General features: G+C 41.7%; 1 protein-coding gene across 4 annotated transcripts; it reads left to right on the top strand.

Moving 5' to 3' along the window:
* Positions 1-47581: 47581 nt before the first annotated feature.
* Positions 47582-128968, top strand: ADGRL4 (adhesion G protein-coupled receptor L4). Of its 4 annotated transcripts, none has more exons than XM_083743363.1 (16): positions 47584-48282; positions 49895-50059; positions 85877-86029; positions 91826-91981; positions 93608-93678; positions 94475-94654; positions 94763-94946; positions 96859-96975; positions 98114-98307; positions 102016-102192; positions 104845-105048; positions 106132-106352; positions 107733-107799; positions 124916-125007; positions 127481-127649; positions 128467-128968. In XM_083743363.1, the coding sequence occupies exons 1-16, from the start codon at positions 48162-48164 to the stop codon at positions 128527-128529; spliced, it is 2334 nt and encodes a 777-aa protein (XP_083599489.1). In that variant the 5' UTR covers positions 47584-48161; the 3' UTR covers positions 128530-128968. The 4 variants fall into 4 exon arrangements, 2 of the variants coding, with proteins under 2 accessions (XP_083599489.1, XP_083599488.1); XM_083743362.1 differs by having other exon boundaries at positions 47586-48282; positions 93605-93678; XR_014565398.1 differs by lacking the exons at positions 107733-107799; positions 124916-125007; positions 127481-127649; positions 128467-128968 and adding an exon at positions 115290-115327 and having other exon boundaries at positions 47582-48282; positions 106132-107437.
* The last annotated feature ends 15211 nt before the right edge of the window (positions 128969-144179 follow it).

The raw sequence follows: 144179 nt of genomic DNA, 5'->3' as shown, positions 1-144179 counted from the left end.
CCCCAACGGCAGATGACCCCATGACAGGCATAGCAAGGTCAATGCAACAACCCCTTACTCAAGGGCGGGTGGGCGGGTGATCTGTTGCACGCAGCAAAGAGAAAGCTCCAGGCTCCGTGCAGAGTATTTAAACATTTTACCCCTCCCACCAAAATTGCAACATAACCTTTACCTCCAGCAACCCAGTGAACCAATTTAGAGACCCTGCCTGGTAACAGAGGGGTGGCTCAGCAGACTCCACCGCAACACGTGCTCTCCATGAAGGAGAACATGCTTTGTAACCCACCCTGGAACCTTAGGGTGAAGGGTGGGTAATAAATTGTAAGCATCAGCATCTCTGTTGTATTGTTGACGGCAAGAGTTCAGAGGTAAATAGGCCTTTTATTTGATTCTGCAAGGCAGTTCTCGTCACCTTGTTCCAAACTACTCAATGGACAAAGATTGCAAAGGAGATTAGGGTATAAAGGGTAGGAAAAGACATTGAAATGGCCAAAGACTAGGGGGAAACCCCAACATTGAGTACCGTTATATAGGAAGGCTGATAGGTGGAATTCCTGCAAATTATTAAATTGTGGGCTGTTAGTGGTCTCTTTTAAATGTGCACTTCCATAGCTTGGAATCTAGGATCATTGTGTATCGTGTCATTAGCAAGAAAGTTGCACAACACATTCTATCATATACATTTCCCATCTATATAAGTTGACTCCCAAGGGCTATCACATGTGCAAGATGTTATATCAGAATTACTCCCGCTTGGTTTGAGGGTATGAGGTTACTTTCCAAAAGTCAGTGCAGTTCAACAGCATTCCTGCACAATAACACCAGCACCGATTTGGGAATTCTGTAACTGTGGTTTAAGTACAGCAATCAAAAGTCCCCTCGATAACTTTTGGGGTGCTAGAAAATGGAGTTATTTTACATTCACAGTGGGGACAGGAGGGGTAACCCAACATACTTTTGAGCTCCCAGCATTTTAAAATACCATGAAAGCCTTGTAGGGTATAAAACGAGAGGACAAAATGAGGAGCCTTCTGCTTTTCTTCCTGAATGTGTATCTGCAGTAGAACTATTTTAAACCACATGTGTTATATTCATTGATATATAAAGTGTAGGAGATATATTATTTTTATGTGGCCAGAATATAAGAGATCATCATTTCAGATACCTCACAAAGTTTAATGATGCTGTCCAAACGTGTCATTACATGCATCAGTTAAACAGGGTCTCCTGGCAATGGAACTGTAGTTTCATTTATTCAAGACAGCACACACTGTGCACGGATCCTCAGCATTCATGACTACGTACAGGCATTCTGCATGGCGGAGGCTTGTTACAGTTGTCTTTGCAACATAAAGGCATCTTACCATTTGGCAGGGCTTTCTAATTGGTGATGGGGTGGATATATTATCAAAGAGAAAGGAGCAATGTTTAATTCAGCACATGCAATTCCCTGAAGTTGTAATGAAACAAAGAAGCAACACAATAGTTCCTAATAGTCTTATAAACTTCCATGACCAAAGGCTTAAACCCATTTTTTTCTTGAATCAAATCCTGGTTCTAAATAAATCCATATACTTTCTCCCTTTATTTCCCAGAATACTGGGTATAGAATCATCAGTGGGAATATTAGAAATACCACCACAAGAAAAAAATAAGGGAATGTTCCAAAGTATACATTCCCTTATACAGAAGGAATAATTCATATACATACCAATGTCTGACTTGAGGCAGTTCCATGGTTTTTATTGGTCTTCTTTCTTCTCCTCTTCTTTTTCCAGTGGATAAAGATGAGAAGAGGAAGCAGAGGTGGGAGGAGGCAAGGAGGTCATGATGAAGAAGAGGGAAGGAGGAATAGAACTGAGAGTCACAAGTTGGTGGTAGCTCTCCCCCCCCCCCCCCACTTCTAAGCCCTTGGCAGCTGCTCAAATATAGTTGAATAGTTGTTGAACAGTTTGATGGCTATCTCGAATTCTTCAGTCATTGTTTGGTTTCTTGTTGGCCAGTATAATCCAAGGCATTTTAAGAAATAAACATTTTGTTATTTGATTCCTATAACAAATAATTGAAGTTTGTTTATTTTTTAGTAATTCTCTTACTGGGTGTTTGCTTTGGTTTTTCAAACGAACAGGTCAATCATGAGTGCAATCAACAGGGAAAACACCATGGATTCTCAGCAAAACGGAAGCTTGAACCCAGGGCTCTGAACTACCTGCTGCCTATGATCTAGTGGAATTCAGAGGTCAGAAAAACGAGTCCGGTGGGCTTTGAGTCAGACTTTTAATGCATATAGCATTTAAAATGCCTTTGCAACCTTTGACTAAGCCATCTTGAGGTGTTGTTTTTCCCCCATTTCAGTCATCACAAGCTAACATGCTAGGTTTTGATAACAGAGCACTTAAATGGGAAGAAAGATTGCTAATCAGTAGGCAATGCAACACTTACTCATCCATCAATTTGTGCCACTGGAACTATTTGAGAAAATTGTTCTGCTGAAGATAACATCTTCTAAGTAGCACCTAAAATTGAGGTCATGACAACTGCCTGTAACTTTAGCTCCATTAGCTCATTATGTAGGAGCAGATGTGTTAATTCCACTATTTTGGCCAGTGCTACCATCCTTTTCTTTAAGACATAGCTTCTGCAGTCAGGCAGAATCAAAAGAATAATGTCAAAATTCTCTCTCTCCTTCTTCTTCTTCTTCTTCTTTAAAAAAAAACCTCTTTAGACCAAGCTGACTTGAATAACTACGAGTTCGTGTCAGATTTGCTGCCTACATGATTTGCATTTTGGGGGCTAGGTAATTGGCTGGGCAGCAATGAAGCAGCTCAGGAATTTTTATATGGGGTAGATTTTCTCAACCCATCCCAGGCAGTGTTTGGGGTCAAAATTGTCCTAGTCAACAGTCTTCATCTAGAATTCCACAGAGGGAGTGCTCATCTTTTTTGCCTTAACAACCCTTGATGCCAGTGTCTTCTCCTGCCTAATGATTGATATAAGATAGAAGTGCTTAATGTTAGTGTATACATCCATCCTGGTGCTTTAATGGCTAACCCCACATTGTGGGAGTAAGAAGGAGGCAAGGAATTGTGCAATAGAGGGTCTCCTTTGTTTTGCTTTTTAAATAAAAAGGCAAGGGAACACAATATTGTAAACAAGTAGAACACATTAAGGATACGATAAAGTAAAAGGAAAGACAGCATGCTTCAGTTTCTTCACTGAAGCAGCAACTTATCATTATCTAGCCTGAAGCATTGTTAAACCTCCATTCCTGACTCTGCTGAAGAACGGGAGAAGCATTTGGTGTCACTGTGCTACTTCTGAATGTGGGGACCCAACACTGATATTTAACTCATGGGGGATAAAGGCACCAGGAGAGATTTGGCTGCCCCCAAACTCTCTCACACTGTTGTCTCAAGATCACCCTGCAACCCACTTTCTCTCACACACAAAAATATACAAATACCCGACTACCCACACACATACAAGAATGCTCCCAGGCATGCAAGTATCACTTGCAGCTTATAGAACTTAGCAGGACTTACTTCCAAGGAGACATGAGTAGAAAAAGTAGTTCACCATGTGGGCCAGAGTCAGCATGGTAGCTTATCGGTAAATTGGTTACTGTTGCTTACCAGGAAGAAGAGGGGGTGGGAGGGCAGCACGGTGCACACTCATACTGGCAAACAGGTCCAGATTGGCTCCTCTGGTGCATTTACACTACACTGACCTCTCCACTGTTTCCTCCCTCCCACAACAAACCCCTGCTGGGAAGCTAGCATAGCAACACCACTCCATTTGATGAACTGCTTCTAAAAGGGTGGTTCATTAAAAGCTTTTTTTTAAAAAAAAATGCCTGCTCCAAAGGTCTTATCTTACTACACTAGGGATTATATAGCTATATATGGAATTTCATGCATATCAGTTAATATCTTGACCTTGCTTCACTGAAATTTCAGCCTTCACGACATAGGAAAATGGCCAAGTAAACAGCTATTTTCATGGAGGAGGGTCAAGATATTAACTGATATGCATGAAATTTCAGATATAGCTATATAACCCCTAGTGTCGTAAGATAAGACCTTTGGAGCAGGCATTTTTTTAAAAAAAAGTTTTTTATGAACCACCCTAGATTGGGAGAATAACTAGGAAGTGTTATTGATGACATCAACAGTGTCAGAGAGAGCTTCAGATACAGTGCAAAGAGAAAAATAAGCAGAACTGTTTTTTAAGACTTTTGAGTCACTCTTAATTGTTAACAGGATCTATTGAAACAGAGTTCACTAAATAACATTATATTTGGCATCTCCCTTCTGTGTGGCTTATTTTCTCACACATGCTGTCATCTCAGCGACCACCATATTCCATCTCACCCTGACTTTATACAATTTATGGCGTCAACAGTCAATATGAAATAATGATTTCAGTGGCAGGTTGTTGCTATTGATTTGAATATTTTCTATCTTATGCCACATTCTAATTTATAGTACTGCCTTGGGGAGAAATATTATATTATTTACATTAATATTTCTGCCTGCTTGTACAATATTCAGGCACAAAACATCCAGGGATGCTTGATGTCTGCCCTCTAATTTCTTTTTTGTCCATGGAAATGGGCTGATCAGAATCACAACATATGAAAAGCCTATAAAAGATCAACAAGGAACATTAAATGGATGTGTTTACAATTTATCATTTATTGCTGGAAGATGTCAATGGGGTCCATGACTAAAGCTGTTACATACGTTTGCAGCAAATGTTAGTTGAGGGTGATTTAGGACAATGACTAAAGTACGGGAAACAGATTACTGAAATTATACTTCACAGCAATATTAATCCAGCTAGATTATTGCTCAAGTAATCTTTCTTGAAGAAACAGGACTTTATTTTGCTGGAACGTGGAAATCTGTTTTTGATGGAGTCATAACAATTTATATATTGCTCGAACTGTATACTGGCTGTTTATTTATTTATTTGCTGACTATAGGATTGCTGTTGGGTAGAGTAAGGAAATATGTGCCCAAGGAACTGGAGTGTTGTCATTGGCAGGACTATTGGTTGTGGAAGGCATAGCATGGAGAGCTGTCCATGCCAGCTAGCTGAAAGGGCAGCAAACATTATTCCCTTCCTTGGTCCATCCCCCAGTCAGGAAATCATGGATTATCATGAGCTGATGAGCTGATGCTTCTGTTGATGTAAGAATAAAACAACTCTCTTCCACAATTGGGAATGAGATGGCTCACTTGGTGGGCATTACCAAGACCCAGTGAGTGAGCTGGGTGGACCAGAATTGACACAGAGGGTTGTAGAGAATTATACTCCTACTCAGAGTACACCCATTGAGAGTAATGGACATGGCTAACTTAGGTGACGAAGTCACTAAGGGTAAAACCAATTAAGAGTGAGGACAATACTTTTCTATCAGGGTTATCTCACATCACCAGGAATCATAAAGTTAAAAGGATGGCATACCATTGTCACGTAGCCTATCAGATTTGATTATATTTTGCTATTAATGAAGCCAAATAAAATCAAATCAGAGGAAGGGTGAGCTTTCGTCCCTAAAAAGTTTTGGTTGCTTTTGAAGTAATCATGTAAATGGGATATTTTTGGATACTTTTGGGAATGTTATCAGAAAGCCGTGACTGTTTTTAGCTTCACTCTAACACACATGTTGTGTGATACCAGTATGTTCTAAAAGTCTCTCATTACATTAATAGGAAAAGTGATAGAGGGTACCAAAATGCCTTTTCCAAGCTCCTCAGCATTGCGAATGCTATACCCACAGCAGAAGCAAATGTATCTTCCCTTTGGGAATGTATGGCGTGGCTATTGCTCAATATACACTAAATGTTAATTTCCCCAAATGTATTTTTGGAATATCCCAGTCCATTAGCACTTGAAGCTGCTGTACTAGATTTGATCTGAAGGAACCTATATTCACATTTCTTCCTTTTGGCTAAATATTCTGTTTGCAATGAATCTCCACATCCTGTGACCAAAATCCAACATTAATATTTTCTGAATGTCTGCACATCTGAAGAGCCAGACAAGAGAATAAAAATCCGTAGGCTGGGTGCAATGATCTGCTGAAGATAGCTCTCTAACAGTCAGGACGGAGGAGCAGTGAACGAGATGATCATCATCATGTGGAAGCTGTTCATAAAAGCAAAAGTGCAGTGGCATTTCAAGCCTTATTTGGCAATAACTGCTTCTATTCATGAATGCTCAGTTCTAATGAGACAACCCAAGATATTCATGAAATAAGAAAGGATGGCATATCAGATGGGGGAGAAGGATGGGAATTCTAGGGAAATTGACACCAAGGCTATTTATATATTCATTTATTGATATTCATTTACTTCAAAAGGAGAGGTAAGCACGTGCTTCTGGAAACCAATGGGTTAGAAAAGGACTTAACTTTGGGAGGGTTGTGTCCATAACTCATACATTCTTCTATTACGTCTTCAAAGAAAAGTGCAAGGACAACTCACCATAGGTTTATAGAAATCAAGGAAATTCAAATAATCAAGGAAATATATTCACTGCACACTACACAAATGAAGTTCCCCAACATTAACGTGCTCATAAAAGAGAATTAATTTTGTATAGTGATGTGTCGAAACTTGTCTTCTGATTTTCTCCACTGCAATCGTGGTTACCATCTGTCTGTGTCATTCCAGGGCACAGATTTTCAAGGGTTTTCGATTACCTTACCCTAACGACATGCTCAGTTTTGTGGGGTGCACGTGTCTTTCTGTCCAATAAAAATTTCTGAAGCCTCCCCAACTGCCTGTACTTCCTGATGTTGAAATAGATTCATGAGAGGAACTCCTGCATTATGTCTTAGATTAGATTAGATTAGATAAATTTATTGTCATTGTCCGTATATACACAGTATACACAACAACGAAAATCAAGCACCCAAGACCGGATTCACATACACATTCGCACGTATCTCCAACACTCTCATCCTATTCAGACATAATCTATTAAAACATAACATAATCCAAAATATAACATAACCTATTAGAAGCATAGCATAACCTAAAACCTATCTCATTCCTTACTACTCACTGCTTGCTATTTCTTACAACTGGCCCTGAGATCATTATTTAGTGCAATCAGAGCTCTTGGATAGAAACTATTCAGAAGGCGTGTGGTTCGTGTTTTCATTGTCCTGTATCTTCTGCCCAAAGGCAACAGTTCAAAGAGGTTGTGAGCAGGATGGGTGGGATCTCTCAGGATATTGTGTGACTTCTTCAAGCTGCGAGACGTGAAGATCTCATCCAGGGTTGGTAGTTGGAGCCCAATAACATTCTGGGCAATTTTAATTATTCTCTGTAAAGCTTTTTTATCCATTTCAGAGCTGCTCCCATACCACGATAATATACTATAGGTTAAGACACTCTCAATGGTACTGTGATAATAGGACAGAAGTAGGTGCTGAGATAGATTCAATCCCCTGAGCATTCTCAGGAAATACAACCTCCCCTGCACCTTCCTCACAACCATATTAATATTTGCAGTCCATGAGAGGTCCTCAGAGATGTAAATGCCCAGGTATTTAAAACTACCAACCCTCTCCACCTCCTCCCCATTTATGTGCAATGGTAAAAATACACTTTTCTTTCTCCTAAAATCAATTATGAGTTCTTTGGTTTTTTTGGTGTTAAGCATAAGATTATTTTCTTTACACCATTGAATTAACCCCTGTACTTCTTTCCTATAAGCAGCCTCATCATTCTCACTAATGAGCCCCACCACTGTTGTATCATCCGCAAATTTGATGATTGTGTTGGACTTATACAGTGGGGTGCAATCAAATGTGTACAGGGAATAGAGAAAGGGGCTTAACACACACCCCTGAGGGGCTCCTGTGCTTAATACTAGAGTAGAGGAATAGTAAGGTCCCATTCTCACTGTCTGCGGCCTATCGGTCAGGAAATTCCTTACCCACAAACAGATCTTCTGATGTATACCCAAATTGGTCATTTTAAGGAATAACCTGTCTGGTAGAATTGTATTAAAGGCAGAACTGTAGTCCACAAACAACAGCCTTGCGTAGGTCCCCTGTCGTTCTAGATGACTCAGTACAGTATGGACAGCGATGGAAATAGCATCATCAGTAGATCTATTTCTTCTGTATGCAAACTGGAACGGGTCTAGAGTGGATGGAAGACCAGCCTTAATATAATCTAGCACCAATCTCTCAAAGCATTTCATAACGACAGATGTTAGGGCTATTGGTCTGTAGTCATTGAGAGATACCACCACTGACTGTTTAGGGACTGGCACTATAATCGATGTCTTCAGGCAGGTAGGGACAGAACCCTGCAACAGGGATAGATTAAAAATGTCCGTAAATACACCAGCTAATTCTGCAGCACACATTCTCTATCGGAGAATAATAGAATTTCAGAGTTGGAAAGCACCCAAAGGGTCAACTAGTCCAACCCCCTGCAATATTCCCGTGACGCACCTGGAACCACTGACAGAAAAGAAGGTGCAGTCATGCCTATTAAAGTGGTGCCAGCATCAATGCCTCACAAACATCAGGACACCACCATACCCCCTCCACTTGTGATCTCCATTCTGGAATCGCAGGACGGCAAATCTGTTCCATACTGAATGTAGCTGAGTCCCAGTCACAGACTACCAAGATAGAGTTTGTATTGATGTCAGAGGGATATTTCTAATGTATCATTTGAACTGTATTATATCATTTCCATTATTACACACACACAAAAAGATAAGTAAGGGCATCATGTAACCCATGATAAGTGATGTTAAGTCGTATTGATTTCAACAGCACCTGCGCAGAGAGGGGATGTCTTGGGACTCACTGGAGATGAGAAGAAAGTTTGTCAGCTTCACTCTGCTTTTTCCAATTAGTGCTGAGCTTTCTATAGCCAGCAGCTGGAGATGCAAACTGTTGCACAAGCAAATAAGGAAGAGAAAATACAGCTTTTCTGGCAGACACACAGACACATCAAGTTGTTTGAGAATTTTACAGGTGTCTGAGGTGCCCCTCAGGGTATCTGTCAATATCTGATAACATGGAATGGAATAGCACAAAACTGCACAGAATAAAGGGATAGATTTGACTCTTCAATAAACTTATGAGAATCGAAATAGCTTCTATATATTTCTTATCTACACCTTCTGTTGTCACTGAAGATGGTTAATATATTATAGAAAGAGTGAAGAGGTTTTTTGGGGGCGGGAATCACACAGATAATGCAACTACTGAGCATGAATCACCTCATCCCAGCTGAAGAATCTCCTCTACAGCTACACATACACACCCTTAATAACATAGCTTCTGGAATCCCAATACTACCAAGATTAGGTTTTTAAAAAAACAAAAACACCAGTATGTCTTATAAATTTAACATTCCAGTTATAAGTTATCCAAAAGCAAGCATGTAGATAAGATATAAACTAGCTCCCTTGGATTGTAATTTTGACCCAGCTCCACATGAGATTTGTCATGAGGGTGCTGCAGAATGACATCTTCATGGCAAGTTGTCCCCATCTCTCTGTAACATTTAGGAACAATAACCCCATGATTTATATTGTTTCCTTCCTTGCACTCCATATCAGATAGGGTAAATGTTACTAGGGGAAAGGAGAGAGCTCACAATGGGAATGCTATTTTTGACAACATTTGGTCATCCAGAGAGGAGAAGGGAGTGAACAGTTCATCACTGCTCTTTGAAACTTTTGTGTGTAGACTAGATAATCCACTATTAGTGATGGAGACATCAGAAGAGAGAGAGGATGAGAGTGAGGCAGATGGGTGAAATTAGGAATGGGTCTCGGTACACCTCTCCACTGATCTGCTGTCAATAGAGAGATGGATGTGTGCAGTCTTCCCCACCAAAGGCTCATGGTCACAAGAACACCTCCCAAGTGCAATATACACCAGATATATGAAATCAGTGTTGTTATTATTTAAAATTCTATCTCATCCTTTCCAGAGGAGCTTCATGAATCTATTTCAAGCAGTGTAACTTAGTGATCAATAATAATTCCTTATCTGCTTGATTGAGACATTTCAGGGAAAGTTCTGATTTTAAAAACCAACCAACCAACCAACAAACAAACAAACAAACCACATATATCTAGATACATGTGCACGAGAGTGGGTGGGGGTCCTGTTTAGGTTAAAACACTTAACATACTTAATATATAGGATGAAAATATTTATCATTGGCTTAGAGATCATTTTCTCCACGACATGAAAACAAACTGAGAAGCAGAATGAAATCAAAACCATCAATGCAGTTTTGTTTTGTTTTAGGCCCTGGTGGATTTGCTTCTTCTGTTATTTGAGTGACATTTATTTGTTAGGTTGAAGGGCAAGGAAGAAAGTTGAGCACTGACCTGAAGAAATGGAGGATGTCATCAGAAGCACAAGAAACATAAAAGAACCCTTCTGACTTGGGAGGAATCAGAATAGATAATGGAAGTTTGAAGGAGAATGTGTCATAGAATCCAGTGACATGTTGAACAAAGGGAGGAAAAGAAATGAAAGACAAGAGACTCGATTTATTGTTGCTGGGTGTTCACATTTTTAGTTTCTAACAAAGAAAAGGTCATTGTTCAGGGTTCCCAACTACCTAACCAGATCTTTTATCTTCTCTATGCTTTCCTATAACTAGGGGGGGGGGGGAGTAGCCTTCTTCAACTGAGAGAGGTTGCAAATGACCAGAAAGTGGATGGGAAACACACAGGGACATCCCTCTGCATTATTCACTGAATGGAGTTGGTTTGCTGCTAGTGCTCAGTCTCAAATGTCTCTGTCCTGCCGGGAATTCTATGATTTATTGTGGAAAACAAAGTCATGATGGAGAACAAAAGTATAATTTTAGGTCACTAAACATGGAAAGGAATGGTATTTAACTGAGATACTTAGAGACTGGATATTGTGAATCCTTCCTTTTTTAAAAAAATGCTAAATAACACTGAGATCCATTTTGCGTGTTCAGACCCAGAGACCTCCCCCTAAATAAAGACACATTTAACTCAAATTTTAGTTTTGGGTTTTTGGCAGAATTTAGGCCACAACTTTATTGATTACAGAAAGTGAGTGGTTGCATAGGCTCTGGTTTGACTAGCCCCCTGCACCCTTGCAGGTAGCGCTGACCCAGAGTTCTATCAAAGGTCAGCCAAGGGTGAACACCTGAGGTAGGCGGAAAGCCCGGGAATGGACTATGTCCACTCCCCAGATGCTCGCCTGGACTCAGGCACAGGCACAACCCCCTCTTGGGGGTTGACCAAACCAAGTTGAGTCCCTAGATTCCTTTAATTGACTACCCTTCACATAGGGATGGCGAGACCGTTCCCCCATCCCTATCACCTGAACCAGTGCCTATCCGCAACCTTACATGTTGTGACGATTTGCTATGCGGCAGGCAAAACCCAAATGACAACAGCCAATCAGCCAAGTGGGGGAAATTCCTGCCATGCCCCTGTCCCAATGACAGACACACAACGGCATAGCAAGGTCAATCGCAAAATGCCCTAAATATAGGGAGAGGTGGGCGGGTGTTCCGATGCACAAGCTGAAAGAGGAAGCTCTGGGTCATGTGCATAGATATTTATAGGTGCCTCGATCCATTTAGACAGCACCCCATTGGCCAGATTAAACCCGGCAATGAAGGACCTACTAATCGGGTGTTGTGGTTTGTCCAGTATTCCCACCCACAACACAGGTCAGTCTCTAGGTCTCACTGCAACACGTGCCCTCTTTTAGGGAGGACACACTTTATGTTATGACATTATTGTAACAGGTAAATGACCACCTTGCAGCATGTGTACTATATTTCTGGCGAGTTTAAATATAACAGCTCCATTTTTTTCACCATCATGGACGCGCTGACCATTGGATTACGAATTATCCAGAATAAAACCCTCTTCCTCCCATGTTTACATTCTCATTGAAATTAGCTGCAGTAAAGGCTAGCCAGTTTTCCTGCTTAAGGGCTCGTCCACACTTGCATAGACAGCATAGGCCTGACAGTTCAGTGAGATTTACTTCCTTTACAGTGTTTAGGACTACAGCCTTATAGTAAAGGTATACTATACTGACCATTAGGTCCAGTCGTGACCGACTCTGGGATTGCGGCGCTCATCTCGCTTTGTTGGCCGAGGGAGCCGGTGTACAGCTTCTGGGTCATGTGGCCAACATGACTAAGTCACTTCTGGCGAACCAGAGAAGCGCACGGAAATGCCGTTTACCTTCCCGTCGGAGCGGTACCTATTTATCTACTTGCACTTTGACGTGCTTTCGAACTGCTAGGTTGGCAGGAGCAGGGACCAAGCAACGGGAACTCACCCCATCACAGGGATTCGAACCGCCGACCTTCTGATCGGCAAGTCCTAGGCTCTGTGGTTTAACCCACAGCGCCTACACAAATTGGAACAAACCTGTTTCTGCTGCAGTAAGTAGTAGACTTCAGTAAGTCTCAGCCTTTCCTGACTTCCACACCAGCACTGCTCCTTGTAAACAGAAGGAACTGGAAATTTGGACATAATGCCTTTCCTCTTCTTTCATTAAAGGCTATTTCTGGGAGATTTATATTAGGTTGGGAGACTTGCATTAGCTAGCCTGGAAAATTGGGCTCCCAGTTCTTACAGTCATGCATGAGAACAGAAAGCTACTATTTACATATCTAATTTGAATTATATTGGAGGATCAATACTCCTACCGAAGCCCCTAGATTTAAATAAATCATATCACCACTATAAAATTTCCTCAGCTTGTGAGGTGAAATACACTAAGAAGTAGGAATATTTAAGGACGGCAGGTTCAAAGAGTCACAGTAACATGCAATATTGCTTTTAATAAAATGAAATGTAAGCCTGGAAAATCTAACATGGCATAATACCAATAATATTTTTGATTAAATTTGACTTCTAATTGAAGATGAGACTAAGAGAGAGCTGGAAATACCAACTGAGCAAGATTCTCAATGTGTTTTTGATCATCTCTTCACTTTATAGACGAGCGGACGACTCCTGTTTTACTGCCATTTCTTCCTTTAAAAAATAATAAATAAAAAGATAAAGGAGTTTTGTTTTGTCTCTGTTAACCAAACTGTAATTCCATACTTGTGTCATGTGGGGAAAGGCTTGTATATAATTCCACTTCAGAAGGAAATATTATCAAGCTATCTGTACATTTCAACCATGGCACAGCAAAGACAAGAGTATTAGTGACTTGGCCAGAAAACTTTAAGAAACCTTTATTAGCCCATTTCTTAGTTTGTACATGGAAGCAGTTCAACCTGGCAGCATTTTATCTTAAATGCTTTTGCCTGCTGCCAGATTTTTCTAAGACCGATGGAATTCCACAAAACCATTATGTCATATGAATTGAGTGAAGTTTTACTATGCTGCGTTGCTTGTTTCAGTATATGCATTAATCCCTATTTTACACCACATGATCCTGTTGAAAGATGCCAAAAGCAGTGGCTGCCAGGGATGTGCTTCACTGGTAGGAAGACTTCCTGTGTAATTGGGGTGTCCATATGGAGAGCCATTTCCAAGTTTTACAGCCCCACAAGGAGTATCACAGAAGCATTTTTCTGCAGTCACGATGTGCAGGCAACCATATTTGACATAGCCTTGGGGCAAATGATTCTTCAGTCCAATTAACACATTGCAAAGAACACAACTTGGCACTCGAAAGGGCACCCAATGAATATCTTAGTGGATAGGTAACAAATAAGGAACATCCATCCCTTTCCTTTCTGTTCACATTTTACTGGATTTGGAAATCTCCCCAAGCTCTGACATTTTGAAGGCAGACATTACATAATCATCTAGTCCAGAAAACTCCTGAACGTGGCAAGTGTATGCCATTAATTTGGCATTTGCTTTTAATATCTTATTCAGAACGAGTTTGGGGGGGGGATTGGTTTCTCTAACCGACATTGTTCTTCTTGTTAAAGTGCTGAGGTGAAACTATTATAGGGTAAGTGCTTATGTTATCCAACCCAATATGTTTCAGTTCTTAGGGCAATTGGCATAGGACACTCAGACTGTTATTTGTGATTCACAGCTGGAAAAGCAATAGATTTATTTGTAATACAGCCATGAACCTCACCACAGGCCTTTCGAGCAAAGCTGAAGCATCTGTGAATCAAACTGTTCCCCAGCTGTTCATTCACTACCTGCAGATTCTTCTAGAATAAAGTTCCTATTAATACTGATGGCTACACTGCACCCCTGTTGAGCTCATACCACATTCTTCCTCTCCCACTACAGTTAAATGCATTAATTCAAAACTAGAACAACAGTGTTGATTCTTCCATATAAATGTTCTTGCCAGCTTTTGATGGTGTTCCTGTGGCAGCTCTCCATATTTCAGACGAAGCCCTTTTCTCTTGCATATGTATTTCCCCCTGAACACACATAGCACACAGAGAGCACAATCATCCTTCCAGACAGAAACACCCATGGTGCTTTTCTACACAAAGCATAGGAGGGGAAATTTCCATTGTAAAGGGAAAGAAAAGATTCCAGAGCTATAAAGAATTAATATAAGTGCCAGACTAATGTTGTTTTAGTGCTTATCTTCAAAAGCACCATTGCTTCAGGAGCCCTTAACAAACAGCCTTATTAATAAAACCGTAAAAATGTTAATTTTTTTTTTTACAGTGGCATACATATTTTAGGTTTTAATTAAAAGCTCTTAGTGATACTAATTTGAATCATTGTGGCAAATTTTTTCCCTCCAAGAAACAAATTGCATTTACAAATCATTTGATATTATATATATATGAGAGAATGAGCTGGGAGTGATGAAAGAAATGTATAGGCATATTTAAAAGCAAACAATACTTCAATACTGTGTTCACACATACAGCAATAAACTTTTTAAAATTATGTGTTAATTTTCATTTGGAGGGATCAGAAAACAATTTTGCTTTAATGGCTGGCTGCAGATATTATTTTGACTCTTCACGAACCACTATCAAAACATTTGGGAGCTTGTGAGTCAAGGCCCTGCTCCCCGCTTGGTGATCAAATAGGAACATGGACAAAAGTATTTAGGTTAATGGGCTAAAAAAAGGCCACAACTCTCTTGGTTACAGAATGTGAGTGGTATTGGCTTAGGCAGTGCCAATCTGCCAAGTGGAAAAAATTCCTACCAGGCCCCTTGGACAACCAAGGCGACCAACCGAGGTCCATAGCAAGGTCAGGAGCTGAAGCAAAACCTAGAGGGAGGAAGGGCAGGTAATTCATGGAAGCTGGAAAAGCAATCACTTCCATTGCTTTCCTGGTTCAGGGTGCTGCAAGCAGATTTTTTTTTCTTGCATCAAATAACGTGGAAATGAGTGATAAACATGTGCTATATTCTATTAGTTTTCTGGAAGTTGCTTTTACTTCATGGGAAAGCTCAGATATAATGAGGACATTAACTGTCATGAATACACCAGCTCCAAGCAAAAGTTTTCTCCAAGCGGCTTTTATGCCGGCAGAGGAGAGCCCTCAGCTGCGCATATCTGATTTTGGGTGGGTGGCTGATAAGGGAGGAAAGGAGAGCATGCTGGAACACAGCCCAAACAGCCTAAACAGGCATGAAAAACCACAGAGATAGCTTTTCGGAACAGGTAGCTGACCAAATAAGCCCGAGGCATAGGCAAATAGGACAGCTGCTAGACAGGAAGCAAAATAAGAGATGTAAGGGTCGAAGGTTCAATATCTTCTGTCATCACAGGAAGGACTCCTCAGAAGGATCAACTGAGTGATGATGCTGGAGGCTTGGATAGAGCTGTCCGGAGTTAATTGCTTGTTTTTGCAAAGTGTGTTCTCCCTCATGGAGAGCACAGGTTGCGGGCGGTGCTGACGAGACACCTCACTGTTGCTAGGCAAATGGTTTGGCCATCCTTTAAGCAGGGGCGAGCTGTTACTGGGGAAATCTAGATGTTGCCATTTGTTGATTGACAGCCCTATTTGTTAAATACAATGCTCGCAGCGACGAACTTCCTCTTTTCACTGCTTACTTCGGATCACCTGCCCTCCCTTCCCTAATGTTAGGCTGTTTGCTTGACCTTGCTATGCCTGTCATGGGGTCGTCTGCTTTGGGGCAGGGGCCCGGTAGGAATTTTGTCCATTTGGCTGATTAGTGTGTGCCACTTGGTTTTTTGCCTACTGTGTAGCAAATCGTCACAACTTGTAAGGTTTGCGGTTAGGCATTGGTCTTGGAATTGGTTGGTGGAGGGGTATGAATTTGGCTGTGCCTGGCCCTCCAAAATGCTGCTGCTGCTGCTGCTGCTGCTTCAAGGGTTTTCCGTTAAAAGAACCCAGGGGCTCCCCATGCTTTTGTCCGAAACCCCCTGGCAAGGGGCTAGGGCCACGCAAGCCCCTGGGAGCATGCTGGGGAGAGGTGAGGCATGGTTCCCAGTCCTGTCTCTCTCCCCGGGTGACTTACCCTTGCTGACTTTGCGGGGGGTGCAAATGTCAGAGCTGTCCCCATGCGGGGGCAGTTAGTGCTACCAATGCCTAAGCAACCACCCCCATTGCTGTAATTTGAATAAAGTTGTGGCCAAAATTATGCCAAAAACCTTAAATAAAAATTAAGTGCCAATTGTGCTTTTCTTTGGGGGGGAGTCTTGGGGACCTCAACATGCAATAAATCCTCCTTTTAAATTACGTATGTTTACTGTGTTTTCAAGCCAGGAACCTGGACTCCTAACATTAACAGTTAGGGAAACGTCAGGGAAATAGAATAAGCTGGAATAATAGCTGTTTCTACCATTCCTGGTTATAAATTAATACCAGGTATCTTTTGGTTGAAAATATACCTTTTAATTTTTTTTTACTAACATCACTTTATGTCTATGAAACATTTGTCCATTAGATGATTTGGATACATATACTTCTTATTCGTAACATACATTATATTTGCATAAGTAATCTCTGTTAGATTGTGTTTCTTTTCCCTATTCCCCTGTCCTCGTCTGTCTTCCTGCTGGTAACTTCAAACTATTTCTAACTTCAAAGAACCCCTTTTGAACAGTAGTGATTACGTACACGTGAGGCAGTAATTCACATGTAATCATTTTCTTCTTTCCAGTAATGATATTTTGCATGTTACCGTTCATTTCTTCTATCACTTATGCTACTCTTTGAAGTATTTTTTTAAGGTATGCTGATTGAAACTGAACATTTGGCATTTTTTGTGCTTACTGCTAAGCATCCTGTTTCATTTCTCTCCTCAATCCCCCAACTTTCTATCTTGTCATGATTTAGCATTGGTCAAGAGGCATTAGGGGCATGGAACATGGAAGTCTCCAGCCACTAAGGATACTTCTGCAGCTGCCACTAGTAACTAAAATAAAACAAACAAAATTTGCTTCTACCAAAGATAAGCTACTGTTTGCTTTGCTTTCTTGAGACATGCAACTCTATGCTGCTTTTACATGCTCTTGGAATAAAGCACAATAGACTGCTGTTATATACTGTTAGAGGACAGGCTGCTTTGGTCCTGTAGAGTCAGCCCAGGATGACACATTTACAAAATACACCAGAGCATAGCATGCATGACATCAGGAAATTTAGTTTAGGGCCATATTCACACCATCCATTTAAAGCCCTGTGATTCCGCTTCAAGGAACCATGGTTTCCCAGAGTGGTTTAACAATCAATACCATTCATAGCAGGATCACCACCTTTGGTCGGGCAAAATACAGGACAGTTCAGAGGGTGTGAATTGGGGAATAAAAATTACTTTACTTGGTGCAAAAATGATTTCAAAGCAATCCATTACCATGGCACATGGGGGCTACAGTGGTTTATTCACCAGGACTCTACCAGGGCTGTGCAAACCCCCTCTCTTGCTCTCTGAGTTTGAGCTGCTCCTGACCCCTCTGCTCAAGCTAAAACTCTCTCCTTCACTTGACCAGGCCCCTGCAACCCCCCTCTCTCACTCTTTGACCCATCTGCTGCACGCTCTGCCCATGCAAAACCCGAGACTCCACTGTAGCAGCCCTCCTCTCTCAATCTCCGTGGTCCACGCTCTGCCCGCACACACACAAAAATTCAAACTCCTCCTCCTGGTCCCACCTAACCATCTGCCCACATCCTCAAATAACTCTCACTGTCATTCTCAGCTCTCTTCCTCGTGGACCCACCCTCTCCCCACACAAGCTCCCACTCAGGCTCTTGCTCTCCTCCTCCCACTGGACCCACCCTCTGGACACACAGTTTTGAGGAGGAGGAGGAGGAGGAGGAGCTTGAATATGTGAAAAAAGGTGTCCTGTTTGAAGTCCAAACAGAACAGGGAACCCTTTTCTCCAAGGGGGAAAAAAAGGATTGTCATGTTTTTTCTAGGGATGGGTGGAGCAGTCCATTTGTACCACCAGGCATGTTTTTAGCCTTAAACTACCATTACCCATCATCTAAATTCAACAATTGCCGAGTGATTCGTCCCCTCCCTGGGCTCAGCCATTTTTAATGTGTGGCTTTTCTGGCTCACCCTCTATGGTTTTTCTGTGTACCTTCTGAGTATCTCTTCCATAAAAAGGACCAACTCCGTTTATCTCCCTAAGCATATTTGCATGGGAGACAACCACTGTATTAACAGGAGATGCGTATGTTCCTCAAGTGGGCATTATAATTTCAGAACATTATGTCTGGTATGTTACTGTCTGTCCCTCCCTCCATCCCTAATCACCTTTATAATTATGAAAACTCCAAGAATAACATCTCTTAAACAACATAACAGTTTGAAATATTCATAACTAAGAGTGCAATTGCTAATGCTCATAAACAAAGTTGTTTGGAGACCCCTTTATTAATTTTTAATTTATTTTTTCCGTCAATTTCTTATTGCTTCCAAATTCCTGGAGGGGATTGTGTTAATTAGTCATGTGTAAAATATTCATTAAAATAGCTTCTTAATTTTTTTTCCTTTTATTGAAATTTTACATTTCTAATCTCCTAACTGAAATAAATGCCACTGGGTAGAGGGACTATATTAATTTTGATCAACTCCTCATAAAAAAAGGAAGCTGGCACAATAAAGGATCAGGTAATGAAATGTTTGGGTGCTGCGTAGAGAGTGATGGGAACACAAGTAGCACACTGTTTCATTGTCAAGGAAATGAAAAGGAATAAAGATCAATTTGCATTATGGAAAACACATTAGGAAGGCCTGATCTGTGCGCCTTTTTTCTATTGTGTTGAATACAGCGGTTAAAGAGGAACGCATGGATAGTTTATGAATTAGAGATGATCTAAGCTGCTGGCTGAATTGCAGTACTACAAACAGTTTTTCATCAAATCCGTGGATAAAGTAGACCTTTTCTCATATGCTCAAGATCTGGATCACCTGTCACTGTTGACCAACACCTAAATGCCACTTTCCATCTTTCTGATGGGGGCAGCTGTCAGAATGGGGCTGGCGCTGGTCTATAGACCTACCCCAAGGAATTTCCTTTTTCTTCTCTTCAGCATCCCACCAGCCCACCGTGGGGCATGGAGTATAAACAGCCACCATCAACACAATGTTGGAGGAGCAGCATTGTTTTCCCAGCTTCAGAATACCACATATTGCTGTCAGTTACCAGGAAGGGGAAAGGAAAATCAGCAGGGAGCATGGCAAGTTCAGGCGGGGTGGTGAAGCTAATCCCATGCTCCTACTGCCATGCCCACACCACGCCAAGCTTTCCACTTCCCATCCTCCCCAAGGGGGAGGCGCCCACCCATGCAAGTGTCGTCCCAATGCGGCGGTGCCCGCCCAATTAAGCCTCCCAAGGGGGAGGCACCTGCCCATGCCAGAGTCGTCCCAATGGGTGGGCGCCCACCGGATCAAGAATCCCAAGGGAGAGATGCCCGCCTGTGCGAGCCATCATCCCAATTGGGTAGGCGCCCGCCCGTCCAAGCACCGTCCCAATGAGGTGGCACCCGCCTGCCCAAGCGTTCCAAGGGGGAGGCACCCGCCCATGGCAATGTCACCCCCAGGCTAGCACCCAGGGCAGACCGCCCCTGCCCCCTTCCTCCGCCACTGCCTCCTGGAGAGAGGATTAGCACACATCCTTTTTCTTTGGTGCTTCCAAACAAAGAGCTCACTCGTACAAAATGGGTGCCTACAGATTAACATATGCCTAGAGCTGTAATACAACCCTTTTCACATGATGTAAGTTAAACATGTGACAGATCTAACATAGACACCTTCCCACTAATCATTGCTAGACTCTGCAGCTCTGCCTTAGCACAATGGAAGTTTCCATGCTATGCTTTTAGCAGTGTACAGACGGGGTTACTGTATTTCCCATTTCATCGTACAACTAAACAATAATACTTAACAGGGTATTTTTCTGTTTCTGTCCCATGCTGGTTTGTATGTGCACAAAAACACCGCTCCTGTGCATCCTGTTTGTGGGCGGATATTTTCGGAAAAATCCTAAAGATTCACCCTTTTTAAAAAGTTCTTATCATATGATCTGAGGGCTGCCTTTAACATTTTACAGCTGTTGAGCAAGTCTCCATGACCATTCAATAAAGTACTTTTTTTAATGTCCCCAGAAGGTGACCGTACATCACAAGGTGCAAACCCTTCCTGAGGAATTGTACTTATGGGGGCGGCCCTCTTTTCTTTTTACCATACTTATAAGGCTAACCAGGGCAGGGTAAACACAACAACAACAGTAATAATTTATTATTTATACACCGCCCAACTGACTGGGTTTCCACAGACACTCTGGGCGGCTCCCAACTGAATATTAAAAACATGATAAAACACCAAACTTCCCAAAACAGGGCTGCCTTCAGATGTCTTCCAAAAATCATAAAGTTGTTTATTTCCTCGAAATCTGATGGGAGGGTGTTCCACAGGATGGGCACCACTACTGAAAAGGCCCTCTGCCTGGTTCCCTGTAACCTCACATCTTGCAGTGAGAGAACCGCCAGAAGGCCCTTGGAGTTGGACCTCAGTGTCCGGGCCTGAACGATGGGGGTGGAGATGCTCCTTCAGGTATACTGGGCTGAGGCCGTTTAGTGTATGGTAAAGTACTATACATATCTACTTTCTAATGCACACTTTGGGACCATAGGTGGCATGGGGGGGGGGGGTAGATCCATTCCAAGATGAGGAGCACTCTGGAGTTCTCCCCATCGCTACTGTGCTTGAAGAAAACAATAACAAATTTACTGATCTTCACTCTGTGCATGAAAAACGCATACAAAGTACCAAAGGAATTTCATGGATATTGGCAGAGCACATGCAGGAGGCAGGTACAAGGGAAAGGTTAGTGCTATAGTAGTCATCCTGTGTTGTCTGTATTTCAGTGCGGAAATGACTCCATTAAAACAACTGAATTCAAAGATGAATGCATATCCACATCAAAGTACATCATGCAGTGCCAACACCTTGGGGATACCTCTGAATCAACTCCAAAATCTTTTACAGAGCGTTTTACAAATGTAATGTAGGTTTGAATGAAGTTGTGTGTTAAACAAGGATAGGGTACTGAGTGTTCTAAAATGCATAATCTGGAGGGAAGGTGTCCTCCAAAAGCCCTTAGCAGTTTGGAAACTGGCCAGATTATCCGTCACAGTCACATTCTCCTAGTTTGCTCCTTAAGACAATTGAACCCAGACTGCATTTTTTCCTCTTTCACAGCAGCCTAGCTTCCAAAATGTGTCAAATATTACTGCTAATGGTTCTGCTAGTTCGTCAAGCAATTCTTTCAACTCCCTAGGTAGGAGACATGCTGAACCTAGAGTCTTCTTTTGTTGACTTCTTTGAAGAATTTACTGACACTTCCCTTACTATAAATTAGTTCTATTCTGCCCTGCTTTGGTTTCCTGAGTTTTCCTCCCAATGCATGTCTGCTTCCATTTTTTTTTCAATTAAACATATACCAGAAGTATTTATCTGAGCTTTCTGTGTCAGAATTCTTGCTATTTGTTCCACCTTTTATTATGTGGAGATTGTATTTTATCCTTTGGGTTTTCTTTTTTCCTCTGTCCTTTGATATAGTTGAAAACTTTCCTTTCTTTACAACAGTTAACATGAATTGATTTCATTTTAAAGTTTTCCTTTTCTTTCTTTTTTCTTACAGTGCTTGACCGCTATCATATAATTTGTTTTTTTCTTTGTTTCCCTTGAACAATATTTTATGTAAATCTTCCTAGCATTCCTTAAACTGCTTATTTCCCCCTCAGTAGGGGACATTTCATGTTTGGATTAAAATTATTCTGATGCAAAAACTAGAGAAAGTAACATGGTGTATAATAAAAGTAGCAGCTTCGCTATTAATCAGAACTGGGGTTTCAAGAGAAGAGGAAGGGATGAATGTCAAGTTTATTTTATTTTACTACTACTACTACTATTAAATTTGTATACCACCATATACCCACAGGCCTCAGGGTACTTCACAGTTATCGCAGTTGTCCAATCTTCAGTTCGGTTCCTCGCGCTTGCAAATCAGTTTGTGATTTTTTAATTTGTCATGATAATTTGCCAGCATTTTAGTGTTTGTTTCTTCTAATATACATTTCTGTGCAAAATCCCATAATATACACATTTTGCAAGCAATTACCCCAATAAACAATAACCCAAACTACTCTAGAGGTCTATTTGAAATTTATAATGGTATGAAACACTGTTGTAGGGATGCGTGTGGCTCTGTGGTCTAAACCACTGAGCCTAGGGCTTGCCAATCGGAAAGTCGGCGGTTCGAATCCCCGCGACGGGGTGAGCACCCGTTGCTCAGTCCCAGCTCCTGCCAACCTAGCAGCTCGAAAGCATGTCAAAGTGCAAGTAGATAAATAGGTACCGCTCCAGCAGGAAGATAAACGACGTTTCCATGTGCTTCTGTGGTTCGCCAGAAGTGGCTTAGTCATGCTGGCCACATGACCCGAAAAACTGTCTGCAGACAAGCGTTGGCTTCTTCGGTCAGTAAAGCGAGATGAGTGCCGCAACCCCAGAGTCGTCTGTGACTGGACTTAACTGTCAGGGGTCCTTTACCTTTACCTTTTACACTGTTATGAGACACACAGAGAGACTGACTCCATAGCTCTGTCACCACAATCAGGTTTCACTGCTTCTGGCCTATGTAATGACTGCTTGCAATGCAAAACCAGCCAAGCCTCAGAGACAGTTTAGTATACATTGCAGAAAGTGTGATTCACTGCTAACTATAAGCAGTGCCACCCCATCCAATATGTTGTGACCCCCGTCTCTATCTCTCTCCATATGTAGCACACTTCCTTTTTCTCTACCCCTGTTGTTCAGCTCGGACACTAAGGTCCAGCGCCAAGGGCCTTCTGGCAGTTCCCTCATTGCGAGAAGTGAATTTACAAGGAATCAGGCAGAGGGCCTTCTCAGTAGTGGTGCCCGCCCTGTGGAATGCCCTCCCACCAGATGTCAAAGAAATACAGTAAACAACTATCTGACTTTTAGAAGACATCTGAAGGCAGCCTTGTTTACGGAAGCAGGTTTCCCGACTCCTTTCCCATGGCTTTGCACACTACCACCAATCACCCTGGCAAGCTAATCTTATGAATTTAAGGATACAGGCCCATTGATAGGAACTAGCTGTTAGATAGCTAGAAGCAGCAAAGAAATGCAGTTTGATGGGAGAGCACTAGACAACTCTTTGCAAGCAGATGTCATACCTAAAATAAATGAACACAACAGCTATTCAAGAGCTGAGGGAGAGGAAATGTGAATTAACTATAAAATCCATGGATTTAAGTGAGATAAAACATCCGTAAAATTGACAAAGGACCTGGGATGCTTGATCATCTGTATCATTCAGCCAGGGTTTACAAAGGGTATCGGCCCACATGAGGTATGTAAGATATATGACAGTTTTTAAGCACAATTATGTGTGAGATTAAGGAAAGTGGTTTGGTAAACCCACCCTTAATCTCATGCATAATTGTGCTCAAAAGCTGTGTCATATATCTAGCTCACTGTCATTCTCAAAACAGACCTCTGACAATCATGAAGGTGGTGTTTGTTCTCTAAATGGGGAAGCAAGAAAATAAGTCTGGTCTCTGTGCCCTTCCCTTAAGTAGCCCAACAGCCTTAGGATTCCCAGAAAAGATCACTGAGGCACAAACAAACAAACAAACAAACAAACAAGCCACCCTGAAGCTATACAGACTGCATGCCATATAATAATCAACAACAGAGACTCAATCCCAAGACTTCCAATTAGATTAAATAACAAAGAAAGAGTGTCATAACCTTTGTTCTGCCTGATGCAATTTCAGTTGCGGTCCCCAGGATTAGGCATGGTTTGTACGGCATGGTGTTTAATGTCTCACGCATTAGCTCTTTAAACACTACCTTTCATCCTGAGCCTATCGATTTCAGCAAGTACAAACACACAGTTTCTGAGTCGTCTGCCTACTAGTTCCTGATGAAAAGAGGATGCTGGAATACTCAACAAGAGTGGAGCCGACACAGTATGAAAATAATGCCTCCAGCTTACTGGGTCTCATGTTTTCTCCTACTGCCTTTCAGACCTGCCCCTTTCCTTTTCTTTGAGTATGCAAGTGAGGCTTTGACTGCCAAAGGGAATTCTTATTACAGAAGCCTGTATTTCAGAACTGATTAAAAATAAATTCTCCATGCCCTTCTAAAACTTATTCAACAGAGGGCCTTGTTTTGTGTCCATGCAAGTAAGAGGATCTGGTACCCGGTAGTTAATTTGATTCACCTATGTCTTACCTCAGCAGAGTTAAAACAAATCATAGTAAGGTTTTCATTATATTGCATGCTTTAGCCATTTTTGTAAGTTTCATTGGGAACAAACTACAAGGAGCACAGCTTTGAAGACTTCCAACATCCCAACCCCTTCCCTCCTTCTTAAGTAAATCAGAAAGATCTTGGAACAGTTATGGGGAAGCTTATCTTTTTAACTGCTTTGTAACATTAAGTGTTTTGTCTCATTCTCCAATGGAAAAATGCTGAGGAGTGCTACAGAGTTTTCAAATTCTAGCTGTCCATGTGGGAATAGATTCTAGGAACCTGGGGGGGGGGGGGAATGAAAGTTGGCAGAATTTCCATGTGGAAATTCATTTCATCTGTTTTCGTTTTAAGACATCTGTCATGTTGTCTTATCAGTAAATGAAAAAGAAAAGTGAAATTCTGCCATATGCATTCTATAAATTTCGATTTTGCTCTCAGGTGTCACACTTGCCATAACTACGCTATTTGCTGCATTTCAGACAACAGGCATAATCATTCGCTTGTGGCTCTGCATTGTTGCCTAGTGGGACATCATTTATGGAAGCATTTGCGATTAAGCTCACTAGCTTCTATATACATAATACGCCTTGCGCTTGAAATATAGACAGTGGCATCAACCTCTCTATGGGAAACATATTGTATCAAGTTAATTAATTGGCAAAATTTATACCCTCTGCGCTTCAGCTGACATGTTTTGTGCCTTTAAAATTGACTGCTAAGACGTTTCATAAGAACCCCCACAATACAGTTTATTGTCATTTTACTTTACATTCCATTGTGCACATGAATGCTAGACTCTATACTTCATGGTCTTATGAGGACCTCTCTTGATAGTTAAGCACATTGTTTTAATCAAGGGCATTGTAAATGAGTGGCTTGCAGAGGGGAAGGCAATGCCAAAGCATTTTGCTGTGAGACCCAAATCACTTCTACCTCCCACCGCCTTTTAGACTTAAAAAAGGAAAAGGAAAACACTTTGCTTGTGGCAGTGGTAGGGAACCTGAGGGCACATTTCCTTCTGAGCACCTTCACATGGGCCACATACATAGTGGTGGATGTGGCCAGAGGCAAAGGTAGGTGGAGCAATAGGTACAATAAGCTATAATCCAGCCATGCAACAGTCAGTGGTTTCTAGAATCCTGTTCTCATCTCCATCCATGCAAGCCAGAGACACTGTAACTGTTCAAAGCTATTTTCCATATATATATTCTGTTTTACAATTTAAAATACTCATTTAAACATCCTTAAAATGTCATTGATTTCCCTTCTTCTCTTTCCATGGTTCATTTTGCATATCATAAATCCCTGCATATTTTACAAAAACTAAACCATTCAGTATTCCATTATTACATCCATCAAAACTTATTTATTTATTTACTTACACTGTTGAATTTATCTTAGTGCTGCCAACATTTTCAAGTGTACATAATTTTTCCCCATATATTCAATAAACATTTTCCAATCTTCTCTAAACATATGTTCTTCTTGTTCTCTTATTCTATATGTTAAGTTTGCAAGCTGCACATATTCTGTCAGCTTAAGTTGCCATTCTTCTTTAGTTGGGACCTCGCTCGTTTTCCATTTGGGGCTAATGAAACACGGGCTGCAGTAGTAGCTTAAATAAATAACCTTTTATTTCTTTTCCAGCCAGGCAAAGCGTGTTCTCCCTAACAGAGAGCACGTGTTGTGGTTGGGGGATACAAGCCACCCTGTTGTTGCTGGGCAGATTTGGATAACCCAAGCCATAAGTGGTTAAATTGGGTTGCTGGGGAGTTTTGATTGTTGCCAATTCGGAGGAGGGGTCAGAGTCTTTAAATACAGCGTTGGGCGTCCTCTTGGCTGTTTTGCACCAGATCGGAGCAGTGGAAGCCTGGAGTCGGTTGTATTTTGAGCCTTGCCTATTTCAAAAATCCTCTCTCTGCCGCTTAGGCCCTCTTTCTTTCGGATTTCCCCCTCCTTTAAATTCCTTCCTTTAAATTCCTTCCCCTTCTCCTCTCCCCTCTTTTCTATCTGGAGGTTCCCTAGCCTTGGTATTATTTTCTTTTGACTTGCCCCTTTAATTAAAAGGAAAAAGGAAGGGCTTGAGGGGGGTTTTCCCCCCCCACCAGCCCTGGGAGGCTTCGCCTTCCTGGCGGTGGTCGGGCCCGGCTCTGCTTAGACCAGAGGCCACGCTTTTAATTTAGGCGGGAGAGGCTTGCGGCCGGCCTTTTCAGGCCGCGGGAGCGCCCCGCAGCCCCCCTTTCTTCTGTTATTCACAGCGCCAGACTCCGCAGCCGCGGAGCACTACCGGACCCTTCCCCCCCACCACCCCAACGGCCGCGAGCTCACCTGGGCCTCCCTGTTGCTGCGGACGCAGTTTTCCGGTGCCCCTGGGGCCGTTGCTGCGGCTGTCATCTCTGGCGCATTTGGGAGAATTAATTTTGAGCGCGCGGGGGTGCGGTGGGCATTCGCCTTCTCAGCCTAGCGAGCTTATACAGGGGTTTCGGCGCTGGCCGCCAATAGCAGCAGCACATTTGAAGCCTTCACAGACCTCTGAGGCCCTGCAGTGTGACCTGTGTACCTTCCCTTCGGGGAGTTGTGCCACACAGTCATTTTGGGGCCCTCCATTTTGTATGTGTGTGTGTGACCCGATTGAGGGAGAGTTGCCTGCGATTTAATTTACAGGCCTGTCGGCCCTCAAGTGGCCACCTGGAGCTATTGTAGCTTGGCTGTGTGTGAGCTCCCCCAGTGGCTCAGGGTGGTACTGCAGCTCCCTTGTTGCTGAGCCTGGGCCAACTAGGGACCCCTGCTGGCCACTCTAGGGAAGTGCATCTTCTCTAAATTAGTTTATATAGTTCTATATATTTAACTAGTGCCAGCTGTGTGTTAGTTTGGTTTACATTTATTTTATTTTAAGTTGAATTTAATCACATTTAACTCAAAAAATATTTTCAGAGAATTTCAATTTAATTAATATAATTTGAAAAATTGTTTATTTAATTTCATCAATTTAATTTTGTTGCAACTTAACCAGCACTTTAATTAGGAGGCTGTGGTGCTTCCATCCTTATTGTTTATTGCCCGGTGGTGTTTTTAAACACAAGTCCTGGTAATTGTTTATTGATATCACCGCCCCCATGGCTTTTGGTATAACTGTCCATTTTATTCCCAATTAGTAGGTATGGCACCAAAGAAAGCACCCGCCCGTCCTGGTCCATCCACCGCCTCAAAACGGCCTATTAGAGGCCCATCCCAGGCACTTCGCTCACCCACCCCAAGTCAACCTGTGGGGCGGGTGCAATCTTTCGTGGCAAGCATGGCCAGTGATCCTGCAGCTTTGTCTCGCATTGCGGCTGAAATGGACGGTTTCCTTCAGCAATGTTCCACCCATCCTTCCACGTCTGCAAGGCCACTTCGTCCAGTAGAGGTGTTGTCTCCGGTTTCCCCATCATCTAGTGAAGATGGGAGAGAAGGGTCATCATCTGGGGGTTTGATAGTGGATCCCCAAGAGTCCCAATCCACTGACTTACCTGTTAAGAGGGGCCGTTCACGGAGGACAGGCCGTCCTTCAAGGAGAGCCACAGGGAGAAGGGGCCCTTCGGCAACACCCACCTGCCGTGGTGCGCCGGCTCAGCCACTGGCCGAAGTGGCGTCGGGTTCTGGCCTCTCACGTGTTGTTTCTCCACAGTCAGTTCCAGGTGCATCGCAGCTAAGGCATGATTCTGAGTCCTCTATGGAAGATAGCCTACCAGTTCCCACCAGGAAGTCTAGAGGCAGGAAGCGTCGCCACAAGAGATCTTCCCAGAAGCATGCCAAGAGGAGGAGGGATGACACATCTTCTTCTTATACCGGTACGTTTTCCTCAAGTTCTGATGAGGCGGGTTCTGCAATGGAACTTTATTGGGGCTTTGGTGAATCGGTGCCGGGGCTCCCACAGTGGGCTTGGGAATGAAGGGCCAACACGCACCAAGCAAAATATGGTGCTGTCCAGGAGTGTAGGGACGGTGTTTTGGTGCCTGACGTTAAAGTCTCTAACAATTCCTCCTGTATGCAACAACAGCAGCAAGGATACTCATTGCTAAGCATTGGAAAACTCAAGATCTACCCACACTGGAAGAATGGCAGATGCAACTGATAGACTATATGGAACTGGCCGAGATGACCGGCAGAATCCGAGACCTGGGAGAAGAGAGGGTTGAAGAAGACTGGAATAAATTTAAGATTTACCTACAAAAATACTGTAATTTGGTTGAATGTTAAGAAGGATGCTAGATCATAAATAATTGAGCACCACTAAATTAGATGGAATTAGGATAAGTGAGATTGAGGAAAATATAAACCTTTTGGAGAATCATTAGATTATATTTAAATGAACGGGAAGTAAGATTGTAAACAAGATGATAAATTGCTGGCAAAAGTTTATAATGATGTAAGTGGGAGCGGGAGACGTGAGGGAGTCCAAAGAAGTTATGAAACTATGTTATGATATATGTTATATAGTTTATTATCTTTGCACTTATATTTAAAAATTTTAATAAATATTTATTTAAAAAAATAAAGTCTCTAACAATTCCGCCAGGGATATCATACCAGATGCACATTTGTCTGCGAAGCTGCGGGCCAGAGTCTTGAACGGTCACTATGTGGATATGTTCAAATTGCCCCCCCCCCTCGGAGGAACAAGAGAAAGGGAATTCTTCCTCCAAAAAACGCTCTGGTGCCTCCACTGCAGACAGGACATTCGAGCATTGGCTCGATTGTTTCCAGGTCTTCGCTGGCGTGGTTACGGCGGCTTACCCGCGGAGATCTCTCCATTTGATAGTTTAGCTATCCATTGTTCGCTCCGCTTTCACCAAGGCTGGTGAAAAAGCTGCAATCAAATATGATGAGAACTTCAGGCGCCGTGCTGCCAGGATACCTTCGGCCCGCTGGGATTGCAAGGATCTCGATGTGTGGACCACCCACGTGGCCCCGCTCATTGAGAAAAAGGTTCCGGAACAGCAAAAGTTGAGGACTTCTGCGTTCAGATCTAGCCGTCGTCTTCTATGCTGGGATTTCAATAAGGGCTCTTGTCAGTGCCAACCGTGCAAATACGCTCACATGTGCGAGAAATGTAATGGTTTGCATTCGGCTACCTCATGTTTTGCCAGTCGGCGGCCCTTTCGAGGGGGGAGAGGGGGTTCTCAGCAACCCCCCAAGACAACCCCCCTCCCTTCAACCTCAGGAACAGGAAAGTAGCGTCCTGACCTCCTTGGCTTATAATCCTGTCCGTTTGCCAGCCCTTCAAATTTGGTTGCAGGCATACCCCAATCGGGATGCCGCACGTTATTTGAGTAATGGTTTTTCTGCTGGTTTCCGGATTCCGGTAGCCATGCCTCCCGTGGCACGGAATCCTTCTAACCAAAAATCAGTTCGTGACCTGCCAGAGGTCGCCCGAAAAAAGATTGCAAAGGAGGTGGCTATGCAGCGTATGGCCAGCCCTTTCAAAGCCCCCCCCCCTTTCATAATTTGCATGTATCCCCATTGGGTATCTTGCCTAAGAAAGCCCCAGGCGAATTTCGTTTGATTCATAATTTACCACACCCCAGGGGCACCTCAGTCGATGATGTCATTCCTCCAGAGCTTTGCACAGTAAAGTATGCCTCTCTTGATCACACGATCAAGATGATTCGGAAGTTCGGTCACGCTGCTTTACTGGCAAAATGCGATATTGAATCGGCATTTCGTTTGCTGCCAATTCATCCGAAGTATTTCTGGCTGCTTGGTTTCCAGTTTGAGGGCAAATATTATTTTGACAAGGCCATGCCTATGGGCTGTTCAATAGAGTGTGCCGCTTTTGAATCATTCAGCACGTTTTTGGAGTGGGCCCTCAGTTTTTTGTATTTTGAATAAAGTTGTGGCCAAAATTATGCCAAAAACCTTAAACAAAAATTGATGTGTGATGTGTGAATTTTTTTGGGGGGTGGCATTGTGGGACTCAACACGCAAAAGCCCTCAAGGTGGGTGTGGAACAAAACCTCTCATGGGGTAGGGCCTGAGGCTCTCCAGTGAGGATTGCTACAGCTGGGCCACCTATACAGCCTCCCCACACAGCCACTGCGGAACAAAGAGTTGTGTGTTCAGACTCAGAGACCTCCCCCTAAATAAAGACACATTTGACTCAAATTTTAGTTTTGGTTTTTGGCAGAATTTAAGCCACAACTTTATTGATTACAGAAAAGTGAGTGGTTGCATGGGCTCTGGTTCAACTAGGTCCTTACACCCTTGCAGGTAGTGCTGAACCAGAGCTCTGTCATAGGTCAGCCAAGGGTGAACACCTGAGGCAGGTGAAAAGCCTGGGAAAGGCTCTGTTCACACACACCCCAGATGCCTTCCTGAACTCAGGCACAGGCACAACCCCCTTTTGGGGGTTGACCAAACCAAGTTGAGTCCCTGGATTCATTTAATGGAATACCCTTCACATAGGGATGGTGAGACCGTTTTCCCATCGTGGCAGGCAAAACCCAAATGGCAACAGCCAATCAGCCAAGTGGGGAAAATTCCTGCCATGCCCCTGTCCCAATGACAAACGACACATGACGGCATAGGAAGGTCAAGCACACAGCCCTAAATATAGGGAGAGGTGGGCGGGTGTTCCGATGCACAAGCAGAAGGAAGAAGCTCTGGGACACATGCATGGGTTTATATAGGTCCCTTGATCCTTTTAGACTGCAATCCATTGGCCAGATTAAACCCGGCAATGAGGGTGTTGTGGCTATCCAATACACCCACCCACAACCAGGAGGTCAGTCTCCAGGTCTCACCGCAACACGTGCCCTCTTTTAGGGAGGACAAGATTTCTACAATTTGGAATTAATGTGGTAAAAATCTACTGGAGACTAAAGATGAACGTCCAGTTTACCCAACAGGAACCAGAAGTCCATGTGACCACTTTGTAAAAATGATTAGATGCTGTTTGGAAAGATCCTTTGCCCAGGATCTCTAAAACTGTTTTCGATACTAAATATTAACAATTTTCTGCTCTTCCCTCTATTGGGAAAAAATCTGCTTTTTCAAAGCATAAGAGCAATATGGTTAATGGAGCTATTTATGAAAACTTCCTGTGATCTGTAAGCAAAAGAAGAATTGAAGATCAATGAGGACTTTTGACCATTAGCTTACTGTATGTATTAAGCTTTATGGGGATTTAATTGAGTGTCATTGTTTTTATATTTGGATAATGGTTTTATATATATCCCAAATAATCTGTTTTCTGTTTTATTGTTCTATAAGAGCTACTTTGGGTGGCTCTGCCTTCAAAGATGGCATACAAATGTCAGAATGAATGAAGAAGAAAACAAAGAAATACCACACAGATAAATATGTGGTAGAATTTTTCTCAAGCCTTGGCAATATTGACCAGACTTCCAAGTGGCTATGTGCACTTTCACTTACAGTGAATAGTTTTTGCCTATTTTGTATATACAGGGAAATGTTCAGAAAGATCCATAAGAGTTTTTTTGCATGATGATTACAAAATATAAGCACCGGGTCTCCATCCCTCTGTGAAATCTAGCCGTTTCCAATAGAAACCGCAAGAAGCACACAAATGAACATCTGTAGGCTTTTCTGTCAAAGTCATATTTTGTATAGCATGGAAAGAATGCATAAAGTGAGTGTTGAGAAAAGGCTGAAGACCTTAGGCACTTTTTATATATTTTTACCTCATATCACTTCATTTCGTTTCTCACCATTTCAAATCCCATGCACTTGGTTACCTCATGTCTGACAAAGATAACAACTTTTAAAGGAAGCGTTTGTTTGCTGTAATTCTTGCCAAGATAGGACATATTAGCACTTGTGTGAGAGAGTGTGTGTGCCTGTGTGTGCAATATAAATGTTAAATGGTAGAAGAAGCATAAGCCTTAAGAAATGAATAAATATAAGGACAATGTTAAGTGCCAGCAACCTCTGTTTTTAGTAGATAAAGGGCTCAATCTGGAAATACCTCTGCATGAAAGGGCATGCCAGATGTCTATGGCCATGTGTGGTATTTTGATATGGACACACATTTGCATCTGCATTAAGATGCACGTAGTTATACAGATCCACCTGTGCAATGAGATATACACATACAACAGTGATATCCATACAATACAACGGTGTCCATTTTATTTCTCAGTGTGGAAAAGAACTGCAAATTCACCCTGCCTGTTTCCATGAAATGCATCTAAGACATTCATGCAGTGGCATTCTGTGTGGGCAGCCCTTTTTTTCCTCGTGATGGGGTCCAGTAAAAAATCTTAGTTCACAAAAGAGATTGCCTCCCCCAAACAACAACAACAACAGAGAGTTAGTTTGGGATTTGTGAATATATTATTCCTGGTGTGTGGAGGAACAAGTCTACATCAAAGGATTCCATCTCCACAGGTGAGTTTGCAAGGGAAGCACTTTTATTGAAAGGTAAGAGGTTCTGAGGGACGCAGGTGGCGCTGTGGTCTAAACCACAGAGCCTAGGGCTTGCCAATCGGAAGGTCAGCAGTTTGAATCCCTGCAACGGGGTGATCGCCTGTTGTTCGGTCCCAGCTCTTGCCCACCTAGCAGTTCAAAAGCACTTCAAGTGCAAGTAGATAAATAGGTACTGCTCCGGAGTTAAGGTAAACAGTGTTGCCATGTGCTGCTCTGGTTCGCCAGAAGCAGCTTTGTTATGCTGGCCACATGACATGGTAAGTATTCTTTAAAAATTCTCCATTCCTTATAGACTATTTGTTTCGTTTGGTCTCTTATCCTTCCTGTCGCCTTTGCTAGCTGCAGGTATTCTACCATTAGGATTTGCCAATCTGCCATGTTATGTGTTGTATTTTTCCAATTTCTTGCTACTAAAATTCTGGCTGCCGTTATCCCGTACATGAACAAGGTTCTTTTCGATTTCCCTACTTCTTTTGGCAATTATGCTTAATAGAAATGTTTCTGGCCTTTTTTATTTTTTTTTATTTTTTTTTAAAAATGTATTTAAATATTTTTTTAAAGTTCTTCATATATAGTATTCCAAAATGCACAGATGTCTGTACAATTCCACCACATATGCAAGTAAGACCCCATTTCTCTATTACATCTCCAAACTCCAGAAAAACTTGCTAAAATGTATAAAAATAGATCATCTCTATGCCAAACTAACATTTTTGATACCTACCCTGCACTGATCAGCCATGTAGTATAGTGACAAGGGCCCTTAAATAGGTTTCCTTACTGGTAATGACCACACAATTTATGTATTTATTTAAGCTGTAGAGTCCTTGCTACTATGGAAGCCCATTTTACAGTCCCTGTGTTATGTGGGTGATCTGTGAAGGTAGGTATCAAAAATGTTACCCTGGAATTCAACCCAATTCTACTGTGCTATGCTACGAGGCTTTGTTTCTCCTTGTCTGCTCACAGGCACACTGAGGAGCTCTAATTCTTGCCATTTTAGACTTATGAGCTTTATGAACCACCCTTCCTTTGTTTAAAAAAAATGTCTGCTTCACGGAGTTATTCCATACATACAGTATAATGTGTGGGATTCCCAGAATAGTCACTGCATAGCTCTTAAAATCTTTTTTGTTCTACTGATGGCAAGCTTAAAAAGAAAGAGAAAAAAAAGCACCATATGGCCTATCATTTGCGTATAAAATTAAATACTGCCTATTTTTGCTATGTCTCCAGCAAAGCCTAAGTGCCATGTGTCTATTAATAAAGTTGCCATACCAGTCAAGTATTTCTTAAGAGTATATCAGTTACACTCTTAAAAACCAATAAATGTTGTCTGTTAAACCTCAAAGCACCATTCAGTGGGCAGTGCTTGTGCTCAACATCCATTATAGAAAGCACTTCCTGTCACACTCTTAGAGAAGCCTGATTGGTAGTGTATTCTTCTGACTATCCTTAGGCTGCTTAGGCGTAAGTTTCATTACTTTATGGAGTACAGCAGGCATCTTGCAAGCTTCTTTGGTAATCTTAAGGACTTTTTATGTTTGTGTCCTTCTTAAATGTGTGCAAACTTCAGTGGCCTAAAAGTAAAATAAAAAAGTTATTAGTATATTTTCAGGTCTCTGGAAACAAAGCAGACTCTTTCTTCAATGCAATTATTCCATCTGATTTCATATTCTACAAAAGCAAGGAACGAACAATGGTTAAGAGCCAGTTGTCATAGGTGTTATAGGGACGTGGGTAGCGCTGTGGTCCAAACCACTGAGCCACTTGGGATTGCTGATCGGAAGTTTGGCAGTTCGAATCCCCACGATGGAGTGAGCTCCTGTTGCTCTGTCCCCGCTCCTGCCAACCTAGCAGTTCAAAAACATACCAGTGCAAGTAAACACATTAGGTACTACTTTGGTGGGAAGATAAACAGCGCTTCTGTGCACTCTGGCTTCCGTCACAGTGTTCTGTTGCACCAGAAGTGGTTTAGTCATGCTGGCCACATGACCCAGAAAGCTGTCTGTGGACAAACGCCGGTTCCATTGGCCTGAAAGTAAGATGAGCGCCACACCCCATATTCGCCTTTGACTGGACTTCACCATCCAGGGGTCATTTACCTTTCCCTTACTATAGGTGTGCACAGTGCATCTCATTAGGGTGTGTACCTAGCTTTTAAAAATTTTGTTATTATTTAAATGAAGGAAAAAGGAAGAGGGGGATGTCAAGACAAACAAGGAAGGCAGGAAGAAAGATGTAAAAAACACAAAATAATTCACAAAACAATGACAACAGATGTGATTAAGAAGCCAAAATGGGAGATATTTTCTGCAGAGAAAAAGATTCATGCCAAACTGACTGCGGGGCTGAAAGCAGGATGTCTCCTCCACTTCCTTCCTTGCTACAAAAGAAGCCCCCTTCTATCGCCATAATTCTTTGTCCACAGAATCATATGATTCTATGATTAAAGGCCAGTTTAGCTGTGTGGACTATATTGGCTCCACAGAGGGGCATCAGCTTCACCACGGTGCTGCCCTGAGTCATCATGTAACAATGCTGGTGTTGGGAGGGCAAATCTGTGTCCCTGTCCCACTGCAGGCTGCTGCCAGCATCCACACTGGCAAAATGTGGGGGGAATGTAATAGCTTGGCAAAACTCTTTGGGACAGTTGTTTTAAACCATTTCATTTAGAATTTTGAAGAGATGTTGTTTTGTCTGGCAAGAGATACCCATAGCATAATAATTTATTTCAAATCTATATTTGGAGCTTGTTTTCCTCAAAGGTTTGCAGCAGCATGTCCAAACACTTAAGACAATTTAATTATGATGACACAGAACCTCTCATTTCCAAGCCATTTTATAACTTTGCACAAAGATCCATGTCAAGGAGATAAAAAAACCCCCAGTAACTTTCATTTCTTCTTCTTCAAACAATTTTCTCCCAGTTTCAATGTGCAGGGTCTCAGAACCCATTGATAGGCTCATGTTTAAACTGTTAATCACATGCCACGATTTGTCATTATCTTGTGTCAAAGGTCAAATCGCAGCTTGTGTTCATGGGGTATGATCCAGCCAACCCACTCTTCTACGTGATCCAACCTAGCAATTCAAAAGCACGCCATTGCAAGTAGATAAATAGGTACCATTGCGGTAGGAAGGTGAACAGTGTTTCCATATGCTCTGGTTTCCACTGTGCCAGAAGCGGTTTAAGTCATGCTGGCCACATGACCCGGAAAACTTTCTGTGGACAAACACTGACTCCCTTGGCCTGAAAAGAGAGATGAGCGCCACACTCCATAGTCATTTTGACTGGACCTAACTGTCCGGGGGTCCTTTACCTTTACCCTATGTAATAAAGGAGTGGAAAGGTGTCCAGCCAAATGCAGAGTGTTTACCTGAACTGATTTCACCAGATAAAAACTTTATCACTCCACCTTCCATTGGAGCTAATAAGGAAATTTCCACTGTTAGTAATGGAGCTTGATAAATTGTGCCCATTGACAATATCAATCCACCAGGTGTGTGCATAGTCCCCTTAGAATGACATTTGAAGCTGAAGTTTCTAATACATTATTTTTCTCCCTATTCTTCCTTGATTATATGAGGCATTGAGGGAAGACCATGAAATTATAATTTAAATATCCTGATAAGAATGGATTAGTTGTGTGCCATTTTTAGCTCTTATTACATTTTTGTCACTAGCCTAAGGCTGCAGATTGCGTATAAAGTATATTGGGCTTTAAATTCAATGATAAGTCATTCTTAGGAGAAAGAATTTTGTGATAACACAGGCACAAGATTAATCCACTCTGATGACAGCCTTACAAGTCTATCAGAAACAGAATAAGGTGTGAGATTTATCCATCCTATTGACAAGGACAGTGAAGGGAAGGGGAAATGGAACAAAATTAGTCTATTTGCATGACAACCTAAGACTATAATCATATGGTTCCACTCAAATCCTACAGTAATGGCCCACAAGGAAGCAGCATAAACAAGGCACATCACTTAAATCTGCAACGTACCCATCAACCTTTCCAGTCTTTCTATAGAAAGTTATCACCAGTGAATAAAAATTAATTGCAACTTTCCCAAATACATGATAAACACAGATGAATGTGTCCTACAGCAACATTCTGTCTAGACTTCTTTTTACAAGTTTCAGAAAGGGAAGATCCTTGCAATGTCAGGAGGGGAAAGATGGCACCCTCTTTTCAGTGGGCACAAATCAGCTCAACTTAGGAGAGATTTATCACTCTAATCAGCTTTTGGGCATAGCCCTAAATCTCCAGTAAGAGAAGCTTGAGCTACATGGAAATAAAACAAAGAACTTAGTTTATGAAGAGTATGAGAGAAAGAGAATCTTTCATATATGAACTAAACAGGTCACAGAAATGCAAACAATTTGAGAAAGTGAGTTTGACAATATGCTCTCCAAATCCCACCAAGCTATCAAGAAGGCTCTTAAATAAGGATAGAAGGGAAATTTGATTTGGTTCATGTTTAAAGACAAACATATCCAACTCACACTTTCTGAAACAGATGAACCGAGGAACAGTGGTACCTTGGGTTAAGAACTTAATTCGTTCTGGAGGTCCGTTCTTAACCTGAAACTGTTCTTAACCTGTTCTTAACCTGAAGCACCACTTTAGCTAATGGGGCCTCCCGCTGCCGCACGATTTCTGTTATCATCCTGAAGCAAAGTTCTTACCCCGAGGTACTATTTCTGGGTTAGCAGAGTCTGTAACCTGAAGCGTCTGTAACCTGAAGCGTCTGTAACCCGAGGTATCACTGTACAGCAGGCCTTAGTAATCTGCACTTCTCCGAATTTTGCAATGTGGTTCTCCAGCAAGGTAATGTTTACAGAAATGCATAGACAAGGGTAAAGTAGCAAATGTTCATGAAAATAACATGGGAAAATGCACTGCATTAGGGAGAAATTGCTTTACAAAAATGTTTATATTAGGAAAAATTGCATAAAGTTGCTGTTGAATTTTCATTAAGCTTTTTGCTTTTTGTAAAATAAATAAGTAAAATAAGTCACAAACTGACGTGGAAGTGTGAAGATCTGAATTTAAGATTGGAAAAATGAGAAGCTGAGGGAAATTAAAACTGACAGATTGCTCATCCCTAATCTTAAACACTTGGATAGTCCAGCTAATAATAATATCATTACGACTAAAAATATGATATAATTGCATTTATAATGCTTTCCTTGCAAGTTAGCATTTGTGATACTTTAAAGAATATGAGAACTTGACACTTTGTCCTCACTGGAGTTACTTGATACCACAAAGAGGCCTCTTAAATGGCTGAAATGGGAAGAGGCAGGAATAAATTAAAGCAGCATGAACAGTGCTCAGTACTAAATTCAAAAATGGAAAACTCAACTCTTATCAGCCAGGACAAATCTAGATGAACATAATTTTGGAGGCAGTGGTGCAGTTAGGTAATAACAGTCTCCAGACTTAATGGTCTCATGGGGGTGGAGATGTTCTCAGATAATTACTTGCATTACTTCACGTACTTCAAAATGTGGAAATACAGCCCAGCTGCATTTGACAGCCCTCCTGCTAATTCTTGTGTGCGGTGCTCCATACCTCTGCCCTGAAAGTCCTGCCACAATGCACACCTGCAGCAGTTTTCCATCCTTGGCTATGGTTGGACTGGGACCATCTTGTTTTCCCTTAAAGCAAAGGGAATGAAATTGGAGTATCTGGAGAAAGTGCATTCCACATAAAATTGTTTGCCACACCATTTTAAAGTGTGATGGCTGATGAAGAATTTTGTACGCTATACAAATAAGAGTCGTTGTCACTGTTAATAAATACCAATGGCAACAACATATTCAAATGTAATATCACAGTGCAAATAGCTATCAGGGCAAGACTTCAGGAACTGTAAAATCAAAATATGTATTTATCAGGATCTTTATAAACAGCAGTGCAAGATTGAATCCAGTCAATAACAGACTATCCCTTGAGTGACTATAGGCTTTAAACTACAATCCTATGCAGTGCTACTTGGGAGTAAGCTTTTGCTGCATATTCTTCAGGTCTCTCTCTCGAGAGGATACATTATTTAATAAGTAAAATTTAATAGCACCTAACACTATTTCTACATGGTTCTGTACGTCTGTTTGACATTTCCTGTGTTCTTTTGTTGGGAGCTATAGCAACAGGCATGAAAAAGAAATTATTAAAATCACAACTTTTTTTCATAAATAGATGCTTATTTAATTTAAAACAGATCTTCTAGCTGAATGTCTATAAGATTTTACAACTTGAATTATAACTTTCTGAAACCTGGAGTTTCTTCTGGAAATGATGGCAGGCGCAACAATGCCAAAATTGTGGGTAATTGTTGTGCGGTTTGAGAGGTCAGAATGGCACAGTTAATAGGGGTAAAGGTAAATATTCCTGACACCTATTCACCTAATCAGTGAGGGGGAAATGGTGAGGTAAATGATGCTTTAAAGAGAAAAGTAGTATGTTTGTTGAGAGGCTCTTTATGTGGGCAAGGAGCAATAAAACACAAAAGGGACTTTTAAAAAGTGCAAAAAAATACTGAGGCCTCTTGGATAGTTCACAGAAAACATCAGCTCAATAAGCTGTAGAAGTTGATATGGCAAATGGAATATGACAAACTATTAGAAAAGAAAAGAAATACAAAAGGTATAGCATCACTGTACAAATTTGCAGCTGTGCAAACTGCAAATCCAGTACCAAGTTTGATTGTGGTTGTCTAAATTTAAAGGTATGTGACCCAAGCAAGCTGACTTGCATGTGTATAGTCTCAACACCACTGGATGTGCTGGGGGGGGGGGGCTCTTGTAAAAAATCAGTCCCATGCCAACATCTTGTACACAAAAAAGCTAATACATCAAAGAGTAAAAGCTTATTTTAAACAACTAAGTACCACCACTTTTATGCTACATCCGTACATTTGCTTTAAGACTAAGCCCATCAAAACAACTTATATTTACTTCTGAGAAAACATATGTAGGATTATGCTACTAAAGTACTATGAAAGGTACAAGAGTCATGTTTCTCTGGTAAAAATGCCACATAGGATATGTTTGTAGATGTAAACGAGTTATAATTATGGATCACAGAAATCTATTATGAGTGGTGTCCAATTGGCTTCGCCCTGTCAATAGAAGGCAACAGTCAATGGGAAAGTATGGAAGGCAATTTTCAGCAATTCCCTTTCACCCCTGCAACCCTCTATTTAAAAATGATTTCATCAAAGGTTCTTCTCAGAGGCAAGTGACATTAAATCCAGTACAGTCTTTAAACTAAGATCTCTTATACTGCTTTGTCCAAAGTAAACACAGACACTGCACATATAATTTCCTGCTTGTTCTTCTATAGATGTATATCCATGAAAAATGTTATCTAGCCTACAGTTTCAATTTCTATAATTCAGCAGTACTAACTGTGCCTTATCCAATAAATAGTTATTTCTCTTATTTTTGGTATGAGTCCCTTTGCTCAGTAACGTGTTGTTGAAATTTGGTTCATTTAATATGCAGTTTCCTACATAGCGTGTTCTCCTTCATGGAGAGCACGTGTTGCGGTGGGGTCTGCTGAGCCACCCCTCTGTTACCAGGCAGGGTCTCTAAAGATGGCCTGGGGCAGTGATTGGTTCACTGGGTTGCTGGGGTAAAAGTTATGTTGCAATTTTGGTGGGAGGGGTAAAATGTTTAAATACTCTGCACGCAGCCTGGAGCTTTCTCTTTGCTGTGTTCTGTCCCCAGGCAGGGGGACAGATAGTCTTAACCAATGCCTAAACAACCACTCACAGTTTTGTATTTAAATAAAGTTGTGGCCAAAATTATGCCAAAAAACCTTAAACAAAAATTAAGTGTGTGTTGTGAGTTATTTGGGGGGTGGCTTGGGGACCTCGACACGCAATGCAAAGCTAACAACAACAGCTACCAATGTTCATTCCTGTGTGAACAAAATTATGGATGTACAAATGTCATTGCAAATTCATGTTTAATTGGTATTTAAAAGTACCTGCTGTAAAAGTGATGTGTAATTCCCCCTTGAATAAAATCAATCAGTAGGGACTAACTTTATTCAAATGTCCAGGCACTCATTAAGAATTTGCTGTACAGTTTTCAGTAGTAAGCCTCTTTGTGATTAACAGGGCTTGCTCCCAGATAAGTAGGTACAGGATAGAAGCTTATTCTTCTTTTTAGGATTGGTATTAGGGAAAACAAGGCTTTTGTGCCTTTAAAAGCTCTATTTCCAAAATCAGGACTACCAGGACATAGCTAACCTACCATGGTAAATATAAAGTTGTTTGGGGACAGCGGGTGAAAAATTGGCAATAACTATATCTGAAACTTTAAGTTGTGTCATTATCCCTGGCAGCCATTTTGTTATGCCATGCTGGGGTTGCCACATGTCAGGGAAATCCCAGACATGGCCTCTTTTGGGAGGGCAACCTGGCTACTCAAGGGATTTTTTTCATTTTTAACCAAAAGGGGTTTGTTTGTTTTTAAAAAATGTGTGCAGGCAGCTCGGGCTTGAGAGCAGTGGCTGGGCTCTGACTCTGTATCGGCTCTGGTTTTTTTGTTTTTTACTTTTTTGAGCACCGGCATCTTGGGTTTAGGCTTGGGCTTGGGCTCTGTATTGGGCTCTGGTGGCTCCATTGGGGGGGGGGGTTGTGGGAGGGCGACTTGGGTTCAAGCTCTGGCTTGGGAGCAGGTGGTTGGGCTCTGGCTCCATATCATGGTCTGGCATGGGCAGGTGATCACACAAAAAAAAATTCAACAAGTTAGGAGCTCGATAACTGTCTGGATTTTTACATGTTCAGACCCAGAGACCTCCCCCCTAAATAAATTCACACTTGACTCAAATTCTAGTTGGTTTTTGGCAGAATTTAGGCCACAACTTTATTGATTATAGAAAGTGTGTGGTTGCATAGGCTGCGGTTCGACTAGCTCCCTGCACCCTTGCAGGTAGCAGTGACCCAGGGCACCAGCATAGGTCAGCCAAGGATGAACACCCAGATAGGCAGAAAGCCGGGAACAGACTATGTCCGCCACCCAGTTATCCCCCTGGACTCAGGCACGGGCACAACCCCCTCTCAGGGGTTGACCAAACCATTTGAGTCCCTGGATTCCTTTAACAGAATACCCTTCACATAGGGATGGCGAGAGTGTTCTCCCATCCCTGTCACCTGAAGCAGAGCCTATCCGCAACCTTACAAATTCTGACAATTTGCTACACAGCAGGCGAAACCCTAATGGCAACAGGCAATCAGCCAAATGGGGGAAATTCCTGCTGTGCCCCTGTCCCAATGACAGATGACACACAATGGCATAGCAAGGTCAAGCACAAAAGCCCTAAAAGTAGGGAGAGGTGGGTGGGTGTTCTGAACACACGCGCCAAAAAAGGAAGTTCTGGGTCACGTGCATGGGTATATATAGGTCCCTCGATCCGTTTGGACTGTGCCCCACTGGCCAGATTGAACCCAACATCGAGGGACCTACCAATCGGGTGTTGTGGCTGACCAATCTTACCCACCCACAACACAGGGGGTCAGTCTCCAGGTCTCACCGCAACACGTGCCCTCTTTGAGAGAGGACACGATTTACTTCTTGAAATATGGCAACCCTATCATGCCTCCATGACAGCCATTTTGTGACTGACTCCCTTTCTCACAATGTACCACCAGGTCCAAAATGGTTGGCAACCCCTGAAATAAACTTATAAATCAATAGAAAGCATAATTGAATGCACTACAAGCAATAACATTAACAACAACACTAACTGATGACAACCCAAAACAGATTGCTATGCTACATACAGGGATGGACAGCTCTTTTTCTGGTCTATATTTTTACACATGATTCCATTATTTGCTACTTCCAGATTAATCTGCATTAAAAACAACAACCCTCAAACTACTTTGAAACCCAAATTAAAATGAATTGTGAAGTGTGCATTCTTTCCAAATATATATTCAAATGTGTGTTTTCTCTCAAAATAAAGTTTTAAATTCATCTTTTGATACATTTAGACTGCTGACAACTGTTTTTCAACATTAGCTCAATTAGCTAAGTGCCAATTGACACATTATTCTGAGATGTGTAAATCAGGTAATTCCATATGGGAATTTGCAAAGGCCAGATTCTGCATGTGTTGTGAGCTAAGTGAGTCTCTCTCGTTGTTTGATAAATGGGATATAAACTCTCCCTTGAGATTGTGAAATTTGGTTTATTGAAGCCTGGGCTTATTGGACAATCACCATCAAACATTTTCTCCAAGCTGGCCTTACTTTCTGAAGAATCTATACAGAGTCTCAAATTAAAGATAGCAATGAAGTGGGCAAGAGACTAATGTGAATGGATGTTACTTTTGTTTTTCACAGAATTTCTACTGTCTCTGGCAATACAGTTGTCCCTTGCATTTCCTAATATATAATTAACATTGAGACCATTTTTGCAAAAAATTACACAACTCTTGGAAATAACTCTCTTGCTTTCTCTATATACCCATCTCTAAAGTTTTGCAGATTCTGACTGCATCAGGGATTCCCCCCCCCCCCATCAGCGGCTACTGAGATTTCACAGCAATAAGAAAGTCTTGGCAACATTGCAGATTTTGAAGGCATTTTCTCACATGGTCTACTGTTCCTTCTCATGTGTCACTCCACTCTTTATCCCTATATACTGGTAGATATTATCACTAAATCCAGGTGGTTTTATCTCCCAAATGTCTCTAAAATCTTCCATTTCCTCTTCATTCTCACCACAAAAAATATAAAACTTGTCAAGTCCATCATCCTCTTCATCCTTGATTACTGCGACCTCATTTTCTTTAGGCTCCAGCTGATACCCTCAACATTCAGTTTTACCACTAATCTGTTGTGAAAATAAGCCTCCATTAAGATAGTGCTCTGACATTCCCAAAATTGTCATCTCTGCTGGCTCCCCGTTGCCTGCTAACATCTGATGTAAGCTTCTCATATTATCCTTAATGGTTTTATGAGCTGACCCCTTTCCTGCTCCTCTCTGCTTTTCACCTTTCATTCCTACCTTCTCAGCTCATCTAAGCTCCTCATCAAGATCTTCTCTCTTTTTTTTCTCCTTTTCACTTATGAGCTTCTTATGTGCTTTCCTCCTCTTTGTCGGTCCTCAAAAAATACTGTTGAAATACTACTGAAAATACACAGGGAACAGTTTCTGTGCATCTGTATATCTAACCAATATGGTAAGTTTCCCATTGCAAAAGAGATTAGAAATATGTCTGTTATGGAGCACAAGAATACAACGTGATTCCTTGGGGAAATCTTTTTGTGGAGAGACACAAGCCAATTCTTAAACCCAATTAGAAGGCTCGGAACAAGTAGGGTCAAAGTTGATATAGTCTATTGAAATGGCACATCAGGCTAGTGATAGTGGAGCTGCATGTAGATTGGATATTAGGGCAACACCCACCCAGACAGGAAGCACCTATCAGAAAGTGCTTTTGTCATGGGCCAGCAGTCGGCTTCACCTGCTGAGCAGCAGCCTGAAGGAGCAGAAAGTGAAGTGCCTCCACCTGCTGCTAATCAGTCTTCTTGCTCTTGATGAGAACCAGCTAGCTCCAGCTTTCTTAAGCAGGGTTTCCAACCTCAGTCAGTTGCTGGAAACAACATTTGTCATTCCAGGCCAGACCTTGCTGCTTCTTGTGATCTTGGCTCCTCAGGTTTTTTTTTGACCCCCAGATCGTCTGGCTACATGAACTGAGATATTCCTGACCTTAGGACTGGACTGAACCTTGTATCCCAGGTGTAGGCAAACTCGGCCCTCCAAATGTTTTCAGACTACAATTCCTATATTCCCTGACCACTGGTCCTGTTAGCTGATGGGAGTTGTAGTCCCAAAACATCTGGAGGACTGAGTTTGCCTATGCCTGTTGTATACAGACTCTGCCTCCAGGTGAATACCCCCTGAGACTCGGCTGGTTGGCTGGCTTCTCCCTCCATTGAGCTCTGCTGTAGCTGGCTGCACAGGACTACAACAGCTTTTATCCCAGAAGTAGAGCTTATTACAAAGAACAACTTCATGTCCTCTAAACTTCCTGGTAAAGTTGAGTCATTTCACTTCACATTTATTTGCTTCTGCAAGTTCCAGACAATCAAGCAAAGCAGGGATGGGAAACTTGGTGCAGAATGATGTCATGTCACATGAGTCACTATAGTCCCATCCTAGATCCCTCACTTGATGAGGAAGAGTTGGGATGAGCACGCTAACTTCATCACCCATCCTGAGGTGTGTTGGGGGGGCAGGTTATGTTCTGTAGATTGGAGGCTGCTTACCTGTGTAGGTTCCCTTTTCAATTTAGGACCATGGAAGATCATGGTTCTAAAATGTGGAAGAAGCTTACACAAGCAGAAAGGCTCCCAACTTTAGAGGTCCCCACCATGGTGAGAAATTTATAATGTCTCAAGGTTTATGTTATGAGAGGGGAAAGGGAAGGTGAGATGTGAAGTTGCTGTTTTCAGCATCCTTCATAACCACACCCATGTACAGTTGGGATATTATGGTTGGGAAGATATTTCACACAATACTTTACACTATTGCCATAATAACTCCCAACAACAACCTTTCTGGTTCTTGGGGAAATAAGAACAGTTCCCAGCTGCATGATGTGAGGACACATTAGTGCCTTGAGGGGGGTAGTGGAAGAGAATTAAGTGCATGACAGCATGCCCAGCACCTGCTCAGTTGTGTGCTGTGGTGCAGAGGGACAACAGTGTGCCACCAGCAGAAGCCGTCCCATCTTCTGGCTAAATAATTCAACCCTGGGTAACATGGCAGGAGTTGCAACCTCAGCAAATGGAAATAGAAATGGCTTCTCTCCACTCTATGCCTGCAGACTACACTGTAGTCTGATGCAGGCAATGAGAGTTTTGCCTTCATAGAAAGAAAGCTGAATTTAAAAATGGAGGGAAATGTGCTTGCGGCCTCCAGCCTACCAAGTAGGTGTGGAAAGCGGAAACACTGTTTTCATATTACTTTCTAATTTTCTCTTGCAAAGAGAGATTTCCTGTCACTGTGGCTCTTGCCTGCTGTTACAGAGTTGGCAAACTTCCACATGTAGTGACAGAATGGCTGCAGTTGTGAGATGTGTTTTGTCTCGCATAGCCTTTCAGAACATCTTTTTTCAGAAAAACAGTAGTGCCCACCCAAATGGGCTCCTGTCTTCCATAAACATAGGAGAGAAGGTCATGTAGATGGATCTGAGAGGCCTGAATTCTGTGGTGACCAGTTGGATATGGCTCTCAGATATCCAGAAGGAATAACACCTCAGCAGGGAAAACTAACTAGGGATAAGTCAGGTTTAGGGGCATATGTTCCAGGAGAAAGTGACCCAGCAGATGAAGCCAAGCTTACCAAGACAAGCTGTTAGGTAAAGAGAGCACAGGTGTGGTATTTCAGGGTCTGCCTACCACACCTCACATTCTGCTGCCTGAGGCACAGATGGCACTGGCAAGCTGTTAGAAGACAGAGCTGCATGTACCATGTAACCCATGAGCTAGCCTCCTGCCTTCAGGTGCAATGGAAGATGAGGTCCGGTAAACAGTGCTGAAGGCCTGCAAAGTCTAAAGCCTGACCTGCCATCAGGATGGGAGCTTCCAGCAGTTCTTTTGGAGTTATAACTAGTGTGGTTTTCACAATGCAAAGTCACCCATGACTATGAAGCTGGTCCACACCTAGCACCACACTCAGTTGCTGCCTATCCTCAAAAGAAAAAGTTGTGTGGTTCTATTCTTGGGAACTGTGCACTCCCTGATAATATCATTTATTGACTTCATACACTATTTTCACTTTGGTTTTTTTTTTTAAAATCCAACACAGTACAGAAAAATTCTGCATGTAGGAAAAAATAGTGTGTGTGTGTGTGTGCGCGCGTGCGCGTGCGTGTGTGTATAGACACTCAAGTAATCCTAAAAGTTCTAAGCATTTCTTTTCCACACATCATCTTACCTTGAGCACTGCATGTTTTTGCAGCTGAGTTCCAGTAAAATCAAGGGTACTATAAGATAGCAGCAGCAGCAGCAAGGTCCTTTTCCCGCCATAAACAAGTGGGATAGAAATATATTTTCAATTATAGTAATAATAGAATACAAAATTTGAAAAAGGTGTATAGCAGGAAGCAAAATATATCCAAGTGAAAGAGACTGGACGTGTTCTTGCCTGCATTATGTTGCCATATCCCCCCCCCCCCATTCTCTGTTAGGTGTAGCAAAATTCATCTTCTCCCCACCCCCAATATTCTTTGCCACTTATCCTCTAATTATGATTACATCACCCCTTTAGGGCCTTAACACGTACCTCCCTGCTTTGAGCCTCCCTGCTGGTCCTGAAATTCCTTGCTGCACATTTGGCTTCCTGCCTCCTTCCTCCCATGGCTTTATATCTTTGTTTTCCACACAAAAGAAATCTCAGTGGATTTCCTGTGCCTCCTTCTCATGCTGCTGCTCTTAAAGTGACCGAATTTCAGACTGCGATTGGGACATCTCTGGATAGCCAAGGAAAGCAGTCGACACGGAAGCAAACTACAGATTTCACCAACTCTTTTGGAGTGCTAGAATTCTGATTTGCTCAACCCACATCAGGCAAGGCTGGTGGGATCCTGGTAACTGCCTCACCATTTCTTAATGCTCATTTTTCATTCCTGGTCTACTCCCCACAGCTTTCCATTGTGATCTCCATCCACTGTGCTATCCTCAGTCTTTGGTTCTATCCCTGTATGTTTCTTAAATCTTCTTGTTAGTCCCTAACGCTCCATCTCCTTAAACTCTGTACTCATGCCTGTCTCCTGCGCCTATCCTCACTCATATTCATTCATCTGTTTGATCAAACTTTCTATACAATTCCTTTACTTTGCTCTCCAGCTGATTTGCTCTTCAGCATTTTAGCTCACTTCATCCTTCCCTCAAAATATTTGAAGAAGCATACGGACAGGCAAATGGCAGAATAAAGAGCTTTGGCATTTCGCCGCGATCCCCTCTTCTAATCGGCATGTGCAACCCTTTAGCCCACGATCATACATTTTCCAGCAGGACCAGATATTTTGTTACAAAGGGATTCAAGACTGAGCACTTCTTAGAAGCACCACCCATGAAACTTCTACTGGTCCTAGGTAGGTAATTTTATTTCATGAATGGTTAAGTTGGATGTAAGAGACAAAACTGGTGGGCAGGGTGTGGAAATAGGGAAGAGAAAGTTTGGGAGATCCATGTGGGACAACCAAAGCACAGTAATAGAGTGTCCCTGGCATCTTCAAGTAGGACTGGGATGGACCAATGGTCTGAATCTCAAGTAGTTTCTCAGGTCCAGCTTTGGAAGTTGCCAGATTTGTCAAAACCACCTTGGCAAAGAAACTCTAATGTCTGCAGAAGACTGGCCTTCATAGAAGTTGACGACAATAATCCCGTGAGCTCAAATGAATTCTGACCTTGAGAAGACAGAAATGCTATTGCATTGGCGGCGGCAGTGGTGAATGTGAATATTATCCAGTTTGTTAAACCAAGGCCACATCTCACAGATGGCCAGATTCAGAAATAATAATAAGAGGTTTTCTGTAGGGAAGAAGCACATAAATAATGCATAATGTAATAGAGGAAGGGAACAGAATTATATATTTACAAAGTTGTATAATCATGACCTTTAAAATGTTTTTGGACATTATTATTCATAGAAAGCTACTTCTTGTTTTTCCTGCAGTAATTAATCTTGGACATAAAGCACTAAGATGGCGATTCAAATATTAGAAAGTAATATTAGGGTTAGGAGAGTATTGTCCAACAACTGCTTACTTTATGAAGTTTAGGCTGCAATCCTAAGCACCCTTAAAAGATAGTAAGCTCCCCTGAAGTTACAGGGATTTCATCTGAGTCAATGGCTTGGTCTGTGTTGTTTGCATTCTGTTTCCTTTTCCTTTGTGTTAATGCATTTATTTATTTATTCAGAAAATAGATTTGCCACTCTTCAGGGGGAGAACGGGGAAACTCAGAGTGGCTTATGTGAAATAGTAATAAAGGTTGCCATTATGGGGAAATGAATTTATACTTAATGTTTTCAAAAGCAAACTTTCATAATGCTGAAACTCGTTGCAATCACCAGACGTAAGGAGAATTTGAAAATCGGCCTGGGCTCCATTATCACACTCAAGATGAAGCAAATAGCTCAGATAGTCATACTGTAGCCTTGAAAAATGGGGAAAGTGTTCCGAAATGATACTGCTATTGTGTGTAAATGTAATCTTCCATGAAGTTACATTGTTGGACTAGTGCTATTAAAAAGTAATGTTAAAATGCTTGTTGTGGGGAGGAGAGGTGTCCTGCAGATGCACAATGTTTTTTGTCTCCTCTGTTGTGTTTTTTGGACTAAGAACTATTTGCCACTTTTGCCCTGTGCTGGGAAACATGGTAGAATTAAACACTTATAGTTTATTCAAAAATACTGTGGAGCTTTGTTTGATTTGCAATATTTACTGTGTTTACTGAACACACTTGAAGGCTGATGCTTTTCAAGACAAATCCACATACTTGAAAGCCTAGGTATTTGAGCTTAAATCATTCATTCAGGAGTTATAATTTTGTTTTCAAGCCTTGTTCAACAGGACTCTTTAGCAATAAGATTTTTCAGCTTAATGCCAATTTTATTTTGTCCCAAATGTGTTTGCCTAAAACTGATTTCAGAACTCAACAACTACAAAGACAAAACTCACATTTCTTTTAAATTCCATTTAGTGTTCATATCCACACTGCTGGACAGTAGCTACTCTTCCCAGAACTGTACCATCCCATGTGATGAGCGTGCAAAATGTGAAGTTCGTAATGGACGCCAAGGCTGTTTTTGTAGCCCAGGATTCAGTGGGCCCGGCATAGAGAAACCAGACAGAAATGGATGTTATGGTAAGCAAGCTAATATTCATGGAGTTTCTAACAAATCATTATTTATTTTATTTTATTGGGTTATCTTTAGCAATCTCTTCTTCTGACAACCTTGTCATTCCAGCATGATTTGTAGATGTAGACACTGGAAGGTTGCATGATTATTTTAGACTTTGTTCCTGGAATTCCTGCATTTTTTAATCACTTGTGGAAAACTAAATTTGTCACCAAAGTATCTCCCTTTGCTAGTGAGCTCAGGTAGTGAGTGCTGACAAAATTGGGACCCAAGTGGGGTCCGTGAAAGAAAAAACCCAGGGTGCAATGAGCATGCTCTAGGAAACCCTAGGGTTTGCAGAGTATGAGAAATATTTTAAAATATAATTAAGAGATTAATGTTCACACACATATACACCCAAACAAATCAATGAGGAATTAGCATGTTCAGTGGCCATGGGGGGGGGGGGTAGAATCACTTGGAAATGAAAAGCAGAAAAGATGGGTTGGGAATGGAATAGAGTATTCTGGTGTGGGCTCTGGCTAGCTGGCTGGATCCCTGAGGCTAAATGGGGAGGTAGCACCAAAAGTCATGAGAATAAGAAAGTGTGTGGGGAGAGGGGAGGGTTGCACAGCCTCAAAACTGTTCTTTAAAAAACTTTAACAAATGAAGCCTGGGATAGCTCACTTGGTAGAGACTTTTCACCTCAGAGTCATGGGTTCAAACCCCAAACTGGGTAAAAGATTTCTGCATTGCAGCGGGTGGCCCTTGTGGTCTCTTCCAACTCTTATTCTATATACAGTCATACCTTGGAAGTCTAACTGAATCCGTTCCGGAAGTCCAAAACATTCAGAAACCAATATGCAGCTTCTAATTGGCTGCAGGAAGCTCCTGCAGCCAATCGGAAGCCATGGAAGCCCCGTTGGACGTTTGGGTTCCAAAAAAAGGATCCAAGGTATGACTGTATTTTGTACAAAATACTGAAAGGCTTGATTTATTTCAGTTGAAGATTGCTTTCGATATCCTACCGAGCCAACATCTCTCAAAAGAAATGTGGGGCTTTTTCAGTCTATAATGACTCTCTTATTTGATGAAGTTCGATTGTTGGAATCATTTTGATGCATCTCCTCTTTCTTTGCTTCTTTCGAATAGAGGATGGTTCTTTCAAAATGTCAGGATGGTCTCCAACTGTTGGTGTTGATCCCTCTCTCTTTCCCCTCACTTAAGGCATTAATTTTTGAGAGTTTGCCTTCATGTAGAATACCTGAGGGGATTTCACAGGAAGATCAAATGCAATGGATGAAAGTAGCTCACTTTCTTAGAGGGGTCCCACCAGGTGCTCACTGGATTTCACCTAAATAAAAATGGAAAGTGAAAAATGATGAGAGAAAATCCTCAGTGGGGGGTTCCATTCATACTCGCTCCGCTGTTGTTTCCCTGCCAGAGCAAGCCTATTCTTTCTTACTCGGACAAAAGTCACACCTTGTTCAATAAGGCCTGCTCCCAGAAAAGTGCCCAGCTTTTCTGTCCATGACTCCCTAAACCATATTGACCCATTTGTTTTTAAATGTCAGATGTTTTAGTTCTTCAGTATCTGTGAATAATAAATATATGGGGAGCTACAGGGATCCATTCCAAACATTCGAATTAATGTGCATTGGTTGGGGTAGAGCATGTTGCCCCAACACCCATTCCTTATCCATAAATACTGAAATAATTTCTATTTTCCATGAATACTATGCATTCCTAAGCAGACTTTTGCATGGACAAAAGAAAAGAGCCCCAAGGTGGACGAAATGGCCCTCCCAAAACACATTGAATCATAGAATTGTAGAGCTGGAAGGGACCCTGAGGATCATCTATTCCAACCCCCTGCAATGCAGGAATATGCAGCTGTCCTGTACGGGGATCAAACCTGCAGTCAGGACCATATTCTAACCAACTGAGCTATCCAGACATGACAGGATCAAGGACAGAACAGTAAATCATCTAACTGTATTAACCCATCCCCTTGGGCCAAGTTTAGTCAACAGGCATACACACAAAAACATGAAATAAAAATTATGGAAAGATAAATGAGTTTTAGGTTGCCTGTGTATTCATAGCTTCTAGACATCTGATAGTGACAAAGGCATGTGGGGGGGGGAATATTACACAAAATGACGCTGTTTCTAGAAGGTGAAATACTGTCATAGTCAGTCTAATCTCTGTTTATAACGGAAAATGAGAGGACAATGACTATATTGGTGTGATAGCCTACATGGCTGACTGGAATGGATTTTACTTGGAATGGAGTTACCCTGAAAGCCGTTTTTCCTATCATGTTCCTGTCATTGAGAAACGGCTTTATCAAGTGGTGAGTCTTTAATTTTCATGCGATCACATGAATTTGTCACTACTCCAAATCCCTTATATTCACCACTGTGTGAAAGGAAAAGGGGTGGGGGGGTCTTCTGTCACACAGCAAAAGAACTAATGCGAGCCAAATACATGCTTAATTATTACATGAAACCAGGAATGACTGAGCTGTGCCCCTTCCGTCAGCATGGCCAATGGTCAAAGATTATGGGAGTTGTAGAGCATTGAAATCTGAAGCTCCCGGATTGTGGGAAGTTTTAAAGTAACATTAACAAATGTGATACATTACACACACACACAGAGAGAGAGAGAGAGAGAGAGAGAGAGAGAGAGAGAGAGAGTTTTTCTTTAAAAAATGTTTAGGGGTACTGTCATTTTGATTCAAGAAAATGACTGGAGTGACTGGAGACAAAGCCCTTTCAGTGGTGGCTGTGGGTACTTTCCCAAGGTTACTTGCTTTTAGGTGCTAGCTAGAGATTATTTCATTCTTCTCACACTACTTTAAAGGATGAATTATGTGCACTTACCTGGGAGTAAATCCCATTGAACTGTTTCTGTTTGCCTAGCCTTTGTCTCTTTTATTTTGGATATACTGTGTTTTTTGTTGTTTGGTCACTACTTTATTGTGGTTTATGGTCAAGGACATCTTTACTGGCTTTGGCAAGGTGAATCGTCTCCTGCATTAGAGAACTCCAGGACACCATTTTTAATTTCCCCACAGTACCCCAGTGAGTTATACAGGTTGGTGGCTCCCAGGGCCTGCATCAATGGTGGTCCCTGGTAGAGTTCATGAACCCCAGCAGCTGCCCAAGCTTTCTGCGTGAAGGTGGGTAAGATAGTAGGAAATTTCTTTAAATGGTTTTTACTGAAACTTTTTCAGGAATAACAAAGCTACATATAGCGTATCTGTTTTCAATTCATAGTCTTTTCTACAGGTTGGTTACATTTGGTGTGAGACATTGTTATCGTAGGCATTGTGAGTTTGTGGAGGTAGAGGTGGAGGAGAGAAGGGGGTAATGTTATTTCCTCTTTTTGCATAGTGTATGTGTGAAGTTTTGTGTCAGCATCATGTGGATGGGTTCTTTATCTATTCATTCGTTGGTTTTCATCAGTGGTGCAGGAAATATTCTTGGGAAGCAAGAAAGGGGCATTTTTTTAAGGCAGTGGATCGCACAACTCAGCTAATCTTCTTTGTAGTCTTCTAAGAACATATTTACCATCTGCTTTTAATTGGATAAGATCTTAAAAGTATTAAAAGATAGTCAGGTTAGCTATTAGCTTGAAGCTAAAAATAAGTGGAGCAATGCTGTGACTTAATGATATGTTAGATCTTGGAGTGTGAGTGTGTGTTTCTCCTCTACTTTTTTCCTAGGAAGGGCTTCTGGAGATAAATGCCTGTTACTCTTCAATTTATAATGTTTGCTTGCCAGTACAACAGTCCTTCTGTTATCATCAATGCAGATTCTCTTTCATGTACGCATATAAGCCGCAGCTCGCCAAATGACACACACAGTGCAAGCATGTTAGTTAGATAGGTGACAACGCTCACTGTTGCTGTCATTAGCAGCAATTTAACAATTTTGCACCTGTTCAGTAATAGCTGGCTTTTAATGATATCCTTAATGATGTTATTTAAATACCTCCCTTCTCCACTCTTAACTCTGGAGCTTTGTGTTGATATAATCAAGGAAGCTGTAGTAGCTATTGGTTTCAGAAGTAACATTCAACCTTTTTTTAAACAAAGGATCTGTATGATTTTTTTTGAAAGCAAAAAGAGGTTGAACTGACAGTTGTCAGTTTAATTCATTTAATGTGTATACTGCTATGAAACTGTTCTTTACTCTTTAAAGAGACAGTGATTCAATAATACAATCTGTCTTCTCCAGATTGTCCATGAAAGGAACTTTGTCAAGTAGGATAACTCGAGCAGGGAATGGGATCTAAAGATCAATGTGTTGTGTCCCATGTTAATCTCATTCAGAGCAGACTCAGTGAAATGAAAGGGCATGACTAAGATAGGCCCATTCATTGCAATGAGTCTCCTCTGAGTAGAGATGGAAGGATGTCTTTTTTGTTTCTCCAAGATTCTCATTTTTCTGATTTTAAAAACAGATCTCAACATTTTTGCAGCTAATAGCAAATTTTATTTTAAAAATTCTTGGGCAAGTTCTGCAGCATCATGCTGCAAATTTTTAAAAAGCATTTTTAAAAAGGCAGTTATCAAAAATATAAAAAGAGCAGATGAAGCCAAAGACACCAGCAAAGGTCACATTTAAACAAATGTTGTAAGATGAGCCATGAATAAATATATCCTTATCTTATTGTTATTCTTTTCATGTGGTGGTTGCTAAAGTTGCCAAATGCACCAGGGAGCTATGGTTCAGTTTTCAGGATGGAAAGACTCCTGTACAATGCTCTAGAAGGCCAACACTGCTCACAATATTGGGATAAATCTGGGGTGGAAAACCTTTGTCCCTCCAGACGTTCTTGAGCTACAACTCTCATCATCCATTGCCACTGGCTGTGCTGACTGGGGTTTATGGGATTCAGAGTCCAACATAATCTGGAGGGCCACAGGTTCCCCATCCCTGTCACACATAGTGGGGAAAACAAGGCCACCCAAATCTCATAGGTGCACATTTTTAAGAGGATTGCTGTGGATAATGTATGTGTTCGTGCATGTGCTAAAATAATGAAGAAAGCTGATGGTGATGTTGGATGTGAAAGAGGATGGTAAGGAGTCAGATGATGAATTCAGATTAGACTGAGCTGCTTCTTTAAATTGCAATTACAGCTTTAGGTATGAATATAAATCACATCTAAATTACAGAGAAATGGAACTTCCGTGCAGCAGATAACCCAGATCCAGAAAAATAATTCAGACTCGACTGAATAACAGTAGGTGACAAAGAAGCCAATTGAAATCCAATGTTTGGGAATTTCCCCTCCTATATTAGGGATAAAACGGGCTGACATACTTGCAGCTTTCTGGTACTGTTGTATAGTTTTACTGCTGGCTGCCTGATGACTGCTGACTGCCAATTTGCTGTTTCGCTGGCACAATATTGAAGTAAACAGCGTGATCACAGTGTTTACTTTAACTTTCTAAAATATGGCAGGACAATGAAGCTGAGCTGTTTGTTCTGCACAGGCCGGCAGGCAGGAAGGGGAAGAGACAATAGCCACAAGAATCCCTTGTAAACGTCAGTCGCAATTTACACTCTGAGAGATGAATCAATCTCCACACTAGCAGCTCATCCAGCTATCGTGAGGCTGCATAGTTCCATATGAAGTTGGGGCTCTGAAAAGCCATCGTGTGTCTCCTTTCCAACTGCACAGCAATTATATTTGCCAGAGTTTTTGAAGTAATTGTACAGGCTGTGTATATGTAACCACAGCTGTCCTGTTGCAATGATTTCCCAGACACAGCAAAGATATTTTGAAAAGCACAGGCTGCACATAATACATGAAAACTCAGAACTCCCCCTCTCCACATACCAATCGAGTCAGTTTATCTAACTTTAAGATCTCTCAAAACTCAGGATTGGGTTTAGGGCAGTGTAGGCAGTTCCCATGTACAAGGTGCCTAGCCATGGAAGCACAAAAGTAGTAGGGATAATAATAATAATAATAATAATAATAATAATAATAATAATAATAATAATAAATATAGGTACCTACTGAAAAGATCCATTAAAAGGCAACTGCACCTAAAGGAATTATTGTGAAAATAAGAAATATTTAGGAGGGGATCCACAAAATTTTGTCCTCACTCACATGCCATATTACCAAAGCAAGAACTTAAAGTGTTAACTGATTCCACTGGAAGACAATGTGTTTTCAGCATTGCCTTGTAAAATGGCAAGGACTTGTTCTCACCTACTCCAGAAGGTAGGGCTATATATAATGGGCCCTAAGTTACAGGAAGGTCGATTTCAATTGAGCATTAGGATAAATTTATTGTCAGTTTACACACTACAGTGTAACCAATTAGTTGTAGGGGTGATGGCTTTGCTGTAGCTGGAACTTCAAAAAGCTGGATCTCTTTGCCCTAGCTTAGATCTTCAAACAGAGATGGATAGTCAACTGTTGAGGGCGCTCTGCATTAAGGAGGATGGCCTACAATACCCCACCCAACACTATGATCACATATACACCATATATTTTAAGCACCCGGCTTTCCCCAAATAATCCTGGGAACTGTAGTCTGTTAAGTGTGCTGAGAGTTGTGGGGCAAATTATAGTTTACAGAATTCTTTGGAGGCATGCCATGTATTGCATGGATGTGATCTATGTCAAAGTTATACATTTAATGTACATAAAATGTATGTTTAAATTCATTGTATTTGGAATGCTCTAAAGAGGTTACCTTTGAAAAGTTTCACTCTGGCAGAAGCTGATCTGAATTAAGCTAGCTGGTGACTCAGCACTGGAAACAGGAGCAGCAGAGCTCTCACAGAAGGAAGCTGAAACTTGAGAAGTCAGTGTGCGCTTGTTGGTGATGGCTAGTGTAGCTTTGCAGACAAGCTCTGCAATGCTGAACAAGCTTAGACTGCAACAAAATGGAGAATGGAAGAAGCTGAGAGCAAAAAAACAACACATACACAGGAAAGAGACCCAATAAATTCAAGCGGATACTTTGCTTTTGTCCCTGGCATAACTATTTTGAGTATTAGGACCCAACTGAATCAATAAAAAATAAGTACAGTGGTACCTCGGGTTAAGTACTTAATTTGTTCTGGAGGGCCGTTCTTAACCTGAAACTGTTCTTAACCTGAAGCACCGCTTTAGCTAATGGAGCCTCCTGCTGCCGCCACACTGCCGGAACACAATTTCTGTTCTCATCCTGAAGCAAAGTTCTTAACCCGAGGTACTATTTCTGGGTTAGCAGAGTCTGTAACCTGAAGCGTATGTAACCTGGGGTACCACTGTATTTCAATAAGTTGACTAGTTATGATAGAAAATAGTAGGATTTGAATATTTTTGTTCTTTAATTTGTATGTGTAACCAGAACTCGGTGATATACACACAAAGTATATTTTCTTAGAGCACATAAAGAATATGTTCTACGAACTTGAAGGATCTAAAGATTGTAAGGTGAGAAAGCATTCTCTCTCTGCATGACTTCCCTGGGAGAGCGTCTACCACTCAGTGTAGATGATGCTAAGGTAGAAGGACCACACTGGTGTGACTCAGTATCAAGCAGCTCTTAATATCTTCTTTCTATGATATGTCTGCTCTTTCTCTTATGAGAAACATGTGGGCTGAATGTCTAACCTAGCTCACATCACCTTAGCCTGAGGTTACAAGCTGGTTCTTGCAAAGTCTGGCCCGAGGCATAGCTCCACAGCATGGAACTGTACAAACATTCTGAAAGCTAGTGATTATGGAGGCTCTTCACACTAATTCTCTTCTCAACCTAAGTTCAGACTGACTCTTGTAAGGGTTCCCTGCATGCTTGGAATTTTATCAGCATCTACAAAAAGAGTTGCAGTTGAGAAGGTGGCCCTCCATAGGTCAATTAGAACATTCCCTTCTTGGAACACAAAAAGGGGACAGTTTGATTTTATAGCAGTCTTCTGATTTTGACTCAATAACTGCTTACCAGTTAAGCAACACACAGCAAAGTGGTTTATTAAATATGAGGCAATAAGTCCTGCAAGATAACCAAGTGATACAAAGACTGACTCTCCCTTTCTTTCTCTCTCTCTCTCTCTCTCTCTCTGTTTATTTTACTTTTTTAAAACCACATCTTCAGGAAGTTTCGTAGCAATGGTTCTTTTAGATAACATTGAAATAAAAACAGAGTCCTGAACTACATAAACGCCTCTTATGATTTTTATCATAATAAAACACAGGACTTCCAAATTACCAAAGTGCAGTAGTCGGTCCCACTCGCTTTCACTTAATTAAACAGCCTGGCTAAGCCACAACTCTGAGTTTCAGAAAAGCAAATTCTTACAGTTTGGAGCGAGTTACTTTGTCCCAAGTTCTTCTAGTTCTCATAGTTCTTGACCCAGGAAATGTTTTCAAGATGAGGCCTAGAGATGGGGAGAAAATTCAATTCAGTTTGCATAAACACATATACTAATGATTTCATTAAAATGCATATATATGTGGTAAGAACATAAAATGCATTTTTGTATCATGAAAAGACAGCTTAGTGAAAATATACGTTAAGCAAAATCGGATACAAAATTTTGTATATTTGGAGAGATTTGCACTAAAATGCTGGTTGATTTTCATGACAACTTTTTAAAACAAATGGCACAAACTGATGTGGAAGTGAACAGAGGGGAATCATAATTGACAGGGCCACTTATCCCTAAGAAGAGCACAGGAGTACCCCTTCAGGTTTAAGAATTTGGATGATGTTTACTTTGGCAGAATAGGTGGACCAATCCAGTTTCCCTCATAGGAAACTAGATAGGCTGAAAAAGTCAAGTTTATTTTTTTGTGCTCACATTATTTATGAAGGGAAGCTTGCAGGAAATTAGAAGCAAATGATAACTGCACAGTGAAAGTTGGTTCATTAGTCTTGCAACACAAAGGAAAAACAAGGTGTGTGAGTAGGGAACCTCAGGCCTGGGAGCTGAATGTAGCCCCCCCCCCCCAAGCCTCTCCATCTGACCTGGGGTATTTGCCTCAGACCACTCTCCCTTCCCAATCACTTCTTCTACTGGCCTAGCTTCGCACCCTCTTTGAATGTTTCTGCTTGGCTGGAATGTGTCCTTGAAATCGACTCCACTTTTTTGTGGGGGCGGGTTGCAGTCAGGCCTCCTGGCCACCCCACTCAGCAGGCGGGACGGCGTCCTGCATCATGCTTTGGGAGACCCCAGCCACACCATGTAGCCAGATGGCCAATCAGGTCGCTTCGGGGGTGTAGTCGGGGCCGATTTAAGCTGTGGTGCGACTCTGAGGCTTCCCTTTCAGCCTCACGCATTAACAATAACTTAAAATTCTGTGTCCTTGTGTCTTTATTCTCCTGGGGGGTGGCTTGGGGGCCTTGACATGCAACACTAATAATGCCTCTTGCTTCCAGATAGAAGACAGTCCATGTAGAAACTAGTCTACTGAAGAAAAGGTATCATGTGGATTTATGATTCTGCCACTTTTGTCTCTGCCCCACTCTGCATGTGGTCTGTGAAAGGTTTCCCATATGAGAATGTGGCCCCTGAAAAAAACTTTCCATATTCCTTATCCAATACTGCAGCTTATTCTTGAAGATATGTTCCTTCTATTGAACTAAGAAGGAACAACACTAAAAATGGTTGGATGTGTCTATTTTTGGCTATGGCTCCATCTTCCTGCCTCCTACCTTACCAGTCCCAATGGACGCTGACTACCACTGTCTAAATGATAAGCAATGTCTGACTACAGGTTGCAATTTAGACTCATATTTAACTATTAAATAAAATAGTTTTAGATTTGACTTTAAAAAAATGAATGACTTGCAATTTAGGGAACCCAGGGATGGGGAAGTAGACACTTTTCACTACATCCTCACTTTAGAAATTAAATGTTGTTTTTGAATGTTAATTTTCAGATGTCTTCGTTCCTCACCCCTACCCCTTGCCAATTACTACAAACATTTCTGCTTTCTTCAATGTAACTTAATGTAGTTACATTGCCACAACATGAGGGATTGCACATTTGCAATGCCATATGAATCCTGTTAGTCTTGTAGGATTGGCTAGTGTTGGTAAAGGATTCTTCAGCTACAACTGCTTTTTCAGTTTGAGTATAGAGTGAAGTTGAAAAAGAGGCTTCCCTAAATTTGCACTTTTAAGCTGCAGTCCTAAATACATTAACTAGGACAGGGGTAGCTACTATGCTGCCCCCTTCATATGTTTTTGGACTCCAAATCCCATCAACACCAGTCAACATGTTCAATGACCAGGCTTGCTGAGAGCTATAGAACAACAACAACTGGATTCTGAAAGGCATCAGTGCTGACTTCCCCTGAACTAAGAAGTGAGTCATATCGAACACGGTAGGACTTCAAAACACAGGGATGCTCTGCTCATTATTCTGCTGCCATAGGAGCATTCTAAATTGTATAACAAGACATGATACAGAAAAGCCAGTTCCTGTTTCTTTGAAAAGAACCCACAATTTTCTACAATCATTCTGCTATTCGTATAGATTCAGGCACATCTCTGTAATTCAACATCTTTAACCTTTTGCCAATTGTTGTTCCATTTCCGAAGGGAAGTGTCTGCTTTCTACTTCTTGAGTCAATCAGATTAAGTTTAAAGAGGATGTTCTAGGATTTGCTTAAGAAATCATAAATGTATTAACTGAACATCCGGTTTATCTTGTACCTACCTGAGAAACATATTGTTCCATTGACAAATAGCCGTGTAAAGGAGAGCCATTTCAATACGCAGCAAGTAGTACTATTTCCCTAGTTTCCAGATCTGAAATGAAGTCAATGGGTGTGTAAGCAGAAGGTGTTGTGCATGCTCATTTGATTGTATGTGCAAGAATACAGTTTACAAAATATCTATGAGCAATGAAATCATTCCCAAATGCCTGTCCTGCAGCCAAAATGGCAAAATTCACCCAGATGCCATTTTTACACCTGAAAATCAGGGCATGTTAGAAATTTTCCTGACATATGGCAAACCTAACCATCCACATACAGAGAAATGCAAAATAAAATAAAATAAAAATTGAGGAGGGGAAAAAATATGGGGGAGTTTAAAAATCCCCAAATCCTAATGATGACTAAGAATGCTGAGTGGCTACAGATTGCTAACTGTTTGTCAGGGAGAGAAAGGGGGAAATTGAGGGGCAAAAGGAATGGAATTGAGTACTCTCAGAGAAATGTGTGCTTGTCTGGAACCCTGAACAGGAGCACTGTTCCACTCTGAAACATATTCTTGAAGGTGCCACTTTTTTTTTCATAAAGCAACTTTTGATCTTGAAATATGACTGCCAGTTTCAAAAGGAGAATATAAATTTCTTAGCTAGCTGTACTCCACACTATACCACCTGAAGGCATTTTTCAAACTTGGATGCACTAGGTTCTAATGCTTTAAACAATTATCTAACGCAGTGTTATTGGGCTACTGTACAGAGTACCACCACCTCTTTCTTTGATGCTCATGGCAGTCATTTTGTGCTGGCTCCCACATTACATTTATCAAGGTATGTGTACCAGCACACCATTCCCCCTGCTCCAAAAAGCACAGCCTATGCATGAGAGGTAATTGGAGTTTGCCCAAAACTTTTCCTAAATAATCCACTTAATGGCACTCCTTTTTCTTGTTTTGAGATGGGGCTTGATTTGGGGTTATGCATAGACTCTTCTTCTAAAAGCTCATTTCCAAACCCCTTTCTCTTTGCCACGTCCTCTAGCCATCTACCACTACAGCTTGAACATGCCACTTTGGAGAATTATAGCCTATGGTTTGAAAAGACAGTACACAACTTGTGGAGTAGGTAGTGTCTAATACAAACTGATTCTGTGGCAATGGTAGCTGCAATAATGGGTTCTATGTATATTGGAAGGTCAAAGGAAACAATAGATGTTTAGAATAAATTTGTTCTTTCACCTTGAACTCTTCCCATAGTGTGGAAAGGAAACTGCTGGTTTTGTTTTGCTTGGAGGATGAGGAAACTTAATAATCTGCCTTCGTTGTTGAAAAGTGGGATCTTATGGGAATTACTTCAGTTGCATGATAGCCTATGTAAGAGTTTGCATTATTCATGCCATCACTGACTATAAACATAGAAGAACAGAAACTCAGGGCTCTACTTATTTTCAATAGATTCAGTACAGATTTCCTTATATTGATAATAACGAAAATACACAACCCTCTACTGCATCCAGAATGCTTTATAGTTCTTAATGGATTGAGTCATGCAACCATTGAGTTATAAAAGGGTCTAAAAACTACCTCATCTTTTCATTGTGACAGGGCAGCAGGTCTATCACCTGTCCTCCATATCATCTGTCCTCATCCATCCTGGCTTAGCTCCCCTCTTGAATTGGATTTATCCTGGCTATAGTTTCCTCCTCAGGAAGACTAACTGTCATGAATAAGGTTTATTGTGGCCATGCTGCTTTCAGTCTGGTCACATTTACCTCCACTCCCCGCACTATGGCAATAGCAGGAGAATAATTGGCTGTAACTTGTTTGATCCTCTCATATTTTTTTGAGTACTTTAGTGACTCTTTTTGATAGCCACTGTAGATCCCTGCAGACTTCTGGAAAGAGATGCAAACAGTGGCTTGTTTGATTTACGCAAGGTTTTAATTAATTATATGGTTTTAAAAACACCTTTGCCTCCTCCATGTGTGCCGTTTCACCACTGCGGAGATGATTAATGGGTTCTTTTCCTTTTATGCTTGGAGTGGATGTAATGTTGTCTGCATTTGGTGTAGGGCATAGATCACATGAAGGCAGCATACACACACACACAAATTTGTACACAAATAGTTCATGGAGGTCAAGGATGGAGCACGCTATCCCAAGCTCATTGATTGCATCAGGATTTTAGCCCTCTCTACAGGACTACAGTGGTAACTCGGGTTACATACGCTTAAGGTTAAATACGCTTCAGGTAACACACTCCACTAAGCCTGCTTCAGGTTAAGAACTTTGCTTCAGGATAAGAACAGAAATCGGGCTCTGGCGGTGCAGCGGCAGCAGCGGGAGGCCCCATTAGCTAAAGTGGTGCTTCAGGTTAAGAACAGTTTCAGTTTAAGTACAGACCTCCGGAATGAATTAAGTACTTAACCCGAGGTACCACTGTATATCCATTGCAAGATACGTATGATCAGTCTTTGAACAGCCTGTTAAAAACAATGAAACTCAAGCTTAAATCCACATGTACAGAACAGTTTTGTACAAGCCAAAGTGAGAACTCAGTTCTTTATGTTATGATTTAATGTTGCACATTTGTTACCTAGACACAAAGATCTTGTTTTTCCAAGAAGGAAAATGAAACTTGCCCCCAAAACACACATCACAGTAAATGGCTATTTTCTCCCAAACAGTTGAATCCAATCTTTGCTTATTTTAAAGGCAGCCATGTAATGGGTGCTGCAATTTGAAAGAATAGCTCGAGTAGATATGCAGCGGTTTTGATGCTTTATTCATAATGAAGGCTGTTCACATGGCCAGCCATCTAAACAAGTTATTTTGAGAGTGGACATAAGCTTCAGCAGTGACTAGCATATATCTTTATTTAATATATGTTTCTTGCAAAGAGCCTAGATTTCTTTGGAAAGAAAATGTGTCTCATACAAGCTTTGCTCAGAGAAGGGAAGAGAAATGACTCAGACAGCAAGGTCACATTGTTGCTCGCTCAAAAAAGTAGCAAGGGGAAGATTATTTCTGAAATCGCATCCTGGACACTTAAGTGGAAGAACAGATGCTTTGCTATTCCACTGGCCCTGGCACATAACACTCATACAAAAAGGACAATTGTGCTGACATTGATCTATTCAAAAAGGAGCTCACCAAAATAGAATAATATAGCCTAGGTAATGTAACCTCTGATTACCTATAGCTCCTTCAATTCACTTCTATTCCTAATGATATTCATAGTACTCTTTAATGTGCAGTGTTTTGCAGCTTTGGAGGGAGAGCTGCGTCTCAGTGGTAGAACATCTGCTACGAACACAGGTTCCAGTATCAGCCACCCAAAATATCCATATAGAGCTGAGAGAAAGCCCTGTCTGAAATCTGGAGTGCTACTACAAGTCAGTATTAGACAATATTGAGATAGATGGACGAATGGCCTGACTCAGCATTAGACAGCTTCCTATGTTATGTTAAAGGTCCCATTTTTTTTACTGCTAAGCATTGGACACTTTGGCTATGGCAACATCTGGACCATGACTAGAGATTCAGTGTACATTTAAAGCCGAACCTATCCAATTCAGACTTTCTGGAACAATATGTGAACCAAAACACAGCCATCCTTCAAAACGCTCTTCTGTTTTGACTGGCTTGGCCAGCTTGGCTTGCCAGTTTTGTGTTCTTCTGCTTATAGATTTGTCTGCATTTTTAGTGCTGTTTATTTGTTTGGTGAGTGATATTGCTGGTGTATCTTTTTTTAAAAATGGATTATTGTGTTTGTTTGTTTTTAATTTTGTCATACTGATGATTTTTCTTTTTATGGCCAGCAGCCTTGAGCAATATTCCACTGGAAAGATAGGATACAAATATTCTTAACAAATAAAACTTAATAGTGATGTTATTTCCTTTGCTCTCAAGGTGCATTCAGATGCAGTCTTTGCTGTTCGTAGGATGACATACTGAAGTGATCCTTTAGGTATCTATATGAAGAAAATCTAGAGGGGCAATGCATATAATGTCACCATAGACAACTAAGGATCTCATTATTCTAGCAGGACAATCCTCACACATCTCATGCAAGAGGACATCAATTGAAATTGGTATCCATCTCTCCATTATTCTGATGGGAATAAATGAGTGATCAACACTGGCTATGCATATTTAGATTTATATTTAACATGCCAAATGTACTTTCCAGGGAGATTTTTATTTAGTACTGAACTTGGGATACAGAAAGCTACAGTCTAGGTATGAGCAGATATACCCTTCAATTCCATTATTTTTCCATAGATTCATTCTAGATTGATTTCATTTATTATTATTTACAACATTTGTATCCTGCCCTTCATCTCAAGTTCACAACATGAAAATACAATGACTGCTCCCCACTTAAAACGGGGGGCGCCCTTTGCGTGGACGCGCGCAGCCCCTAGATCTGGAGCTGCTCCAACAGCATAGGCTTGGCTTTGACTTCCCTCAGGTGGGATACCTGGAGGTCTCCGCCTACCTCATGAAAATACAAAATGTACAAAACAAAATACATACCAGTAATAAAACAAAACCAAAAACATCTTATAACCCACTTTCCACAAATATTAGATGCCCTGCATTCAGCTTTTCCTCTTTCTAGTATATCCTGGATAATTTCTTTTAAAAAAAAAATCAGTGCTTGCACATGAACAGCCTCTCATAGTTTTCAGTTCCCATCCTTTTCCTGTTACTTATTATACCAATGTGCACAACTACCAATGCACCCTGATTGCAAACCAGTGCACAAAAGAAATCTTCAATGTGATGGAATGATTACATCAGTATTCCTCTTTTTGCAGTGTGTTAACCGAGGCCCAAGGGGACGCAGGTGGCGCTGTGGGTTAAAGCCTCAGCGCCTAGGACTTGCCGATCGAAAGGTCGGCGGTTCGAATCCCTGCGGCGGGGTGCGCTCCCGCTGCTCGGTCCCAGCGCCTGCCAACCTAGCAGTTCGAAAGCACCTCCGGGTGCAAGTAGATAAATAGGGACCGCTTACCAGCGGGAAGGTAAACGGCGTTTCCGTGTGCGGCTCTGGCTCGCCAGAGCAGCGATGTCACGCTGGCCACGTGACCCGGAAGTGTCTCCGGACAGCGCTGGCCCCTGGCCTCTTAAGTGAGATGGGCGCACAACCCCAGAGTCTGTCAAGACTGGCCCGTACGGGCAGGGGTACCTTTACCTTTACCTTTAACCGAGGCCCAGATGTGCTTCTGCACATCAACCACAAGCAAGGGAGAAAAAGACATAACCCAAAACTGCCACAAAGCTTACATGCGCAAAAGACCTGAACAAAACCTGCTAATGCATGGGAAACAACTTCAAAAAATAATTTCAAATCATTCAGAATCCTAACAACTGGGGAGACATTCAGATGAGGAGAATTTCAGTGTGATCCATCTTATAGTACAGATGTTCATTACATGTTTGCTAGAGTCATGCTCAGTATAAAATCAAGGGGTTTTTTTGTTCCTAGTGCATCACGAACATAATATTTTAATGATTGAAATTTAGATATTTATCCTTATTGCAGATACAAGAGCAATGTGGTATAAATGTTTAATATATAAAGTTTAGTCAAATATGTGATATCGGTTCTGCAGTCTTATTGCGTAAGCAGTTCATAGTGCATGCAGAAAGAATCTTATTTCCATAACAACCACAGTGAAAATAGGAAAACAAATAGCTTCAAATGTGTATTGACTTGAAAGTCTATTCACAGGAACACTTTTCAAAGTTAATATGACTTTCCATCTAGAGTAGTCAGAGGCAGGAACGCAGGCAGTAGCTGTTAAGTGAAAAGGAAGCTCAGATCTATTTCTTTCTAAAGTGGACATCAAGTCGAGCTTGGAGAGATTTGGGGCAGTAATTGTGAAATTGTTTTAATTGACCTGATTTCTTATTATGATAAGTTTGCCGGTAGTAAGAACTGGCCTCCCACTGTGAACTCCACCCCAGCTTTTTCAAAGCAGAGCCAAACAATTGTGCAACATTTTTACCAAGAGTTCAGTCTTCATAGCATGATAGAAGTTTAGAATAGGACTACAAAAGGGTTACAAAAGCCATATCCTGACTGGGGGGTCTCTGTATGCCCAGTCTAGGAAACAGATATGAAGGGGGTGGAACATGTAAACTGACACTATTTATACAGCTGCGTAGCGTAAAGGAAAGTCTCATTAGCTGAACATCGAGTACATCCTATTGTATAAACAGGTAGTTGGCTCATGCAAGCATGCCTTGTGCTTACATTGCCCTGGCAGATTCATATTGTCATTCCAAGTGTGCGTGCAGAAGAGATTATGTCCTCTTTTGGCATGTATTCTGACCTGCATTGGGAATAAAGTGGCAGAAATGTAAATAAATCTATAAATCAGACCAAGGCAAACAAAGCTTGACAGTCATGTAGATTGGTCCATGAAGTGCATGACAGCTCCCCTACCCCACAGGTTTAGCAGCCCTGCCCTCCACAAACCAGAGATTCTACTGAGATATTTTACATGCCTGGAGAACTATCTTGGGCTTGGTGCATCTGCCAAAGCTCACATTCCATAAATGGACCACTAAAGACCTTCCCCAAGAGCCTTCTGGGTCTGCTTCTGCACTGTTTCTTTCTCTACATCTCCCTACCTTTAGGTGAGCCAAACTAGAAGCAGCTGATCTGGTGGAGTGGAACCACAACCATAGCTTCCTGGCAGTGGTTTTCCATGAGGGGTGGAGCAGCATGGAGGGAGGTGTGCTGCTGGTGGATTGGCTCCACCAGTGCGCCCACACATAACCTTCCCCGGTATTTTGCTGTCCCCAAATATGGGCCTTAGTGCTGCCAGGCAAAGGTGCCCCATGTTTATTGACATGGTGAAAGGCGTATACTCCTTGATTGTAGGGGGAAACCTCAAATGAGAAGCAGCAGGCAGCAGGCAGGAGCCACCCACTTGCCTTAGCTTCTACTTCTTGGCAATGGTGTGGACTTGACTCAGAGGGAGACCACATGAAAGTGCAGTGTGCAGTAGAAAGGAGAGGGCTCTACTCAGGGGAGGGGTCCAGTAAGGGTGTCTTGTGATCCAAGGACTGCACAAAATCTCGAACTAATACTAGACCACAAATTGTGTAGTTCTGCTGATAAATAAATACCACATAACACCTGCCCCTTATCAATCCCAACTTTCTGCCAGTATTTGCCATTGCTTTTCTATTGCCAAGTGGGTCTTACAGCTATTATTAAGCAAAAGCACTTTAATGAGAAAGGGAAAATAATTCAGTAGACTTAGATCTGCTACTAGTAAAGCTTCCTCTGTCACAGGAGATTCAATAATTAAATAAGTAGGTAATATCCTCCTTATTGAGGAGATTTAGGAAATCGTAAGGACATTATCTTACTGCAGTGTTTAACATCAGTGAAGGGGGAAGAAAAGCATTATGGCTGGTTTTATTGGTTGCAATACCCATGGAGCTTTTTCTTATTTTTAGCAGCACAGTGCTTAAACAGTTTCTATGTCTGCCTCTGTTGCGGAGGTTCATTTCTTTGGTGGTTAAAATATACATGAAACTTGCTATTAAAATGGAAGCAGTAAAGAGAATCCAAAACATTGTTCTAAATATCATCATTCCAGTATTATTCATCTATGCTGTTTTGGTGGTGTTACTTTTTTTTTTTTTAGTACTTATTTTAAAATAGTCTCCCTGTTGTTCAGTTACATTCCATATCTGGTAAATAGCGTCTACCTTAATGCAATTTGATTATTAAGAGAAAAGGATATATATTATCCATAGTAGCTAAAGAATAAACTTTATTCATTGTTCCATTCAGCTAAATTGCAAAAATACGATAATCTGTGCACTTTGAGGGGGATTTATTGCTTCATACCCAAGACCACTTGCTTTTATTCTAGCCTTAAGAAACAATCCTCTGATTCCTAGTCCAATCATAGGCACACATATGAAAAAGTTGGACATATCCCTCTCTTTAGAATGATACTGTGATCTTAATGTGATCAATGTGTGTTAAGGAAAGTACTCATTTATATGTGTGTGTCATTATGGGCCTTTTCAGCATCCTCGAGTGAATCATTCATTGCACAACTGCTGTGTAAAGTAGGTGTCTAGGGCCATGTGCCAACTCTAGGGGGTCAAGGTGTCTTTGGCCCATCTATATTTGTTGGATAGGGGCCAGTCCCCTCAACGTTGAGGGGGTGAAGGAGGCCAAGAGCTGAGCTGTGGCACAGCTTTGGTGGCCAGCTCCTCCAGAGTACTTGACCTCCTCCAGACAATGTGACACACATGCACAACATGTGCCGGGCCCCCTCAATCATAGGACAACTTGTCTGGGGCTGGCATATAGTGGCTGTGAATTTCTTGCGTATACTCATCTTCAGAATAGGGCTGTATTCACAGCAACTCCCTTTGGGGCCTTTGGCTCCTCAGAGATATTTCAGCAGCCTTTCTGAATTTCTAGCTGTCTTTCTTAAGAAGTAAATTTCCACCCCCACAGAGCTGCAATTCCCAGAGTGGTTTAACAACCAATTCCTCTTCCTAGGGAGCTCTGGGAATTGTAGCTCTCTGAGGGCAATAAGGATCTTATAACAACTCCCAGCACACCCAACAAACTACAGTTCCCCTATTCTTTTTTTTTGGGGGGGGGAGCCATGACTGTTTACAGTGGCATGATATGGCTTTAAATGTCTAGTGCAGATGGGGCCTTAGATTACTTGCAGTCATTTTAAGAAAACAACAGGATTTTATTTTATTTTACTAAGCATGCTTCTAGACATTCATTTTGATTTGTTTGAAAATATTTTGCTGACATTGCATCAAAGCAAGCATTATTCCACACCTTCTGGTGCATTTTATCAACACTTTCCTTATATAGTCCAGTCTTTGGGGGAAGTGGGTTTGTTGCCAGATATCTCCCAATCATCTATAATTGTGTAGCCTGGATTTGCTGGTATGTGATTCAGTCCCTCCAGAAAATCATGACAGTCTGGAAGGGCCCCAAATGACAACAACACAGGGGAGATTTGGGTCTCTGCCACAGATGACTGCTATTTGCATTTCCTTCAGATTCAATAGCATTGCCGTGTGTTCTAAAAATCTGAAAGTCAGGGCAGTGGGCAAAGGGCAATCTATTCACTGGAAGTGGATGCACTGAAAGAGCTTTATGAAGCTTCTTCCTTGCAAACTCATCCTTCTGCATATTAGGCATGAAAGGCCTTGTGCAACCTGTTTCTCTGACAAAGAAATAGAAGAAAATAGAGTCAAGAGCTCAAAAGCCAACTTTTTCTGAAAACGCTGCAGCGCACACAACAAGCATTGAAAATGGCCTCACATGCTGATCACCATGTATACAACTACTTAGCATTTGGATTCCTGCAGTCGTGTTTTGAGCCTCTAGTGGCTGCTGTTATCAGGGGCCTTGAAATAGCTGAGATCCCACATGGGATGCAGTTCTATAAGTTTAGACTGAGGCAGAGGTCATTTATCAGAGGGGAGCCATTTTTCAGCAGCACTCCAGGCTAACTATAATGTGTGTTACGTGAGAATAAAGAAATTACTGCTTAGCATGAGAAAATGTTGCAGGAAACAGGGAGCTGAGAGAGGCAGGAAATATTTTAAGTGTTTGCACTTCTGTACATTTGGTTCCGAATGGACAAATTAGTCTGTTTCAGCCTTCTCCAACCTGGTGCACTCCAGATGTTTTTGACTACAAATTCAATCAGCTGGCTGGGGCTAATAGGAATTGAAGTCCAAAACACCTGGAGGGCACCTGAGACCTGAAGAAAGCTGGTCTCTTTCCAGGTCATCAATGCACGTATTCATTCCTGACCCTGTCTTTCATTGTGGAGGGATCCTGAAATTTATCGGTTGGCTTTTTCTCTGTTATGGAACTGTCTTGATTGAAGATTGACCTGAATAAAAGTAAAATCAACTTTAGGAAGTGTTGTGAGATCTATCGTTGGAGAGGACTTTTAAGATCCAGGCTGTCAGTGATGGGTGGAATCTCTGACATGATGTAGTTTGCTTGGTGCCATTTTTCTGGAGTTCTTTTGGTGTTCTAAGCCTTTGTGGAGGAGAAGCTTCAAGAAGAGAAAGAGAGATCAAGAGAGATGAAGAGTAATCTCAGTTTACTTAATACAATGGTTTGATCAACTTTATGTTGAATTAAGAACTAACAACTGGGTGACACATTCAATGGCCCACTTCAGCACATTCTGAATCCACATTATGTGAATTAGAGAGTGGTTTACAGATACAATATTTGGAGGACTTAAAGCAGAAAATTGCCGTTGTGTAAAAAAGGGTCAGTCTTTGTACATAGGTCATAAAACCCCATGAGAATGGGAAGCAATGGCAAGCTTCAGCAAGTAATCATACTTTGTTTGTGTCCATTTCTGACAACTGTTCATACCACTACATTTGTCATTGTCTAATACTCCTTCCCCTTCTCCTGAATCAGGTCTACATTTTGTGAAATTACGTCCCCTTCCCCCCCGTGAATGCAGCATAGATATCCAGAGATGGCCAAGTTGAACTTGTCACATTTCATGCAACTATGTAACTTTTAGGTACACAGGAACCTTTTCTGATAAACAATGGTAGCAACTCTTGCAATGTCCCAGGGGCTTAAGAACATGTTTCTAGCAGGCCTCAAACTTTCTTGTGTGTTTGGAGTGGGTTAACTACAGGAAATAAGATGCAGAATTGGAATCCAAACATTGGCTTGCTTAGTACCAACTTTGGCATGTCAAGCAATTTTTTCTCCCCTATTTTTTTTAAAGGAAACATGTTGAAAATACACTATCTTAACTTTCCTCCCCCTTCCTCATCCTGAATGCTCTCTTTTCTTTAGTTTCTAGCTTTAGTTTCTGGATTACAGGCATCATAAGAGAGGTAGCAGCAACAGGTTTTACTTTGCATAGAAGTGCCTGTGGAAACAGTGATGTTGAAAAATATGGTTGACGTGAAAGGGCAATTTGATCACGTTACATAAATCCTGTTCTAGGTCCTGGAACAAAACATGAGCTCACACAGGAGGACCCTGTTTCTTCTAGCGATAGATGCCTTACATTTTTAAAAAGAAAAAGAAGACAATGTTTCCTATGGGAAGCAGATAATCAAAAGTGTTGATGTTGTCACTTCTACCCACTGGAATTAAGCTGTTCAATTAATTAAGATCATCTGTTTATATTATCAGCAAGAGATTTCACAGTAATTGTACAATTAGTAACTGTAAACATCTCCTACATAGACTTTTGTGTTCACTATGTTTGTGTTGTTCAGATTTATCTTTTCTTAGTGACAGACCTGATTTTCCCATTGTTTGAGGCCATATTCCTTGGGGAAATATGACTTAACACGTCAAGATCCTCTGCATTGTTTTAGTGAGTTATACTGTGTCCCAAAGTACTACATAATCCCCGCTCATAGAGGGACGTCATGTTCTTTTCTCCACCTAGCCCTCAAACTTTAAAATGGGAGCATGGAAAACTAATGCAAATGTGCTCTTGGGAATGCAATCATGCAGTCAGTTCAGTTCATCTGGATTTCAGAATGCAGATAAAAATACTGCGTTGCTCACTTCCTGCATCTGACAAACTAGTATGTCAGGGTAAAAAACTATGTGAAAACAGTTCTTGCCTGCTTTCCACAGGCAGGAATTGATTGAGTTGCTTTTTTTCCATGTGGTAGCTTTCAAACATTTTATTCCTCATCCACACCACAGGGGATAGTGGTACAGGAGGGTTTAACCATATATGCTTCAATGTCTTGTCATCTTGACTTTAACCAGAATTACCTGAGAGAAAACAAAAGCTTTTCACTTCATGAATCATTCCAATATATTAGTCTCTTCCTGCCAGAAGCATGTATCTATCCCTAATAACCAACAGCAGTAGTGTGGAGAAAAGATCACACACATTTGGGCCCATGATGAGTGTCATCCACACCACAGTGAGCTCCACTTGTGATCTTATTGTGGTATCGATAACATTTAAATTGGTCTTTAGCACTGCTTGTGGACAGATCCATATTCTTTCCTATGAGTAAGAAGAATACTATATACAAAGAGAGAGATCAGCCCATTGGAAAATGGTGTAGCTTGGCAGTAGAGCACATTGCTGGAGCCTCGGTTAGTTCCCTTGGAATCTCATGTACCAGATGGAGGAAAGGCCTTTGACTGATACTTTGCAAAGTCACTGTAATTTGGACTAGATAATTTAGGGGGGAAATGACGTGGTAAACCTGCATCTGCACAACAGATGCCTTCTTCTGCCCCAGCTGCAACAAAATACGCCTCTCCCATATTGGTGTCTACAGCCACAGCAGGCACTGTAACTTTCCTACAGTTTGACTTAACCCCTGAAGGTACACTCTTCCATCGTCTCCTGAGACAGACAAATACCAGCCAATTTAGCATAAGGCGGCTGCTCCTAATCATTGCACGTGTAGAAAATTAGCCTATTTGTGCAAAAGAGGAAGAAATTCTCTGCTATGGATCTTTAGAACTTATTGTGACCTCTGCATAGGTGCTGTTGGCCTGGCTTTCAGAGATTCCTTATCCGTTGCACAAAGCAAACAAATCACTATTAATATTAGTTCAGGGTGAGTGACATGGATGCTTTGACATCACCTGAGTTCTTGTCAGTCCATTCCACACTCCACCGAAAGAGTCGTAACCCATTTCTAAAGTGTGATTCCTCCATGACACTGACATGGAAGCTTGTATGACAATTCATCCCCAGCCAGTGTTTGCAAGCATGAGATTAAACAAAAAAAGTGCTGAGCTTATCAATTTATTTCCAAGGTGATATTGTGGTAAGATACAGATAGAACAGTAATAAATTGACTGTTTTGGAATTCAGGAGGTATCCACCATGTCAGAACAGAATTTCAATGGAAAATTAAATGGGCTTCCATACTATTATTATTACACTAGTTGTTTCATACCGCAGAAATGGTTTTCTTTATTAGCTTTCAGTTTTTATACGATCTAGCCAGGCATGTGGAAATAAGATACATACTTGTGAAAGGTGAATAATTCATTGTGAAGAACAATGAATGTAGAAGGTAGTTGTTGCCTATCTCTGCAATTGCATTATATATATATATATATAAACTGGATTGGGTTTTTAGAATTGGGATTTTAAAAAGTGGCTTGCATTTCTCAATTAAATGTTTTCTCTGAAGGAACTCCTCTCTCCCTCCTTCTCTCTCCCTCTCTTTATCTACTTCCTCCACCCCACCCCACCCTTGGGAAAGGAACACAGACAAACAAAATGACTCTACAATTATGTCTTGACAGGAAGGAACTGCAACATAAACCATGTGCCATTTTTCTCAAATAAAAGTATGATTATTACACTGGTTGTCATTGCCTGCAAACCACATAAACTGTTCCTGCATCCATTCCCAATTACGTTGTTGATAGTGCTGGTCCAGTAACAGAAAAGCCCAGAGCTGTAAAAGCAAAGTGGGGGGGGGGACACAATATAATTTTATCTGATGAGGACAACAACACATCCGCTAATAAAATGCTTGTCATGGCTAGCTACTGTCTAGGCAAAGAAGCTGGGAACTTGAGGATGCCCTTGGTGGGTCTGGCAACTTGCAATTATCTTGCAACTAGCATTTCTTTGTTGTGATTGATGGAGAAAAGAATTTGAAAGAATCTTTCTGGCTGGAAAATATACTGTAACACTCTGATTAGGAACCGAGAACAGTACTTTTCAGGGAACAAGGAAGGAAAAGGTATTCGATTTGTTTATGCTGCCTTGGGTGTCCTTGCTCTGTAGCTCCTGTGTGTCGCATGTGGGAGCGTAAACAACTTAATTCTAAGGTTCATGCATTGACCTTTTCCTTGCTTTGATCTAAGTAGTGTCTGAAATACAGATGAGAAACCTGGAATACTGTCAGTACCCTTTCGCAGAGGAAGAGATTTAAATGTGAAAGTGCACAGTGACGAAGGCTCCAGTCACAGTAGGCTTTGAACGGCGTGTAGGAGAAATGTACAGAAGAAGAATGATTATCTTGTGGTTTATGAATAAGGCCTACAACTAAGTATAGTTTTGGCCTTTGGATTGTCCTGCTTTCCTGAAGGTAGAAAGTAAGTTTTACCATATCACAGCAGAGCGTGGAGCTTTTTGATCTGCTCTTCTGGGTCAAGAGATTAATTCATGAGAACCCACTCTACATTTCACATAATAACTAGAAATCTTTTACTGTTGCTATATATCAAATAATGAGGTGATAAAGGGAAAGGAAATGTAGGTGACACTGTATTTAAAAATATGTGTCAAATAACATCTTTAAAATGTGCTAATCTAAAATATATGTCGCCTGTTTAAATCTGACCAATAGATACTAGTCAAAATGGTTATACATTTGCTGTAGTGATGACATTCTGAGATTTTAAGTCCAAAGACAAATTGATCCATCTACAAGAATTTACGCTGCCGTGTCTAGGAAATGATCTGTTATGAATAAGTCTTAGCAAGCAAGCCAATAGCCAACCAAGGACCAGCTGAAGGGTTGTTAGAAGCAGCGCAAGAGTTGCTTCACAGATGCAGAAGGAATCCATGCATCCAGGGAATCCATGCATGGCTGGCCTATAGAGGCATTTTATTCTGTTTCTGATGTTTTGCATAACTGCACAAAAAATGGAGGGCTTGTGAGCAACGTGCAATAAATACATTTCCTATAATTACTGACAGAATTTCAGTTCAGACAAATATCTGTATTTTTCCTATTAAATCTGGAAAAATATGTCCTATGAAACAATTAAATTGTGCTTTCTTTGTAGCCTTTTATGTGCCTTTCTTTGCTGCGTTCTCTGGGGCTCTCCGAGTCCTTTTTATTGGTAACTGCAGAGCAGGAACAGCTGTGTGTAATATGTAGCAGTGTAAATGGGATTTCTATAGGGATCATATAGAAAAGTCTCCCTGAAACAGTTTTCTAGAGAATTAATCAAGTAACATAAGCATGCCTCTTATGCACAGGCAGGCAAATGATTAAGAGAATTTACTGTATTTCTAGATGTGTGAAAATTTCACATGTAGATATTGTGATAGTACCAGGTTCTAATATCATGTTGGGAGCCTGCATGAGTAAAGGGGGCTTCTCACTTCAGACCTTCACCCTTAGACTTTGGAGGCCTCAAAAATGTGTACGGTTTACATGCTGCAGGGGGGCAGGGATTGGCAATGTGCCCGTGATTCTCATACAGTTAGAGGGTTCAGTGTGTGGAGGGGATGCAGGCCCTTTCCTGCTGGCCCCACCTCCAATTACACATACGGTGTCACATGTGATATGCACATATTGACTAAAGACCTCTATCTGCAGAGAGAGAGGCTTCCTTACTTATAATAAGCTGAATGCACATAAGCCCTCCATATAAGGCTCCCCAATAATGGAAGGGTCTCAGCTGGATGTCTAAACCCAATTTGCTAAACACAAGCCCCCTTAAGTTCTCCCCCACCCCTCAAAAAAAATATTACTTAAGAAAAATGAATGAAAGATAAAGAGTATAAAGAAATGCCCCCCTTAAGTTATTATATTTTCTAATTATATATTCATTGTATTAAATACCACTGGATAAGCTTATCAGCTATTTTAAATGTCAGCCGCATTAACGTTTGTATTCATCCAATGATTTGTTTCTTTGTTTCTGTGACTGGTTAGGGCTGAGAACAATGTTGATTTCATGATTATTGTGGCTTCCTGAGTTGGGAACATTTGGTAGGGGGACATCTCAAATGTGACATCCCATTGTGAGGTCTTGCTCAACATGTTGTTTTTTTTTCTGGGGGAGAGCAGTCACTTCTTGTAGCGTACAGAAAATGCTTCTGCTTTATACTGAATCCATGAAATGGATTCTGTAATTGAAACATACTTCAAATTACTCTTAGACGTATGACTGAAATGAATGAGGAGTTGTTAGCAAAGGCACTCTGCACTCTGAGAGACTTAGGCAAACTTTGGAGCTTGATCCTTGATTCGTCAACAGTTGGTCACGGGAAGATGAACTTGTGAACTGACTCCACAGGAAAAGAATTGGGCTTGCTATGTGAAACTGTTATCGTTGATGTTCAAGATCTTGACTAGCTCATTCACACTTGCAAGTCATTACCTGTGCATATCACACACCCCTCAGCCACTGCAGAGGCTCAAGGGTTCCCGCCAAACTTGCCGATTCAAATGCGCAATGCCTCAGGGGGTGTGGCTTGGTGAGTGGACCTGAGGGAGGCAGGCTTCATTCAGGTCCATTTGCCAACAATAAAGCCTACCCTGCCCTCCTCATCCAGTCGGCCGGGAACATCACCCACCCTTTCCCCAACCTTCATTTAAGTTGTTTGCTGCTTTAACCATGCCCAATTCCTATGCCAAGGCTTCCTACATCTGAAATCAATAAAGTTTTGGCCATTTTAAACCCCAGTCAGTTGCCTTGTCCAGTTATTTCACCCCCTTTAGTGGTTGGGTGTGCTGGGTGGGGGACTCTGTGGCTGGGCACGCAATTTCAGTTTTCAGATCCCAACCAGTAACCCATTCCCCAAAACCCCATTTCAAAATTGTAAATTGACAAAAGAAATAGCATGATTGGGATAAGTATTTCTCAGGAGGGAAACAATTTGGTTAGCCACAAAGAACAATTCAGCCTTGCTTAGGAAGTCTCATCAGAAGAAAATCTTTCATTTGTAATCTTTCATTTGTACAACATAAAAAGAGGAAAACACATTAAAGCTCAACTCAGCTGCAAGTAAAGTATTCAGTCGGACAGATATCAAGGAAAACTCAAAAATAAAGAAGACGAGGAGCTAGATTAATCAAGTTAGATAATGAGAAATTATGGGCATGAATCCATGAGACAGGAGGGAACTGGGCAAATTATGTATCAGCATGTATCTTCTTTCCAATCAAAACTGGAAATGTCTTTATAGGAGCAGCTGGCAGAGAGCATAGGTGCTGCTTCCTTGGACGGTGTGGGGAGAGGCAGTGGCAATGTCAGTGCTGCGCAAATGCATGGGCTGACGCAATATAAATGTGTGTCCACCAGTGCACCTATGCAGCCTCCACCTTATAGCCTCCATGCCCAGTACCCACACCAGAAGTAAATCAGCAGTAATGTTGCCATCAAAAAGGGAGCTGTGGTTGATTTTAACTTTAGTTTGTTAAAACAAGTTCCTAAACCATGCTTTGAAATTGGATTGCTCAAGTAAAGCATAGTTCAGACTAACCACTGTGATTTTGTGTGTAGTTAAGCTCATAACAGTCTGATTTTTCCTCTCCAGGTATTTGATGTGTTAAAGGATCCTTTTCAAATATAAAAGGATTTGGGCAATAAGGAATTTATTCCCAAGTGAATTTTCAATACAATGTTCCCATGCTTCACGATTTGAGTAAACATGTCCATGTTCATGTGAATATTCATGTCCTGATACAAATGATTACTCTGGTCTTCTACTTTTTTAAAGAGTTAACCTCACTCTTATCCATATAGATTTAAAACTTTTATCCAAGGCACCACCTGAAAGAAAGGTGAGGATTAATCAGGGCATTGCGGCCGTGAACTTGTTTTGTCTTCTGTATAACTGGAGACTCAGCAGAGCAGCACAAGGGGTAATATATGTCAGACTGCCCACTGTGCTGAGACCTCTACACAAGCTGAGCACAGCAGGGTGAATGTCGCTGGGATTTGTTTTACAGGAAGCCTTCATTTCCTTGCTTTGGAGGGGTTAAGTGAGCCACTTCAACCACTGCTTCCCTTTGGGGGCTACAGTACGTAAAGGCAGCTCCAGTTTTCCCCAGAGGCTATGCCAGCAGAGAGCCGCTGTCAGAGGAGAACAGCAGGATGCAATGAATCAATGTATTCCCCAGCTGCCTTGGCTCTGCTTACTTCCGAGGCAGGGCTGTCCAGTTTCATGCTGTGATGGGCCCTCAGTGGCCTCCAGCCTGAAGCTGTCAAATTCGCCCCCGACAGGTTTTGGCCACAGGGGACCTGGTGTCCAGGTTTATTCTGGACGGAATCAGGCTGAATTTCATCCTTTTGCCTGAACCGTCTCTCTTGTGGTAGTGGAGGAAAACTGACGATAGAAACTTTGGACAGAGTCTATCAAGAACTACTCCAGTAGAACCTCCATTTAAGTGAATGTGGGCATTCAGTAAAATGAGTGTAATGTTTATTACCTGTTGTGTGGCAAGTCCCCTCCCCCAAGTGAAATGAAGACACCGGACACATTATTTAAGGTTAATGGGCATTAAAAGGCCACAACTTTATTGATTACAGGAATTGAAAGGTATTGGCCTTAGGCATTGGTTCCTATCGACTACCCGGCATGGAGACCGGGAAGGGTTGTCCACAAGCCGTGGGAGTCCTGTTGGAGTACGCCAACTAGGATCCCATGGGTGTCACCGCTCGGGGGCGTACCGGGGGCCCTCACCTCCCTAGGTTTCGGACAAGGCAACGCCCCCTTCATTTGCATAACAATTACCCCTGCCAATGCCTAACCGCCACTCAAGCGAACCACTCAGAATAACAGTCGAGACAGACTGTTTTAATGAAAAACGACTTCCATGAAAATATTTCCTCATATCTCAGCCAGGTTAGATCATGTTTTACTATACATCTTAAAACTTACTGTGTAAGTAAGTACATACAAAGTACCCGCTCTGTGTAGAATACTGACCATGAGTGCATTCATTTTCAATTATCATTAAGGGTATAAAGCCAACAATTTGTTTTAAACAATTTGGGCTAGAATACAAGAAATAGGTTTACAACACTATGCAAATTAATCTATTTTTAGATTCATGTCGCTAGGATTTCTTAGCATATTTGTGTAGCTGTAAGTCCCACTATGTTAACTTGGACTCATTTTTAGTAAGTAGCCACAGAATCAGTGTACTACTAACAACATAAACAACATAAACAACAACAACGCTGCCTTTATCAGTGGCAAGATTTGTCCCACCCATGTGGGGAGCTCACGGAATGGCACTCATATGTGGGGGAAAGCCAGTAGAGTCTGGCAGGGCAGCATTGCTTACCTGGCTTCCCAACACCAACGAAATCAATGGGATTTACTCATTACTCAATATCTACTCAGAAGTGAGTGTATATTTATAGAATTGCACTGTAAATGTTATTCTCTTTCCAAAATGTTGGAGGCGGGGTTTGACTTGAGGATTGCTCTGCAACATTTGGAACTGCAAAACCTAATGCTTAACTATGGTTTGTAGCCAATGCTACACGAGTAGAGTTCTGCTTGCATAACATGACTTCCCCTTATCCTCTTTATGCATGCCCCCAAACTCTGCTCTGGAAGATTTCCCAAATCTATGAAACAGGTGTTGAATATACCTATGTAAGGAGCTGCAGGAGAGAGGAGAGGAATGCAAAGTTCCACTGAGCAATGCTATATAGTTGCAATCACCACGTTAGTCCAGAGTGCACAGATAACTTTGGGCCATATTGGAATTCACAAATATTGAATTTTTCAAACATCTCTAGGGTATGCATAACTCATCTTATGATCATTTAACCCTTTGGATCAAACCATCAGATTATTGCACCGTTTAAACACTTGCCCTTGACATTTTGGCTTTTGTTTAACCACTCATGGCCACTCAATCAATTTTATTGGCTTCCACACACATTTAGAAGAATAATTCTTATAAATCTATACATATGTCGCCCTTAAGGGCAACCTGTGCACTGTCAACCCTCAGTCATATTCTCTGAAGAGCATCTAACCATGATGAAACCAGTGGACTTGACTGCCTTGGCACAGATTTAGGCTTTTAGTCTACTTAATATACAGGTTCAGTGAATGAAAAATAGATATTCAGCGGTATACCATATGATGGCAAACACATTATTTAATAGGGAGTTCTTCAAATGATGAAAAAGCTCTATCCATGATAGGTAGCAAGTGCCCAAACCATTCCTTGATAACTTCTGACATCATGTAGAAAACTGTATTTGTATTAATCCATATGGATGATTCATGATTTCCTGGCATTGAGACATTTAATGGGAACAAGGAAGATGCAAACAATACACCATTGCCATCAAATAAAAATATGATGCTAATAATTTGCTGTACACTGTTAAAATTGTATCTGAATTCCATTAGTCCCATTGACGCATTAAGCCCAATGGCATTTGACTGTAATGACTTTACCATCCCTTTGAATGGAGGGAGCCAATCAATGTGTTCATGCCTTTTCATGTGTCTCAGGCAGAGCATCTGAGCAGCACAGAACTCCTGAAAGAACAAAGATGTAGAACTGATTTGAACATAGCTTTTTTCACTAGCAATTCAATATTTACCGATCATTGCTTGTCCAGTAAAGTTTTCTTCTCCCCCCCCCTATTTAAAATAATAGTAATAACAACAGCATTTCAGTTATATCTGGACCTTTCACAAATTTCCAGTGCATTCCCCAAACGTTGTTTTGCAATGCTTGAGAGGTATCTTTGCCGGTGGTTATTTGGTTGTGCATAATTAACCCAGGTAGCAATGCAACCACAGAATGAATGCCTGATTGCTTTCAAGAATATCTGCTCTGGCCAAGATGAGAAAAACAAACTTGTTTACAAAGGTTCCAAAATTCCCGATCTATAAACCCTGCAGTTTGCTGCTTCCCTCAAACCATGCAGCATTCAATAGCATTGTAAATTATGATAAAAAAAAAATTGAAGAATAAATTTAAGCCCTTGGGTCCCAAAATTGATTTGTGTTATGCGTTTCAAGACTTTGATTTATTAAGAAGCATGTTGTTGATTAATATGTTTTGAATATATTGTAAGAAGTGAAGAGGACTATTTTAGGATAGATATTCACTGTCCTTATATAATTTTTTCATCCTTTAAAAAAATTTTAATTTGGCTTAGAAAGGTCAGATTTGCTTATGCCAATAACAACAATGGTTATAAGGGTAATGTTAAAAAAATATATTCTCGTGCATCCCATTCACAGAATGACTTCTGCTTGCACAATGGAACATTTCCTCTCTGTCCTCTCATGCACCGCAAATTTTCTCTAGATTGGAGGAAAAGCCAGAGTATATTTAGAGGGGAAAGTAGAGGAAGAGGCAGTTCCATTGCACAAGCAGAAATTCTTGTTCAAATGGGATTACATCAGTGGCTACAACCCACTCCTCTTGACTTTAGTACAAGCATGGCTGGTGGATGCTAAACCTAGGGACAGTGCCTAGGAAGTCACATGAGTGGTACCCAGGAGGTCACATGGGCAGTGCATGAGAGCTTCCCATTCTCCTCCTTTGAAAAAGAAACAATGCACACTTGAACAGTATAGTTGTATAAGTACTTAGTACCTAAAGTGTTTTGCCTTACTTAAGAAGGCGTCCCTGCTGTCACAGCTATTTCTAGGCCAGGGAAACTTGCTTGTGGCCTCTACATCTTCTGTTTCTCACCCTATCCTTCTTCTTGTTTGTAAACAAGAGACACTTAAGAAGCACAAGAGTACAATTGTTTGCCACCTAACTAACTGAAAAGTGTCATACCTTGATTCCATAGAGGTTTAATCCTATGTACACATACCATATGTGACAATACGTTTTTCTTTTGCATAGTGTACATCTGGCAGAAAAATAAATGATTTCATTAAAGAATAATTTTTTAGGGTTAGGATTAGCATTTTGTCCCAGTCTTCAGCCTTAGATAATTCCCAGAGTTGCTTACAATAACCAGTAATATCCAAATAAGAGTAGGCAAAGCCTAGTCTATTCTCCTACCTGTGGGATGGCCCTCCAGATGAGAGGGGAAAGGTCTACCAGCTCCTTCTGAACATCACTAGCTACTAGTTGTTGCTATGTCAATTCAATCAATGCTTTAGACATGCAAATATGACAGTCATTATTTGGCAAGCAATTTTTCCTAATGTAATGCAACTGTGTATGATAATTTCACTAATTTATGCCATTATTATTATTATTATTATTATTATTATTATTATTATTATTGCACACTTTTACCAATTTACTCATTTTTGTACGCATTATTGGTTAGACAGCTGCCTCACAAAATTTGGATAAGTGTGGATTTCAAGGATACCTACATTTAGGGTTATATATTATTTCAGGAAGTGCAAATAGCAAAGGTATATATCAAAATGTAAACCAAACTAAAAATTTCCACGCACACCATTTTTATAGACCTACTTATTTCCTGTGAAAATAAATGGGTATTTGGAGACTGGGGGGAAGGTGGGTGAATTCTAATATTTTGAGGAGGGGGCAGATAGCTTACTATGATGGACAAAGCAGCAAAGGACTACATTTTGCTCAACCTAAAATTGCTGCCATTTCAAGGGGTGGTAGAGTTGAAATAAATGGCAGCTTGACAATATTTGTTATTAACACCAGAATAGTTTAGTAGAAATGATACTGCATTATAGTATATAGAAAACGGGCATAATAATACTAATCCACCTTACAGGTTCAATATATATGAAGCACTTTGAGCACTATACAAATGCGAAGTATTATTGCTGCCTACATCCTTTGGTTTTGAATGTGAGTGTAAATTAAACTAAAAGGAAGAGATCATGATAAAGCATAGTTTTAAGGGGGGAACTGCTTTAACTTTTTCCAGGCACTTGATTACAAAAATCCTTTTCTACCCTATTTATACAGGGCCTGAGGCTGACACTGAAATAAATCAAGAGTAATATTGCTGGCGCAACTTCATTGGCTTCCTAGTATTAAATAAGAAGGCGCCTCTTAGAGCATGTCCATTTAAGTTCGTCATTCCTGCAGATGGTCATTGAGTGCAACTTAATTCCACAGGAATTTAGTCAGTCAGGTCCAGTGACTAAACACAAGCCAGCCTTGTAAGGAAACAATAAAAGGAGCTTGTTTCCTTTTAGAAAATGGAGGGAAATAGCAGCACTGGTCTAAAACGAATTTGTGAACAGGAGTGTGACCACTGTATATGAGTCTCCAGTAAAATCTTTACAAGCATCTAGTTGAGGGAGTAATGCCAACACCATGATAAAGTTAATTAGCCAAAACTGTAAAAGTTTTTAATAGTGAACACCATACGAGACAATTTATACCACTTGGGAGTTTTCCTTGCACCCCTTGAGGGTTGTAATAAAAGCATGTTTTCTACACTGTGCCACTTATATCTGAAGTTGAAGGTGGGGGAAAAGCATGTTGCAACTTTTATACTTGAATCTTAGCAGAGGAGAGGGTTTGGAGGAGGTGGATACAATAATAAGCAGAGGGTTGAAAGAAGCCATGTATTCTTGAAATGAAATAAAGGCTCACATTTTGCAGTGTTCTTGCTCATTCACTTAAGAATTGAAGCCCCTCGTTTTCTTAAACAAAATGTCAATTGTCCTTCACATAAAGAACGATTAAGATTCTATCTTCTACTGTTTGATAAACCTCTCACATTCAGTGAGTGACTGAATGCTTCTCCCTTCAGTCAGCACAGTGCCAGGAATGGTTCCTTGCTTGAATAGGCTGACAGAAACTGTCTGTAACACGACAGTAAATGGGGAAAACCTGGCATGCATGTTCTGTAGGCACTTCAATGCTTCTGTATATGCAAGCAGCCTTGAATAAGCAAGCTGCTATGAATGTTGTTGATTAATTGTCCCTTGGTCAACACTTTAAGTTTCTGGACTAATATTCAAAGGTGTGCTTCCCCCCTGCCAAAAAAAAACCTTATGGTACCCCAAAACTCCTACCATGTCCTTTGATTGCAATCTGAGGTACACAAAGGAAGGCAAGCAAGGTCAATGAGCATATCAGCATATTGCTGAAATATACAAACTATTTAGTGAGGGGACTAAGGGTGTGTAACTCATCTGGAGCAGCCTGTTGGGAAATGCGTACACTAAATAGCTAAACATGCACCAATAAGGTCCAGCCACGAATTGCTAGAAACTTATATATGTTCCTACCAGAAACTATATACTTTCATTCACTGTCCTCTTGCTATCTCACCATGTTGTTGTTTAGTCGTCTTAGTCGACTCTCTGTGACCCCATGAACCAGAACATACCTTGGAAATTCTCACTTTCTTCTCAAAGCTTCTCCTTTTATATGTCCATGGAGTTTTCTTGGCAAAATACTGGAGTGGTTTGCCAGTTCCTTCTCCAGGTGGATCACATTTAGTCTAAACCCTCAGCTATGACCTGTCTGTCTTGGGTGGCCCTGCACACCATAGCTCATAGCTTCTTGGAGTTATTTAAGCCCCTTCGCCACGACAAGGCAGTAATCCATTAAGGGGTATCTCACCATACTCAACTAGAAAATACCTCCTTTCTGTACCTTGCATAGCCCTGCTCTTTGCACACGTTCATCATCTCTATTTGTTTCCAGATTTTGAATTTATAAATTTCCTGATAATTCAATTATTCTGAGTCTTCCATCAAAAGAAATGTGAACTACATTATTTTCATAAAACCTGTTATAAAAACCAATGAATCATTTACAAAAAAACACACACACACAAAACCAATGAGTAATGGCAAGCAAATGAAGGTTGAGTCCCATACGCGTGTCAGTGAGACTAAGTTCCACTAAACACAACAGGGCTTACTTCTTTGGAGACGTGTAGGACTGTGATGCAAAGATCTGAATATGGAAGAGGGGGGGTGATATATATCAACATAATGTGGGTTCAGATTATCTAGCTTAGTATTTAGAGACCTCTGCAAATGTGAAAGTCTCAATTCTATTTTATTTTTAAAAGAAGGTGGTGGACTCCTGTTCCTTGGAGGTTTTTAAGCAGAGGTTGGATGGCCATGTATGAGCTAGTTGTGATTCCTGCATTGCATTGGGTTGCAGGAAGTTGGACTAGATGACCCTCAGGATCCCTTCCAACTACACAATTCTATGAAAGCTGGACACTGTGTGGGTTCTCCGTTCTCACTGATGGCTATAGAGCATTTACAATTTACAAGTAATGAGTATTTGCCATAAACCCACAAACAAATCAATGTTTATCGAAGGATTCTAGTCTGGATAAATATTGAATCTGTTGTTTGGAAATGGATTCATCCTTTCTTCAAGCATTTCCATCAGTAGAAGGCAGAGTCCTTTCCACGATATAATTTCCTGGAATTCTGCAGAAGAGGAGAGAGATTTGAATAGAGAGCTTGGGAATGATTTGCTTTTGTTTCTTTGCAGATGACAATGAATGTACAAATGTCACACAACTTTGTGGAGAAAATGCCAACTGCACAAATACAGTAGGAAGTTACTACTGCATGTGCGTACCTGGATTCCGGTCGAGTAATCGTAATACCACCTTTGTGACCAATGATGGGACTTCTTGTGTAGGTAAGATACCAGGAGATATGCTTCTCTTGCTGCGTGTTTTCTCTGGTTTGATATACACCACCAAAAATTGTATGGAACTGTAGAGCTTGAGTCTCTTGTTGCCAGTCATGAAACTTCTACTTAAATATTCCACTCTATTTTCATTCAGCTTCTGAATCATAAACTTGTAAATCCTGATATCCTCCCATAAACATGATTCAGTTAGCCTCAGCAAAACCTTTCTCAGTCATCCCACAAAGAACATAGGACATTTCAAGCATAATAGTTCCACAAATAGTTTTTTTTCTGCCTTATCCTTTTTTGTCTACCATCCACTTGACTGGATAAGTAATAAGAAGGATTTCAACCTCACATTTCCTACCATGAATTGGGGAAAGGGGAGGCTCACCCCATGGCTGATGTTCTGAGGAAGTTAAATGGAGGTTTCATAGTCACCCATCATTGACATATCCTGTCCTGCTAGAATTGGAGCTCTAGAAAAGAGAAGGAAAAAGTGGGGTTCGGGTATCTGATAACATTGCCCCATACCCAGGATTCACACGTAGCAGCGGGTGTAGCAGCAGGGCCCATTCCTGAAAGATAAGCCTTTGGAAATGGTCCTCCCAGTCCAAGCTTCTCAGAAGAACTGTGTTCACCAAGTTAACTTCATACATCTTCATATTCACCTACTGTGTCTTCTCACTAGCTGAAGGATCCAGGAGCCCAGGAGAAGTGCATTGAAACAGGAATATGGGGAGCTACCTTATATCAAGTCAAACAATTGGTCCATGCATATCAGGATTGTCTACACTGACTGGGTGTGGCTCTCTAGAGCTTGGGGTGAGGTTCTCTCCCAGCCTTTCCTTTGGAGGCTGAGGACTGTACCTGGAACCTACAGTAGTGCATGCAAGGCAGGTGCTTAACACTGAGCTATGGCTATGGTGTTTCAAAGGACTCCCCGCTCACTGCTATATCAGGAACAGCTCTGTGCTCTTATTCATTACAGACATGGATATCTGCTACCTTAAATTATAGTAAATGGAAAAGCTTGCCATGAACCCCATTTGTCTATTCAATATCCTATCAAGCTCCAACCACAGTTAACAAATAAAATAAACATAATATACTGTAGTCTATCCCTCTACAATATGTTACGTACTCTTTGGAATTTACATATCTGAAACAGAATATATTTAGGATATATATTGAATAAAAATCTACTAGAAAAAGTTATTCTTTAACCTTTTTATAGACCCAATGGATTCCTCTTTTCTGGAAGAACTATATATATTGTGTTGTTTTTTTCTTCTTCTGGCATTTTTTCTCATGATGCTGGGCTGCCCCTCTGGGACTAGGGAAAACATCAATAAATCCACATTCTCTTGGCAAGTATATTATGCCAGTGTTGATTGCAGCTTATTTGAGATACATCTCTCACACTTCCTTGTACTGGTTAATTAATTCTTCTCATTGTACACCCAATATAAGATAAATGCCTATGGAGGTGACTGTTTAACTTTTTTTTTAAGATTGCTTCATACTTCTATGAAACTCTTTTTTATTAACACTGTTGACCCCAATGCCATAAGTATTTTGTTCTTGATTTTGAGAATGTGAGACCCTGTTGTCCATAAATGGGATTCATGGCTTGATAGGAGATCACACAGAGAAAGTGGTCATTATTATTATTATTAGTTGTTGTTGTTGTTATTGCATGGACAGGTGGAGACCCCCCCCCCAACCCCAGGCGACACCCGAGTGAAATAATGACTCATGTGCTATGGGATTGAAATTGGCCACAACTTTATTAAAAGATTCAGATGTAGGAAGACCTTGGCTTAGGCATTGGGCGTTTATCCCTCCCAGTGCCCGGCCGGGGATCTGGGGAACATCAGGGTTATCCTAGTGTGGGGATTGGGCTGGCTCTGGAAAACGTATGTTTAAGCAGAAAGTCCGCCCCCCATTTCGCTGCAACACAGGGGAGAGCACTGACAACCTATTGGTGTATGGCCAATGACTCCCCTCAAAACAACCCCTTTAACAGAGAACCCTGGGATCACCCCCGTAGAGGGGGCATGGGTCACCGCTTCACGCCCCCCCCCCTTTAGGGAAGATAGACTATAGGATTCCGCCCAAGTCCTGAAACCAAAGTTGTGAAGTTTTGCTACAGGGAAGGCTACAGGGAAATTCCTTCCCGGTCCTTTAACAGCAACCAATGATGTAGCAGCGCTCGCACACCTGTGAAGAAGAGGTTAACCTGCAAAAGAAGGCATAACTGAGGGAGGGCAGGGTGGGAGAAGCTCTGAAGTCAATTGAGGACTCCCAGGTAAGTTCCACCCTCTATTGTGTGGCTAGGGCAGACCAGTTCCCCTGGCAACGCCTCCCCAGCTGTCTGAGGTTAGGTGGGAACTTCCAGGTATTCAGCTTGGGGGGGCGGGCGAAGCCAGGCAGTATTTCCAGGGGTCACGTAGGATCAGGAGGGGCTGTGTGCGACCACACAAAAAGCACCCCCCATTTGACGTGAGGAGCGGTTGTTGCTGTTGTTGTTGGCCAAAATTCCCAGGGCAGTTCAAAACATGAAATACAAAATGAGAATACAAAATAAATAATAAAACAAACAAAAACAACCCAATAATTCCCCTTCCCACAAACACATTTAACAAAAATATATCTCTGGACTCAACAACAAAAATAGCAGTTTTGAGAAGTAAAGGTAAAAGGTAAAGGACCCCTGGACGGTCAAGTCCAGTCAAAGGCGACTATGGGGTTGTGGTGCCCATCTCGCTTTTGAGAAGTAGCAGAATATCAGTGGCAGACAAAATGGACACTGGCAGCACAGTCCTATGTATCGTTAATTCCATTGTGTTCAATGGGGATTACTCTGTTTAAGGTTGCCGTTTCAGAACCTACATTGATCTTGTAATCTTTGACCATCAGCCATGGCAGCACTTAATTGGTTAAGGGTGTGGAAATGTGAACATGCTTGCTTAAAACCCATCTTCTCCACTTCCACCCTGCAAAAGATGATCAGAGCTGTCAGTGGTAGCCACCGGGTTGAGAGAGAAGAGATTATTGTGCAACCTGGCAACTTTCTATTTCACCTTAAATGGTACTGGACTGACCGCAATATTCCTGGACTGCCACAGTAGCTTTATTTCATCACCGCCCAAATTATCAGCTGCTGCTGCTGCTCCTCATCCTCTTCTCGGCTATCACTTTCTGGTTGCTTGTCAGACAGAGCAACCAGGTAGTGGTATCTACTGCCCTTCCTTTTCTCCCCTATATAGTATGGGCTAGAGTGAGGAGCAGATAAACAAGCAGGGGAATGGGGAAGACAAAGAGTAGATCCAGGAGGTTCATGACAGTGGTCCCCCTGCTGGATGATGGGCATTTTGGCAGATGGCCAGCATGCTTGGGCATCCTTGAAGCTCACCTTCGATTGCTAAAGACAATCCGATGTATTTTCTCTTCGGCCTCAACTGGCCAGTCCTTCTGTAAGCAGTTCTTGAACTACACCTTGAGTTTATTAAAATTACGAATTATATGTTGGGGTGGGGAAGGAACTTATAATAAATGATTTATGGTGGTGATTAACTTCTTCCTTTTGTGCTTATAATTTTGAACTACGCTGAATTATGTATAACTATCTTTGCACAGTGTTTATCGCATTTGGGGAGAAAGTGCTGTTAGTATTAATTTATGCATTAATTTTTAATACTCTATTTATAAGTGCACTTCTAAACCTGATCGATATGCAGTATATTATTTTGTCACTCAGCTTAAAAGGCATTGTGGGCTGTTCCAAGTTTGTCTGTCCCTTGGTAGAAAGCCATTTATTTGTATTTAGGAATCCAGCTCCCTTTTTTTTTTTTTTTTTTTTTGCAGCTGACATGAAGAGAAAAACCCTTGTAATAATAAAATGATCTCCGACTGATCTATTCAACCATTATGAAAAGGGATGTTTTGCCACTGTTTCCTTGTACTTGACACTTGCATTTTTTGACAAGTGAATCTATGTTGTAGCAGTGTGTTCTGCATTATCCTGCTTATCAAACTAGTCTTGTTTACAGTTTCCTACTATGCAGAGGTTACTTGGAGCCTATTCTTTTATCATGTCGAGAGAGGAAAGGGTGATGCGGCCTGTTGGGAAATTTCAACAATGGTATTTCATGCAGCATGATAAATGGAATGACATTGAGCTTTATATTGTGCCCCCTATCCTGGGATAGGTAAAGAGTGCTGGCTGAAGATCAGGATTTCAAGTGAGGGCAAGGCTGGGATTGAAGGGCTTTGAATCCTTCTCACGCCGCCCTGCCAGCCCTGAGCCACTTTGCGAGGCAGGGATCATTCAGTGTTTCCTGTGCACCAGCATACCACGCTACACCACTGCAATAAATAAAACATACAAAAGTACCGGGCCCCCCCCCCCCCGAACATCAGCATAGTGCATTTCTGTCACAAAGGGAAACCACAGCTAGTTCTCGCACAATCAAGATTAGGGGCCAAGATTTCATGTCAGGTACAGGTAGGTCCAGGGCCGGATTTAGGTTTGATGAGGCCCTAAGCTCCTGAAGGTAATGGGGCTGTTTTTATGTCCTGCTGTCCTTTGTCAACAACAAATTGTTGCTGTTTTTTGTGTTGAATATATGCTATATGGTAATTTATGAACCTAATAGGTATCTAAAGCCATTTGCACATAACAAATATGTATTGTATCAAAGTAATTGTTTGACTGAAATACAATTAAGAAGTATATTAATAGTGAAATAATGATTAAGCTCTAACTTAAAATGATTTTTTATTCATAACAACGTTAATACAGTCATACCTCATGTTACGTTTGCTACAGGTTGAGCATTTTCAGGTCCTGCGGTGACCCGGAAGTACCAGAAAGGAATACTTCCGGGTTTCACCGCTCGTGCATGCGCACAAAATGACATCACTCGCATGTGCAGAAGCAGCGAATCGCAACCCGAGTGTGCGCAGACGCGGTTTGCGTTCTTTTCAGGTTGCGAACGGGCCTCCGGAACAGATCTCGTTCGCAACCAGAGGTATCACTGTAATGCAAACACATTGGCATTTGGCAATAACAAAAGTTCATTTAGAAACACAGTTTACAAAGACTTATAATCTAGTCTCTAGAAACTTGCTATAACATGAAATAATAATAAGATGTAAATATATGATCAAACTACTAATAATTATAAATAGCAGAATGTAGGCATGAGCAGACCAGTGATATCTTAGGGAGCAGGCTAGCAGAAGGGGCCCATTTCTTACATCATAGGGGCCTACACAACACGAAACACTGTTGCTGTATATAGGTTTTATTTTGTTTTATCTTATATTTTGGAATTGTACATCCAGGTTTTTTTCCCTTTCATTTTTGGGGGGGACCCCAAGAGAGTGGGGCCCTAAGCTATAAGGGAGCCCTAAGCTTGTTTAGCTTATATGTACCGTATACAATATATATGTATATGTATAGCTTATATGTATACATTATATATGTAGGTCTACTTTTCAGTCTCACTTGAGCCACACTGCTATTTCCATTTTTTGAGATTTAGCCCTGCTCTCATTCCCTTGACTTTTATCCTACATGGCACTATAATTGCCTAATTGCCACACGTGTTTCTGTTCCATTTGATCAATAGCTTAGCTTTCTGCTGCTGCTGCTGCTTTTTTTTTAAAAAAAAGATGTAAATGTGAAATTTCAATATGTGATTGCTTGCAGCACATCAGGCTACTACGACCAAAGCGGCAAGGTGTTAGTATGTAAAACCTTTTTTAAAATTCAATTTCTCACAATATTTGCAGATATAGATGAGTGCGCTGAACCAGTAGCTGCTGCCTGTGGAGATCATGCGAAATGTGAAAATGTGTATGGAGGATATAACTGCTCCTGTAAGGAAGGTTATCAACCATCCACAGGAAAATTACAGTTTAAGCCAAATGATGGCACTTCCTGCCAAGGTAAATGATATTATAGAGCTTTATGTGTTATTATAAAACTATATCTTCTGAGAGGCCCACTGGTAACTCTTTATCTTCAGTTAGATTAATCAGCTGGATATAAAAAAGTGGCAAGATGTGAATACCTGCATTATTATTATGATTTTTAAAAGAGGAAGAAAAGACTGATAGGTGTGTTTGCTGAAAAATAGAAGTAGCCTGTCGTATATTATAAAATACAGAACTGATTTTCTTCTATTACTTACCAACCAAAATCCATTAACCGTTAAGGGTTCAAATACACTATATGACTGTAGCTTTGCTTTTATCAATAGAGCCTTAGAGATATTCCAAAGTTGTGTTACACTTCAGTAAAGATTGGGCAAAACATGTAAACAGAAATGCTAACTTGGTACGATGAAATCACCTTTGCTTAATCTAGATTCATGCAGGTGTCTTTTTGGTTCAGATTGAATTTTTTGTCCAAGTCGGTTTAAATACAAGTGGCTTTTAAAATAAAAATTTAAAAATGCATTGACAAGTATCAATGAGTATGTGGCTGTCACACATTTAACTGCACCTGCCATAACATGCAGTATTGCTTACCTCATGCTGTGGCATCACCATGATATACCATGTTTTCCTCACCCTCACTCCACAAAATTGGCTGCCACTGATTGGGGCAGAGAAATGCAGAATGTTGTGATGTCACAGCATGGATAGCATGGAGCTGCAGTGCTGTTACCTCATAGGGTAGCCACACTTGTCGGTTTTGACCATTCAACATCTATCCCTAAAAGGTTCAAGACACCATACAATCAAATTTACAACACCACAAAAGAGAAAGAATAAAGCCAGGCATGTCACTGATTTTTTAAAGAAGCTTAATAATTAATCAGATGAGTTCCCATCAAAGGTAAAGGGACCCCTGACCATTAGGTCCCGTCGTGGCTGACTCTTGGGTTGCGGCGCTCATCTCGCTTTATTGGCCAAGGGAGCTGGTGTACAGCTTCAGGGTCATGTGGCCAGAACAGTGCACAGAAACGCCGTTAACCTTCCCGCCAGAGCAGTACCTATTTATCTACTTGCACTTTTGACGTGCTTTCGAACTGCTAGGTTGGCAGGAGCCCATCTATTATTATAGCTACATAAATCTTAACTTTCATAAAACATTCCTGAATATATAAGAGCATTCTTAAAAATAAAAACAAAAAGTTTGTAAAAGTCACAGCAGTAGCAGCAGCTTAGAAAGGGCATTCTGCCCTGTGTGTGAGAGGAGGAGAAATGCACCTTCTGAGAAGGTAGCTGCTATCCATGGCTTTGTAAATGCTTTTAAAATAGGAATGGGTGATATTCGTCTATTTTGAGTCCAATTCAATTTTGGATACATGCTGAGTGTATGTAGTTTGGTACATATCTCTCCCCAAAGAGATTACCCTATGTTCAATCCTGCATCTCACAGTTAGCTATGAATGAATATATGTTGAGCCATTCACAATGCTGCATGCAAATCCAACCCAATTTAACAAAAAAAAAGTATCTCTGGCTTTTAAAACATACCGAATGGGGAAGTCTGGAGCTTTAGTTATCAGCCAGACTGAAATGACTGTATGCCAAGACCTTAATATCCCCTTTTAATATCAGCAGCAATCCCAGCGCCAAAGTGTGAACTGAACTATGACTGCATAGCTGAAAATATTAACAGAACCTTAGCCAAAGTAAGTAAGACTCACATATTTATCTATTGTCAAATCTTATTTTTACTTTCCCTCTGTCCTGAAATGATACTGATAATATTTCTGGTACTAGAATCTTAAGAAGATGGCAGCTGCAATGGCATACGTTACTTGGGCTGCGGAGCTGCCTGACAGTTGCAGTGCCATTATGGCTGCTTATTGCAGCATATCAGACCAGCACCAGTCCACCTATGGTGCCACAACTGCCTCGGGCGGCAGGATCCACGGGGCAGTTGCCACCATTGTTCCTGATGTAGATCTTCACTTACCCCTTCTTTTCTGGTGGAGAGAGGCACCATTTTGTCATTTGTCTCAGGTGCCAAAATGTCTTGGACCAGCACTGCATCTGGCACAGCCTGTGTTAGACACACCTGCTTGTGCACTGGGTTTTCCAGATTTATTTTTACAGCTACCCTATATGGTACAGTCTATATGGAAAGATGGGTACCTACACAAGGCTACCCAGTGAGCCAGGTCTGGGGAACCTGTGTGCTTCCAGATATTATTCAACTACAGCTCTCATCATTCCTTGGCCATGCTGGCTGGGTCTGCTAGGAGCTAGAATCCAGTGACAACGGGAGGATCACAGATTTAATACCCCTGCAGTGAGCCATGAATAGACTGAGCCTTGAGCCTTCCAAGTCGACATCCAATATTCTATTCACTCTCTCATGTCGGCTCATCTTGTTAACTAATGTTGATAAATGAATATGAATGTATATGAATTTGACTGTAAATGTTAGGAATGTCATGCCTAATGATTTCAACTTTCTTTCAGATTAGAAAAATAAAAGAACCCCTGGCTGTATTACAAGAAATCAATCAAAACACTGTAGGGCAAATTTCACCTGTGGATGTGATTTCCTACATAGAAGCATTATCTGTATCTTCTCCCTTGCTAGCCATCGTGAATAACACGATTTCTGACAATGAAATGCTCTATAATCTAACTCTTAATGTAAGTGAATCGAGCCGTGCAGCAGATTTGATCTATTTTTGCAGGGTGGGGAGCACTTATAAGATATAGTACGTAAGCTAAAGTACTTTTTTATTATTAATCTAACAGGAATTCATTAATACTGTGAACAATTTCGTTCAGAAGGATAAAATTGCAGCGTGGGAAGCTATCCCGGAAGTTAACAGAAGAAGAAGCCTCACTAAACTGATGCATGCTGCAGAAGAAACCACGGCACTCATGTCACAGAGCTTTCAAAAGACAACAGAAGTGGAGGTTAATGCCAGTGATTTAGGTATGCAAAATGAGCAAATGATTTGAAAACTGTTCCCGTTTTCCTTCCATGACAGACTGTTGATATTGAAAGCAATGTTGTGCGAATGCCTTGCAGAGGCTGTTGTTGTAGAGTCTCAATTAAGACATCTGTCTTCACACTACCCTTCTGCCCAGCTCTCTCTGTGTTTGGAAATCTAAAGGGTCTCTTCACTGTGCCTTCTGCATGTGTCTTCCAGGAGCTGCATCATGGCATCACAGGAACTCATATGAGATAGGTCAGCATCAGACACAAAACTGAGACAGAGAGTTTGCAGTTGGCCATGGCTAGTTAGTGAGTAGTAACCACAGCTGTGCCATGCCATCGCAGAACTCAGTCTATTAGAATACAAATTAAGGTTAAGGACCCCTGGGCGGTTAAACCCAGTCAAATTTGACTATGAGGTGTGGCGCTCATCTCCGCTTTCAGGCTGAGGGAGCCAGTGTTTGTCCACAGACAGCTCTCCAGGTCATGTGGCAAGCATGGCTAAACAGCTTCTGGTGCAATGGGACACCGTGAAGCCTATTTATCTACCCATGCTGGTATGCTTTCGAACTGTTAGGTTGATGGGAGCTGGAATAGAGCAACGGGAGCTCACCCCATTGTGTGGATTCGAACTGCCGAACATGTGATCAGCAAGCCCAAGATGCTCAGTGGTTTAGACTACAGCGCCACCTTCGTCCCATTAGCATACATCACCCAGCTCTTCACCATAAAACTGCAACACTTCATCATAGAAGTGCATAAGCTGGAGGCTGCCCCAACAAGAATTACTTTTTAGGCTCTGAAAGGGCTGCACACTTTTCCCCAGGTGTGTGAGGGTTTCAAAAGGCCACCACCCCATCCTAGCTGCCATCCCTGGGCGGTCAGAGTTCATGTTGCCAGCTGGCTACCTGGGAATTTCTCTGGTTGGCCGGTCTGCTGGGCATGATTGCCCACCCAAACCTGAAGTTTAAATGGGTCAGTCCAATCAGAGACTCTTATGGTTGGCCAGGCATTGTCTGCTTTCATGCCTGGCCGGCCAGTGATGCATATCAGTCAGCTGTGCGGGACAACCTTGGTAAGAGGACTTATTTCTAATGCTCTCAAAAACATTTGCTGATATTTGGTTTGCTGGAAACTTCATATCACAAGTGTGTGTGTGCTTTCTGTGCTATAAGTAACAGACAGTCCAGCTAAGTAATTCCACCCCATTAGTCAAATGCTTGTTTTGTTTTGCTTTTAACTGTCTGATTGACCTTTCTGCTGCCTTATGGGTGACTGAAGCACTACATTGATCAGAGCAAAGCAACAAAAAGGACTCTATGCCCTCTAATGTCATTTTCTTTGTCCAGGGTGGTTCATATTAGGTTGCTTTCTTTGGTTTCAGCAACAGACATCATTAAAGTGCAGTGCAGCTGTACTCTGTGTAGCTGTATCTTTGTGTAGTAATAATAAAATATTCATTTCTCCCTCCAAATATTATAAAATAAAAACTGTTCAATGGTACTATGCTTTTAAAGATGGCAATTGATATTCCATTTCAGAAATGCATTCTTAATAAAAAGGTTGTTCCTTTGAAAGTAGTTTCCATTATTCTTTAGGAAATGCATTGAACGCAAAGCAAATTAGGGGCTGCATTTTTCCAAGGAAAGGTACAAAAATGGAAATAAAAGATTTGTGCCTACTAGAACTAACGAACTCCTGATCAAATATGAACCACACAATGGTGCGTGTATGTGTGTGTGTGTGCATGCGTCTTCGCTCTTAAATTACCTGGCTGGACTTTGTGCTGACATCTGTAATAAATGTTCAGCTGAGTGTAAACCTAATTGCAGAAGTGTGAGGTTTAGTAGGCTGGGATGTAATTGTGATTTCCAAAGGAGTTTTCCCCCTTTCTTCTTTTCTTTTGCAGCTTTCAAAGTTCTTGCCTTTGATATACAGCACATGGAGCACATTCACCAGCATGTGCAGTTGGGAGGAGAGATTATAAAGGTCTCTGCAAAGAAAAAGGAAGCAACTACTTCTAAAGGTTAGGGAGAGAAATGTGACTTGAGGAATAAGGCTATAGAAGTGAAGTTCAATGGGGTTTTCCAGAAGCCTCCTCCTTTGCAAAATTCAGGAAAGTAAATCCTTCAGGAGTGTTTAGGATAGCCAATCCCAATGATGCAATTTCAATGATTTCTCAAAGGTATTTCACTAGAGATGCAGCCTTGGCAAGGATCAAATACCTGCTCTTGAAAATATTCAAAGCATAATTGCAAAGCAACAACAAAACAAACCTCTGGAATAGATCCAGTTAACTTCCATGAATGGACCTGTACACAGAAGGAGCCAAGGCCCAGCAGATGTTCTCTGCTAGGAAAGTGGGGAGGTGATTTTCACTCATTTCCTCCTTCTCCCACCATCCCCCAAGCCACTTTTTTCCCTAGACTCCAAACCTCTCCCAAACTCTTCAGAACAGATTTTCACTAGCACAGGGTTGGATCCAGAGTTCACATGGGCAGATTTCTTCTCAAAGGCAGAAACATGGTAGCTCAGTCAGTAGAGCATGAGACTCTCAATCTCATGGTTGTGGGTTCAAGCCTTACATTGGGCAAAAAGATTCCTGCATTGAAAAAGGTTGGAATACATATTCCTCATGGTCACTTCCAACTCAACGATTCTATGACATCAGAGGAAAGGAGGGGCAGGTTTTGCTAGTTTCCTCCTCCCTGCAGCTTCCTGTTCCTCCTGAATATCTGCTCTGGAAGTCTGGGGGAGAGAACAGTGTGTGAGGTGGCACTGGGAGCTGCAGGAGCAATGGAGGAAATTGCCAACAGCAAAAACAAAATATTCCTCCTCATTTCAGCAGGAGTCTCTGCTGGACTTCAATGCCTTCTCTGAATCAAAGAAGCCCTTCCAGTCACAAAAGGGAAAGTTTGGACCCATCTGCTTAATTTTGCATCACAAACACTCATTTTTAATACTGGTGGGTTATATTGTCTTGAGAGGCAGACATTCTTCACTGTCTCTTAACCTTTTCAATAACTGTGTTGCAAAAAAAATCCTGTTATGCATATTTCATGCAAAATAATTACAGATATCTATTATTTGTCATTTCCTTATTATCTTCAGGGTTGTTAGGAAACAAGCTACAACCCACTAAGCACAGTTTGTTTGATTGATAGGCACCGTTGCAGTTGTGTTTCTGCGCTACAGCAATATTGGCTCTCTCTTCTCATCATCGCAGAACTTCTCACTGGAGGAAAATTCAGAGCATGGAGAGACAGTAGGGTCATCAGTTATAGCTGTCGCAATTCACTCCACGCCACCTATGCTGTACCCAGTAGAGAAAATAACATTGACTTTAAAACATGCACAGGTAGGTTTTCTTTCTAATGATCGCCTGATTAAAAGTAAGCTTACAATTATGTTGTAACAAGGAGCTACTCTGTTTTCATTTGGTTGTTCACTCACACCTATGTCATTTGCTGATATGTGTATATAATATGATTAGAGGGGAAATTACAATTCTGATTTCCGCTCAGCAAGTGCCAGGGAAGGAGTGTGTTAGCGCTGCAAAGTGTTGATAGGAATTGACAAGACTAATAACTGCATGTTGGTTCTACTACACAATTGTCAATAATTGGTTAGCGTAATCCAAATCTCCTCCTCACCTCTCAACATCCTCCATTTACAAGCTGTGCATCTGTTGCATTTGCCACGTTTGCCTAGAGAGGCAAAAGCAGATGAGCAAAATTTAGCAGGGCACTGAAGTTAATGGTCCTGGTGCTGCATCGCACAAACAGGTGACGTGGTGGGCAATCAGCAGTAGATTGCTGTAATCTGCTGTACGTGGGCTGCCATTAAAGGCTATTTGGAAACTTCAGCTGGTACAGCATGTGGCAGTGTGAATGCCTGAGGGGGACAAAGAATCAGATCACATCCCATCTACTGTATTGTGTACCAGTCACACTGGCTGCCTATTGTTTGCGGGTCCTAGTTAAAGTGTTGTTTATGACCCTAGATGGTTTGTAATCAGGTTTTCCAAAGGGCTACCTACATCAATATGAGAATGGGATATTGGGATAGCTTGGATGGTAGAGCATGAGACTCTTAATCTTAGGGTTGTGGGTTTGAGCCCCAAGTTGGGCAAGAGATTCTTTTACTGCAGGGGTGAACCAAGTGGCCCTCACGATCCCTTCCAACTCTACAATTCTATGCTTGAGCTTGAAGATCAGCTTCTAGGGCTCTGCTCTCTAGCCTGATGATCAGAAGTTGCTAGATTCAAAAGATGTGGCCTTTCAGAAGCAGCCTCACATCTGTGGAATATCCTCCCCCAGGAGGTATTTATAGTCCCACCACCGGAAATTTCTAAAAATAATAATCTTAAAATCTTTTATTTCAGTCTGCTTTTCATTAGCTGCTGTGCTAAGCCTGGATAGAGCCTGGTACTGATAACGCCAAGGGTGCAACTTCAATACCTGCATGGCAGATTGTCCTTCCAAATCTGCAATTCAATTATTATTATTATTATTATTATTATTATTATTATTATTAACTAATCTTATTATTTATGTCCTGCCCATCCAGCTGGGTTTCCCTAGCCACTCTATCTTGAAGTTACTTATCATTTTCAGGAGCATAATTTTCTGAGTTTCTTTTTCTATATTGCTATTTTTATTGTGCTTGTAGTTCATTAACTATCTTGTATCTCTTCTTGGTAGGGCATTGGACCTGAAAGATGACTCAAAAGTCTTTTAATCGGGGGGCGGGGGCAGAAAAAGAACAGTTTCGCTGAAAATTTAGAGAAATTCATATAATTACTTTATTTCCTTCTGTGCTAAAAGACATGATATAACATAGTGTATGATAGACAAAAGTTGATAGGAAGTAGAATGGCATTAAATCCTGTGATTAAATCCTGACTCAGCCATAAGTCCCACTCAGTATTCTTGGCGAAGTAACGATGTATTGACCTTGTCTACTACCTCCCAGGGCTTTTGTGAAGAAGTCATCATGATTTTTTTGGGGGGGAGGCAGTCAAGATCCAAATATAATAAATAAATAAAAAGTAGAAATGGGTATGATTCAGTATGCACCTTTAGCAGGTAAGCCGAGGAAAGGTTTTTGGTTTTGATGCTGTTTTGCAGGAGGATAAGGGCAATAATATGGACGATGAAAGTCCAGACTAGGCAAGCAGTATAATAGCACTTTAAACAGTCATGACTTACCCTGAAGAATCCTAGGAATCATAGAATAATAGAACGGTAGAATAGGAAAAGGGACTCTGAGGATCATTTAGTCCAACTCCCTGGAATGCAGGAATACGTCGCTGTCGCATACGGGAATCAAACCTGCAACCTTGTCGCTTTCAGCACCATGCTCTAACCAATTGAGCTATCCAGGCTGACCTTAGTATAGTTGGTTAAAGTTGCTGAGAGTTCTAAGGCCCCTCAAAGAGCTACAATTCCCAAAGTGGTTTAACAATCAATCCCTCTTCCCAGCAGCTCTGGGAATTGTTGTTCTGCGAGGTAATTAACAGCCTTCTGCCAACTCTCCACTCCCTTAATGAACTACAGCCATGATTGTTAAAGTGGCATGATGCTGATTTGAATGTATGGTGCAGATGGGGCCTAAAACAAGAAATATGGGACATTATTATTATTATTAAGAGTTATTGACCGCCCTTCATCACAAGATCTCAGGGCAGTTCACAGGATAAAAATATTAGGTAAAAACACAAGTCAACCACTTCCACTTCTGAGTGGGGGCGGGTTGCGGTCTTGCCGTCAGGCCCACCCCCACCTCAGCGTTGGGGTGGGACTGTGTCCCATGTTAAGCTGAGGGGGCCCGGCTATGCCAGGCAGTGAGTGGCCAATCGGGCAACTTGAGACTAAGCATTAAAAAGGACTTTGAGGACTTGTCAATAACCTTCGACAAAATGGCTATTTTATGGTCACAACTCATGGAGAGACACATTTGGCGTGACAGTCGCTGCCCAGCTGCCACTAACAAGGCCAGGAAACTCTTGGATCATGCTGTAACATGGAAGGTGTTGGCACTGGGTGGCCATGTGATTTGCCACCCAGGAATTGCCTACAGCAATGAGGCCCTCTATTGGGCAGATGGCGTTCATCTTTCCAATGGTGGAAAAGACGTCTGGTTGGCTGATATTATCAAAGGAATAGGAGTTTGGTTGCAGGTGTGAGGGAACTGGCAGCAAGCTTTGGGCTCATGTGGCGGTTAGGCATTAGAATAGCGATGTGGGGGGGAGGAGACGTGCGGCCATCACCTGCCCCTTCATGCTCAAGGGTATTCCGTTAAAGGAATCCAGGGGCGTGGATCTCATCCAAAGGGGCTATGGCCACGCCATGACCCCATTGGGAACCCAGGGGATGCTCGAGTCGATCCACATTGGCGGGCTCCCCCCCACTGGTGGTTTACCCTTACAGACTTCCTGCAAGGCAGGCAGGAAGTCAGATATAGTCTGTTGGTGCCAATGCCTAAGCCAATATGTCTCACATTCTGTAACCAATAAAGTTGTGGCCTAAATTTTGCCCATTAACATTAACTTAAAATTCTGTGTCCTAGTGTCTTTATTCTCCTGGGGGTGGGTTCGGGGCTTTGACACACAAGTAGTTAAAATGAAAACAACAAAACAATGACCTCTCCTCCCACAAACCCATTTCAAAGACTAGAAGGTTAGGTGGTGCAAAACGTCCAAGGCCTGTAGTACAGTCAAATACACTCTCTGTAAAAAGAGAAGAATTAGCAAGTCCTGGTCAAAATAAGGCCACTAGAAATGGACAGGAGCAAACATATTCTTGAAAAGAAGGAGAAAGCAGGTGTAGTTTTCCTTCCTCTCTTTAGTCTACCTTGTTTTACCTATCTTGTTTCATCTTTCTGTTTTGATTTTCTTTGTTTTTATTCCTGTGTTTCTCCTGGACCTGAATTATGAACAGTTCAGATTCTGGGTTTTGTGGAATAAAGGCATTGTGATGAATTGCCTCTGCTAATGTAGCAGATACTTCTTATTGAGTGGCTTTGTGCCTCTTGCCATCCATTAAACATTTTCCTTCTGTTCCAGACGGTAGACAAAAAAGATGTTAAGTGTGCATTTTGGAATTATTCAGAGGACACAATGGAAGGAAACTGGTCTACAGAAGGATGTGAACGAGCACATTTCAATAGCACCCATACCACATGCAGATGCAATCATCTTACCCCTTTTGCTGTTTTGATGTCCTCAAACAACTCTGAAGTTGTAAGTGCAGTTTTTAAATATAGTGTTTATTAATTTCGTTAGATAGTTTGTGTGTAGAACCAACTGGTCTCTGCAGTTAAATTGTTACTTCCTTCCTCGCTTGGTCTATCACTTTATTCTCACCGAGCAAATACACAATGGGATAATTCTTTAGCAGCAGTAGATATTTTCATGGTTAGGATGTCCCTGAACTTCACACTGTGAATATTCCATTATAACAATGTAAAGGTAAAGGTAAAGGGACCCCTGACCATTAGGTCCAGACGTGGATGACTCTGGGGTTGCGGCACTCATCTTGCTTTATTGGCCGAGGGAGTCAGCATACAGCTTCCAGGTCATGTGGCCAGCATGACTAAGCTGCTTCTGGTGAACCAGAGCAGCGCACAGAAACGCCGTTTACCTTCCTGCCGGAGCGGTACCTATTTATCTACTTGCACTTTGTGCTTTCGAACTGCTAGGTTGGCAGGAGCAGGGACCGAGCAACAGGAGCTCAGCCCGTTGTGGGGATTCAAACTACCGACCTTCTGATTGGCAAGCCCTAGGCTCTGTGGTTTAACCCACAGTGCCACCCACATCCCTATAATAATGTAATGCACATGCTATCTCTTAAATGGGTGCTAACTACTCTACTCTCCCCCCATTTATTATTTGCTTTTAACTGCCATTGAGCATTTTTCAACACCCATAATATTTATTATCTGTATATTATTCATGCTTATCAATAACCCTGAGACTTAAGTCACTACTATCTTCATTTTACAAACAGAAAATGGGGCAGAGAGACCATTCACGGTCACTGAGCAGCTGCAAAAGTACTATTTATGCCACTAACAGTCACAGTTCCCCCCATGATTCCCAGGCACTGTCGCTTGTTAAAGGTGCTGAGAGTTTTTTGGCGACCCCTATTCCCCTCATAGAGGTACCATTCCCATAATGCTTTAACAATCAATCTTCCCAGGAAACCCTGGGAATTGTGAGGGGAATAGGGGCCTCCTAATAATTCTCAGCACCTTTAACAATCTGTTGTTTCGAGGAAGCTAGGTTGGTTAAAGTGGCATAAACTATGTAAGATGTGGATATGACCACAGAATATGCAATAGGCCAATTTTTCCCAGAAGTAAACCTGACTAAAAAGAAATGTATGAACAGACAGAACTTCAGACTTTTGAAAACCATAGTGCATTTTATTTATTGTGGTGGTTGTGTACCCAGTGGTTGTCAGCACCCGGGGCAAGGCAAGTAATTTGCGCCCCCTAACCCGTGGATTTGCGCCCACTAACCCGTGGATTTGCGCCCCCTAACCCCCAGATGTTGCGCCCGGTGCAGCTGGCCCCCCTGCACCCCCCACGCTACGCCACTGTGTGTACCCATTTCCAATATGCAGCACTTAGCATTCAACAAAAACAACTGCTGTGTATAATAACATTAATATTAGACAAGCATATATGGAATTCTAGTCATTTGCATACATAGTGATATAACATACCTTCTCCCTTCCTTTTAGATTTTTTATTCAATTTTTTATTTCTATTTTATTTTGTTCAGTTGAAATATTCTCAGTAATAAATTTAAAAAGAAGTACATAGCTGAGTATCAGATTAAAGGAAGATCGCCATAAAATGGACATGGATTCTAAATACAGGCCAAGTGATCACAGAGAGAGAGAGAGAGAGAGAGAGAGAGAGAGAGAGAGAGAGAGTGTCAAAACGCTTCCTCAAAAAACCCCTCACATTTGAACTGAAATTGTAAGTTGCTTTTAGCAACTAAGAAGCAGAATCTGTCAGCATGAAGAGCCCAGCATGTGTCAATGCAATGTGTTTGTGCTAATACTCTCAAGTCGGCTAAATCCTGTGTCCAAAAATAAAAAGCTCCCTCCCTTGAGTTATACTTAGACTCCTTTGCAGCTCATGAGGAGTCCTCAAATACAAGAGTGTGTTTTGCATCTGCGGGGTGTTTACTTAATTTGAGTTTAAAATATTAATCTGAAAGCAAGTGAGGCGCAAGTTACAAGACAAGTCAAGAGTGAATTGTTTTCGTTTTCTAAAAATAAAAATTAAAAAAAACCCAGGTTTATGCTCCATCTCTTTGAGTGGGATAATTTTCAAAGCACTTCAAATGATATCCATTACATTATTCTGTCATAAGGTATTAATGGACAGTTAAATTAATGACAGCTACTTGGAAAAGAAATATGCTGGGCTCTATGGCTATTGGTGACAGATAATTGCCAGTTCAATCTGACGATCTCTACAGTCCCTGAAGAAATCAATATCTATATTTATCCAGGCATACCAATGCAAAACCAGATAACAGATAGCCTGCACCTCCACTGCACTCCCCAAAACCTGTTCTGGGGTTTCCCCAAATCCTCCAGAGCAAATTTAGAAGGCACAGGCAGAGAGGGAGATAAGTCCTATCGTCCAAGTTCTATGATTTTTCCCTGCACACTTCCTTGTGCCAACTAGTACCTTAATAAAATTAATTAAAAAATGTGTAAAGCATTTCAACCAATAACTTGGCTGGGTATTTTAACAAGGAGTATGGAGGGGGGAAATGAAATAGAACTAGAACTCCATTATCAAATGAGGTTTTAAAGAAGCTATTTTTTAGCCATTCTCTCCAATATGTTATATTATTATTTCCCCCTCCCAGGATGACAAAAATTATTATATTCTCACAAGAATTACTCAGCTTGGAATAATTATCTCCTTGATCTGCCTCTTCATGTGCATTTTCACTTTCTGGTTCTTCAGCGAAATTCAAAGTACAAGGACAACAATTCACAAAAATCTCTGTTGCAGCCTTTTTCTGGCTGAGCTAATTTTTCTTGTTGGAATTAACATGAACAATAATAAGGTACGTGGCCTTTCCTTATGCCATTTTATGTTGGGTAGGAAAGCAAATGTGTGCTCTAAAGTGCCTTTTTCAGAGGTGCAAGTAGCATTTCCCAGTTTCCCCGTGAATGTTTTACCCACAAGTAAGGTAAAGGTAAAGGTACCCCTGCCCGTAAGGGCCAGTCTTGCCAGACTCTGGGGTTGTGCGCCCATCTCACTTAAGAGGCCAGGGGCCAGCGCTGTCCGAAGACACTTCCGGGTCACGTGGCCAGTGTGACATCGCTGCTCTGGCGAGCCAGAGCTGCACACGGAAACGCCGTTTACCCTCCCGCCAGTAAGCGGTCCCTATTTATCTACTTGCACCCGGGGGTGCTTTCGAACTGCTAGGTTGGCAGGCGCTGGGACCGAGCAACGGGAGCGCACCCCGCAGCGGGGATTCGAACCACGACCTTTCGATCGGCAAGTCCTAGGCGCTGAGGCTTTAACCCACAGCGCCACCCGCGTCCCCAGTACCCACAAGTAGCTGTGGATAAAACACTCATTTAAGGATTCCAGGAAATCCCATTCAGAAAGTGTAAGCCTCATTGAAGAGAAGGAAGGGTCTTCTGCCAGAGGTCCACTCTGAGAATGGGAGCCTTAACTAAGACAAAATGGAAGCAGATTTTTAACTGAGTTTAAATTGACCATGTTCCAATAATATCAGAAGGTGTTACTTCGGCAGGGGTTGTCTTGGTCTTGTTTCAGCGTAAAAAGGGACTGCTTGTATACACACCCATGTGGAGCAGGGGGTATATATAAGGTTGAACACATTCTGTGGAAAATATATATCATCTGCTTCATCAGTTTGTGTATTTCATGTGATTGTAGGCACACAGGCAAAAAGAAATGAGCATGAGGTCTGAGTTTTAAAATGAAATGGGTTTGGTGGTTTCCTGTGTACTTACAGAAAAGTAATGACAGGGCCTGGGCCATTTTCCTATCGAGACAAATTTCCAGTGGAAGAGGTTTTGCTGGTACTGTAATATGACAACATTTTTAACCTGCATTGCAAGATATGGAGTCTTTTATGTTATTCACTTACGCTTTTTTCTGTTTTCCCTTCTAGCTATTCTGTTCAATCACTGCTGGATTACTCCATTACTTCCTCTTAGCTGCGTTCGCGTGGATGTGTATCGAAGGCATTCACCTGTACCTTATAGTTGTTGGAGTAATCTACAATAAAGGATTCTTACACAAGAATTTCTATATCTTTGGCTACGTGAGCCCAGCAGTGGTGGTTGGCATTTCTGCCGCACTGGGATCCAAATACTACGAAAGAACTGATGTGTAATTCATTGTTTACATATTGACTTTAGTTATAGATAGTTCTGACATGACTTCTTCCTGCATCAGCCCACTGACATGTGATCGCCTAAGCATGTTTCTGATAGGAAACTATGTTCACATAACAGTGAGTTGCCTGCACTGTTGGACTGCGACTACCCATCGAAGAAATGGTTGGCCCAGCCAGCTTTGACGACTATGGTGGTTATTTTTCAGAAAGAGATGTGTGGCCTCTCTGCAACTATGAAAGGTGTATGCAATCTCCTCTTCCCTCAAACAGATTATTGAAGCTAATGCTCATCACCCCTACCATTTTGTCAGTGCTGTGCACACTGCTATCAATCCAGTCTCTGGATATTCTGAGGCAGTTCTGAGTACTAGATGAAGGAATCTAGCCCCAGACAGATGCATGTTTGTGCATGAAAGCCACACCCACCAGGGTATGAATGCATAGACACTTGATTGCATGCATCTGCTTCTTGGGTTGCAGGGAATACATACTGTGATACTTATGGAAATTTTCATTGTTAGGTTCTAGACGCAAAGGCATATGCCCTGATCCAGATGGGTTTTTATGCTTGTGATGTGCAACCCAAGCTGCCATATCTATAAGGAGGTGGGCACATCATGTCTGTACAGAACTGCCCCCTTCCGTGAAATGAATGGTCCTCTTTTCCTTCTGTTGAAACCACAACAAAATGGTTTCCCAGCATTGATAAAAGAATCTCGTGACACTCAGAGGTTGGGGTGGTGTACAACATTCTTTTATGATGATTGCTATTTTGGGTTTAACATGATATGTTGGGTGAAAAAAAATATCATGCAGGGTCACTAGTCTGGTAATTCACTAGTCTGGTAATTCAGACAATCAGGCTTGTGGCTCCCCTCGGCAATAGGCTTCCCACAATGAGGAATACCACATATCTAGTGGCCATAATGTAAGAACACAAAATGAGCCTGGTAGACTCAAAGCCTATCTAAGCCAGCATTTAGTTGCCTCAGAGGGCAACCCGATACTTATGGGAAGCCCACAAGCAGTGCCGGATTTACATATAAGCTAAACAAGTTATAGCTTAGGGCCCCACTTTGTTATTGACAAAGGACAGCCGGACATATAAAGGGCCCCATTACCTTCAGTAGCTTAGGGCCTCATCAAACCTAAATCCAGCCCTGCCCACAAGCAGGCCATGAACTCAATGACACTCTTCCATTCATGTTCTCCAGCAACTGGTACCCAGAAGCATACTGATTCTGGTACTGGAGGTAATATATAGTCATCACAACTAGCAGTCATTTCCAGTCTTCAGAAACACCTGATTCCAAAGATAGGAGTGATTCATCTGTAAGCAAATTTGCAAACATTATGCACTGTTTACTTTTCAGATGTTGGCTCAGCACAAAGAACAACTTTATATGGAGTTTTATAGGACCAGCATGTCTAATCATTCTTGTAAGTATGGCTTTTTTATTATTGGGGTACATAAAATTGATAATAAAAGGTGTATAATAATCACTAACTGATCGCCGTCCCACCTGTGAGTGCTAATTATATGGTAAAATGAACTATTTTAGCTGTTTTTAAATAGCCACGCTAAAATATGCTTATCTATTACGCGCCCAAGTACTTTGCCTGTCTCACAGACATATGTTTGATTAACTAATATTTCATTTGAGGGCCTGTTTCTTTCAACCTGACGGCCTGAGGGAATGGCATTCTCTGTAGCAATTCTGGTATGTAAGATGTAGCATCTTTACATGTCAGTGATATCTCTGCAGAACTCAGCAGGAGGGATACACAGACACGATGCCAGGAGACAGATAATCTGGTATTTCAAATGCTGAGTTACTTAATCTTTTATCTGTGATCGGTCATCTTTGAAGATTAGGCTGTCATCTTTATGATTTTATCATTCGCGTGTACCCTGCCATCATCAAGGCTATTTTAAACAAAATTGCGACATCAGAGACAAAAACCCACTATTTCACATGGGCAGGCAAGTCAAGAATTGATAGCCTCTATTTCTTCTGGGAAAAAGGAGCCTTTTTAATTCCTACTGGAAATGTTTTCAGGTTTGATCTTTCTGAAACTTTTGGTGTCCCATTATAAACAACAGCAGCAAAAATATGGTGTGTTTTTCTAAAACAACCACAACAACACGCTTGAGTGCATGAAGATATTTTCAAAGTGCCGCTAAGTTACACATGTAAAAATGGATTGAGATCAAGTAAGAAATGTTAGAAGGCAAAGCGATAGAGCAGATGCTGTGAGTAGGCAATTAAGCTGTAGCTTCTGGTCCTTATTTATTTGTTAATAAAATGTGATTAAAGTAGCACACAATACTGCATCAATCTATAAAGCAGTTTGATAGATTAGATAGATAGATAGATAGATAGATAGATAGATAGATAGAGATAGATAGATAGATAGATAGAGATAGATGATAGATGATAGATAGATGATAGATAGAGGGCTGTTTCTAATAGGGATCTGCCAGTTTCAGTTTCTCTCACTTTCTCATGTTTCCAATTTTAAAAACTTCTCCTTTTAACCTTGGTTTTTGGGCCTTAATTTGAAGAATCTCAGGTATTTGTAGCCAGCTTTAGTGGGGTGGGGTCTGTAAGACCTGTCTTTTATTGGTATAGTTGGAGTGTGAGGTTTTAATGGTTGGTTACTTGCTTTTTACTGTAATATTGTTTTTGTAAGATGCTTTGAGCCACTTTTCTGAGGAAAGCAACTAATAAATAATCATAATGATTGTATTTACCCACAATTTGCACTTTTAAAATAAAAAAAGCACATTAAAAACCCATCAACAATTCAGTGTGAATTTCTCCTAATAAACACAATGTTGTGTAGTTTTTGACTATCACTGACATTTCCCCAAGCAATTCCCCCTAATATAATGCATATAATATAATCTGTCATTTTCACAAATATATGCATGTTGAAGCACATATTTTCCCCAGTAAATGCATTTTTGTACATATGGTTGGATAACTGCACTGCAAAGTTTAGAAAAGTGTGAATTTTGAAAGATATATGTGTTTCAGTTTGTGTATTGGTTCAAGAAGTGTGAATTAAGTAGTTTCTCATGAAAAGGCAAGCAAAATAACACACACACCCATCCCTTGTATCCAATGGCATCCCTTACACAGACAGAAGGCTGTCTTTGATCCGACAAAGGCTTCCATTAGTGGAAAGGGAAGGGTTTTTCTTACTGATTTCCTCTCCATACTTCAGCTACTCTGTGTTACTTCAACCTTTCAGAGTGGATTGTGGTGGTGTCTTCATTAGGGAAGAAGAATCAAATCCTTCTTCCACTAAGAGAAGCTTTGGTGAACCAATGTGCTGAACACCATTAGGACCAACCTACATACAAGCTCTTTCAGATTATAGCCAAAGGATAATTTGGTTTTTCCTGATCCAGGGACCTATAAGTACTGCCCCACACATGCCCAGATGCCTGGAGTTCATGCACACATTCCTGAACTCATCAGCAATGATGTTAACCTGACAATCAAAACATCTTGAAATATTCACAAGTAAATATGGCTTAGTACCCAATTGCAAACAAGAATTTCAGGTTGAAGAAGTGAAATGCAATCCAAAATATAATGGCAGCTGTCATTCATTGAGAGGCATTGAGTTATGGGTAACCCCTGCTTATTAGTGGCGTAGCGTGGGTTGTCAGCACCCGGGGCAAGGCAAGTAATTTGTGCCCCCTAACCCATGGATTTGCGCACCCTAACCCTAACCCCCAGATGTTGTGCCCGGTGCGGCCGGCCCCCCTGCACCCCTCACGCTACGCCACTGCTGCTTATAGATTCCGTATGGCAACATTACAAATTTTGTTAACATAAATATTTGCAGTGTTCTGTTTCAGCAAGTTGCATTCCATTTTTATTTTTGGCCTGGATGGAGTGAAGAAGCTATTTTGAACAAGATGGCAGAGGTTTTCAGAAATAGGGCACTGTGTTATTTTATGGAGCAGGAATTAGAAGAATAACTGAAACCGCCAGAATGAAGCTGTACATGATTGTGGCTTTCAAGCACTAATGGGTAGATAGACTGGAAAGAGAAGTTGCTGAATTGCAACTTATTACCAAACTTAAAACCATGGAGAAACCTGGTCTGAATAGAGACATTGGATTCTTAGCTCATTGTACATGATAAAGCTATTTTAGCCATCTCACCCCTTGCTTTTTCCTGTAAGACCAATTGCAGTCATTAAACAGTCGTCAACAGCTTTACCACACCTATCAGCCAATCACCTGTTCCCACCTCCCTTCTGAGTAATACCCCTCCCCACCCAGTGTTGTGTAGTGGTTAAGAGCGGTAGACTCGTAATCTGGTGAACAGGGTTTGCATCGCCGCTCCTCCACATGCAGCTGCTGGGTGACCTTGGGCCAGTCACTATCTTTCCATTGCAAAAGAGAAGTGTCAAAGAAACACAAGTCCAAAGTTCTCTTAGGCAGACAGAACTATTCACACAGTGCTGTGGATACAAGGCATATATTTTAAAGAGATCTTTTTGCTATTGCAAAGGCCTGTGTTGGGGGAGTTTAGTGAGTTAGACTATGCTGCAATATTATTTGAAGGCTGCATATAACTTAATGAGTGCATGACTGTAGATTGCATTGGGTACTTCAGATACTTCTTTTGAGGCAAATCTGACATGTCTTCATAGAAAAGTCTAGTTCACTTAGGCATTTTTCTAAAAGCACTTGTTCTTCTCTGAGCATATCAACAATACCTTTTCCCCTCTAACATACATACTCATTAATACCAATCTGCCATTAGAATTCTAAAGTGCATGCCATTAGCCTCATTGATCATATCAAGCATTTTTTATTGTTATTCTCTGGGTAAGTACACATGAAAAGGACTGGGTCAGACATTTGATAGACTGAACTACAGGGGGAAAGGAGTATTTTAAACCTGCATAAAACAAGCTGCAAGCTAAAGATAATTTCCCCAACTTGTTTCTCTTAACAGCCTTTCCAGCACTGCAACCAATATATCTAAGGCTGTGTTTCAGATTAGATCAATGCACACAGGTCATGTAGGATGGGGGTGGGGTTTTGCAATTATCTAATTTTAAAACAGAGTAACAAAGGTAGTGTGGGAGTTTGGGAAATAAAGAAAAGCTGCCAGCATAAGTAGGCAAGAATAATTATGATCCATGGACAAGAAGTGCTATAAAATGATAGGGTGAAATAATAATTATATTTATTTAGGGGTTAACCCAAACCTTTTCCAGCAACAACAGGGCTTGAGAGACATCACCATTTTCCCAGCCAGTGCAGAAAGTGGGGGCAGGGACAAATACACTTGAAGTTGAACAGACTTCATAGACATCATGCAACAGCAGCAAAGGGTCTGATCCAGTTCTGCTCCCCAAAATGCCCCATTTGTGGGTTTCTTAAATAACTTCCACTGTGAGAGGACTGGATTTCATCAGGACCATACATAGGGGAAAGGGTTAAACATAAAACTTTCCCTTGCACACAGTGCTGATGCTGAGTGCCAACTATTTAAACTTTTAAAACTAGACACGTTACTTGCAATCATGCAATTAATGTCATGTCTGTTTTGACCCCCGAAGCGCATGCATGTCTTACCCAAAAGCAAGTCCGATTGAGTTCAGTGGGATTTATTACTGGTATCTGTGTCCAGTTTTTCAACAATATTTTTTTTAAAAAAATTAGGCATACCCTTCACAGAAACTTTAATCTCTTCTCCCCTCTTTTCTTCCCCCCCTCCCAGGATTTCTTCTTGTTGTTGTTCTTAAATATTTTCCAGTGCTGTGTCAAACTAGAGGAAATAACTAAAGCATTTGGGCAGGTGTATTCATCAGGGAGATGATAATGAGAGAAATCAGACAGCAAGACATACCTTTCATTGTTTGACTGCCAGCTTGTGTGCAATTTCAGGCAATTAATATGGCATACATTTTCGTTTTCCGGCTTAAGCTGTTGCATTGTTATCAGCTTAACTCCCTTCCATCCTGACTGAACAACACTGAAGCAGCATTTTCACCCATCCGTTAGCCAGAAGACAGAAATCTGTCCTCATTCATGCCAGATTGCACATCAGAATTCAAGCTTGTTAATTCTAACATTGATAATAAGGGTCATTGGGGAGAATGATGCCTATGCAGCTGCTCCTGAACATCAGACGTTTTTGAAGGAGCCATATCTAATATGATATTTTTTTTAAGCAAGTATATAACTAAAAGAGCAGCAGGAGACATCTCTCTCCCCACCACCACCATCCCCGTTTTTCTAAGATTTGACATCAGCATATAGATGGTTTCATCAATTATTGAGCGAGAGCCTGAGAAAGTAGAAAAGAGATGATTTGGGAGCTTCATTTTTGAAGTTTTGAATGTGAAGCACTCAACAGACTCAGAAGTAGTGTGTCAAAATCTTTAGAATTAGCTTTCCCTTTCCTAGGTTGTCTCTTTTTTTGTAGAAACAGAGAGCCGCAGAAGGTCTAATCCATGAGAAGCTTTGATACCAGACAGTTTTCAGTAGTCTTCTATCAGAAGGCGGGGGGGGGGGGTACAAAAGGGGATCGTCTCCCTTTGAATTTGCTTATATTATATAGTTGCTTTTTGAATTGTTCAGCTACAGTACAGTTTGTAAAGGATTGTTTTGATTACACTTGCCCCCAAGCAGTTTAACCTTAATTATTTTTATAATGCTCTCCCCCCCCCCTTTCTGCTCTGTTCTTTGTGGCAGCTTCATATTTTTTCATGCAGGTACAAAAGTGTGTTGTTGCACATTACGGAAAAGTAAGAATGGAGCCGAGTAAAATTGGAATGCTTTTGCCAATTAAGATCTGTATAAATTGTAATAATAATAACAGTCGCAAAACGTATATGGCATAAAGATGTAAAAAAAAATATAGCTTGCCTCAGTGACAGGAGCAATTAAGACTTGGCCTAACAATGGATGTCTAAGTAATTCCTTCGGTCTCGATGGGATATTTACATTCATACATAATCCACTAACATCCTATGCCTATCAGAAGTCCTACTGAGTTCAGTGGGGCTTACTTCCAGGTAAATGAATATAAAATCACAGGCTAATTCAAGCAAATATTGGGCAACATCTAATTGCATACTGGGGCAGGGGGTGGCTTCACCAGCTTCTGCAGGCCCCCAAACCAGTCATTTGAGATTGCTACCTACATCTCCAATTGCAAACATGCCACCCACAGTAGCCTTTCTGAAATCGTTGGGACTGCACAAGGAAAAACAGCAGGAACAATAGCACCTTGTAAGAGCAAGCACTCTTCTTACCGTGTGAAGAAGAAGAATGGGGGGAACACCCCAATCTATGATTAATTGATTGGATGGGTTCCACTGTGACTATGACTCCAAGTCAACACAGATCTGTTGCATATGCATTAACAGATTTTTGTGTATTTTAAAACCCTTAGCACTCAATTAAAAATTATGGTTGGTTATGCTAACTCTAGAATTATTTTACATAATATCAAGCAGTAATATATGTATTCATAAGACAACATCAGGGCATTCTCCTGCTCTGTGAAAAACATTGTGAAGACCTATCATCCCAATGACTAGCATTTTAACAAGTGAAGGCTTTCTTCTGGGTTAACGGTGCATTATGTGCAAATGCACATATTAGAACCATGATATAATTTTTCCCCTTTCTTTTTCTTTCTTTTTAAAAAGCAGTTTCAGAGCAGGCAATTAAAAATTGAGAAGTTGTGCATTGTGTGAAGATAATTTCTTTTCCCACAAACTACCCTTCTGCTCCAAGTCCTTCCTTGCATCCTCCAAGCTATGTTTTCCCCTGGCGAGATTTGTATTGTAAAGATGCATTTGAAAGTGTGCAGGGAGAAAAGCCATTTTGTGAGGCAATTTAGGAGGAGGCAAATGAGACTTACCCATTTTGAGAAGAGGCAGCAGGAGATTCTCCAGTTTCTTTCCCATGACCAAACAAAGTGTTTCCCACCAGCTGAAGTACTGTCAGAGTTTCAGCCAGCAGCTTCACGGCACTGAAATGACCCACAGAATGGCCCAATGCAATTTACACACATTGTTCCAAGTGACTTTGCCGGTGGACTTCTGGTATGGATAGGATGGTGTTCTTGGTGAGTCATGTCTGAATTTAAATATCTCATTGTTCTTCCCAACAATGGCCAAGGGAGCAATGTTACATCATGACATAGCATCATCCCCATTGGGTCTTTTTAGGACATTACAGCACTACTGATTGCAGTTTCACTACTGCTCAAAGTGATGGTTAATGGAGAGAAACTGGAAGCCTTTTGTCATTGCTAAAGGAAATAAACCATAAAGCAATGTCATGCACCTGCCTTTCATTGAATGAGCTTCTGTTGGGTTGTTAGTAACTTAAAGCAGAACACATCATGTTTCCCATCCTGTTCCCAGTCATATCTTTAGAAAGCTGCCATTCATTTGTTTCAGTGTAATTATATCCCATCTTAAAGACTATGGGCAGGTAAAAATAACAACTATTTTCTATCACAAACATTCACAATTATTACGCAGGCTGAATGAGAAAACAAAGGAAGGGGATCAAAAACATTAGTAAGTATACGCTTCCACTATCCCTGCCTAATTTAATAAATGCCAGAGACTGCAGAAGATTAACAGTAACTCTTTTATTGTTTAAAAGTTACGGCACAAGAACCGTAACAAACCCACTAAGGCAGAACATTGTAGTGCTTCCGTCTTAGTTCATTTGTAATTTTCCATGTCATACTATATAGGGCATTGCCTATCTGCTAAAAACCACATTTCACCTAGTGCAATGCCCACCAGATTGGGACAGGGGAGAAATCTGATCTACATTTATAGATGAAGCTATTTTTGAAACAATGTGTAAACCAAAACCCAGTCATCTTTTCAAATTCACACTTCTCTGAATTTTTCAATACAGTTGTCCGGCAAAATAATGTGTACAAAAAAATGCATATATAAGGATAAAATCTGCATGGAAAGGCATATGTTTGTGAAAATAGCATTATATTGAGCAATATTGCTTTGCAAAGGTGTGTGTATTAAAAGATGTCTATCAGGAGAAATTCACAGTAAAAATGCTGCCGAATTTTCATGAGAACTTGTTCAAAATATTTGAAACTGATGTGGAAATGTGGAATGTTCAACTTAAGAGTGGAAAATGAGAATATGAGAGAAAGCAGAATTGACTGATTCAGCCATCCTTAACTACCAGTCAGCCAAGACAGTGTATTATGCCTATTCTAACACTATCCTTTCTTCTCCCTCATTCTTCAAACTGAGGTTTCCATCATCAAAATTTGTCTTCCTCTGCTAAATGCCACCCACTACCACAAAATTACAGCTGGTGGATTTAATTACTCTCCTCACAGCAATTTAACATGCTTCACCCTCCTCCTGCCAACACCATCAGATTTCCTATAACTTACTATGAATAGGCAGGAGAAATTATTCTCCTTTGAAGCTGAGGTGACAAAATCTAAGTGAAGCATTCATATATATGTACACCAAAAATTGCTCTAGAAAACTATTAGATGCTCGTGGCCTTTCTTTGGATAATTCTGCAACAAAGCTTATGGCTAGGCAAATCAAAATTCAGCTCTTCTTCCTGTATGCCAGCATAAGGCAAGAAACACATTCAAAGCCAGCTGTTTAAGCAAACTGCCAACAGAAGATGAAATAACTTGTATTCCTCAGATGTGTGCTCAATATGGAGCTGTCTGGATGTCTTACAACTCAGTCATGGATCCTAATGCAAAATCTAACACGCTAGGATGTCATATGGTCTTGTAATTCTCTCTGAAGGAACTTAGAATTACAATGATTCATACTTGCTGGTTTTTTCCATCTGTAAACAGGCACAATAGTGTTAGTACATTGGCGGGTTTCTTTGTATACTGTAGTGTTCAATAGCTTTTCATTTAAAAGATGTTTTACTTTTTTGTGGTTTACACAGAAAGCTGTGGAATCAGATATTGCTAAGAATATAAATAAGCTACAGTATGGGCAGCTATGCCTTGTCAAATACCTTTGGGAATCAAGCAGTTTGAAATGGTTTCAGGGACAAATACAAATCGCTACCCCACAACAGGCTTGGCTGTAGCTGGGGACCACAAGAATGATCCAATATCCTTTGTACCTGGAAATAATCCAGATTCACGTTCTCATAACTTGAGAATCTCAATTCAGTCCATTCACTGTCCCTGTAATGCTACCAGTACATCTCTCTCTACGACAGCTAGTAGAAAATGTTGCGTGCTGAGACCCCGAGACCACCCCCTTGTTGATGAATAAGACACAAGGACATGGATATTAGGTTAATGTTATTGGGCAAATTTAGGCCACAACTTTATTGGTTACAGAATGTCAGCGGGATTGGCTTAGACATTGGAATTGACCCGACTATATCTGACTCCTGCCCATCACGTAGGGAGTCCAGTAAGGTTCAACCACCAGTAGGGGGAGCCCTGTTGATGCAAACCAACTCGAGCTCCTCCTGGTTTCCCGACAGGGTTGTGGCATGGCCCTAGCCCTACCCCAGGCTTCAGACAAGATCCACACACCCAGATTCCTTTAATGGAATACCCTTAAGCTTGGAGGGGCAGGTGATGGCCACACCTCCCCTCCCCCATCATAAGATCAACCAGTGCCTAACGATCAAGGAAGCGAGCCAAGAGGAAGCTCTCTGGTTTGCCCCTCAGTTTAAATGGGGCCCATCCATGCCCGCCCACCCCCGCCCCCCGCCAGCAGATTGGCTGCCTGGCGAATGATGTGGCCGGGAACCTCTGGATGATGTGGGTCTTCGTCCCCCGCTCCTGGAGGGAAGTGGGTGGCCACGTGGTCCACCGCAACTCCTCCCCACTGGGAAGTGGAGTGGATTTGTAGGCTACCGTATTATGTCTGCATTCCCTCAAAAGCCAAGAAGCCTTTTCTTTCTGAATCTCCTTCCAGGAAGCATTCTCACAGTTGAACACTAAAAATGGTTTCCCTGCTGTTTGAGAGTAGCCCTACTTTAATAAGTGTCCTTGGCTTTCATGGATATCTGTGCAAGACAAGCTTCTCAGCTTGTTAACCCAAAAGGATCATTCCACCACAGCATTGCCCGTTGAACTACTAAACAATACTCAGCCATACCCCCTCCCCTTAATTCTTTGGCTATGCACACACTCCCATTTAATCTGCATCCAATGTGCTCCCACCACTGGTTTGGGAAGCAGTGTACACGTGACATTAGCCACAGTCCACATCTATTTTGTCATTTCCTATGAAGCACTGCATTTTGATGTGTTTGCCCCCAAACCAACTTCAATGGGAACAGAGAAAAAGAACAAACTTGTTGCACTTTAAGCTGGTCATGTGTTCACAGCCTTTATCATGACATAACCCTTCTCTCTTCTTACCTCTCTCCTTGCTGTTTTTTTTTTTTTAAATCATATGATGGATTCATATGACCTCAGTTGGTAGAGCATGAGACTCTACTAATCTCAGGGTCATGGGTTTGATCCCTAAGTTGTGCAAAAAGATTCCTGCACTGCGGGCAGTTAGACTAGATGACTCTTCGGGTCCCTTCCAGCTCTCTGATTCTCCGATTCTGTGACCTTTTTTCCAATATAGTTTTGTTTTGAGTTTTTCCCATTTTAGAAAATGCAGTGGAGAGTTTTGCACTTGATTTTGAGACCCACACATATCTGACTCGTCCAACCATTTTTATGTGATAAGATTCATTGAATCCTTTCTCCCAATTCAAAGGGGGGGGGGCTTTGGAGGGGAAGTGCATTTGGGGGGATGTAGTGGAGAGTTGTGCTACCTAAACATACAAAAATTAGGCTAATTTCATTGCTGCCCATTTAGATTTTGCATTCACATTACTGTTGAGGAAAAAGCATAAGCCTTTTCGTGTTGATGTAAGAATGCAAAAATTGCAGATTTCAGTCTCCTGCATAGCCTATCTTTTTACAGCAGCTCATTTTAGACATTTGTTACCACAGATACTGATGTAAAGAGGTAATGAGAGCTATTATACAGGACATCGAAATGACAGCAGGGCACATTTGACCATGCTCTTGCACATCTTCCACCTGTCATTTAATGTGTTCTTGAGGAATATGCATTGGTTTCAATGGAACTTGTGCAGGAGATCTTTCCAGTGGATTGTGCCTCATGGGTCGCATCTCTGAACCTCCCGCTATTAACATCATCCCATTATTAACAGCATTATTTGGACCCGACATGTCATTTCACCCAATGAAAAAGAAAACAATAAATACTAGTAGCCATTAATGTTAAACAGTACTAATCATGAACAGCACATAATGAAAGTGAATGATTATGCTAGTAGATCTCTCACAAGCAGAAAATTACACCATTAGGGCCAGAGTCATGTGGGTGGTTCTGGGTTGAAAGCTACATTCTTTTGTATATGAGAAGCCATGTATTTGTTTATTTAATTGTGCAGGGAGTCCAAGGCTTTTCCTTTGTCAAGCAATAGGAATTATAGTTGGCTCTTGTCCAGAATCTTCTTGCTTTTATGAGTGTTCTTGGTGTATTTAAAACTCAGACGATAGTTTCCAACTTTAATTCTCCCTCTAGTACACTTCAACTTCTCACCCACTTACAGCAGATGGTGTAAGACCACAAAATAAAAACAGGTGGGAAGGGGACCCACCTTTCTAAGAATATATTCAAAACTGTTACTTAAACACTTAAGAACTTTCAAATTCCATACAAGCTTAGAAACTTTGATAAATAGTGTATCTCAGGCACCAGGACTTTGGTGTGGCACAAAATATGGGGAGGGGAAATGTGAGCATTAAAATACTGTTTCCAAATCTACGGAGAGATAGTATCCATTGTTACAGGAACATATCTTGAGAAAGCACTTTAAATGACATAATCACATTTTCAAAACAGAGGGAAGCAAAGAAAGATGCATGGCAAAAGACAGAAAGAGAGGGATAGGGCATGGAAATTAAGGGAGATGATGACAGGTATGTTTAGCCAAATGGAGAAAAGAAGAATTAAACATACAACAGGAGGCACATTGGGTTAGATCCAATGGCGCTTTTCCATCTGTGGAAGCTCCTACCCATGAGTCGGGAAGCAATTTTCTGGATTCCCATTTCCTCTGGTAACCTCTCACACTACTTTTCACACTATGCTGGAGGGATCCTTACACTAAAAAGTAGATGGGAGGCTGCATGGTGATGGGTAAATAGGGAATCAGTGAAAATCACCACTTCTCTTCCATGAGTGGGAACCTGGAATGACCATTCCATAAGCAGAACTACACTCCAAAACCAACCCATAATTAGGACAGAGATGCATGAAGTTGAAATTAAATTCCTAGTTTGCCACTTAGATGCCACCTAGATGTCAAAGAGTATGAGAGCATTGTCTAGACTAGATGATTAGGCTGATGCCATTTACATTAGCTATCTAGTTTCCTAAAACTTCATGCATCCTCCAAGTATCACCCTTTTGTGTTCCGACTACATTTTGCCCCACTTATAATAAGAGCATTCCAAACTCACATTATGCCAGCTAGAGATAAAGTGAATTATTTCCTCTGTTATTCACCAGAATATGTATATTATATAAAAGCCTGCATATAATTATTATAAAGGTCAAATTAATTGTATAATTAACTTCAAGAACTGCTGGTTTCAGAAGTATTAGGTATATCAGAATTTTAAATATTGGTGCTAATAGCAGATTCCCTCCAAACAGCATCTTCGGGGTTTGGTGTTAGGAATGCAGTATGCATGGAAAAGGCCCTAGCCCCACCTTTCTATCTGTCACATTCATATTGACCTCCACATCTATTGTACATTAGCAAACATGTATTAAACAAAGTTAATATGTTAAATGTATTAAATGCATGACATAAACTTCCTGGCCTGGACCTCTCTTCTTCCATCTCCCTGCCCCGCCCCCACCCCCAAGACTTTCTTCAGGTCTTTAAAGTAGCCACTGAAAAGATGGACTATCTCAGGTAGTTAATTGTTTCTTCACTAACTACCTAGCAGTTATTACTTAGAACAAGGGGTTGTGAACTGTTAAATGTGATAATGCATCATAGAGCTGTTTTGTCCCCTCTTTGGGCATTAAGCCTGAATTGGAAACATCAGTCCATGTTGGGGGGTCACTGTTCCAAACATCCTTATGCCTGCCCACTTAGTCCCAGACCTTTTGATGTTGAACATAGAAGGTCTGAAGGGGATTCTATCCACATCCATTTGAAGGGGAGTAGAAATCACCATACAACCACGAGCTCTGCTAAACTAGCCTCCCTACTCTGTGGATAAAACCCAAAAATGCAGGTAGATGCTCCCATCAGATCATCCTTGTTCAACACAGGAAGGTATGGAATAGAGAGATTGTACAGTCTGCACACAGAGAGATGTTGGAGGCAGGGCTGGCATAGATAGCCCTGGGTCACCTACATGCAGGATTTTCTCTTAAGAAATAAAGCATATGTGTTTCTAAAATAATGCCTTTGCAGGGGTGCATGTGATCAAACCCAGACTGTGGTTAAGACAAATTCTTAATTGTCCACCCCACCAAAATCTCCCATCTAGGCTTCCCATCATGGATCACTGGGCTTCCAATTGCTGTTTTAAATATGAGTGGGTTTTCCCCCCTCCTCTTGAAGCATATAGATGAGGAAACAAGTGGATGTTTCATTAATATTACTCAGTCAGCAGATGCAAATCCATAAGAACCAACTGGCACAATTGCAATCAAGAATTCATAGACAGAATGCAAAAAGCTAGCCAGCTGAAATGTGGCTCATTCAGTATATTTTTAGAATTTCACAAATCCAAGGGGAAAGATGAGGGGAAGGGGTAGGACACCAGCAATGGCCCACAACAGGAGGAGCCCTCAGGCATTGCTGCACAGCAGGCTCTTTCTGTGTGTCCACCTACCTGCACTTTTGGTCTGGTACAAACCCACTTAGGGTCACTGTGTAAACTGACGTTTGTGGTGTTGGGTAAATGAAAAAGCAGGTAGGACTAAACTCAAAGGATGTTTTTCTTCGGAAAGGAGAATCAGGGTGGGGTAGGAAGTCAGGAAACAGCTAGGTAAGGCTTGGAGATGCATGTGCCTGCAACAGTTCCTGTTTATTATTGTGGTTCAAACACAACTTTCTCTCTGGGTTACTTACTTAATGGAAAGATATTTATTCCACTTTCCCACTATAAAAGCATTCAATGTAGTGTACAACACCAACAAATGAAAACAACACATTTAAAACTAATTGAATAGTTTTATCGATAAAAAGGTGTCCCAAGTGGTTAATATCAATAGATATTATTCACCACCATTTTCACCAGCAGCACCTCCAATTAAAGCTGACAGTTCTCAAGTGAAAGCTTTTGGCTTGCCCTTCAGTTATGCCAGATGGATTTCTTTATCTGAGGAACCAATTCCATGCATGCTGGGGAAATAAGATGTGAACAAGTTTGTGGGCACGTACAAACTCTACTTGTGTGGGCTTTGCCTGTACAGTTGTGGGCCCCTGAATAAATAAACAAATCAAGCAAACAAAGTCTATTTGCATACCATTTAGATTGTGCAGGCCATAGTTTCCCCAACTTCCCCTCCCCTGACCATTTGCTTAGGGTCTTGGTGGACCACTTACCTCTTTCTGCACATAGTAGCATGTTTAGTTTAGGACACGTTTAGTCGTGTCCGACTCTTCATGACCCCATGGGCCAGAGCACGCCAGGCACTCCTGTCTTCCACTGCCTCCCACAGTTTGGTCAAACTCATGCTGGTAGCTTCGAGAACACTGTCCAACCATCTCGTCCTCTGTCGTCCCCTTCTCCTTGTGCCCTCCATCTTTCCCAACATCAGGGTCTGTGATGGCCTGGGATTCCGATTCAGAGGACGAACCAGAGGAATCCCAGCCTGCACAGGAGTCCCCGCCTCCAGGGCCGGCTGAACTGGGGCAAGGCCTAGATGCTGAAGAGCCTGCACCTGTGGCAGAGCACCAGGAGCTGGCCCCAGGTGAAACCCTTCTGGCCCCAGAGGGGCTTGAGGACTCAGTGGCTACAGGTGAGCCTCCTCCAGGGCCCAGTAACCCTTCGGCCTCTCCTGATCTGCAGAGGCTTAGGGCAGAGAGGCGAACGGAACTGGTTGCTCCCAGGAGGAGTGCTCGCCTTAAGGTCAGAGGAGGCGGGGCTCCTGGGGGCCGGGACCGCCCCTGGCCTTAGAAGAGGGTAAAAGCCCAGTCAGCCCGGCCCCAGGTTGCGGGAGCAACGTCGTTGTTGGCTTCGGACCTTCCTGCGTTCCTGTTCCCTGCCCGGCCTCCTGTTCCTGACCATCCGGTGCTCCTGTTCCCTGCCCGGCCTCCTGCTCCTGACCATCCGGTGTTCTTGTTCCCTGCTCGGCCTCCTGTTCCAGTGTTCCTGTTCCCCGCCCGGCTCTCCACCTCAGACCTCGCCCCTCTTCGTGTGGACTCTGCTTACGCCCACGGTACCTTACCCCCGGGTCCAGCACAGGGTCTTTTCCAGGGAGTCTTCTCTTCTCATGAGGTGGCCAAAGTATTGGAGCCTCAGCTTCATGATCTGTCCTTCCAGTGAGCACTCAGGGCTGATTTCCTTCAGAATGGATACGTTTGATCTTCTTGCAGTCCATGGGACTCTCAAGAGTCTCCTCCAGCACCATAATTCAAAAGCATCAATTCTTCGGCGATCAGCCTTCTTTATGGTCCAGCTCTCACTTCCATACATCACTACTGGGAAAACCATAGCTTTAACTATACGGACCTTTGTTGGCAAGGTGATGTCTCTGCTTTTTAAGCATACAAAGGACCATAGCATACAAAGGACCATAGAAATACTGGATGGGGGATACTCAGGCACTGATTCTTCAACTAGAGAGAATTATACATATCCAAGTGTCCCTATTTTACTTTGTGGAGTATTGTACAGCTTTTATAAAGCACCAAATACTACTTCAGAAGCTTTCTTCAGGCAAACTTTGTCCAAGGAATGTGCTGTTGTTATTGATAGAGGTGCAGGTGGACTCAGCAATATAATTCTTTTAATACTGATCTGCTGTTACTCATGGATATTTTTGGTGAATAACTGCTGCTTGTGAATAGCTGATCAGACGCTTCCACTTACTTCAAACACTAGCATAACTTTATTGAACAAACCTCACAGGTACCTAACCTAGCGCTTCCCTGCTACTTTCTAAGGAGCACTTCCTATGTGGGAAAGCTGCTTTCTTTCAAAGTGAAAAGCACCTGATCTCTAAGATATATTGGTATAAGATATTATATCGGATACTATATTACATTATGCTGGGTATTGCATACATTTGGACATTTTCTTTTCTTATTCCATGGGATATATGCACTCAACAAACATCAGTGAGGTTCACAGGTACATTTTTCGTGGCTCACAGCATTCACGTCAAAGAAGATGTGAGCATCGCAGGCCCTGAATTCTTCTGGCTTAATTAAAAATCCAAGCCATGGAGGAATTCCTGATTTACCCCCCTTCCCACCTGTTCCACAACACCCTTTGTCTCCCTTTGGTTTAGACTCTACCTAGAAGTCTGAGTTGCCAGCAATGGTATCAGCAGCAATAATGACATTCCAGCCACAGGGAGAGAGAAGAAGGTATGGTCTCTCCCTACCTTCTCCAGAGCCTGGAGAAGGAGAAAAGGTCCTGGAGGCTTTGGGGAAATGTACTGCACCTGACGGCCATCAGCACCATTTTTCCTGGTGTGCCCTCTATATACTGCACCGGACAAGGGAATGTGTAAATTGTGGGCTTACTATATGCTGCTACTGTTGCCACCAGCAGAAAATGGGACAGGAGGATTGGGGGATCGAAGGGCTGGGTGGCTAGGAGAAAGAGGGCTTTGACCCAGAGATAAAGCAGGCTATTGCTCATTTTTGTGGTGGTAGCTCAGACAAAGCCATCACTGCTCAGTAGTATCATTTGTGGTTGGCTCATATGTGGTTGGCTCTCTGATTTATGGTATACTGTTATTTGTTCCATGCCTCGTTTCCATATTTTTCTGGCTTTTTCTTAGTCAAACAAATGCAAAGCTTAATACCAAGTCCATAGTATGTTACCCTTTTTACCAAAAGTACCTTTGAAATTCAAAACTTTTCACTTGTATCTTTTACACCCAAAGATTTTAACGCACTCTTGATGTTGCTAATGTTACTTAGTAGGAAACAGTGGGTTTGTATTTTCAAATGAAATATCTGTATAATGCCTAACCGAGAATACATATTCCATACATCTACTTTGGGGGAGAATTCTGATCCAGAACCTAAAGAGATTTGCCAATAAATTCAATAAACATTTGCAGACTGCTGTTAATTATACACTTGAAAGGATATAGAGTTACATTCGTCTTTGACCTAGGTTACTGTAGTACTCTTTGTTCTATTAAAAGGATCAGAATAGCTCTTTCCTTTCAACAGAAAGAAGGGGTTTGATTTGTTTGCTTTAAATATGAAATACAGATATAATTCCAATGTTCATCTTGTTAAACTGAATACATATATGTATATATTTCCAGGTTAATTTGATTGCTTTTGGTGTCATTATCTATAAAGTATTTCGACAAACAGCCATGCTAAAGCCAGAAGTTAGCTGCTATGAAAATATAAGGTAAATTTCAACTTTTACTCTTTTTAAAAAAACTAAAACCAGCTGATTTGAAAACTGATGTAATTCTATATTAACATCACTCCTGAAGGAAAGTCTACTTTACACTGCATTAAGGCTTTTTTCTTGCTGACAAAAAGCCTATGACTGTACTTGTGTGTCCATTTACCTGTGAGTAAACCCCACAGAACTCAACAAGATATGTAGTGGAACTTCCCCACCTTCTCCTCTCCCCCCACAACACCTAAATCTGTTCTGGGAATTCACAGGGCATGCAGAGTGTGTACAGGGAAAGGAGAGGGTGGGGAATATCTGCTGCTTAAAGTCCTTGCACCAGCTAAACTGTTTAGTTGGATGGCACCCTATTAAAATAGTTGGCAGTAAGGATGGATTGGTAAGGTTCCGGGGACTCTAAATTCTGCAGTTTTAAGAATCTGGGTCTTAAAACTGTGCTTCAAATAGAAATAGAAATCTTGTTAATGAATTAGGATTGCCATATGGCGGCAATTGTGGCAGGGCATGGCCGTCGCTGCCTCCGCAGGGTGGTTTGGCAGGGGTGGTCGATGTCTCCCGGGCACAGGATGATGGGCCCAAGAGGGCGCGCCTACTCAGCCACCCTGCACCACAACTCACCTTTCCATACTATGTGATCCGTTGCCCCCCCCCCACTGCTCTCGGCACTTCTTTGGTGCCTGGAGAAGACACCTCCTCACATATGCATGGCAGGGAAGCAGGCAGAACGTCCCCCTCAGGGCTGCCAGCAACCACCCACCGCAGCCGTGGCTGATTCCCACACACAAGCTGTCACCCCAAAGCGGCCAAAACCCTGACCATCACTGCCACAACCCTGACTAACGAATGCCTTTGTGGGGGGGGGGCAAAGTTGTTGAGCTTTTTTTGAGGGGCAAAGTTATCCCCCAAAATTAAGTTTTTAGGCTTGGGGGGGATTTTAAAGAAAATCATCATACTTGTTGCCATATGTTCTTTACCCCCGATACATTTTGCTGGGGGGAAACTCCTCAGCCAAACTGGAGGCATAGTCCCAACTTACAGTGAAATCCTATGCATGCCAACACAGAAATAAGTTCTACTGAGTTCACAGAGACTTACTCCCCAGTATGTGAGTATAGGATTGCAGTCAGGATGCCCATTTTTTCCACTAAGGGAGAGCTCAGAATTTGTTTCACTCTCCCATTCAAATCAATGGGGTTGAAAAAACACTTCTCTTCTGTCTCCTTGCTTTCTGGGTGATGCACTCTGTTGGTAGAGGAGAGGGAAATAGGGGGAGGGTTCAACAAACCTGCCTTTTCATTTGTTTGTCTCTCGGGGTTGTTTAATTATTATTTTGTGTGCTGCTATGATTTCCCAATCAACTCATTTTCTTTAAAACTGATTTATAGAGACCTTGAAAACCGTTTGTGCTGGCAAGGCTGGAGTGTGTCTGTGTGTGTGTGTGTGTGTGCTACAGGGACCACTGAAAACAACTTACTGTTTTTGTTGCTTAGAAACACTCCTGCAGTTTCAACTCGCTGCGTTAGATTTATAGTTAGGATTTAGCAATTGTTTGATTGATCACTTTTCTCCTGTTCCTCGCCCTATCAGCTTCACACAGTGCACTGCTTCTAATGAAGTCAAAAAATTATTCATTTTTCTGGAAGCAGCACCAAAAAAGAAAAAGAAAGAAAGGAGGGGGGGAGAGAAAAGGCTTTCTTGTGGAAAGGAAGTCCAGCAACTGCTGGACTGAAAATGAAAAAGAAAAACTAATCAAGGAGCTCATTTGTGAGACAACATGGTGTAATTTGTCAGAGTCCATGAGCAGGGCTGGGTGTACTTAGACTACAGTGTGTTAACAAAAAAAGAGGGTGGGGGAATCAGAGGCAATTGATTTGTATGCTATTAGGACATCAGTATTCTGACCCTGCCACAATTTAAAGTTCCCTTGCATTGTAAAAGCGAAATCCTTTTAATATAAAGAGAAAGTCTGGTTTTACAGCCAGCACTATCTCCGAGGCTGAAACTGAGAAACAGCCAAAAGATCCCTTTGATGTCATGCACATGTGCTGACCTAAGAGCATACTATACATTTTTTCCAAGGTTTCTTAGGGGGTATACTTCATAACAGACATATGTTTTACCTTGGGGAATTACACTAACAGTAGATTTAAAATCAAATCATATGGCTCTGCAATACACCAGAGAAAACAGATTTGAAGATTAAGACAGGCAGTGTTTTTAAAAAACCGTCCACTTTTTACTCTTTCTTCTGCGATATTTGTTGCTGTTGTTTTTTTCCCGTTTCGTTATGAGAGCAAGAGAATATCATTTCGGCAACAGCACCGCAGCACACCCTAAAGGAGGAACCATGTAACTGCCATGCAGCGTTCAGGAATTTTTCAACTGCAAAAATCATTTCCTGCATATGGTGGGAAAGGGAAGGAGGGAGGGAGAGAATTCTAACTCTCTTGCTTCTATCTAGATCTTGTGCACGGGGGGCTCTTTCCCTTCTCTTCCTCCTTGGGGCAACGTGGATCTTTGGTGTGCTTCATGTCATCCAGGGATCAGTGGTCACTGCCTACCTTTTTACAATCTTCAATGCATTTCAAGGACTGTTCATCTTCATATTTCTTTGTGTTTTGTCACGAAAAGTGAGTACTTCTTCTACCTAGAAATGTTTCATGGGGCACACCTGTGCCAAAGCCTCCCTTGAAATTTGTAAACTGAAAAGACCCCTCCTTTTTAAACACCCTTCTCATAAGTTTTCTGCCACCCGCCCTTTAACTTCAGAGATTGCTCTTGCACAGGCGTCATCCCAAAAGGTACAGGCATGGGAAAGCTCACCAGGTAGGGTATTTAAAGGGACGTTAATTCAGCTGACCCCTTTTTTTACCCCAGCTCGGGGATTGTGCTGCCCCTTAGCAGAAGGCAGCATGGTGTGCTCTGTGTCTGAGAAGCATCAACAGAGAGAAAAGGGTAAAAGATTGTCAGAGGCAGAGAAGCTAGAAGATTTACATTACTGTCCTATCCATATTAGCTGGGCAGTCCCATTTATTTAAATGGGCCGCACTTAACAAGTAAGTGTATTAAGGATTGCAGCCGTAGATGAATAAAATAATTCGTGCACATACATAATTCACAATCATGTCCTAAGACTCTGAAATCTGATTTATGTCTCACAGATCTACAATTTAAGAAGCAATGCATTTCAGATTGTACAGCAATAATCCTATGAAATAATTAAAGAGGTTTACTAACTATAGTCATCTGATTCTGGATTGAAGCCTTTATGTAAGATCCTGCAGTCTGCATTCTGAAAACCCCTTCAGCATCGTCCCTAATCCTCTCTGAGGCCAAATTATGTAAAAACCTTTATAACAGAATAAGCCACACTCTCTGGAAGATGCTTAAAATACATATATTTACCTGTTAATAAGCCACTGTGTTCATTCCATCTTTTCATTTCAGATCCAGGATGAATACTCTAGGTTGTTCAGAAACGTCCCTTGCTGTTTTGGATGCTTAAGGTAAATTGATGGAAAGCTAAGATGAGCAGCACCGTGGAAGAAAGGAGAAAACGAGAGGCTTTAGAAAAATTGCTATATTGTGAAAGTATGAAATGAGCTACTGAGCTGTCATCTCTCTTAAATCAATTACTTTCTCTCCAGTATAGATATTGTACTTAAATGTGCATTCAGGCACACTATATTGTGTACAAACAGCATATCTATACAAGACGGACTGGTTTATTGTGTAACAAATAAGGCTTCTAAAGGAGCTCAGGACTCTTCAGAGCTAATGGTTGTAACTCAGAAGGGAGCAAGCCCAGTGTGCAAAGCTGTTTCTGAGAGTGGCTTTGCTATTAATGTCATACCTGCTGACTTGGAAATGAAAATAATTTAGCTTATTGCTGTTTAAAGAGAGTAAATTCCATTAGAGTGTTAATAAAAAGATTTTACTTTTATCAAAACTCAGTGTCCACTGTTGAAAACAGCTAGATTAAAAATAAGGTTTCTCTCTCTTTCTGTAGATATAATTGAGTGGTTCCGTGTGTGCATCAATGCCTCATTTACATGGAAACAATTAAGGGTCTTGCATCATGAAGGCGGTGCACACATTCCCATTTATTCCAGTTCCAGTGAACTCCCACCACTGCAGTTTGAAGCCGAGTACACAAGATGTTAGCCACAATCCATACGTACCCCATAGTATGCCACATTAACATTGTACTTAAGCTGAGGTGTGGGGCAGATGGTTTCATCAACCTGTGAACATAGCCCATCTAAGATAAGGAAAACTCTTATCCTCAACCTCCCCTGCCTTGCAGAACATCTTAAGTAGAAGAAGAGGCCAAGGAGTCCCTAAGATGGTTGGATGGAATCTTGTAACCTCCTTCTGGCAACTCCTGCAGCCAAGCTGGTGCCAAATGTATTGCTCTGCTTTCCTTTGGACTACATCAGCGAGGCTGAGAAGGGGTCTTGATGTCTGGGAACCCCTGCCTGCCAGGTTTACGTCCTGCTAACACAGCTACTTGCCTTCAGTCCCGGAATCACATTCCATCAACTCTCAAGACAGATGGGCTTCTTCTCTGAAACGCTGGAGCATAACTGCTAGTTTGTGTAGACAATACTGAAGTTGATGGACCAATGGTCTGACTCAGTGTAACACAATTTCCTGTGTCTGAGCAAAGTATCTTGCATAAAACAATCAAATTTGATTCCAATAAGAGCTCTCCATGTCCAATTTAATCACTGACAGACTGATTTCAAGGAGTCAAAACTTATTTGAGATCTACAGATAGAGAGTCCTTCAGAAGCGCATAGTTCCTCCAGGAGGGTTTGGTAAAAAAAACTAAATTTACAGGACCATTCAAATGGCAGGTGAACATAAATGTTTAGATTTAAGTATTAAACTCTCCGCCTATTCAGTGAAATGAATCCCTTCTATTAAATCTGTCAATAAGAGTGCTGCAATACCAGAGTGGCTGCTAATAATGTTGATGATGATAATGATAACAGATCAGTGTTCAGAAAAGAAAACTTAGCTCTACTAAAAGTAATTTGTCCCCTCCCCGTCCACCATTCCATTCTGTATTTGGAACTAACTTTCAAAGACCCTGCAGTTATGTAGGGGGCTAGCATTTAATTATGTTTACCATAAACAAAACACTGGAAATTTCAAGCAGCAAGTGTAGTGTTGCAGAACAGATGCCCTGTTACCACTGTCTGATATGAAGAACATACCCCCAACATTTCTCTGATGAAAATAGGGACATCCTGTTCCATATTAATAATAATTTTACTATTTATACCACACCCATTTGACTGGGTGGTCCCAGGCACTCTGGGCGGCTTCCAACATGTATAAAACATTTTTTTAAAAAAACCTTCCTTATACAGGGCTGCTTTCAGATGACTCGGCGTCCCATCCAACATTTCTTTGATGAAAATAAGGACATCCTAAGGAAAAGCAGGACATTCCGGGATCAAATCAGAAACAGGGACAGCTTCTGAAAATTGCATGATTGAATGTTCCTCAATATAAAAACAAACAAACAAAACCACACATAGAAAAGGAGCATGTGGTGAGGAAATTAGGCTGGAACTCTTTTCTCCAAAACCTACAATTGCAGTATTTTTATGATTATTATTAATGAGCAACATACAGTCCCCCCCCTACAGTGTGAAGTTGTGCAGTCTAATCACAGGTTTTCTATCTCAATGAGAACCACACCTTAAACACTGAATGCTGTTTTTTCTTGACTCTTCCATTTTCTGCTGAACAACCACCGCTTCCCATTGTGGCCATTCTAGCATTCAAACCACTTGGCAACCATAGGATTATATTTATATTGTAATACTAATGTCAAATGTCAATTGGGGGGGGGGGTTGGGGGTTGTTTTTTGCTTTAAAAACACCTCTGGACACACTAATTATTTACTCACCTTGTAGTAATCACTCCTACTTTCCAATTCCAAGAACCATATCTTCTATTAAACACATGTATTGTTTTTTCTTCACTGCACCTCACACATGGTCCTTCCCACACTCCCAAACTACACCACCATCCCTGGCAAAGCATGGGGAGCTCTTCAGGTGTCCCGAGGCCTTCCTTGACAGAGCCCTCCTCTGTCATGCTAATTTGCTAACTTGATGAAGGGTTGAAATCCCTTCTAGATTTCATGGTTTCAAAGCCGCATAAAGAAATAATCAAGGGCCTAGGATTCTGTTACACTGTTCAGCAGGAAACCAAACAACTCAGAAGGGAGTCAACTGCTGTACATTGGTACCTCGGGTTAAAAACTTACTTTGTTCTGGAGATCTGTTCTTAACCTGAAACTGTTCTTAACCTGAAGCACCACTTTAGCTAATGGGGACTCCCGCTGCTGCACCACCACTGGAGCACGATTTCTGTTCTCATCCTGAAGCAAAGTTTTTAACCCGAGGTAATATTTCTGGAGTCTGTAAGCTGAAGCGTATGTAACCTGAAGCGTATGTAACCCAAGGTACCACTGTACCTCTGCTCAACCTGCTACACAAAGCCTGCAGTACTGTATATGCTTTCAGCTTGTATGCATGTAGGCTCTTTGTAAAGACTTTGATCAACATACTGAGGACAATGGAGGGTCTAGCGGGTAGGATAACAACCACTTCTCACATGTTCATGTTCCAAAGATTAGAGGTTCAGTTCTGAGCCAATAACACCAGCTGAGTTGGGGTTATTTAACCATTTTGGGGACAAAGGGAAATCCCTTGTGAAAATTGGGGAGAGATGGGATATTTGGCTAGTCTTTTGTTGTTGCTGTTGGTTTGAGCACTTAGCTTAGTCATCAATGGGTTGTATCCAATGCTAGTGCTATCCTCTTTGCTGTCATTCCCTGACAGCATTGACAGTAATAAGAAGGAGGAACTGCTTCCACTTGCCTCATCTACTGTTTGGACTTGCCTGAGCAAGCAGGATGAAAGAAAGCAAATGCACAGGATTCACAAGGTGTGGGCACGCTTCAGGAAGGCTCACCACTGTAGACATCTTGCCCCAAATCCCTACAGAACTTTGAGAAGGCACGGCCTGTTCTGTACAGAAAGTTCCTGTGTGGTTAATTAATTATCAGCTATCCTAATTAATATATCTATCTGGCCTATGCGAACTTGTCCCACCTAATGTAAGCATTGCACAAGGTCTTATATACCATATAAGAAATACGAAGAGCTGCAAATGCACACATATGGGGGAGATAAAATGTTAACCAACCTGTCAACTGCTAGACTTTTAGATTAGATCTACGTTAAGTCAAGACATAGCCACAGCCTGGGCCTGTCTGGAAAAGCTATTTATAAACAAAATGAATAGAAGGGGAAGCATAACATGTTCAGTACATTGACACTCTATTTAGCCTTGGCTAAAGTGTCAGATGCCAGCATAATAAAGTTGTTCGCAACATTCGGCTTTCATCATGTTTCTCTGCCAAAAGGATATAAGCCACGCTGGTCTTACTTAGTCACTTACTGTAGCAGACTTCACCTAATCCACCTTGTACAAAACAATTTAGCCGTGGTAAAGTTACACACTCAATTTTCTAGTGAAATACAATGCTATCTCTTTCGAGAAGAGTATGCTCCATTCTGCTTCTAATCCAGTGATAATTCTTAGGAGCAGGAAATGTTTCACGTAGCTTTCGAGTAATAAGAAATATGCAAGATGGGGAATCAGGTGCACCTCCAAGCCGGCAAGAGCTGTTGAAATCAATTAGGGATGTTGCCAACACTGATTTTTCCCGGCTTGAAAATATGGACCATGTCACTTTCAATGCATGCCTAAAGTACAAGCCGGGCCCAATGGCCACAAAATTCTTTTTCATCTTTGCTTTAATTTGGAGAAGAATGCAACTCCTTTGGTCTTCCCTTCCTTCCATCCACACATGATCCTTCCAGATCCTCCCCTTCCAGAAGGGAGGTCTTTTCACTTTTCTTATGCACTGGGCCTAAGGTAAGGTTACTAGATTTTTTTCAATAAATCCAGGGACACTTTTCAACTTCAATGGATTTTGCATGGGGACTGATCTGTAAATCCCAGGACTATCCCCGGGAAACAGGGATGTCTGGTAACCTTAGCCTAAGGTAGACCTGTAAAATGAAATTTTCTGCAAGGGTTCCTGATATTAGCCAAATCAGGTTTTGCCTTGCATGCTTTTGGGCACAGTACAATATCCAAAGCTTTTTTTTCCAGGCAGAATTCACCAGAACTCAGTTCCAGCACCTCTCAGGCAGGTGCCATTGCCGTAATAAGAGAACAAGGGAGGTGTTCGTGGTGGGTTCCGGCACCTCTTTTTCTAGAAAAATAGTACTGTGGTGGTATTCAACTAAGCTTTACTCAGAAATGACCTGTTGAAATTAATGGCCCTATTGAGGTCATATGCATTAATTTGAATGGGTCTAATGTGAATGAGTAAAGCTTAATACCATCCTTGGGCACTAAAATTGGGGGAGAGATTGAAAATTTAAATTATTAGTAATGATTCAATAGCCAGTGTTTTTTTAAAAAATGAAAATGCATGAAACACACCTAATAGTAATTATATCCTACCTTTCATAATACAGTGGTACCTCTGGATGCGAACGGGATCCATTCTGGAGCCCCGTTCGCATCCTGAAGCGAACACAACCCGTGTCTGAGTGTGCGCAGGTTACGATTTGCCGCTTCCATGCGTGCATGTGACTTCATTTTGAGCGTCTGCGCATGTGCGAGCGGCGTTCCGTTACTTCCGGGTTGCCATGGAGCGTAACCTGAAAACGCTCAACCCAAAGCTACTTCAACCCAAGGTATGACTGTACACTGGTACCTTGGGTTACAGACGCTTCAGGTTACAGACTCTGCTAACCCAGAAATAGTACCTCAGGTTAAGAACTTTGCTTCAGGATGAGAACAGAAATCGCGTGGTGGCAGCAGGAGGCCCCATTAGCTAAAGTGGTGCTTCAGGTTAAGAACAGTTTCAGGTTAAGAACGGACCTCCGGAAAGAATTAAGTACTTAACCCAAGGTAGCACTGTATTCCTATGATGTTTTGTGAAGCCTATTTACTTTTAAAGAAGTGAGTGCAGAAATATTTTTTACGGCAAAAGGAAGAGCTACCCTTAAAAACAAAATCAATGGGAGCTCTGCTCTCAGGTGCTCAATAGTCCCCAACCCCCTTTCTTCCAACACTTCAATTAAATACCAGGGTAAGATGTGTGATGAGGCAATAAATGAGGCATTTTTGAAATCAAGAGGTCCAAGCAGCTGGTGAGGCTGCAAAGTTTTGAATCAATGTAAGAAAAGCACTCATCCAATCCACAACCACTTGGTAATGATACCTTAAATTCAGTCTAAAGAAATTCTAAAGCATCATTCAAAAGAGGTTGAAAATAGAAGCCTCTTTCATGGGTGAATATAACTTTTTAGGAAATTGGATGAAAGGTTTTGGCTAAGCACAAGTTTATTTGCAATCACATCACAAAATTTAAAGTGAGGATGCCAACACAGATTCTGGTAGCTATCCCTCACGGAATCCTGATAATCTGAATTAATTTTTTTTTTTTTTCAAAGACCAGCTTCTAGCTTCCACATGGGCAGGCTGTGCAAAATGCTTTTAAACTAGAAAATATCCCTTAGCCAGAGTGTAGGACCTTTGCTCTGCATGGATCCTCGTTCCTTCCCCTGCCTTCTGTTCTCTATTCCCGCTGTCCCTAAACACTGTTGTTAACATTCACAGAGACTTAAATGCATGCTAATTCCATGATGCAAAGTTTAATAGCGCAATGTAACTTGAATTTTCCAAGTCACAAAAAGAAGTTAACCTAACAGGAATTGCTGGGTCGTATCATGCTTTGAAAAAGTAATGTTGACCTTTCCCTCCACAGATGCTATGCGATGCACCCTTTCTCCCACTTCCCAAGAAAAAAGGCATGGCACATTGTTGGCCACAGGAAAAGTCATGGTTAGACTCTAAGTCAGGGGTAGTCAACCTGTTTATGCCTACCGTTCACTAATGCATCTTTCTTGATGGTAAAATTTCCTTACCGCCCACCAGTGCTCGATGGAAGGAGAATTCAGTTTGTGCCCTAGAACCCCCTACGGCCCACCTAGAATCCTGAAATGCCCACTAGTGGGCAGTAGGGACCAGGTTAACAACCCCTCCTCTAGGTGCTTCTTCATGGGGATAGCTCCTTTCCTGATCATTACAGTGCAGGTAGGGGACCAAAGTAGGCTAGGGATACTGGTGAGTCCCAAATTCTGCTATCCTAACCCTGCTTTGGAGGTGGGTGGTGCTGTGGTCTAAACCACAGAACCTAGGGCTTGCCAATCAGAAAGTCGGCGGTTCGAATCCCCACGACGGGGTGAACTCCCATTGCTCAGTCCCTGCTCCTGCCAACCTAGCAGTTCAAAAGCACGAAGAGCAAGTAGATAAATAGGTACCACTCCAGCGGGAAGCTAAACGGCATTTCTGTGCACTGCTCTGGTTTGCCAGAAGCGGCTTACTCATGCTGGCCACATGACCCGGAAGCTGTACGCCAGTTCCCTCAGCCAATAAAGCGAGATGAGCGCCACAACCCCAGAGTCATCCGCGACTGGACCTAACGGTCAGGGGTCCCTTTACCTAACCCTGCTTACCTTTCAGTCTCACTGAATTCAATAGGAATTACTTGTGAGTAGATATGCTTAAGACTGTGCTGTAAAGTATTGTGGAAAAGAGAGCATTACCCAAATCGGTGCAAGGAAAAGAGGGATGGCTACTTCACTTAGGCAATGGCTGCCTTGCTGATCTCAAAGACTGCATAAGCATAGGCTCTCTCTGTGCAATCAAAGTCCAGGCATTGCAGGTGGGCTTTGTTCCAGCCATGGGAACAAGGTCAGGAGCAAAGCCTGAGGATAGGGTCCCACTTCTCCACACAACATATTAACACTATGTCTCCCTCAATCAAGGGCTCATTAAGTCACATTCTAAGTAGCTTTAATTCCTACACACACACACACACACACACACACACACACACACACACCCTAGTGTCTTGGTGAGGGGGCTGGGATCTGGAATTATATCCAAAATCAAAGACTGCAGAATTATCTCATTTAGAAACACATGGTCTTTATTTGCACATGACAACACAAAAAGAAAAGCACTGGTGGTAGTGGAGGAAAGCAGATTTATGAATTATTGGGGAAATGAGAGATGCATTACATGATTGCAGTTTGAAGGGATATCTCCCCTGAAGCTAAGCAAAATTGAAAAGGCATAGGACTGGAGCTTAAAAGAAACTCCAGTGATATCACATATTCTACCTTTTTAATAGATGATTTGTATGCAACACTTCCAAGAGAGATGAGGGTATTAGAAGCTACTGAATCGGACACAATTGCCTTGTAGACACAGCATGAAAATGTTTTGCAATAATGGGGAAAGTCTATGAGCCTAGATTCCAGCAAGCTGCCTTCAAAGCCACCATCTTTGCAAAGCTTTGGACTAATTAGATCTTCAACACATCTTCTAGTTGAGACCTTTGACCCCATTCCCTTTGCCACTGATTTGTGAATATCATCAACAAAATGTTGGTTTGAGATGCCATCCTTTGAGACATAAATAGCACATGGATTCACTACTGTATGGCTAGTGACTTTGTGGTGGAGAAACTAGCATGATTTTTAAGACTTGATCCTATTATCTGCTATGCCAGTTGTTAAGGTGCTGGAGTTGGCATAACAAAAATGATCTGTGGTTTTCAGATGTTATTGCTGCAAGCCAACACAAGACACCACCACCAAGGGATTCGGGTGGATAAGGACAGTGCCAGATTTACATATGGGCTTAGCAAACTGCAGTCCATGGTCTCATAATCTAGGGGGAGGGGTTTTTTGGCCTCTTGCAATTTGTTTTTTTTTAACAGGCAGGTTATACTATCTAGGCCCAGTTGGTTAGTAACAGTAAAAAAGAGAGCAAGGCTTTGTTTCTCATTATCAGATGCTATTAAGTTTGGGCCTCCCAAATTCTCCTAGCTCAGGCCCTCCTAGCTTTAATCTGGGCCTGGGTTGGGCCATAGAACTAAGGGAAAGCTGTAGCGGTGCAGCTCCTGATAACCACCCACTCATATAATGTACTTAGTGCTATTTCAATCTGCACCAGTTTAAATCTAAATGCAAAACACAGAGCGACAAACTTCATGTTGTCATTTTTTCGAGGGGAAATAGCGACCAAACTGATAACCACCTTGCTACTTCTTCACAATTCTATATGCAAAATGAAACTCCATAAAGAACAATATAGTCATGGTGTTTTTGCTTTCCAGTTTTTAAAACTCATAACACAATAATATTTTCCTCTCATTTGCCAAATCTCTTTTGTGGCATTGTCTCGATCGTCAATTCTGTTGCAAAATTCTTATAAACAGTTTGAAGTAGGTTTAAAAGCAGAGGAAGTTATAGGAAAGGGTAATTTGGTTTCCTTCATTCTGTTGAAGTTCCTTGTTTCAGCATTAAAAGAAAGACTTTGTAATTCTTTACCGCTGTCTCTTGATAACTAGCAATTTAGTTTACTGGGATTTCACCATGACTAACGTTATTGGACCTAAAAGCCAAATTACAGCTCCCACATCTGTCATTTATCACGGCAGCAAATCTTCAGAGAATTCTGAAGGCCATCTGGAACCACGGTAACCATAGTCTCTAGAGACAAGTGTCCTATTAGAGCTGATGATAAAGCTAACTAGAAGGGAGCCTCTGCATCAGAACCTCTGTAAATGAAGGATTTTATTTCAAGTAACGTATCTTTTCCTTCACTGAGTTTCTGCTTTTAAAATCATGACTTACTAAAATATTATAAGCATAATGATTGAATCATAGAATCATTGGGTGGGATAGGATCTTTCATATACCTTCTGGCTTCAGTGGACCACGACACTAAGCCAGCAAAAAGGAAATATTGATGTAGCAATACCTTTGCACTGACAGGAGACTACCACTGGCATGGCTGAGGAAAAGTAGATGCTCTACAGAAAGTTTACTCAGAAGTCAGCCCCTCCCCTAACAGCAGCATAATGGTAAACAGGTAGGTGTATGCAGTGGCATACTGTGGGTTGCCAGCATCCAGGGCAGCTCTGAGGGAGGGAAACAGATGGAATACGCATGTACATTCAACTGCCTTAGGTGTCCGCATCACCCAGGGCATTACAGCTGCAGAGATAAGAAAGGAAAATTCATTCCATTGTCTGGCGCAGTCACTTCCTAGTTCGTGTGGAGAAGCTGTTTTCAACGGAGCCTGGTGACTGAAGCATGCAGCTGTACTGAGGCAACACCAGGTGTTGAAATTTTGTGCCCCTAACAAATTTTGCACCTGGGGCAACTGCCCTTTTGCCACACCACGCCATGCCACGCCATGCCACTGGGTGTATGTTAATATATTTCCAAATAAATCAGTGGAGACCCCCCTGGTTGAACCTCTCCAAAATCTTCCCTTTCTGCCACACAGGCACAACAGAGGATATGATTGTGATTTACTGTGCACTCGATTGTGGCACTCCAGTAAGGGTATACATAAGAACCATCCAACAGATACAGTCACACAGTTGTAGCTGTGTGATAGCAGTCACACTGATCACTACTGCAGTCACTACAACCTGCATATGGATGACGCAATCCTACACCACGCAGGGTCCAAGTCTAGACTAGGAGTGCATAAGTGAGCACAAGGATGATAGGTGACTGAGTACTCTGCTAGAAGGGAATGCTTTCCACAAGTGTCAAAACACCAAAAAGTGACAAAGACAAAAGAAAACGAAAGGTAGATGAATAATGATTGAGTTTTCAGAACCCGATTATGAAATCAAGTGAATTCTGATTAATTTTGACAAGGGTAGCCTGCATCAGCTGAATGAGGTTTCATTCCAGTAATAAATGGCGGAGGAGAGGCAGCTCTGCCATTACCTCAAGGCAGATCTCGTCTCAAGCAATAACCCCTGGCAGGTCTATTGTTCTCCACAACTTGCTCCCTAATGTCCTGTGCTCCTCTGGAAAAATCACCTTCTAAATTGAGAAATCATGCCTTAAGGCTCCTTCCTGCCTAGAAATTCCCCAGGAGTGTTGCTTCAGCTGAATGTTAATTTTTACCCTCCGTTGCTATCTCAGGAAGAGGTAGGATTACTGGACATTTCAGGTAACTTACTCTCATTTATCAGGATCCCGATGGCTAGGAAGATAAGGTTTTTACTTTGTCTTTGAATTTTAAGCCTAATTTGAGCGTAAAAGAGGTAATTGTCACATTACCAACTAGGGTCCCAAAGAGACATCATTTCACTCCAGATGAACTCTCTGGTGGTCTTCCTCCTCCTTCATCACTTTCTGTTGGCTAAAGAGGTGCCACACCAAACCCCAGCCTCATGGCAAGTACAAAACAGGTTTAAAGACTCTCTCAAGGCAAATCTTTAAAAATGTAGTATAAACACCGACAACAGGGAAACCCTGGCCTGCAAGTGCTCCAATTGGAGAACAGCCTTTACCGAAGGTGTCATGGACTTTGCAGACACTCAAACTCAGGATGAAAGGGAGAAACATGCTAAGAGGAAGGCACACTGGACAAACTCTCATTGTGATCAACTCCCGTCGGGAGTCACCACTGTGGAAGGACGTGTGGATCCAGAATTGGCCTCCACAGTCACTTACGGACTCACTGTTAAAGCCACATTTATGGAAGACAATCTTACTCAGCTGCAAGTGATCGCCAAAGAAGAAGAAAGAAGAAGAGTATAGGAACATGACTGTTATGTTGAATTAGCCTGGTGTAGCAATAACCCAGCATACAGACACAATGGGATCCTCCTCTCTGAGTGCACCACTGGAGCAATAAAAGAAAACTGGATGTAGGTCTTTATCCACAGTAGTTGAAAGCACACTGACTGTCTATTGTTTTGGGAAAGGCAGGGGCGTTGTGCTTCAAAGATCAATTCTCACAGCAGACGAGTGCTGGATGCCTCTGTTTAGTTATTAGCTTTTAGATGTTTTGGCTTGGCACTAGCAAAATCTATTCTTGTAAGAAAGATGTGTCTCTATTACATATTTGTTTAAATGAGTTCAAAAGTTCTTTGCTTCCTGATGCCCCCCCCCCCCTCTTTTGTCTCATGTCAATCGGTGGCAATTTTCTAGCATCAGCCTCACTATCTTATCGTCAGATTTACACTGTCTGGTTCCCCAGTGCTTTATCATCAGATCACAGTCAACTCAAACATGAAATGGAAGTGGTGGATGTTGGGTCATATAAGATACAATGGAAGGTTAGACAGGAACAATTTGAGAGCAGGCAGGCAGTCCAGAGCTCTATCAGGTAGTTACATAATAAAACAAAGAGAAGCAAACCTATTATCTTGGCTAGCTAACTATTCTTCTTTGACACTAGTTCAACATGCTTCCCGTATATACTTGGATCCAGGGCTTTTTTTCAGCCAGAACTCATCAGAACACAGTTCTGGCACCTCTCAGGTGGGCACCATTGCCATTGTAAAAGAACAAGGGAGGTGTTCATGGGGAGTTCCAGCCCCTCTTTTTTTCTAGAAAAAGAGCACTGCTTGGATCCATCCCAGATGGGTGGAGGCACCACCCCTGAACCTGATTTATGTTCAGATGCACCCCACTATTCTAACATTATCTCTGGTTTTGGAAGCACCCCGGTTAAATAAATTTGGGAGCTCGTGTTGCAGCTTGTGCAGGACGTATGGATGAACAGATCACTTCTGGTCCATGCCACTTTCACGTGTGTCCATTCATTAGCCTGTTTCATCCTTCTCAGGTTTTTGAAAAACACAACCTTAAAAAAATGCATTTTTATATGCATAGTAACCTGCACTTCTTGGTAATTGCATACCAACAGCTGCAACCATTTGATCACTGCTCAAAGTGATATGCAATTGGCAGGGCAGTGAGCAGACTGCTGCACTGGAGGAAGATAGCCTAGTCAAAGGTTTGAATCCAGGTAACTGGCTTATTTTTTTGAGTAAACATGAATAGAATAGGAAATGGAATGGGTTGCGCCCCCCCCCCTTTGCAGATACGTTGGTTTTGTTTTGTTTATTGCTTTAGGATTTTCTTCCAATCTGTGCCAGGACTTACTTTAAATGAAAAGCAGAATACACATTTTAAAATAAATAAATTGCAATGCAATTAACTATCAAGGCAAATCTGCAAGTCAAATTAACAAGGTATTCTTGTTGTTGCCAACAAGAATATAATAGAATGGCCTTCCAATCTGAAGACGATTTTCTAATAATAAAATTGCTGCATTTGTGTTGTTGAATCCGGCTTTCAGCTTCTGCCAACCACTGTCAACAAACTCCTTGTTCCCCTTGGCAAAACAAATTATTGCAGCAATGCTGCAACAGCTTTTCACTGTGTTTTAAAGAAGAAGAGAAATGTATTCTGTTTCAAAGTTTCATCTGGACTTCAGAAAAGGGGGGGAATATCCTGTACATGTATAGTCAATCGCAGATCTCATTGAATTCAAAGGCACTTACTTCCAGGTAAGCGTGTTTAGGATTCAGGACTCAGTTCCTGCTTCAAGAAGAATAGTGGTGGGGGGGGGTTGTTTGGGGGGAACAGTCAAAGCAATGCAGTACTTGAGGAATTGCTTATGATGTGTTGCCACAAGATGCAGATCAGTAACAAAGAGGCATAAAGAAGTCTAATAAGAAGAACAAAACTAACTTGGTTACTACTTCATTTCCATCTGTTAGCAACCAATGGGTACCTGCAACTGTCCGGGCTGGCCCCTTCATGAGCTGGAATGAGTCAATCATCTCAACCATCTCTCACTGCAATGAAACAACAAGCTACCCACTTACCAGAACGCCCCTTTGCACCATGCCACATGCAGCTGTTGTGGCTCTAACATGGCCATGGTGGTGGCTGGACTTTGGCATGGTGGGAAAAGGCACTTCCACCTCCTCTTGCTGCGCCAATTGCAGAAGTCGCGCCCGCATGGCCTTTGGCCAATCGTGGGCATGCGATGTGGCAGGGCTTGGGAGCAGACCTCAGAGGGAACTTTTTATCTCTGCCCTGCTCCCTGGCCATATAAAGATGGCCATGCCGCCCAGTCATCAGCCTACACTGGATTCTCCACCCTCAATTTCAGGATTATGGGCCACCTGATACTTAGGAGGAATGGCCCTGTGGGACTTTGCTATGGATTACATTCGAGGCCAGGGAGGAATTTTCCTGTCTGAGAGTTTTGCTTGCCCCTTAGCAATCGTCACATCTTTTTGGTGGAAAAGGCATTGAGGTGGGCCAGTGTGGTGTAGTGGTTAAGAGCGGTAGACTCGTAATCTGGTGAACCGGGTTCGTGTCTCCGCTCCTCCACATGCAGCTGCTGGGTGACCTTGGGCTAGTCACACTTCTCTGAAGCCTCTCAGCCCCACTCACCTCACAGAGTGTTTGTTGTGGGGGAGGAAGGGAAAGGAGAATGTTAGCCGCTTTGAGACTCCTTTGGATAGTGATAAAGCGGGATATCAAATCCAAACTCTTCTCTTCTTCTTCTTCTTCTTCGGCCACACAGGCAGGGTGTGGGGCCACCCTGCTCTGCTATCATGGAGTATCCCAATAAGGAAACTTGGATGGATGCTTCATGTCCAAATATCCAGCTGAGGGGTGCATGGGCCTTAGGAAATGCCTCCTCAGTGATCTTGGTGAGTCAGCCAGATGTGACGCATAGGCTGACTCTTAACCTTGGTCAAGCCTGTTTAACGCTCAGCCAGGGATGGCTGATATTGTGATACACACCCGATGCCTGTGTCAAACCACCTGACATCTGTAATCAAAGAAGTTGTGGCCATATATCCAGCCAACTGACCCGCCTGCCTGCCACTTATCTGCTGCTTGTCTGCAACTTGCTTGTTCCCTCCCTCCTACCCACCCAGTGTTGCTACTCTTCCCTTCTTGCCCGCCCAACCATGCACCCTCGCTGCTGCAGTACATGCATTCCTAGCATTGCTGAGAAAGGCATTGTGAGGTTGCCCAGTCAGTATCTGCCGCACTGCATCTGTAAACCACAACTTTATAGCACAATCTCCTTAAAACTTTGAAATTGCAAGGAATGTTCAAAGTTTTTTTTAAGCTGTAGTTTGAGGTGGAGCAAAGTGCTGGATGGGGGCACCAGTGCTCCCAGGGTGACCTCACCCATGGTGCCTTGCTCTGAACAAAGACCCTTTTTCCGAGCAAAGCTAGCAATGAGCAAAGTGCATAGATGGCAGTAGCGGGGGGGGGGGGAGAGATTAAATGGGGGGGTTAAGGAGGAAGGAGACAGTGGATGAGGTGGCAGTGGTAGGAAGAGGGTTGGAAGGACAAATGGTAGCAGTTTGGCCTGCCTAAGTAACCTAATGTCTTGCACTGACTCTGACTTAAGCAATTAACCATCACAGGCCTGCAAATAAGGGTTGTCCAGGGATTAAATCTACAACATCTGACCAAGAATCAACCAGAATATTTAAGAAGAGGAAGGATATCACTTTTCATGGAAGAACTCCCTCTGGTTTCTCATCAGAGAAGTGAATTCATGGAGCGGGGGAGACCAGAGGGAGATTTTGGGTCACATGACTGGTATTTTTATTTCCCTTCAAAAGAGGCTTGTCAGCTAAGCAGATGTTTGTATAGCTCAGTCTATTTTCATCTTTCTACTTTTCTGTAAAACTTTCCTGCCTCAGGCAGTTAGCAAAGCAGATTCTCCTCTCCCCTTCATAAAGTATCAAGAAAATCAGCTACAGATGTAATCCTTAGAAGGCCTGCCTCACTCACATAGCCCTTCATGTGGCAATCTTTTCATGAAAAGAATGGATCTCTTCGTCTGATTAGTTTAAGTGAGTTTGCGCTGGGAAGAATTTGTTGTCTTGCCTCTGTGGCAGGAGTTATCTCATGAGATTCAGGGATTTGCACATATAATTTGCATTAACACTAATAGGCCATGGAGTATGTGTATAATTCCTTCCTCCCCTTGTTTCAGGGAGAGAGATTCTCTTGCCCTGAGGATATTAATAAATATACTATTTTATTTCTGGTTCCATGCAGATTTTCTTTTATATCGCATTCAGCCAGACATAACAAAGGACTCTTTTCAGAAAGCATACATTTACTCTCACCTCAACACATCCCTATGACACACCTTCTCTCTCCTCTCCCCA

Source organism: Podarcis gaigeae (assembly GCF_964106915.1).
Source record: "Podarcis gaigeae genome assembly, chromosome: 6".
Classification (NCBI taxonomy): domain Eukaryota; kingdom Metazoa; phylum Chordata; class Lepidosauria; order Squamata; family Lacertidae; genus Podarcis; species Podarcis gaigeae.
Note: the sequence above shows the minus strand (reverse complement) of the source record. Positions and strands in the feature narration are given on the sequence as shown.

Bases quoted from the DNA above. Each gene is read 5' to 3' on its own strand.
- ADGRL4 (XM_083743362.1), top strand. From the start codon at position 48,162: ATGTGCAACCCTTTAGCCCACGATCATACATTTTCCAGCAGGACCAGA. The intron at 93,679-94,474 runs GTAAGTAAGACT...ACTTTCTTTCAG, and splicing joins TTAACAGAACCTTAGCCAAA to ATTAGAAAAATAAAAGAACC. The intron at 106,353-107,732 runs GTAATTCATTGT...TTTACTTTTCAG, and splicing joins TACTACGAAAGAACTGATGT to ATGTTGGCTCAGCACAAAGA.